Source organism: Aphis gossypii, chromosome 2, assembly GCF_020184175.1.
Source record: "Aphis gossypii isolate Hap1 chromosome 2, ASM2018417v2, whole genome shotgun sequence".
NCBI classification, from domain to species: Eukaryota; Metazoa; Arthropoda; class Insecta; order Hemiptera; family Aphididae; genus Aphis; species Aphis gossypii.
In genome coordinates, this window is record NC_065531.1 from 66313474 (window position 1) to 66457652 (window position 144179).

Genomic DNA, 144179 nt, shown 5'->3' on the forward strand with positions numbered 1-144179 from the left:
CATAACTACCTCAATCCTAGCCCCCTTCTCTCGCCAAAATACCACTTGTTTTCGCTTAACGACCAAAAGTGAATCGAATCACATCGCAAACAACTCTGAACGATTAAATTATCCGATTGTATACATAAAATATAATAACAGCATACTTTATTACCAATGGTATTATAATAATATGTATGCATAAGGTGATACATAGTTAAGTTGGTACCTATCATGCCACGGGCTCACAATATAATAATTTGTTTCATAACGATAACGATATGTTTTATTTTTTTAATTGTTATTACTATCACACACGAGAAGTTTTACAGAAATCATGCAAATTTTAACCACGATTTTTTTTTTTTTAGATAGGTACACGCTTTTCTGCGAGCCCTCTCGTAAGCGTTATTACTATTATTTATTATCATTGTATTACCATAAGAACATATTATTTTAAATCGGATATCTCGTAGTCAGGGTAATGACTAATAAGCCATACAAAGAGAGTTTTACGAACTATGCACTAAAAAATAAAAACTACAGAACTAACTTTTGCTGTATAATAATAATTTGATTCGAATGTAGGTATACCTTGCCATTGAATAGGTAACTAACTCTCATCGATTTATTTGATTTGAATTTAATTATATTTTATAACTGATTGTACAAAAACCATCCTAATAATGAATAAAGCAAAAGATACAAGTGGATCAATTTCTAAGCATAGGTTGAATTCTATCATGTTTATATTTGTATTAGTATTTGTTAGATACGGTAGATTTAGCGATAATTTATTTTATACGCTAAATTTATCGATGGCTATTATTAGTTGAAATAGTCCATCTTTCTCAACGTCGCACATGACTGTCGACTGCATATACGTTTTCATATTCCTCATATTCCTTATGCATGTATACTGTACGCATAGATCATAAAAACGTCACTGGTTTCTTTTACAAAACTTTTGATCCTTTGACAATTATATATGAATTCGTCTTTTTTTTTTTTATTCCTGATAAATAAAGTTATTGTTTTATTTTTGGAAGAGTAGGGATTACTAGTCGGTTGCTTTTGTAGACTGTACATTACAATCATTAGAATTTATTCATTATTGTTTTAATTATTTATTGAATAATGCATTAAAGAAATCTGAAATACCATAGTCTAATATCATATCTAATTTTTAAAATATGTTATACTAGTAATTAATCATTGTATTTAGCGATTATTAAAAACTTTAGTAAAGATAAAAATGTAAATTATTTTAAAAGTAATTTTTTACAAGTATTTGAAAGTAATTAAATATAATATGTAATTTGAAAATATTTTAATACTAAGCTTATATCATTATTATAGAGAATAAATAAATGTTGAAATCATACAAAAAAGTATAATATGTACTTATAGTCCATTATTTTAATATAATAATCATATCCGTATTACACGAAGCAAATCAAATATAATAACATGATAATATATATTGTAAAACATAAAAAAAACCCATTAAGAGGATACAAATATTATGCACTGGTTTTTAAAATTGATTGTCATAATATCAGTTGTATGAAATCAATAATTGACTCCATACTCCATAGTTTGACTATTAAACATACCCAGTCATCATTGTCGCACAAATTAATGTGGTTTGAAAAAGTTCAATGTCAAACTTAAAATATACATTTTCAATATAATGTAATTATAGAGTTCCATAATAATATTTTTAACAAATTGTATGTTCGTATAGGTATTCGTTAAAATAATAATACAACACAATAGCACACAGCCTATGGATTATTAAAATTAATTAAGTAAGTTTCCACACGAGATATACCAGTAAAAAATGTTTCATATATAAGCTTTTACACTAGAAAATATTCACCAGTATGTATCATATTCAACCTACACAAAAAAATAAAATTTAAATTCTATTCCATTTTTAACTCCAACAGTTATGAAAAATAAGTTTTTGTTCAACCTCATTTCATCAGCATTGAATTATCATTCATAAAATATAAATATCTATACATCTATATTAAAATTAAATATATATATTTTTTTTTATTTAAATTATATTACCAAGAGTTATTAATATCAATATTGAAATTGATCGAGCAAAACTGCCAACTGGTCCATTGACATTAATGGTTTGAGCGCAATTAGCATATTATAGGTAGGTACCTAAAATATGAAAAGGTAATTTTCCTGAACGATTTTTTTTCTGAACTTACATAATATTATGTAAGCGTTTTTTTGAGAACTTATGAAACTTCATTAAAATATGTTGGTCATAAAAGAAACATAACGCAAACTACATAATACAATAATACCATTTTTTTTTTTAGCTCTTATTCATCTTATTATGTAGCAATACAAGATAAAATTTTTGTTTGGGATAAGCTTGACAATTGAATATAAAATTCATCACAAATTGTTCTAGCAGCAACTAAAATATATCGAAAACATATAAAATAAAATTGTGAATTATTTTATAGTTATATAATACATTTATGAAATATGACCATTTCCGTTCAGTATCGTTTTACATCGAACGATGATTTATCATTGAATTCAAATTTTACACATCATCCATAATAGCAGTGACCTACTAACCTAACGAAGTAGGTACACTTGACAACTAATATACTTACAACGGAGTGACTCAGGTTTTTTTATGCACAATTATTTTATACTCAATATATTATACGAACCGTATTATAACCAAGTTAAATAGCTAAAAGGTTTAAGTACAATAGGTATAGGTACTAGCAATGAATTTTAAAAGTTCATATGCCACATTAAAAGAAGAATTGTGCCAGAATGTATTATTATTATTAAATTTAGAATCCTATGTGTGCATATAAATAATACGAGTATATACCTCTGCTCGCACAAAATATAAATATCTGTAACGTGATCACACGAATTTGTTTGAAATCAACATAATCTACTTATGTGTAAAATAAAAATAGCTAAATATAAATACAAATCGTTTACTTGATATAAAATTGCAAAAGTTTTGCCGAATGATTTTGATTTACGACCATGCGGTCGTAGCAATGTGCTATCTGTCCAGTGTGTGTGTTTGTGCGAAATGATTGATGGGTAGATATTTATAATAAAACGGCGTTTGAATCCCTCGTCATGTGCCCAATGTAAACAATAATGATATAATATTTTTTTTAAGGTACTTATACCTACGTCAAAAGATCCGTACAGGAAATGTGTTTTAGACATCTTCAAAACGTATTACCTATTATGTGCATTTTAATCATTTAGTTTCATAAATACGTGATCGAATCGCCTTTACTGTCCTTAAAAGTAACCCCGGATTCAACGTGTATCTACTTTCCAAATATTTATGGTATACCTTCGAACAAATAATGATGACAATGTTTCATCAAATAAAAATAAAAATATACAAACAAATATATTTATGCTTATTTATTTATATTTTATACTCGTAAACAATAAATAAATATCATTGGTATAATAGGATTAAACTTACTTACGGGTTGAAAACGAGGTGCTTAAATAATATTTATTTCCGGGGACTAACAGGAGTAGGGTATTAAGTGCCAACTAATAATACATTAATGCTCAAAGCTGACTCAAAATAATTTCTATCTATTTTCTATTGAAATATATTATGTACTCTATACTATAAGTACTAATTAGTATAGTAATTACTATTTGAAACTTGTAATAATATATGCACAAAGGTGAATATATTCTGTTAAGTAGAATAACAAAGAGTAACTAGATGTCTAAGTACTCAATATTTACGCTCCAATTAAACCTTTGTTTATAGAAATATACGATATGATGTTTAGTTAGTAACACCGATTATTGGTTAAATAGACACTTACTAATATAAATGTTCTTCATAATAAATACCTAGATATATGAATTATACATCAATTAAGTAGGATCTCGTTGTCGGTTCGATTATAATATATGAATATACCAGAGTTACTCAATAAGCGTATTCATTGTTTATCCTCTTTGCTTCATTAATAGTATAATTATTCAAATTTTGAACATTTATAAACATCATATATTTTTAAATACTTATTTAGTTGTGCATGCCTTTGAAAAGTCTCATCTGGCGATACAAACTTATTTTTCAAATGAAATTTTCTATGTGACAATATTTAAAGTTGTTGTTGAGTCCATTTGAAAATTTAAACGATTAGTACCTAAATCATTGAAGCTAATATAGATAGACAAATAATAATTCAGGAGATGGTATTTATAATTCTTATAATATTGGATTTACATTAAAATGTTATATAAAATATGCGAAATATTTATTCTATAGTACTATAATAATAATTATGTTCGGACGATTTGTACACAATATTATAAAAATATAATGAGTATATTATTATAGAAGTGTGATAGACGTGATACGATTGTGTGCGTATATCTTTTTGATTTACGAATACTATGTATTTTTTAGAACAAGATCGCACTCAAGAATCCTAGTTTGAGTTTTAATTCATTAATTATTAAAGGAATCAATGAAAATGAGCATACCATATCAAGTATGTATAGTGAATAATCTTGTATATCATTCTAATTGTGTAGTTTTTATTTTTTTAATAACATTTTTATTACCTAATCTTGGTATGCACTTATTAAAATAAATACATTTCCAAAATAAATAAATCATCATATTTTAATTTACTTACGATAATAGTATAAGAAAATAATGCTGAACAGAGAAGTTATGGTTTAAGATAAGTTATAAATATAGCTCAAAATGTTTTTTTGATTTTAAATTCTAACTATAATACTGTGCTTGTTAATATTATATTATACATTATAATATTAATATCACGTTTTTCAAATTATAACTCTTACAGTTAAATGTTAAAATATGTTTTAGTTTCATTTGCCATGTTTTTACCACACATGGAAAAATCATACAGGCAACAGGCTACACATACCTATTATTCAATTATTTACAGAAATATTAAGTACCTAATTAATCAACTTACTACTTTTATTGTAATTGTTAAAGAATTTTTATTTAAAAAGTGTCTTTATTATGGTTTCTGTTATTTGATATTATTATTTGTTTAAACTAAAATAGCATAGCCTGTTATATTAAAAGCCTTTATTAGACATAAAAATTAGAAAATTGGCTTAATTTAATATTATTTCATGTTAAGTCAATACCTATTAATTTGTGAAGTTGGTAGTTAAATATTTTACAAAATGAAGGAAATAATTGATTATTTACAGTTATATAAAAATAATATTATTAGTTTATTTTTATAAATAGTATTGAAAGATAAACAAAAATAACAAATAATGTTTATTTTATAAACTTAAAATTAAAAACTAATATAACATAGATAAAAATTATAAACTATAATCTATCTTTATTTCCCATAATTTTCAATAGAATAATAATAATAATAGTAGCCATAGTAGATAGTAATGGAAATTATAATTAAAACCTATTTAAAAAATCGAATGAATGCCATTATCATACATATTATGAGATTTTTAAAATATCACATCATTCTCAAAAATATTATAAATTGACAAACAACTATAAAATATTAAATTTTATAAATAAACTACCAGTAAATTAATAATTAAATTTCTATCTATACTCTTTCAATCTCCTCTTTTTTAGATTAAGTACAGACAAATTCTTTAATCAGAATACCTACTCATTATTTTAAAAAAGATTTTCGAGATATTAAGTGTTTATACTATTAAAATAATTACTCAATATACTTACACAGTTTTTAATATTACATATTTTAATTATTAAACAAATGTATAAAATATACAAAAATTAAAAAAAAATAAATATATTTTTTCAAAAACATATTTTTATTTATATACACTGAAATCCGTAAAGAACTTGGAGACATTCGTGTCATTGTGGAACTATGTTGTTTTAGAGAAAACACTTACGTAAAAAGTGTGTACCTACAAAATAAGATTACATCGGAAAATGTGTATGGGACTATATACTATACATACACGTTCTCAAGACACCAAATTCAATTCAGTACATAGCAATTGACGATGCGACACTGTCGTTTATCTTTATTTTTTGTTGTTTTGGTAAAAAATAATATATTCTCTATAATAATTTTGTACCCTAAAATACCTGACATTTTTAAATAAAAATAATACAATTGATTACATATTAAACAACTTTAAACTACTTGATGCCTATTAATAGATCTTTTTTATACATTTTATTATATTAGTACATACATTGGTTAGATACTTTATTATATGATATAATTTTAATTCAAATAAATATTTTATACTATTTTTTATATATATATATAATTTATAAACACTTGTTCTATAATTACAATATTTAATTTTTATTTTTTAATACATAAAATTAAATTAAAAAAAAATGATTAGGTATATTTTTTTGGAAAAACTCTAAATTTACCCAATTTGTTTATCTAATTTTCAGAAAAAATGTTTATGGTTTGTTCATTTGAAAATTAATGTCTTTTTAAAATATTATTAGATTTAATATTAAAATATTAAAATTAAATAATTTTATAAAATATAAAATTTTATTATAAAATAATTAATATTTTTATAAAAGATATAAAATAGATAAAATTTTTCGTTCCCGTGGCGGGGCGATAACAGACCAGTACCGATTTTCATTTATGAGTAATTTGTATTGTATTTTTTTTTGTACGTTTAACTTGTATTCATTTTGAATTTTTATTTGTCAGGTCTCTGTTATACTGTAGATTTAATAAACATCAATATTATTGACTTTATGAAAGACAAGTGCTGCAAACTGCAGTGTATTTGTTAGACACAGTCACGCAGGCATAAGTAACGGCGTTAGATAGGCTAAGACACTTATAAATTATAATACCTATCGTAAACAAACTGATTAAATATGTCTGATAATTTGACTCTAAGCCAAATTTCTTTTTACACCTTGAATGAACGCCAATAATTTCAAACCATCTTGAGCATTGATAATCATTATATAAAATATTTATATTTCAGAAATAATTTCAATTAGTATTTAGTATATTTAATATTTTTCTAGTGATTCTTTAAGTATATAAATAACTAGATAGGTATTTATTAATATTTTTCATTTTATCCTATTTAATTTAGTTATAAATACTGATAATAATTAATATTAGAAATAAAAATTTTACTATAATACACCAGTACATCTTTTACACCTTATACTACACCAGTTTAATCAAATATTATACAATTTAACATTTTTAGTATTTGACTTTTGACTGTGAAAAATGATAGTTTTATAAAGTATAACTTACATCATTGATTATACACAATCATTATGACTACATAAACATTAAAAATTGTAAATAATATAAGTAACACGTATAATATAACATATTAATTACAAATATTTTTATTTTTATCAATCATACAAATCATACATAGGTACCTATATAAATTAGTTTAATAATTTACCACCATCATCAAAATGATTAATATACAAAGAATCGGCCCCTAAATGCGACATCACATACGAGGAAAACTTTATATCCGATCTAGTTGTGACCGAATGTCCAAAACACACCATAGATAATCTACCCAGCATCGCTCCAACACGCACTTGCTGACAAAAACACGGAAGCGACATTTTTATTTTTTCATATTTTAGTATAGTAATCTCAAGGCAAAAATTGTAAACAATATTATTTTCTTTTATACATCACCCGTCTAATTATCTTATATCTTAATGTAGGTTAAATTCATCACTGTTCAAGTTAGATAATTGAAAACAACGATGATAATAATAATAATAATATTGTTATGTGCACTGTGTGAGCATTCTCAAAGGTCGTATGGATACACTCCTGGTAGTTGCAGACGCCAAACATGCGCACAGGTGTACAGGCAGGTGACCCGGCGGCGGCATCGACGGTGGCAACGAAGGTGGCAAACGACGGCGGCACAGGTAAGCGGTAAAAATCGGATGAAGCCCTGGTACGAGAAGCCGGTCGAACGCGCGACAGGTGAATCGAGTTTGCGGTAGTAAACCGTCGGCGATCGACCGAACGGACAGAGCGCATTCAAACACCTCATGATACACAGCAGTTTGTTATCGTGCGCAATTACATCACGAAACATTGCTATACGTATACAAAACAGCAAATTATACGCGTAGGTTGTAATATAATTTATCATTACGTTTAATAGTTACGCTATTACCATATAATATATTATTATGTTTAAGTATTAAATGATTTTTTATTTCCTTGTTTTTAATTATGTTTTAAGATTTATTAAAAAAAAAAAAAAACAAACGACGTTTCACAGCGTAGTTTTTTTTCTTCGTAATTTTTCCACAATGAAAAGGTTAGGTTAACTATAACGAGTAATTATTTTAAAAAAATATAAACACTAAGTTTTATAATAAAAACACAATATATCTACTTAATTATCGTGTATTTATGTCCTATAAATCACTTTTTACGGACTACAATATTTATTACAAATATACTCCTAATAAGTCTTTAAACATTTAAATAAGCTTTAATTAAAGCTTAATAAACGAAAAATTGAAATACAAGAATAACTATAAGTTTTTGAACCTAGTAAATGGTAACAAAAAATGCATGACTTTAAAAGATCATAATATTTTTGTATTTTTTTTTTTTTTTATATGACATTTTATGCGTAATGTTGGTCTCCAGTGGATACCCAGAAAAAAACCCTTCAGAATCCAGATCATCTATTTTAGCATTTTAATATTGTGCCTACTTATAGCTATTTATATTATATACTATATGCGACTTCTATTACTTATTCAAAATATGACAACAAGAATTTTTCAAAGTAAGTGAATAAATCTTTTGCTTACACTAAAATATAAATGTTTGTTTTATTTTTAAAACAAAGAAATTTTTAATTCTTTAGAAGAATAAATTGTAATATTTTAGCAAAATCAATTTACTCTTTATATTTATATAAATAGTTTTGATTTTTGAATCAAAATATATCTATTCATATAATTTTATTTTACTTAAATTGCACTTAGAAAATAACACTGTTCATTAAGAAATAATATCAATAGTCTACTCTTTTTTGAAAAATTCTCGGAAAAATCGATTAATATGGACTTTGTTTTAGTAAAAAAAAAAAAAAAAGTATTTAGTAAAGTTTTATACCTAATAGGTTTTTAAAGATTTGTTTATACCTATATTAAACATTGTAACATGATACATTGAATACGTAACAATGTAACATTGATAAACTAGAATAAATTAATAATTATACATTAATAAAGATATAGATTATTATGAAAGTATTTTCATAAAAAACTTAAATTCAAAGATAAATGAATTCATATTATGTGTTCTCAGTTTTCAAAAATCTTTAATTGGCGAATTATAAGATGATATTAATTAAGACTCATAAATCATAACTATAATACCAAAATAGCAATTAAATATTATATATTAAAGCTTTGCTTTTATTTTTTTTTAATTAAATTTTTATATTTATCAATAGTTTATTCTAAAATAAGATAGAAATTTAAAAATAACGAAAATTAAAATTAATAGAAATTGTTATAAATTAGAATATTATATAAATACCAAATAGGTACCTACTTTAGTTGCTGTAGCTGTAGTTATTTTTTTTAGTATTAAACTACTTATAAGTTATAGGTATCAATAAATATTATAAGATGTTTTTGTGCCATGTGTATTTAGAATATTAATATCTTAAACTTATTCAAAGCTTTATTAAATTCTCAGGCTCATAAATCCATAAGCAATCACATATAGGTACACACATTTAATATGGAAATTTATATGCCAATATATTATAATGCTGAATTCCGATGCACATTGTATGTGCTCTTATGACTTATACAGATATCAAATTTATAGTAGGCACTAGACATGCATAATCTACAGTAAAGTAATGTAACTCAAGTAACCATTATTTATAACTGCAATAAGTCAAATGCATCATATTATTGTTCAAATTGAAATTTGTTAAAATGTATACATCATTAATTTATTCATAATTCATATAACATTTTATAAGTTGATAACGTATTTATAATAAAGTTTTATTGAAAATAAATCTCCATTAAATAATAAAAAGTAAAGAAAAATTAAATAATTCTTTCTGTGTAATATAATATGATAATATTTTAAACCTAAATTATTTAAATAGTTTGTAATAAATCAAAATTAAAAGTATCATGTACGTTTTTTTTAATTTTACTCTGTGATGAATTTATACTTTATTTAGTTTAAAAATTGTAATTTATACTATTATATATTATTTGTGCCACTATATAAGTATACAACAGTTCAATTTATGCTGACTTGTATACGGTTAATAATTATAGTACGAACAAAAATATGTGTATAAAATTCGTAAAATAACTGCACTAATTATTACAATATAACACAATTCTGAAAAGAATTTTTCAATTAAATTTACTTCGACTCCAGTAAATGAAAATTATTTATACCAAAAATCTAGAAAAATCTGTTGGAATTTTATATGGTGGGTTCTTATTTTGAAATATGAGTTATTTTATTATTACTTATACAAATTTATTCACACTGTTTTACGGCACATAAATATTGACAATTGACTTACAAGTTAATAATAGTAAATAGTATAGTTAGGTATGTATAAGAAATATTTTAATAATAATTACCTTACCTATAACATATATGATATGATTTGCTGTTATCAAAAATTAGTTCAACATATCTTATAATTTACATGAATATATATCTATATATATACTTATATATTATAATCTGTAAAATATCAAAAAATATTATCTTTAGAAATATAGGCAAATACGGCAATCGTTTTTCGTGTCTATAAGCACAATGATTTAAAATTGAATTCAAATATAACATTTATTACAAAGTGTCCTACTTCAAAAGGTAAATTATTACAGTAGAACAACTTTCCTAGATTTGTTTTAAGTTCAAAAGCATAAACTATCTTAATACACAAAATACATAAAATACATAAAAATAAATTATTTACTTGTTGTACTCGTACTTTGCTATCTGAGTAATTAATTTTATTAACCTAAAATATGACGTGGAAATACTTTTATTATAAAAATCAAATAATTGCATCTTTTAACAAATAAGCCATAGCACATAGGCACAAAGATAATGCTTGTGTGTAAAATATAATAACAAATATAACTTGTTAAATTCGTGAAAACTATTTTCTTTTTATAATTGACAAAAGAGGTAAACTTTAACTTTTTAAAATATGTATGTGATAAACTGATAACCTATTATTTACATTAAATTCTATACGTGATATGTATATAATATCACAAAAATATGTTGATAAAAGTATAGAAGTAGCTAAAAAAAAAAAAAACAAGAAGATTGAGGAACGTGAATTGAAGAAGCATAGTGAATAAATGACCTCTCCCTTGTTGTGTTGAGGGACTGAGAGAACTGCACCTTTAAATATTTTACATGGCGATTAAGGAAATACAGAGGTATTTTGTAATGGATAAAAGCTTTAAAAATGTAGTTTTATATCATAAAAATAAAAATAAATATATAATACTAGTAGGTAGGTTATACGAGTAAATTCGTATTTTGTTCATATAATATAGCAATGAATTTTGTGTAGTTAAATGTATACGTATAAATGTATAATGTATATAATATTCTACGCATAACCTTAATTAACTAAAAATAGTTTGTAGTTTAGAAAATTTAGGATAAATATAGTGTTAAGTGTTATTCAGGTGGATGATTTTAAATTTAAAAGCATGCAATTATTCAACTATTGATTTCTATAGTAACTATTTAATATTTTTACCTACGCACCAGCTATATATAAACAATCAAGATCTTATTTAAATAAACACTTGATTATATGTATTAACCATATTTTTAAAAATTATTTTACAAAATATTTTAAAAACAATCATGGCATCGATAAATTATTTTTCTGAAGTTTAAAATAATAGCAATTTTAAAATTTCTTCTCTACATAGAATACAGATACATTTTTCTGACTTTTTTATTTGTAATATAACTTTTATATTTAAAAAAACGTAATTAAAATAGTTCATAATTAAATAGATAATGTCAAATAATACTAATAAGTAATAACACATTTTCTATTAAATGTAAGTAGGTATAAATAAAAATATTCATACAATTTTAAATAAGTACAACGCATATATACCAATATATTTAAATTGATAGTATCAATATAATTTATAAAAGATTCATAAAATTCAATGGGACCAATAAACTAAAATCTATTAAATTTATACTATTTATTTCATTATTATATTTTATTTTGCAAAAACGAAAGGAGGAATAATATTATGCTGTGTTTTTATGCGATAATTAAAATAAAAATAAAATAAATATAATTTTTAAATAGTTTGAAGAAAAGTTATAGAAAAATGGGGAAATATTTTTGTAATAATTGTATATTTTCTATTAAAATGATTAAGATAAATAGAAATTGTCATAAAAAAAAAAGTATGGTAAACAATTAGATATATCCATTAGAGCTGCTTCAGAAAGGCATTAATAATTTATTTCAAGATGACAAGTTGTGGTTTAACGAAATTATACAGGTATAGAAATTAATTTACTTACTGCGTATTATCGGTTTCAAAATAGATATATCTAACCTTAGAGAAATAGCAGTAATAGTATAGTAGGAGTAATTAATAAAGAGTTTCATTGAAAGTTAAATTAAAAATATAGTAATTAAAATAATAATATATTTTTTCTAATGACTTATTGTCAAAAAAATCAATAAAATTGGGATCATCCCGTATTCAATATAAATAAATAAATAATAATATAGGTACAACTTTGAAATGACTTATTACTAATAAGTAGTTTAAAAACATTAATATATATTATAAATTGTAATATATTATATTGTACTATATGTTTACTGTATAGATAACGAATAAGGATTATTCTTCGATAGTTATAGGTACCTATAATCTACAATAATACAGTATAATATTATATTGTTTAGCTAATTTTTATTTTATTTTATCACGAACGGATTAGTAAATTATCAAATACTTATAAATGAAAATATTTTTAAGTTATAGGTTTTAATCATAAAATTATCGCATTATGTTATAATATTTTTCTCTAATATGATACAATAATACAGATATGAGTCTTACACGCTATATAATATAATCTTAGTATATGCACTATAAGTATATTGTCTATATTGTATAATGCTATACATATACAGTTTAAATGGAAAGTGGATAAAACGGCATTTCTGCAGAAGACACTTTGGTAGTCAGCATTTTTTTTTATCACTATTAAATTACCAAGTCAGAACATGAAATTGAAATTATTGTTTGATGTGTATAATATATCGACTTAATAACAACCACATAATTTCATTCAATGAATAAAAATCATTATGTTTAATTTATTTTTATGTATAGTATAATGAACTAATGACATTATATTTTCTACGAAAATCAATATTGTCTTCCATATAATTTCATTCTAGAATATACCTATACCTACAGTAAAAAAGTCCATACTGACTAGATAGTAGATACTTGCGAAATTATAAACTCCAATTATTAATTTAAATAACTACCTTTATGTATCTTATATAGGTATATTTATAATTTATAATATTATTATTTAATTTAATTTTTGTTTTCATTTAATACAGTATGTTTCTGAAGGATCACGGTTTACCTACTATTCTTATAAAAATGTGTTTAGTATAATTTAGAAAGTAGGAACTAAAACGAGAAATGTAGAAGCTTAAAGCCCTAAATTAAACAAAACAGATATAAGCACCTACGAGAAATTAGTAAAAGTTATACAAAAATAAAAAATGCTATTCTTCATTACAAAATATCTTATTTATACTAATGAACAATGAATTATTAATAATATTTTTCTTAGGTATATTAATTATTATTATTCAAATCAAAATTTATAGGTGTTTTTATTTTTTTATTACTTATTTACATTATTATTAATATTTATTATATGTACTTATGATATACATGGGATATATTTGATTTTGGTTTAAAAATAAATACAGTTTTAAATTTTGTCCGAATTGCGTGTATGAGTTAATAAATTATTTTATTAAAAATGGGTCCAGTCATATAAAATTATATTTTCGATTTGGCCGATTAGAGTCTGGGCTCTGGATAAAATATTAATTATATCCTATTATATGATGTACCATTTCTTATATTTATACAAACCATTAAATGCTGTTTGTTAAATCAGTTAGTTATACATCGTTTCAAACAAATTATAAACATCTATATAGTGCAGTATTGTTTTTAATACGGGATCCATTAATGTAATATTTTAAGCTGCAATCCAGCTAGTAGAATGTGGTCGTATACAGTGGAGTAGCTAGACACTTTTCCTTGGGTAGGCCCGATATTTTGATGTAATTAGGATTATCAATGAATATTTTTATTAAATAAAAAAACATGATATAAAACATTCATTTTTGGAGAAAAGCGGGTAGGCCCGACCCTACCAGTCTTACCCGCTGGCTACGCCACTGGTCGTGTACATACTCAAATGTATTTTTAAAATTAATATTCAAATTGAATCATATCCACATTAATTTGGTTAGTATTATTTTTAATAATATTAAATATATAATTATTGTACCACAAATAATAAAAACTATCTAGATTATTGTATAATATTTAAAATTAGTTATTTAGGTATTTAACTTGTTACAGGCAATAGCAAAATTGAAATATTTTATATACAGTTATAAAAAATTTGTTTAAAATTCTATTTTAAAAAACAAATTTTCTAGAAAAATTTTTACATACTTTATAATTTATATACCTGATCAAACATTTTCAAAGCATGACTAAAACCAATTAAAAGTTTATACAAAAAAAAAAAAAGATTAAAATAGGCAGATATATAGTATGACAAATCTTTTTACCACGTCCTTTCAACTTTCTTGTAAAACTTTAAATAGCTATTTGGTTTGGTAAAACGTTTTTAAAATTGGAGTTTTGTGAATAAAAACGTACTTATAGTAAATTAAAGTTTGTGGAACTATTATTAATATATTTTGTTTTTGAAATAAAAAAATATAGGTACAAACAATGATTTATAAACTTAATTATATACATAATGTCATAATATAGTTTATATTATATTACAATTGTTAAGTATAAATATTATATAAATAAAACTAATAAATTCAAACAAGTATTTAACTTTTAATCAGTTATTTTTATGATATTTAAGTTAATCTTTTATCCAATAGGCTCCTACATATTAATGAGTGGATATATTCATATGTATAGATAAGAGGACTACTATTTATATTCACCTACCTAAATAATAGTAAAATATTATATAATACTAAAGTTACCTAAATTATTGTTTTATATAATTATTATATACACTAAATTAAATAAAATTAAACAAAGTAACCTACGAGTATATTTATAATTATTAATTGACTATATGTCCTTATCTACATAAAACATATTACCTATGCATAAATCTATATAATATTTTTGTAATCAAAACTTTTGTTTCAATTGTTTCATTAATAAGTAGGTATTTAACTCAAAACGATACCTAAATTGAACACAAAAAATGTAATTCATAATAATTATAATGTTTTTCTTGACTTCTTTAATACTCGAAGATCATTGGCGTATTGCGTATTTATACATTTTAGACTATATACATCAATATCACAGTAGGTACTCAAATTATTATACTTGCATTCAATAAATATGACGGAAAGAAATAATTAAAAAGATTTTAACAAAATAATTGTGTTACTTGCAGTTCGATAGTAGCTGCAACAATAAAGTAATACCTATATTACATACAATTTAGTAATCAGAAATCACGGTCAATATGCAATGTTGGAGTTACATTAAAAATGTAGTTAAATTGTTAAACGTAGTATTGTTGTCTGTTAATCAAGCCAAATCTTAGTTAAAAACAATGATAATTTTAAAAATGTTACAGATTACAATTAATGTAAACACGAATTAACCAAAATAAAACCTTACTAGAAGATAAGAAAAAAATATTATTGAATATAGATATAAAATTCCAAACAATTCATAACATTATATATTTTATTCGATGAGAATCATTCCAACATTTTATAATAATATGATATTATGATACATTACTATGAGTTTTTTATTTATAATTATAGTTTATATTTGTAAGAATTGTTCTAATAACTATAAAAAATAAAAATAAAACAATTCACGAAAAAAAAACATTTTTTTTTTAGTATTTCCAACATCTTATAACTTTTTACTTTGAAAACGTAATCATGGAATTTTTTTATATCTATAAGCAAGTTATTATAATATTTAGATTGTATAGTTATTATTATTTTTTACCGATAAACATTTTTCTAGTTAACTTTTTAGTTTTAAACATTTTAAATCTGAGAGTTGAAAAATAATTTTCATTGACAAACTAGTTAACATTTTAATAAACATACCTATTTTAATATTCATCTATTCAAGTAATTAAAATTGGTGATTAAATTATACAATAAAGGAAATAACAGATTTTCAGTAGTTTGACTATAGATATTAAGGGCAACGTTGTTTGGCTAAAATAAGTGAATTTTTTATCGAATGGAGTTTTGTAAATAACTATGGGTAGTAAAAACGGTGAGCAGGTATGTTTTATCCATAGCATAGATCTATAAGTGAAAGTGGACTGAAAAGTTCTGTTATATAAGTTTATAACGAACAAATTTAAATAAAAAGTTGATAGCAAACTTCATGATTTTACCCTAAATGCGTTATAGACTATGGTATATTGTAGAATACAAATATATTATGTATAATGTATAAAATGTAATATCTAATATATAAGTAGCATACCTATTGGCTATTTATAGTATCATTCGTAACTTATTATATAACATAATTATTAACGTGTTTAACTGTATACACCCAATTAATACTATTTGTATTTTTATATCTAAATAAACAATTTTATTAGTGCATCTGAAGTCATGTTTATTTTTTCAAATTAAACTTGTTCTACCACGACTCGGAATATCGTATTATTAGGAAATATAGCTTTAATAAGTTTAATTTATTTTTATTATATAGAATACTCTAACTTTGCCGATAAAATGATATCCTCGGTGCGGTGAGTTGCGGGCTATTATAATATGTATATAATATTAACGATCTGGACGGTCAATACACATTATTATTAGTGTATTACCTTTACACATATTATAATATTTACAGATGTTGGTGTTCTTTGTACCACGACTATACGATACACATGCACTTGCATTTTGTGCATGTGTTACACATCAAGTATTTTAGTCTGTGACCATATGGGTAGGTGCTGTGTAGTTACCTACAACTGTTTAGTCGTAAGTAGGTATAGTAACCGCTCGTCGTCCGGTGTCAGTACGATTTATTAATTTACGGCGCTAAAGATCGCAGAAAAGCGGACTAGCAGCGTATAGACGATCGCCGTTAGGGAAGAAAAAAAAATGTATATATATATTATCTATCCAAGAAACGCGCGAGTTTGGATGTCTCCCGGAGGGGTGTAAAAAAAATTGCTACATCTGTCCGTCAATCGGGCGACGGGGCGCCGAGGACAAGAGAACTTTATAATAATAATAATAATAATAATAATAATAATAATATGTCATATGTGGTCCGTTCGTCCGTCCGTTGCGCGCCGACGAGACGCCCGGTGTTTTGGCGGTGCGCCGTTGGCAACACTGAATCAGTCGCCCGCCACGCTAACCGCCCTTCCCTCCCCTCGCACCCCCCGTGACCGCCACCCAATAACCACGACACGCACTTCCCCGCGCCCGCCGACCGCGCTCAAGTGTGCGCGCGCACGTTTGCGCCCGCGTTTTCCGTGCGTGCTTACCGCCGCCCGCCTCCTACCCACCACTCGGTTGTCAGTCGCGCTGCTTGCCGCCGTCGCCGCCGCCGCCGCCTCAGTTCCCGTCCGATCGGAATGCAGTGCATTGCTGGTGGCTCGACCGTGACACACGCGCGTAATTCGCCGCCGTCGTTCCGTTATCAATAGTTTTCGCGTTTTGTCCGCTCTCACGTGTGCGCCGATAACACCGACCGTTTCGCATTGTGTGATCGACATCGATCGTCTCGATTTCGTCGTCGACGACCATCCCTGACAGCACCGGAAATCGTAAGTAACCCGACTAGAATAATATTGCTCTATTACACGTTCTAAAATGTATTTCTATCGTCGTCTGCGTAATGAAATATCGTATAGAATCGTGAGAAATCGTGCTAAAAAGTGCTGCGGTATCGTTGGTAGTGGTTGTCGAGATCTAAGCTTTAATCCTAGGTAAAATCTAATATCGTGTAGGCCTTTGGTACTCGACCGCGGTTGTCTGCCTACAGACTACGACTATAGGCAGATTTTTACTAGCGATTCATTCGAATCCCCGCCGCCGCGTTCTGATTTCGAAACTATCTAACGCGTTTTTTTTGTCCAGTTGTCTATCCGACGACTGGTTTAATAATGGATCGCGTTCTCTTCTCCGCGTTTGGTATAGATCACAATAAATGTTGTTGCAAAAATGTTACAATAATCAGATAGGTAGGTACCTCACCTTTAGGTTAAATTATTATTATTATTGTTTTCCGGGGTCTAATTATGTACGAATATTAAATGATAATCTATCTTAATATGTGCCTATCGATTACTTTTATATCTGAGAATCGCGAAGAAGTGTTGACACAGCTCTGGCTGCCGCACGCACGTGTTCAAGGTGAATAACATAATAATGTACCTACATTATATTATATTATTATGTATTAGATATAATAATTGTAGAACCTATTGATTTGTTTACCTATCGTATTGTTCGATTAAAATTACAAGTATTTCTTGTTTTCCCGCCTCTTCTCATGGGTATGCAGATAATAAATATGTCTGTAAATGTGTATTTTTTAGGCTAAAGATATAAGTCCTTTTAAAATTAGTCGCAAGACGTTTTAAAAATTGCTTAACTTTTAAAAAGTCCAATTATACTTAAGATTTTCTTATTTCACTTTTGAGATACCTTTTAATTTGCGGTACAGTATTGTCAATAGGCAGTAACTAGATGATCGTGGAATTTATGGGCATTAGCCAATGCGATTTTTGAGTTTGACACCAAAAGTTATTTTGAAGTGTTTTACTAAACATGCGTTTGAAATATTATGATGCAATATTATATTTTGTCTAATCACTTATAGTACATTGTGCGCTATCGAACTTAACTAAATATGTAAGACGCAAGAACATGGTATAAGTTTCAAATGTCTGTTATCGTTTACCGGCAAAACACAGGAAATCCATTCATTTTTTTTTTTTTTTTTGAACAACAAGATTCGCAGAATTAAAATTATAAATTATTTTTATTTTTACTCGAGTAAGCATTTAAATTTCAAATTATAATTTATACTATAGTTATTTTGCATTTTTGCTGTTATCCAAAAAAATAGTTTTTAGATACCTACGTATCTAAAAATGACCTGCGTATTTTAAAATGAACACACTTTAATATACATTTAAAATGTTTTTACATTCCTGGTTTTATTTTTATAAAACTAAGAAATATTGTTTAGAATTTAAAATTGTAATACAATAAAATACTTAGGTAATACGTTTGTATATATATTATATACACATAATAAAATCTTTAAAGTTGTTAATTTTTCGATTAATACCAAATAAAGTACTTTAAAACCAATATTTAAAAAATGTAACACAGATACCTAACAGATTTGTATTGTGTGTTCGTTATTCTAAAATGCATCTATGTAACGTCTAAATAATAAAACCTCGAATAAAACAAATATTATATTTATACTTGCAAGTTATTGATCTTTTAACTTACTCGTTATAGGTTGTATTAATTAAACTATATTAAATTTACTGGGATAATTGAGAAATGTTATTTTAATTAAATGTACTTTCTTATCATTATAAATATTTAAGCGAATAATTTAAATACTATGATATGTTATATTCATAATGAAATAAAATTATTCGCTTGCGCTATTCCTAAATGTAGTATGTTATTTTACTGTTATATATTTATACTTAAAATTTACGATGTTAGATATTTTGATTCTAGACGTCTTTTACGTATTTAATGAATGCAACATGTTAGATGTGGCTATATGAGATATAATTTAGAAATATATTAGACCCATTGAATAATGCTTGTTTATTTGACACTCCCTCTTAAATGTGTGACGTTACTACTTAATATGTAGATCATTTCCGAATTTAATTTTTAAAATATTTATTGCTGGTTACATAATTTTAAAGCATCAAATATATTTTTTATAATATACTACTGTAGGCAGGGTCGTATTAACAATAAGGCACTGTGCTTAAGGCCTACGAAAATATGGCTAAATTTTAAAAAAAATTGTAATCTTTCGCTTCATTCAAAATCTAAAATCAGCCTATTAATGGAAAATGTATAATCAAATTGTTTAGATGAGCGTTATATTTTTGGATGAAGTGCTGCATATGTCATGCGATAAGGAAATTATTATTATAAATACTCTAATCTAATAATTGTAATAAATTATACATTTATAATAATTAGTATTTACGAGTAAATAATAATTGAATATGGTAATATTATACAAAGTTAAAAAAAATATTCAAAAGTTCCTATGTTATGATATTAAATTTTTTCCAGTGCCTAGGGTCCACAGAAGGCTTAATCCGGGCCTGAATTTGTAGGTACCTATATAATATCCATTATAAATTATTTATTAATATAATTATTATTTTAAAAATTATTAATTGTGTATAATATTTTAAATAAAAACATTATTCATTTAACTAAATACACGTAAAGCTTTAAAAGCTAAAAATTGTAAAATTGAAAGATCGATTTTAGTCTTGTACGTCTAGAAATAATTTACAGATGAATTAACCCATCTTGGTAAAAGTACTTCACCATAGGTAGTTCCGTGATATAAATTACGTACCGAGGGGATAGTTATATTAACGGGAGAGAATATAGTGGTATCTATTGGTCCAACGTACTATACGGATGCCGGGTGGAATCTGAGATTCCAGAAGCTATTGCACTGTCGAAATACTTAAAACGAGTTACACGATAACAACGGGATTTCTGATTTACGGATATCCATGCTACTAAACTTTTGTTTTCTGCGAATTTAAATCTTATACTATTGAAAATATAATATGGACTATGATTTTATTAAAACGCCATTCAGTTGGTATTTGAGCAAATTTAAAATCTTCTGCTAAAATATTATTATATTTTTCAAATCTTAGCTAGCAAATTGAAGATTTTATGAATTTTTTACTTCAAAATACTGTAGTTTATATATTTTTCGGTTATGACAAAGTTTGTAAAAATTAAATTTCATAGCAAAAAAAAAAAAAAATTGTACCTATGTGTTTTTAATAGGTATATTTTTATACAAGTACAAGAAAAACCTATGTAGGATCTTATATTCAATTTTTAAAAAAATTTACCTAGTAAATAATATTTTTATTGGCATTTATAGAAAATATATAAGAAATTTAAATTGACAATAGGTATAAATAGCTCTACATTTTTGAAAATTAAACTATGTTATAAATAATGATAATGTGAACATTTGTTTACATTTCAAGTTCTACGGTTTTATTCGTTTTTGAATTATTATAAAACAAAGAAATCAATTTTTTCGAAAATTGGTTTAGCGTAAAAATACCCGGTTTTCCTTATTTTTTAATTTAGCCAATATTGAAAAATTATTTCGATAGCTTTATAGTTTGGGTTTTATTTATGTGTTTATAGTAAATTATTAATATTTAAACATAGTTATTAATTATTGTAATATTGTTTTATTAATTATTGCTATTATTATCAGATTATAAAACGAGTAAATAAGTAACATTTCCGTCGCATAGCCGCATAGGTAGTAAAAGTTAATTTGAATGAACTTTTAGGATTTTAAGATTTTTTGATATAATAGACTAATAAATAACCATAATACAATTGTTATAATAAAAGTTTAATTTAATTTTACGATTTTTGATTAAAGTTGCCCATCATACTCGTATAGGTAATAGGTACAATGTATTCGATGTATACGTAAACGCAAACACATTTTTTTATGTTTGATTTTAATTTAATTAATAATGTCATTGGCGTTATTACTCATTATATTTCGCTGAACTTTTTGGCGGACTAGTTTACGACCAATGAACATCTTTACTTTATAAGTTTACGTTCGTAAAACACTAACGGTTCTATCGACTCAATAAAAAACCAATTATAAGTGACAAAATGATAATATTATTTTTAAGTTCAAGTCAATTTCTATTCTTTGTGTTGACTATAGCAGTTAATTTAAAAAAAATAAAATATGTTAAATATTAGACATTAGTAGAAGTATATTAAAATATGAGAGATTTTGTATACCTACGGCATTATGGTGTAGTTCAAAGTATGGAATTAGTGGATTTATTTATTTAAGTATTATAGAAACAAGCATATTTCTATATTTGTAGAAACGTTCTCTGCAGCGTTGGACGTATCTGTTTCTATCTATAAAAGATTATGTACGGGAAATATCTCGTGAACAGGTTGACGAGAAGAGATTATATTCCATATTTTCATCCATTATATAATATTATGTGCAATTCATTACCAGATTCTTTAGATTTCGTTTTAGACACTTGGCACACAATTGGGCGTTCGTCCAAATAAGCTATTGGTGCGTGTTTTTTAGGCCATTCTAATTGATCTCTACAAAAATGTGCAGGTCGATAAGCCCGATAACTCATATTACGCACCACTTAATGGCCAACATTTTAATGTGTTTACTGCCGATATCGATTGTACTTATATACTTGAATTATGTACACACTATTATTGCTATATTAACAAAGTTCATTGCTGATATATTATAATTGAGGAACAACAGAAATAATGTTTGAGTACGTTGTAGTGTATACCATACTAAGCTTTGTTATTTCTTCTTAGTTCAGTAGTGCTCATAATAATCGATCATGTCTAATGATAAATCGTAATAAATGTAAAAAAAAAAAAAATTAACGAAAGTCATAACCGTATAAGTTATTATATTAGGCTCTCTAGTATAAGTCGATTATAATATAAATAAAAATTATTTTCTATGCATCTTATGATATCTTATTGGCCTTTTTGTCTTAATATGTATAGGTATATAGTTAACTACGTATCTCAAAATGTAGGTAAGTATATTAATGTCATAAAAAAATATATGATAGTTGAGATAATTTCAAAAATCACATATCAAATATTTATGAACTTATCATGTATACATTCAATAAGCTGCATACCTTGCTTGTGGTGTTAAAATAGTAAAAGGCGTGAAGCTGCAGTTCTATTTAATTTTGCCTTAAACTAGGTAGTAAGAGTATTTTATGTTAAACCGTTGACATAAGACATATTATGGACATAAGATCAGTTTTAGTCGAGGTTTTAGTTTTATTTTTGGAAATAATAATGTTCTTTAGTACCTAGGTATAAATTTAGTCATTAATTAGTAATTTTTTGTTATTGTTAATTTATTAAACAAAAATTATATTTTAAATACCCATCATGATAACATACATCAGCATATTATGCTACTGAACATTACTCGAGTACATTCGAATACATTGATATTATATTATATAATATGGCGTATTTAATTATCTATAGTTCACAATATTTATCTATATTATCTATTTACAATGTTTATAATACATGAGTTCATCTGATGCGTAAATAATTGTTTTTTTTTTTATGTATCGTATATACCTACTCGTATGTCGCATTGTCACTGTGTATGTGAAAGGTTTTGTGAAAGATAACGTTGGCTATCTCGTAAACATTGAGATAGATAAGAATATACTGGAGCGCGGACTTGCCTATGCTCGTATGTTACGAAAAACGGGCCGACGTATTTTTCGTTACCCCCACTCCTGTATGGCAAGAAATTGAACTGCCATACCAATAACATTGAAAAACTACACATTTTAACTTGACACAACTCTGGGATAAATGGTCGTATTACGTTAACTTTGGTATCAAAATTTTTGTTTTTATGTGTACTTCAAACTTGTATTTACAAAAAATAAAAATAAAAACTCTAAACATTTTTATTTATTTTTGTAATAACTCAGGTTTTTTGAGTGGGAATCTAGATATTAAAATTAGGGTTTTAAATTTTAATTGGATACTAATTTATATTTTATTACAATAGTTATAGAACCTATTAATTGCAATAAACAGCATGATTTTAAATTAAAAAATTAAAAAATTAAAAATATATTTATCAAGACCATCAACATTAAATTAAAAATATAATAATTAGATAGTAATATATATTATTCACCTATGGAATTGAATAGATTTTAATTTACTTTCCTTGTTCCAACTCTTTGTACATTTAAAGGCCGAACATGACAAAACCATTTTTATATGGAAATTAACTTAAAGTCTCAATTACCTTATATAATTAATAAAATGTAAAACATGTTATTAGTAAATACACAAAACAAAAATAGTGAATACTATGCATGAGATAAGTGTAGGTATTAGATTTTCTAATAGTAGTCTAATATTTCTAATAGTTAGCCACAACATCAGAAAACAATGCCTTTATTATGATAATTATTTTCACTTATTTCTATTATATGAAATTTTTTACCAACCTTAAACATTTTTTAAAACTATATACAAATGACATCTATTTTATTTTATGTTATTTTTATTATGATTAATCTCTTATAGATACTTCAAATGTATATTTTATACCTATAATTTAAAATATTTGGTGTATTATTTTATTAAATATTATTATGATATAAAAGTAGTTACAAATTATTAAACGAATATTTTATATAATATATATTATAAATACCTATGTCAAAAAAAGTGTTACATAATTAAGTTGATATAAAGGTACATTATACAATTTAAAAAAAATGTATTTAGTTGGTACGAGGCTTTTTTTTCCAAGATTCATTATAATAAAATTATTAAAATTATATTTTTAATATTAATTTCATTAAATAATATAAATTGTAATATGGTATCGCGTGATGAGTATTATACTATTTATACTACAGCGTGGGCAATTTTGTTTTTAATAAAAATGTTGTTAAGAGTTTTTATTTTTATATTTTGTAAATATAAGTTTGAAGTACACATAAAAACAAAAATTTTGATACCAAAGTTAACGTAATACGATAATTTATCCCAGAGTTATGTCAAGTTAAAATGTGTAGTCTTTCAATGTTATTGGTATGGAAGTTCAATTTCTTGCCATACAGGAGTGGGGGTAACGAAAAATACGTCGGCCCGTTTTTACATCATAGTCCGCGCTCCAGTATATTCTTATCTATCTCAGTGCTCGTAAATAGCATTATAAACAATATACATCTGATAACTGAAATAATAATAATAATAAATCTGACGAAAAGCACGCTATAGGTACATTAAAATATCTTAACCTTTCCACTAGAATATTCCCATGTTGTATATAGGTTTAAGGTATACAAAATATAAGGTTTCTTGGAAATTATCGATTGGTCACCCCTGTAAACGTTGATTACACTACCATCAGTTCCAACTGTATTTCTATTACAAAACAAATATCGTTGATGAAGAGTAAAGGGTCATAATACGTTATTCGAGTATTTATGCGTGTGTGTGTGTGTGTGTGTGTGTGTGTGTGTGTGAAATATAATATCTTAGCGTGTGCGGGAATGGTCTAACGTTATGTATAAGTACGATGTTCTGCATATTCTCTAAACCATTCTACGATTACTCGTGGCTCGAAAACTGTGGTTAACATTATTATTTCGGTAGTAATTTTTACGGTTCAAAATATATCGCATTTAGTACGCGCCGTGGTGGTCTATACCTTTGTAATGTATGTCGTATTATGCCAGTATAGAATAGTACTCTGGCGAAGGGGCGGGGGTCACTCCCCATTTCCAAGATTACAACCCAGATGCACCTTTTGTGTACCCACTTTTTTATATTAGGCCACATCGCACGCAGGTGTTATCTTTGAAATCGTACGAATATAGGTACGTCAGTGTTATAATTTTACGCACCAAACACTACACATATGTTTATGATATAGGTGAACGCGGCAAAAACCAAGGAAAGAAGGCGTGACCACTGTACTTGGCCGTCGTCTGTCCGTTTTAATATATTATATTGTATTTTATTATTATAGAATTATATTATGTGTTTTCGTTCTTCACATAATATATTAAGTGCATAAATCCGGTTGTGCGCACGAGCTATATATAAAAAAAATAAATAAATAGGTAGTATTTCTCAATACACATTATATTATTATCGTGATTAGAAAATGTGATAATGTATATTATGTTATTACGTATGCGCTCGGTCACATGGACGTGTTCCACGGTAACGATTTTCGCTACTTCGATTCGATAAAATTATTTTTGTTTATACATATACAATACGTTTTTGTCTATCGCGTACAAACTATGTTTAGCGACGATTTTCTAACATAATATGTATAATGTATATATATCTTAATTTTAATAAATATGCTCTGTAAAAGTATATTCTGGATAGGACACTGAAGGTAGGTTTATTTTGGGTCTAATTTAAAGGGTCGACGATTTATGCGAAGCCCTATAGTTTTTTCTGACACGTGGATTGTACACAAATGTAAATATATAATATGTAATATGTATCCTTCAAAGTACCGCCGTAGGTATGCAAGTGAAATAATAAGCTTATAGAAGTTATGACTCGTCTGTGGAACGAAGTGTTATTGAATTTAGGCATAAACCCATTTTAACTAAAATTCTATTTTTTTTTTTTTTTAATGTGGTTATAGCTTGTGAGATATAATTTATTTTTATAGAAAATATTTTATTCCAAACTTAAAAATTCTAATAAATGTAATATATATAATTTCTTAAAATAATAATAATAAATATAATAAATTTGCTAACATGATTGCTAACGTTTGTTAATAAATATGATACTCTAAGAAGAAGAAATATTATTCGGAAATTTCAAATGTTTATAAATAGCTTTAAATTATTTTAAATATTTTTTAGTTGTCAATAGAAATAGAAAATTATAATTTGTAAGGTATACCTATAATGAAATGATTCAAGTTTCTATGATTCATAATTTTTAAGTACAACAAAAAACTAAAATCGTTTGATTAGAAATCTTTAATTTATGCATTAATATACAATTATATGTCAACATTTTAATTTTAAACGTTCTTAAAAAATATTTTTATTTATGCGCTAAGTTTTATTTTGCAAGTTTTGTAAAAAAAATGTATGGAACTCGAAAAGTTATAAACCATAGGTAAACCATAATACAAAATAATTTTCAACTTTTGAATATGTTGATGAATTTAAAAAAAAAATGAACTTAAAACAATTTAAAAAAATAATTATTGGTAATTTTTAATTTGTTACATAAATAACTTATGATTAATTCATTATTTAACTCTTAATCTTGTGTTTCAAAAATAACTAGGTAGGTACATAAAATCGAAAATTTAAAATACCTAACTAAATATCATTAAAAGAGGCCCAAATATTTTGATTAAAATTTCATATTTAGTTAATGATAAAATTAATATTTGTTGAACATTTTATGTTACTAAAAGTTATTTATTTTTACTATAAATTTATTTAAGCACCTAACCTTGGAAAAATTACCATTGAGCATTGGCGCACATCCACCCTGCAAAAATTTGTGTCTACTTTAAATTGTTGATAAAAAATTGTTTAATTATATAAAACGAATTATTAAGAGTAGGTTAGTAAGTATATGTGAATTAATAATTGTTTTTATTTTATACAATAGTCAATAATAATATTAAATCTACATCCAATATTCTTTATTTTCATTATCAATAAAACAGCGTCTAAACAATTTTAATTTATTATAATACCTATAATATAATATAGATAATAGAGAAATTATTTATCTGAATTGTAGTAGGTCAAGTAACCTTTACTGAAACAATTCTGCACACCCTGTGAAAAATTCCTGCGCACGCCTATGCTTTAATATTATACTATTTTGCACTGTACACATTGATAAATTGGTTTTAAATAATGTAAGTATTTTTTATTTCTTCTCATTAGAATTTTTTTTTTTAATTTTTCCCCTTTTTTATTATGTAATATGGAAACAACATTGGTATTCTCATTGATTTTGCCACTCGTGTTTATACTTCTATTCATTCGCATGCTATGTATAGGGAAATGAACACTGTACTTGAAAAAGGCTTTTTATTCTTTTTAAAGGGGTCTATACACAAGTTCGCGTAACATTACTTATTTTTCTCCCGTTTATACTTTACGATAGGGCAATGTGTGTATCGCACTAAAAGATTATAGACACTGCCATATTAATTACAATACATGCTGTAAAGAGTCTAAAGATACCTCTAGCGTACAGTGATTATGCATCAATATAATATTATACTTATATATGGCATATGTTTATCATACATACATCACCTACAATTGTTCCTACAATCATTAATTTTAAATATTTATTTAATGAACTTGATTAAAAAATAAATATATTATATTATGTAATGGTAATATGCTATTCTTTAAAGACTTATAGTATATTTTGTTTTAACTATGCTACAAATATTACCTACATTTTGTGGTGTGGACCAATGTTTTTAAACTTATATAAAAAAATAATTCAATGAACATTGGAGTGAGTATGATTATTTGTTTGTAACGTTTTTATTCTTATTTCTTACAACTCATAAGCTATAATATACTTGACTAATTGAAATGCCTTTCGTACCATTTTTAATTATTTGATACCTATATAGACATTTTTATGTAACTCGCAATTTATGTTTTGTATTTATATTTTACTATTTCGTATTTTGTTTTATAAATAATGTACAATACGATACACCATTCACCGCAATAGATACACGGAAACAATTAGCGTACCTACAAAATCTATCGAAAATATATAAATATTATTTCAAGCTAGTTGTATATCTTATAAGACAAAAAATATTGATTATGGTAAGTTATTTATAATATGGTGTAAGTAGTATAATATAGTATCTGAAATATTTTAATAATAATAATCTATTCGATTAAAGTGCACTAAAAATTCAAAAAATAAATCGTGAATGTTGACATTGAAATCTATAAAGATATAATAAAAAAGGGTTAAACAATTATAAAGCACCCCATAGTTGGTTTGTATTTACAGTTATTTGTCTTTCAGTTTCATGTATTTAAATCCTACATTAGTTTCGTATTCATAAGCAAAAAAGGGGCTTAGTAATTTTATGATTAAAGTAGTAGGCATAATAAAATTTATACACATATATATATATACTATATATATAGGTAGGTACATATAAATATTTTTATATCAAAAGAAATTTTATGTTTGGTATAACATTATGTGAAAATGGCTGATGTTGAATTAGAACATTCTCGAGGCTTATAGAGTTGTAGACTTAATATGTTTGGGCGCCTTTTTGTTAGGTGCCTACCTATGTGTATATTATATTATTATATATGGGAACGGCTCGCCCTATATCGTGGTAGACAGTTGTTATGATGTGTCAGGTATACAAAAAAACTATGAGACGCCTATGTGTACCCAGGAACGACAATATAAATATTACTTAAATGGAGTGTAAATAATTTTGGTTTCTTTTTTTGCAAATTCAATTGTAAACCCAAAAGGGATAACTACTTTTAAAAGGAAATCTTGCGGAATTTATTGTTAAGTATTAAAAATGGTTGTAGTTGATAACTAGACTTCAGGGATGGCGCCGTTGCTTTTAAATGTCATGACATTAACAATAGTTTCTTAAACCATGTTAAACAAATCGAATGTTGAACAAATATATTTTAAATAAAATAAAATAATATTTTTAACGTATGTATATAAGATTGACGCCATCAGCATAACATAATGTAAACAATATAGAAGATTACCAGTAGGGTTTATCGTATTTAATTTTTCATAAATGTTGAGTTTTAAAATGAACTTAAACAATCAAATAAATTAATAAATAAGTATGTTTTTATTATAATATGATGCTTTAATATACTTATATGATACGATTATAATTTTGTTTTTATATCAAAAAACGAATCATTAAATACTTTCGTTAACAATCATATTATATTTGCCGTTTACTATAAATCACCATCCAAAATTGAATATTCTAAATAATTGTAAACATATTCAAGTGTTAATCTAACAATAAAAAGGCTTCTTGACTTATGCGTTGTTAGTAAAAATTCCGGGCTGGTACCGAATTGGTTCCCAAGCCCCAACCTCACGTGCCGAATTGTTTCCTGTTTAATTGCGCACATTTTCCTTCTCAATTTTAAAGTAGGCTTGGTCAATAAATATAAATTAAAATACGATCGATGTACAAGCGAAAATAAATTTATATATAGGTACGAGTATATTGACGATGTGTTATTCGAGACTGTACAGTGCTCACTAACATTATTGTCATACGTATATGGAATATATGCAATATAATCATTCAGCAATATAAGCCTGTATACCTCAATTGTTAACTTAATCAATTGGGGTATCAGCGATTATTTGTTAAATCTCCAACAATCTATTATTACTATAAAGTGTAGGTACATATATATATATTTTATACTATCTAATTTATATTTTGTACCAATTATTAAAAATAAAATTAAAATTGTAACTATTTGACCGGAACACAAACAGGTACCAATTCGGCTCAACCTAATAAAATACTGTTTTTCAAACGAAAACCAATTCAGTTACTCCCAAATTCCGGTGATTAGTTAAATATTTTGGGTATTTATCGAGTATTTTCTAAATAGTATTTTTACTCACCTTTAATGTATATTTTATACTTTTCAAATGTATTATACTACTTATGCAAGTACCTATTCATAATTTGATTGAAAGATGTAAATTTATGTTATATACTTGGTGTTGAAAACTTTAATAAAATAAACCGGGAAATAAACATGTATTAATTATATTCAAAGCTTACTTTTTAAATGTTATTTATTAATTTACTTCACTATTTACAATTATACATTAACCACAAAATATTTATGATTTATTGCTATAATTTTTACATTTTGAGAATTTATTTTGAATTTGAATATTTATAATAGGAAATAAAATATCCAATATTCATAGGCGCCCGGAAGGGAGGCAAGCTGGGACATTTGCCTCCCCCTTGGTTTATCAAAAATATGTTTTAAATTAAATGTTTAAAGATAAATTACTATTTATCCTATAAAAAATCCTAACATTGCCCCCTCCTAGAAAAATTTCTGCGGGCGTCTATGCCAATAGGCAATATTTAATATTTTTATAATATATTATTATATTAATTAGAACTATATAATATATATTTATTGTTCTTGAAATTTAAATCTAAAAATACATAATTTATCCATCATTACTCCAGTTAGAATAGTGAAGTATAATATATATGTACTATTTATGTTCTAAAACGGTTATTATATTATAAAATTGTAGGTACTTCAAATACAAATACATGTAGGTATCTTGCACTTATTTGTAGTTTCAATCAAAATATTAGCTAAAATTGATTTATTATAATTATTGATTTTTTAGTATTAAGGTATACAAATATTTCCATGTGTTATATAAAATATATATTGGTATAAAATGATTACAAGCTTAAATCTGAATCTAATAATTTCTCTAAATATTTTGTGGATGAAATGTTTATTATCGTACCTACCTTATATTAGTTATCTCTTATCACATATTTTGTTAGATCTCCGGTAAACAGTTTTTTCGTACTTCATCCAGTTTTTATTACAGTCTGCAGTTATCGCCTAGTTGTGTAATTATTGCCAGGGTCATGAAAGGGTCGATGTAATATTAATGTTGCTATTTACAATACTTGGTCATTTGTTGTCGCATATAATGCATCATGGGTCAAATACTCAATTTCTAATACAATATCTGAACCTTGAATGAATAGAGATCGAAACGTATTCTACAAACAAATAAATTGTAATTGCCGACCTAATAATATCCATATTAGTTGTATGTGTAGGTACCTAGTACCTACAACCCTCTGCAGTAATAACTATCACATGTCGTGTTGATGTGTTGAATAAACCATTAAAAAATGCTTCTAACTGCTTACAACTTAACAAAAATTTATATTTATATGATTTTATAGGTTATTTGTTCATAAAATTGTAGTATGTTTATAAGAATTAAAATAAATTTTAAAAAATGAATGTTTGTGTATAATCTATTTTTAGTTTGACGTTTTTTTTTTTAATTTTTGATTTATTATGTCATAAAAATACTAAATACTTATGTAATTTATAGATTTGTATATTTTTAATTTTAATATTAACCTTAAAATATACTTATTAATTATTTTTGTAAGAAATGTAATTAGTAGGTAGTCTTAATATAAACTTAAGTTTCTTATCAACTATCTAGTAGGTATTAACAACAAAAACAACTGGATTATACCTAAGCGTCATATCTATTCCCTAAGGATTAATAACCTACATTGCTCTGTAACGAAAATATTAAAAAAAATCATCAAATAATAAGGGTCATGACTTTCATTGCAGTAAGACCTATTCATTTAAAAATATAACATTTATAAACAAGTGTAAAATACCTTAATCGTGTAACACAACGAAACGATCATAATATTATTATTAATATTATAAGTTAGGACTAATTTAATATTCATTAAGGTAATTACCTACTATGCAGGTCAAGTATACAATAATTAAATATACATATTACCTATCTTACGTAAACTATAGTAATAATTGTTGATTCGTGTAGGTTATTTTAATTAAATGTTTGATTACTTTACTTTTACAAAAATTTATAAATTATTCTTAATTATATTTATCGTTTTTATTTTTTTTCTATTATTCTTTAAAATATGGTCACACAAAATACATTTATGAAAATAGTATTACCTAATAATTTAGAGTTCAAAAACACAACGTATACATACCTAATTTGTTTTAATATGAACTATTTAGTAAACAAATTAAATTAATATATTAACTTGACTAATATTATTGTTTCGGGAATATGGTGTATACAATTACTTAATTGGCTTAAATCTCTGATTATGTTTCTGTATAAATTTGCATTGTTCCTTGTAAAAAAATATGTTTTCATATATCATCATTCATCATTCATCACATTCATTATCTCGTTCATTACTTACATTATGTAACGATAAGTTTAAGAGTTATTGGAAGTTCTGTTTAATACTCGGGATTAGTGGATAACTATTATTTTTATATCATAATATCATAAAAACCACACTGTTTTGATGACCCGGTTGCGTTTTGCTGGATATATACTGTGATTGCTACTTAACTTTCTGAGAGTATGCCAAACTAGAACGTGTAAATAGTGTTGTGTATTTATTGGCACCTGAGAATTTTTCAGATGAAAATAATATGACATTGTTGTGGTCTGTTGGTTGTTTTCCAAAACATAAAAAAATATAAACTAATAAAACGTTAACAAAATTTAATATAATGAGTGAAAAATTGATATAATCTTTATGTATAATATTTGGGTACTATAAAATATTCTATTGATATGTGTATTTATTTATTTACATAATCTTGTTGTACTGTTAAAAAACTTATAAAACTGTATTAATATTAATAATTTATAACATCATATAATATTAATAATTTTTTAATAATGATTTTGGAACTTCGGTTTCAATGCGGCAGTTCATACGGTTTATTTGAGACATGATTGATGTGATCTGGATTACTTGTGTACCCACATTTCCATTTATCATCCAATTTCATAAAATACGACACGGTCATTTCAATATAGAGGTACACTAATTTTGAAAGGATTATACATGATATATACAGTCTGAAATTGCCCAAGTATTTACTGTATAATTTGTGATATTTGTTCTAATAATCTACCTACTATTTTACATTTAATTATACCGACTAAACTACAATTGAATTTATAATTTTAAGATTTATACTTATATTTATATTCTTAATTATCTACAATATATCGTCGATTTATTACTATAAATTTTACGTAGATATACAAATTTGTATTTTTCAATCCTTCCTAACATTCTTGTAGTAAATTTAACAACATTTATCTTAAAATAATCATTTTTAAATGATGAATTTATAGAACACTTCCGTTGTTAAACACATTTTAAAGAAAAATAGTTTTATTAATTTTAATGTGATCTATTAAAACTCTTCTAAATCTTTGTAAAGCAGATTGTATAATTTCACAACCTATAATTCTCTATAAATTACATCCAATCAATACTTATTAATGCATGACTATATTTTTTACAATCACGTGCATGTTTCTTGTTTGGCCTATACATTTAATATACTGCCATCATCTCTCATCTAACAATATTATTTTTGTTAAACAATTCTTAAATATAAAATAGGACTTGTAAAGAAAAAACAAAACTAATTAATCTACAAAATATCATGATAATTATATAACAATTATACTTATGATGGACTAATAAATATCATTTTAAAACTTCGATTGAAAAAAAAACTCAAATGTATTTAATGATCATTGTTTTATAATGAATGCCTCAAGACTTAAAATGTATTATAAAAACTCTTTTCTTCTTTTCATATTAAATTATTTTTGGTAGGTGGAAACATCTTGGGTGGTGAACATAACACGTATGGGTGTAATTTAAACACAGAAGGACCTGCATAGATTAAAGTTATTATTATAAAGTACAAATGTATAGATGCATAATAGTTGAATAAATATATTAGAACGAATTATTGTTGAAACTCTGTATAAATTATGTGTTTGTGAACGAGTAAAATTCATTATTTTAGGTACCTAACTAATAATTGTATGCTTTTTATAAATTTATAATACTTATTATACATATACATTATACATGTATATAGCTTCCAAATATGAGCATGTAATGTTGAGAGATCAACATAATATTTATTGCTGTAAATTATTTTTATTTCCTAAATGTTACGATGTGTTGTATGTCGTATGTTTTAGACATTTTAAAAGTTAACCGTGATCTTTGAAAACTTATTTATCACATGATAAATCAATAATATATAATATTATAATATGTATTAATTATATAGTATATTTAAGTTAATAAATGTTGCATTTCCATTGCATTTTTATTATTCGTTTAGTAAAGTTAAAGTTATAATGAAAGTTATTACTTCTATTAATTTTGTTTTAAGGGTAGGTAGTTATTGTTTATTTTAAAATGTATCATTTAGTAAAACTATAAAATCCTGTCTCATAATATTATTAGGATTTTTACCAGCAAATAAAATGTTATTATAGTATTATTTATTTTTTAAGTAATTAATTTATCTCTGTAAAAACTTAACTTAATATATTAGCAGGTATGAATATATATCTGTGATAACTTATGATAAATATGCGTTAAAAACATTTCAAAAAATTTTAAATTGATTTCTCTTCCATTTCACCCTGCAGATCTTATATATAATAATATAGTCTTGCATTTCTTTCAACCTTAACTATTCGATATCTACAACATGCGCATTTCTATAAACATCCGGTTTCCAGCGCATATTGCGCGAAACAGACGCGACAACGCAATTGTATCCGACCGCAACATGCCAATTATTTCAATGTGTGGGAGGCCGGAAGTTATGCAGAAAGGGAGTACGAACCCTTACATCCGGACTATTTGTCGGCCGGAAATTTCTGGGCGTACGACTTCAAAAGTATCGGTGTTAGGTACGTCTATGTTGTGATGTAGATAATGCACTAATCAAAAGATATTTGAACACTTCAAGCATATAGTCTTTACTCTTAAGTCCTTCCTTAATTGGACATCTCATATACCTATACTCCTTATTCTTTTATTTTTTTCCACCCTCTATTTCGTTGTGTATGATATATTTTATAATAAACATCACTATTCAATACTATGTTGTAGGTATCCTAGACCACGGTTACATATTCGTATTTACGGTTTACTAAATATTATTATATAAGTGAAAATATTTTTGTTCTATACTATATGTATTTGTATAATATTCTTTGTACACTTTTGTAAAAATACTTGAAATATTAAATTTAGTTGATAAGATGTGCGATTATACAAATTATAGTATTAAATCAACTCTTGCGTTTTACTATATGAATTTAGTCTTATGTTCGTTAAATTTATTGTTCTCGGTGTAAATATGCACGTGCTGTTGCGTTTTGACCTTTAAAAGCTTCGAGAATTCAGCCAAAGGCCATCTGCACGCACAAGACCAACGACTGAAAAGTTCGTTAATTAGTCGTGTGCAACAATAACTATACATAGGAACACGATGTGTATGATATAAGATTGCACAACTGCACATTTTAATATAATGTCTGAACGTTAAGAGGCGGGTGAACCTTTATAATTTATGATGCTGAAAAAATAAGTTAACGGTTCGGATAACTGTGTATTATATATTATGTTTACATGTAGTAATCAAAAACCCTTAAAGGAATAAACTTCCTCCTCGACTTCCTCCGAATAATAGACCCATGCGTGTCACGTATACCTACATTTTTATATAGGTACTATGAGTTGTACTATAATTAAACCGTATCGTGTTATTATAACCTGCTACTCTTTTTTATTTTACATTTATTAAATAAGCTCCTAATAATATTATATTCGACCTGAAATAAATTATTTAGTGTAATGAATGCAGCCAAGAAAGCGTTAGGTGTAAGAAGCAGCTAACTAATATAGTTTTGACCATATTTTGCTGTGAGATAAAATGAGTATGTGTGTATATTATTTATACTTTTAACTTCTCTTGGAATATTAGAAATTGTGGTAAAATCCATACATATAGGTATTTGGAACTATATAGGAATACTAAAAGGGGTACATATACTGGCATATTCGTGCACCTGGGTTGAGTTAAATTAAAATAAGATTTTTGGAAAAAAAGTATACTAATTATTTCGTTATACTGACAATTGTTGTTTCGTGTTTGATTTGTATGTTAGTGGCACCATCGAATAATTCCTTTACTACATATTAATAATGTTATTATATTACTATTTACTTAAAGATAAATATACTACGACTTCGTTTAAAAATAAAATTTTTCAAAAAATCATGATAGTACATAGTAGTATATTCTATATACTATCTTGATATATGTATATTCTATTACCTATAATCTAATTTAAAATAAAAATGTGAAATTATGTATTTGTTTATATTTTCAAGATAATACATTTTTAACCTAATCTACGCAATTTTATGATGCAGTTTAAGTTTGATTTGTTTTTTTATAATTAACTGTACTCGTATAATAAAAAGGAATTGTTATGTATAACATTTTTTAACAACAAATATTACTTTTTAATAGAATGCAATTATTTATTTATCGATTGATATATTATATAGTATTGTAATGCAATTTAATTCACATCCATTTATAGCAGGTGTATTTAAAATTTCAATTTCCATATGTAAAATAATGTTAGGTACTTCTAAAATTTTTTTTTTGGAAATCTCAACTAAACTTGTTTATAAAATTGATTTTTCTACATCGTATTTGCACATCTTAGTTTTAAATTTGCTTTTGTATTTTATTTAATATTTTTTTTCTTCTATATATTTGTTGTAAATTAATTAACATAACTTTACTAGGATTATTACTTAGTTTAAATGAGGATTAAAAATATCTGATTTTTAAGTGATTTTATTTTTCTTAAACAAATTTACTAATAAAAGTTATTAAGACACAAATATACCACTCTTTGAAATCGTAATTTAACATGTTTAAGAGTGTGTCGATGTTTCTTATAAATATGTAAATATTAAAAAAAAAACATTTTCCGCGACGCCAGATATAAGTACTTACTTTATGACTAATGAGAAAATGAAATTATGGTAATTTCTTACAAAAATTAATTTATATCTATTAACAAAAATTACAGACTAAATTATGATTAGTAAATAATATTCTTGCATTATTTTGAACTTGAATTTTATTATACATTTTGTGAAATAATACAACTTCTGTTATTCTATATACGTTGACGTGTGCACGTTTTTAAAACATATATACTCTCGCGATCGTATATTATGCTTTTTATTAGACAGTATTTAATTAATATTTTGCGATACTTATTGCTACTTTACTTTTCCGACACTCTTTCATTGTCCAATTCTTGCTTTTTGTAATAATTTACTCACCTTATTGTGTTAAAAGAATGCATAACGACACTGTTGACCTAAATAATTGAGTATTTTGTCTGGAACCATCCATACGTGTTAAAAAAAAAAAAAAAAAAATACCGGTTTTGTTTCGCCTACTACATTATGGACCACCATACTGCCGACAAACACATTACACATGACCCGTGTAAAAGGGAATTTGGGGAGTACACCATAGTATAGTATATACATATTACATATATGTAATATACGGAAACGATCAAAATTATTTTCTTTATACATGAAATCCAGGGGCTCTTTAGAGGCGAGAAAGTTCAAAAGTATTTACTTAAGAACAAAGTTTATTCATATAGACTCTAATCTATAGTTAGAACTTTTCTGAAATAATCTCTATAGATTTAAAAGTAAGAGCTTGAGCTTTTTAGCATATAATTTTGCTGTATAAGTCGGTAGTTGACTATAATAAAATTAGACAAAATTATAACCCTGGAAACATATCGTATATATCAATATATCATACTATAAGTAATGCCTACTAATTTATTTATTTATACCATATTAACCACATTAGTTGGGAAGGAATAGCGTTGTAAAATATACAGCTATATAGTTGTTATTAGTGATTGTATACAATTTATCAGACAACTATGATGAAATTGTAAAAAAATTAATATTTATTATGAGTATAATATACTCAGTATGTATACTGTATATGTATTGTAAACATAATACATAGTTGGTTTTAAATCCATCTTCTGAGCGAAGAATGTATTACCTCATCACTGTGATTTTACATAACATTCATAGCATATTATAAATTTTCCAGTTTTGAAAAGACTATTTACTTATAAGAAACTGATATTAAGTTTATAATCAATATTTGAGTATTGTGATAAAATCACGGTGATGGGTCAGATCAAGTTTATGTTAAATGATATTTCACCTGAAATTTTCACATTAAACCTAGTAGTATTTTATCCTCTGTGCATATTTAGTATCTTTAATGTATACGTCCTATTGAAAAATTATAATTATATTTAGTCAATAATTAAAATTAATGATCAATGTGGATAATTGTACAAAGCAAAATAGTCAAAACAGTGTACAATATAGACATACCTATTGTATAACATATTATTATTATATTTTGTTGTGTATGACAATACATGTTTGAATCGTTTTATTAAATAAAAGCATAGTTTATACTTGATGACAAAATGGTAAAATAGTGATAAAAAAAGTTATCATATCACTTTCACTTGATTGTTAAATTTATACAAAACATCAATGAAACATCATGCAATCATCTGCTGCAGTATGCTGCTGCGTCATTTTTCAAACTTAAAAAAAAAGACTGCTACGCATTTTAAAATACTATTTGGTTTTTATTAGTATAGATAATTTTTCTGTTTTGTTTATTTGTTACTAATAAGTATAGACCATCACCCTAAATTAGTTTTATATTTCGTTTAAATTATATAATTATAACAGTTTACTATGCTTAATCGTCTACCAGTTTTTGTATACCGTAGGGTACCACCACGTATATATTGTGTACCTACAATATGCACCTGCATGGTGTACCCAGAATCGGACTAAAGAATGTGCGCAAAACTGTGACGAACCAAATAGAAGCTCTTTCACGTAAAAATGGCATGTAATAAGCCATGATGGGACGAATCGCTTATAGGTAGTATACAACAATAGATTCCGGCAGGCATGGACTTGGCGTTGCTGTAGGAATGTAATTCGCATTATACGTTTTAACAATAAACTCGTACCTAAACGGAGTACAACAATACCAATATAATATATTATATTATTATTACATGGCGTGGTTTAAATTATATGTCTGGGTGTAGGTAGTTATTTTATAATGTAAAAGGATTTATCGAATATTGAACAAATTGTTTCTCTTTTACTAATGAACTTTACAATATTAAATAATATTTTAGGTGAATAAAGTACTCATATAGCTGAAAATCAAAATGTATTTACACAAGTACAGTAGTAACCCACTGATAAATTCTAGAACTCCGCGAATCCCAAAATATACTTAGTACATGTATATATTATCACTAAGGTTCGGGATTTTTGCACCAAAAATGATCGAACATGCATGTAAATTTACAGTTTTTTTTATTGAAATAAGTTTGAAAATATGCAACTAAAAATGCAAAATTTATATAAGTATTTTATTTTATTATTTTTTAACTACATAAATGTATTGACATTTAATTGTTGTGTACTTTTGATCCGATGTTGTTGATACTGCTTTGCTCATTAATTCATCAAACCCAGTGTACAATTGGGTGTTGAGTATGTCACTATTACAGGTCTGTTAAATTTGAATTAAAAAATTATTAAATTTGATTCTGAGCTATCGGAAATTTTTGAAATTATTTACTTTACGAAAATAATTTCCCTTCTTTCCTAGAGTATTAAAAAAAAAACATTCAAATTCAAAAAGTTTCGAACGCTAATTATGACATAATATCTTATACTTACGTATCTTGGTTTTATTATATTTTAATTAACGTCAAAAAATAGTACAAAATATTATAATCAATACACAGCATAATTTTCTTAATAAAGTGAATGAAATTCTAATACTTATTATTCTCAAATGTATGCATCCACAGACTACTTTCCTGTACGTAGATAATTAATAGATCCATATAGTATTGAACTAATATTTTTTTAATTAATAAATACAATTTAAGTATTATACAGATGAGCCTGCAGTGCTTTGCATATTTTTCTTAGTTTTTATAGACTGTTCATGTCTGTATAAGAGTATATCGTAAATTATAGTATATAACAGCGATTCTCAAACTTTTTTTTTTGCATACCACTTAGGTGTATTATTAATCAGTCACGTACCACTAATGACTAAAAATAGAACGATCCAAATTGTACAATTAAATACTTTACTTTTTTGTCAAATACATTTATTTTAAAAAATATGGCAGTAAAATACTACAATATAATTGTTTTTATTCATTAGTTTTTTAAAATAAAATATGAATTAAATAACAAATTTTCAATAAGATCAGAATCGAATATTTATTTTTGATTTTCCGTTCTACCGCCATTTGGCCTTACGTGTACCACCATGTAGTCTTTCGCGTACCACAGTTTTAGAACCACTGGTATATAGTATATAGGTAATTTTTTCATGCTCGTACGAGTCGTGCCTAACCCTCTCGACGTTTTGATTCGAAATAGACGAGGAAATATATAATGTGACTGGATAAATGGATCAGCCCGTGTATGATAAAGTCTGGTGTACGCGTAATTGTACTAATTTTCTTAAAATACTTGAATTCTATATATATATATGTATATTGAGTCGGAGGATTTATCACAATTAAAAGGTCATATTTGGTATAATATTATATTTGATTTAAATTAAAGTAGTATGGGTAAATAGTTCCAAAAACAAAAAAAAAATATTTTGTACTAAACATTGAATATTTTCTACATTGTAAGTTAGTCTAACTAAATTATTCAAATTTTATTTGGTTGATATCTCTGACTCGTTGCATCAACAATTAAAAAAATATATATAATATAAAATTTTGTAAATATTACAAGATATTTAGCTTTGAAAATAATTAAATGATAAAATAATATTTGCTTTTTACTTTCAGATAAAATAAATATGAACATAGTCTCATTTTGTGTGATGGCAACTTATATTGACTTCATAAATTAGCACATTATTGAATATCGCCGTTTTTACGTTTTGAAGTGTAATCTTCAACTTTGTTTTTCTATATTTTTTATTTTCTATTTGAATACTTTAAATTTTAATGCACATATAATAAAATAATATATCATCATACTTGGATAATTTAGACACCAAACTTAGGTACGTATTTGCGGTGCTGGCACTAACTGATACGTGTATATAGGACGCTGGATGTTGTATAATAACGTATACCTCTCAACCTCTGCAATATCGTTCTACGCAATCGACGTATAACAGCTTTTTTTTTTTAAATCTCATATTTTTTTCGCCTCCAATTTCTGGCGCAACCGATACGTCATAATACGTACACCCAAATAATACTATTTGTTATACCTACTGTTATTATATTATGCGCGCTTATTAAAAATATTACGATAAAACTAAAACCGTTTTTTTTTTTTTGTGTTCGCAGGATGCCACCGATCGCCGTCCACTGCAGTTAACCGCGGTCGCCGTCACGACGGCATTAGTTTGCACTAACCCGTCCACCGCGGTCCACGCGGACCCGTCGCTGCTGCAAAGTCGAGCGCGGAAGAGCCAACGGCCGCAATAACGGCCGTCCACCGCGGTACAGACGTGCGGCGGACATGCACACGGCGCGCGCTGCCAGCGTAACGCCATGCCGGAGCTGTCGCCGGGCGCGTTGTTGTTTATCGCCACATCCGCTGCCCCCGACCGCCGTTACCGTTGTCCTCTCGACGTCGACGACGACGACCACCGCCACTTTGCAGCAGCGTCCTCGACGACCGTCACCTTCCCGGCTGCCGGCGCCTCAGCGACCTCATCTGCAGCAGTCGACCGTCTGGCGTTTTCCGTCTACCGTCGCGGCCGTCTAATCGACGCATCGGCCGTTGCCGACCGCCAAAATGACAGTGCTGAAAAACCGTCGGATGATGGCCGGCCGTCCGTTTTCCGTGAAACGCTGCGTGGCGGCGCTCATGGTGCTCGGCTTCCTGTCCATATTCTATTACACGCACTACCTGAGTTCGCCGATCGCCAGGTACACACAGAAACGCGTATATATTCTTTAATTCTTATAATACGTGCAATACCTATGCGGGTATTATAATATTATGTATAGTTTAGTTTACTAATACCCCGAAAGCCATGCGACTATAAAATACCTAAAGCTTAACGTTTTAGTAAATTTAAGAGATATTTTTTAAAATTATATTATTCTAAAAACCTATTACTTGCAGGTTTAACAATATTTTTACCTCACATATATTATGTATAATACAATTTTTAACGCGGTTAATAGATTATAGATAACATAGATGCGAAGAGTAAAAAATTATAAATGTGTAGGTATCTAAATTTAAAATAAACTTACTATAGTTTCCCGTGTAAAAAATTCAAAATCGTGGATAATAAAGTCTATGTTTTATGATTTTTAAACATATATTTTGGTTTTGATAAGTGCATATAGTATAGTTGCGTGCATTTTTGTTCGTTGTTAGAGTATTAATAAAGTCCCATCGTTAAATATATGACGTGTGTAAATCGATTGCATCAACTCTATCAATGTACCTATTTCGGATTTAAATTTTAAACGTTCTGCGTGACCCCATGCTATTCTATTACGCTTTTTACTAAATTGTATTATATTCAGTGTAGGTGACGGAAAAGAGCGTAAAAATAATAATTTATAGAACTATTTAGTTAAAATCCTGTGAAAACCTCTTTCAACATTTGAATTCATAGTGGCACTGTGGTGTTTGACTACTCTGTATAACAGAGGGTTTATCCTACAACAATTTTTGAAAATTAAATTATGGTTTGTCTATTAACTTAAGTTACTAATGTGCTAGTCACGTGAATATATTTATAAATAATTCCGAAAATGTATAACTATAGCAAATTTTCTATCCTAAATGTCTAACCCAATAAACAATTTAAGCTTGTTCAAATGATTTATGATTATACCTATAGCTTGACTAAGTAATATTTTCGTCTCAAGAATTTTATATTCGTGTGAATTTAAACCTTGGGGGGGGGGGGGGTAAAATAGTTTTATTTTTTTTTTTGCATAAATATATCTATACCACAAACGTTTATTGACAACAAAAACAAATCTTATAAAGGGTCTCAAAAAAAACAAGAATTAAATTTTTGGAAGGGTGCAGGAACTAAAATAATATTACGTGTGCGTTATATGCTGTAGCTCTCTCGTCTTATAATAATAATACAATATAGATGCCAATGTAAAGCGTATAACAAACTATTTTTTTATACAATATATTTTTTTAACCACTACCACCAGGACACATGGTATGTACGACTATTGACCGTAAAAGATTTCTAAGTTATTATATTTTAGGAACCATATTACTGTATATTTTATTGCGTTGTATTCTATATTATGTGATATGTAGGTATATTATATTTAATATTATTATTTTTATCACGTGGCAAAACCTTAGTAATATTTTCAATGGTGGACCATACAGTATCGTTTTACTTATTTTTTGTTAATATTCACATTTCTATTTACCATAAATTATAAGATTATCCTTGTTTTTTCATACAAATATACTTATGAAACCTAAATATCTAGGACTCTAGGAGATACCTATACCTAAAAATAAACTTGATCTCAACTACAAATCATTTAATTGATATAGATTCATATTTTGTAGGTTAGGTACATACTTTTATATAGTAACGGTTAATCGAGGATTAATTAAATAATTTCTATATTGTTAGTATCTATATACTTAGTATATACAACTACCTACATACCTACAAAACAACCACTCATGCACTTATTGCAATCATATAGTGGTATTTTATTAATTCAGTAAGTTCCTAAAGAAGCTATTGACAATAAAATATTTGATTTCATATCAGGAAAAAAATCGTTAAGAGAAAGTCAGCGCAACATGAACAAAATTAATTTTTGGGAATAATTTTAGAGTAAAGTCACTCATAACTAGTTATAACAAAAATTATAAAGAATAATATTTTCGAGGTGAGACATTGACACAACGATCTATCTATATATAATTTCAAAACAATTTAAATTCTCTTAATATTTATAATTTTTTTTTCTTAGACAATTAACTTACATGTAATAAAGTATAAAACCGATAATAATATGTCAAATTCTAAAGTGTATTATCCTCTACTATTAATTAATAATTTGTATACTCAAAAATTGTATAATACGATAATGCATTTTATAAATGTTGCTCACGATTCTGAGAGAAAACAATATATTGTGCTGACATCTTCTTAAATATTTTGTCATAAATATAAACGTACAGTGGAGAAAAATTAATTTTACATTTTTATAAGTTAATAACGACATGTCAATAATTAAATGTTGTACCTAGTTATAAATTTGGTTACAAATATCCATTAATAGAACATAGGTAGGTAATACGTTTAATACTTTGTTCATTGACCAATTGGCATATATTACCTATATATTGATACAATTTACTTTCTCATTAAAATAATACACATTGCAGTTGAAAACAAAAGATCATAAATAATTTTTTTTTGATATTTGTAATTTTTTTTAAGATAAACATAATCATTTATTATTAAATTTTTCTGATGACTATAATCATATTATATAATATATTTAAAAAATGTATTAGATATTTTGGTATGTTGCATTATTGAAAAAAATATTGTGAAAGTGGTGAAAAATAAAAATTTCCCGCAGTCGGTAGGATTCGAACCTACGCTCCCAGAGGGAATCTGATTTCTAGTCAGACGCCTTAACCGCTCGGCCACGACTGCTCGGTGTCGAGATTTGTAAAATTGTATGCATTTAACGCTACTGCATAAATTATTGTACAATGATATAGTAATAATAATTATTATTACTAATATTCCTTGATTATTATTATATATTTATTACATACTCATATTCAAAATTAAAATTTTGTAATAAGATTATTTAATTTGTTAAAAAAAAAAATGTATTTATTTATTGAATGGTTGTGAATTTATTACACAGAACTTACCTATCTTCATTATAATATCAATATCTGTTATGTTAATAAAACTATTAACTAACTAGGTTTAGGTGTCTACTAATTTTTATCCATAATGTTAAAATTAGTGTTATTTCTATCATAATTCATAATTTTATACTATCACTACCGAATATACTGATTAATAATAAATATTATTAAATAACAAATATAAAAAATAGCATTTACTTAAGTATGTATTGCCTGTATTATAAAGCAATAACAATTGGTCATGCAAATCAACTTCATAACATGGTGTACAATTTTCATGGGCCACATGCATCCTACTTCTACAAGATTTGTATTATAGAATTTTAATAATATTCATATTATAGCCAAATATTTGTAATAAAAAAAAAAAAAAACTGTTAGTATTCTATAGTCTTATTATTAGATTCTGAACGGAATGATGAATGTATTGATTTTAACAATGATGTGTTTTTTTTGTTGTTTTTTTTTTTGTGTGTACAGCATAACTAGTTGAAATAATGCTTCAATTTCAAACTTCGGGGGTGGTTTCTGATGGCAAAGTGAATATCCTTGGTGCATTGTAGAGGTCAAATAAGGTAAACATTTTCCAACAGTTTTCAAAAAAAAAGTGACGGAAAACGGGAATTTTTAATGCAAAATCAGTTTTCGACCAAATCGATTTTTTTATGTAGTTATAACTCAAAAAATAATTACTGTAAATACTTAAAATGTTCACCAAATGTTTGTATTAGTGTTATATATATATATACAGTTAAATTTTCAAAATATTTTGACTTTTTTTTTTGAGCTGCTTATAGACCATTGAAATTTTCGATTTTTCTGAAAATATTTCTTTGAAGTGTCAATAAATTTTTTTTGGCCGAGTCGAAATACTTGAAAATTTAATACAAAGTGCCTCATAAGTTATTCTTATAGTAATTAAAAAATTATAAGAATACATTGTCACAATTTTTTTTTTATTAGCATTTTAAGTTTAAATATTGACAAAAATTCGTCAAAATCATGAATGTTTGCAAATTATTTTGTAAGTATAATTCTTTTTTTTCACTTTTTCACTAACCACTGGATATTATATCCTAGGTTGACAAATCATCTTCGTTTAGAATCGTTTTTCGTGTACAATGATACCTATCATTGGATTCAAATTTAACACTCCTATAATATATAATAGTGATCCAAACGGCACCTAATGTACAGCAGAGTAGTACTCACTTTTTTAAATTGAACGTGTAGATGTTTGTAAACGTTCCTTTATAATATTATTATAAAAATATAGGTGCGATACCTAATATTAATATTAAATACCATACCGTTTGATAATGTCCTTAATACCGACGTTAACCAAATGCAGAACCGATTTAGGGAAGGACTGAGTAGGCTGCAGCTCAGAGACAAAAATTTCAAAAAAATTTGAAATGTATCGAAATTTGTGTATGTATGTACCACCAGTTAGTAAAAAAAAAAAATCCGGCCGAGAAATTCAGTGTTCCCTAAAGTGGTAAACACTCTGTATATATACGACTACCTACATAAAATAAGTGTCATGTGTCTTGTCTAAACTTTTGATAGGTTTATTATTTTTATTCACCAATATAAGTTTTCAGAAATAAAATAAATAATGAAAACTTTTTTCGACTAAAATTTCATAATTTTAAACTTTTACTCTAATTCACATCACGGTAAAAAATAAAAAATGGATGTCAGTGATATTACTATGTTTTATGTGAATTCTATATTATTATTTATTTAAAATATTTATTTATGATTATTTATATATTTTTAACATACCTAAACGATATAAGCCATTAGCTAAAAACATTTACATTTTTTAAATTATTGCAATATTTTGCCAAATTATTTTATTTGCATTTTTTCTATATACATTTATATATTTTAACAAAATATTTCATTTTATTGTACTAATTTGTTTTTTTTTTTTTACAAAATGTATTATCTGGTTGTTGAAGTATGGGTTAGATGCTATTGCTGTGTCCACAGTGGTGTCTATAGGTTTTTATTTCGGAGGAGGCCGATTATGTATTTGGATTTTTTGGGGAAATTCTATGTCATTCCATGTCAAAAATAACAATTTTTAATAAAAAAATTTTTCATTTCGGGAAGAGCCCGGTCCCTTCCCTCTCCACTCTATAAATATACCCCTGTGTGTCCAGGTTGTGCTTTATTATGTTGAAGATTGTGAAGTTATTGGTTACATTTTGCTATTACTGTAATTATCGTTCTACACAGCACACATTTTATATAATATTGAATTGATTATTCATTTTTTGTCATTAATCCATTTTGTACGTACAATTTTGTATGACCAATATACATTATTAGTTTTTTTCTTTTTTAACTTGCAGGATTTTGTTATTCAATGATAGTGTTTTGATTTCCCGTAGTTTTGAATATTGTTTTTGCCAGTACCTACATGGTTTTTATTTAATTTGAATGTTGCCTATTCTCTGTCTTTGTATTCATTATATTCATAAGATTTGTATGCTAATAGATGCTATTGATATTTTTGGTTTTTTTGGTCTGACTTTTCGTTTCCTTTTATATTGCTGTGATTGGATATCCAAATTTACGTGATATTTTATTTTCATATTTTGTGTTTCGAATGTTTTTTCGAGTTTTGTAATGTCTGTTGTATTTTTTGTGTTATTGTGTTATTTTTAAACTTTTTAGTGTGTTCTGCGAAGGTTTTATACTTTTATTTTTGTTTAATGTTTATAAAAATAATTCATTTTTAGATAAAAGGGCTAAGAAAAATGAATGTGCCTAGGGCTTAGATATTTGGCTTAATATGGTCATGCATACAATATAATATTTACCTTTCTTTCCTACTCGTATTGTTAGTAAAATATCAATCAATTGTTAGATAACAATAATCAAATAGTTACAACACGATACAGGACGACTGATGATAGAAGAATACCCGTAAGTAGTTATTGAGACATAGGTTTTATGGTACTTACTTTATTAAAGAAAAATATAGTGAATTACCGGCAATATTTTAAATATACCACTCACTGGCTATTTGGGCAAAGTTAAGATGGACATAATAGTAGTTAAGTATAAGAATATTTTGTTGCATTATACATTAACCTGACCAGAATAATACTTCTAAGGCTACTGAGTGTATACAAATTAAAATATACTATAGTATATTACTGTTGTCAGGGTCCAGGGAGCGTAAGAATTGCCGTATTAGTATTAAAATAAATACACTATACCTACCTAGGTAATAAAAAAGTAGTTCATACATGTAACATAGCTGGTTCATGGATGTTAATTAATTTTATTTGTTTTTTGTTTAAAAATAGCTTTTAATAAAACAAATATTTTCTAAAAAAAAAAATTGTGTGAAACTCATTCATTTTAAATAATTTTTGTCGAGTATTACATATGGATAATAAAAATGTGCAAAATAAAATAATGTTTTTAGGTGGTAAAACTATGCATAAAATATAAATAGCCGAGTATAATAAAGTTTTAGGATTAAATAATTAGGCTTGTTAGTGATAAACGTGAAAGTTATTCTAGTATATTTTGAGTTTTAAATAAGTTATACAAAGGTAAGTGGCGATCTAATAGAATTCGTTTTGTGTTTCTTATTGAAACAACTTAAAAATATTTTATGTCTTTTATATTATTTTTGAAACGAATCATATTTAAAATAATTTTATTCTAATATTTTTATTTTATAAATTATATTAGTACCTATTAGACATTAGTTAATTAAAAGAAAATATTTATACTTTGCGATATTAGATAATGAAATTTGCTTTGTACTAGTACGAAAGCGACAAGATGTCATGTAGCTTAAGCTGAAGTGTATACTTTTTAAATAAATTAACTTCAGTGACTCTAAGTATTTATGTAATATTAATTTACACTTATTAATTCAATTGTAATAATTCAATTAAATAATTATAAAAGAATACCTATTATATTATTATGTCTAATCAACTGTTAAAAAGATACGCTTCACGGTAATACATTTACGGTTTTATTACTGATTTTTAATTAATTCATTATTTGTATTGGAATAAATAAATTATATTTTTCACTTAAAGTTAGGTGTATAATATAATAATATTTTATGTATTATTCACTGTGAACTAGGTAGATAGGTGACTTTTGCCAAAAAATGAGATTTTTTATTTTGTTCGCATCCGTTTCAAATTTATTTACATTTTAAAATCTGTTTTATACATCATATATACATCTAGGTAGTTTATTTTTACCTACTGCATTGATACATATTTGAATACTTCAAATGGTTATGATATACTCATATACACTCTGTACAATGTACATGTTATATTTAATAGATAATACTATTCGTGCTGCTTACTGTGTAGTTTTCATCGCTTGAACATGATAATCAACCTAACCACTAGGTTCTAGTGTAAATATTTCAGTGGGTTATTGTGATTCCTAAATAGAACACACAAATATTTTAAAATGCTGTAAAGTTTTTACAATTAATACATTTTGAATAATAACTAAATCACAAGAATTAATGGTTATTAATTTACTATACGATTGATTATCCAATACTATTAAAATTTAAAAATTCTGTTGCTCAAAAAAAAAATAATATGATTTTACAAAATTTTTTTTTCCAATAAACAACAACACTTATAAGAAATCTTGTACTGCATTTTCAAGCTTTTGGCGTTGAAAATAAAAATTTAACACATTTCTTAACTACAAAATAATTTACCAAATTTATGAACGTTCCAATTGGCAACTTAATCCAACTTGCTACCAGAAATCACTGTCAAAGTTTAAATAATTGGAGAATTATTTTTATTGATCCTAAAGGTGATGTAAAAACCAAATTAATTAATAAATTAATTAGATAAAACTAAACACACATCTTAAAACCAATACATTCATTTTTATATATATAATAATATATAATATGATTAATTATTTCAGGTGTATTATATTTAGATGCAACCATGTTACCGCTGTGGTTCGTTATTTTAGGTATTCAGATAAGTCCTATTAGCTGGTGTCTCAGATTTTTATTTTTATTTGTGTACGTTACACTATCGTTTATTAATTATTGTTTTGACGAGTTTTATAAGTACTTATATAACGTAAAATTATGTTAAAATGGCGATTCTATTTTAAAAGCACTATATACTATTCTACCAATAAAAGTACTTAGACTTATTTTTTTCTTCAAAATTGTGTTTCTTTATGTACAGAAAAATATTATTATTTAAAATATTACAGCCATTTAATTTCACGGTACACTGAAAAATAAGACATTAATTTATTTTAATTAAATGTTATTATATTAAAAAAAAAAAAATGGTATTCTGAACAATCTATTTTAATGTTTCATATTCGTGATATAGGTATTATAGGTACCTACATAGAACATACTGTGTAGTTGAATTTTCTTGTCGTTATTCTAATATCAAATTATATTTAACACAAACCTATTTTAATATTTAAGTGATAATTGTTTTTCTCTTTGAAGGTTTATGAGATATTGAAATACCTACAAACGAATTTTTATCCACTTTTACTAGCACCTGAATTATTGCCTTCATAAGGTTTCTTGTAAATTTCCAGCAGATATATTTAAAATTATGAGGCTGATGGCGCATGTCATATTTATGTGTGTGTGTACACTGTACACTCATACGTTTAAGTTTATTTCTGAAATTTCCCCAACCGGCCCAACCAAGACTTGTACGTATATTATCATTATCCTACACTTAACTCGTTATAATCTAAAATTAATCATATACACATACATATAGAGACCAATTTTATATTATGTATGGTATGAAATATCAGCGTCAAATTTATATAACATTTATAAATAATTCATAACTTCTATTCGGTAGTTTTTCGCTAAATCTATATTATGAACAATGGTCAAAGTTTTTCACGTATGTGGTTAAATTTCTATAAATTATACACGGTCTTGGTTAATTTTATATCATTTTCAAGTGAATTAAAAAAATATGCATTAATAGTACGCTTTAACAAATTAAAAAACAAATTACGTAGATTTGAGGTACCATATGTGTGTTATATGAAAATATTACACATATTTGATTTCAGCGTACAATTAGTGTCCAATCATCTTGATATATATATTATATATATGTGTCGTACATAACATATAATAATACCATGATATCAATGATATCGTACCATCAATTTTTAACTTTTCGAAATTTTAAAATACCTATTAAAACTTTGCGTCACTATCATAAAAATACTTAATATTAATAATAGATACATTTAAGATTTGTTAAAAATATTCCTATTATGATTTTATGCAGTATATTATGTTAACCATAATAGGTCTAGAAAAATTATGTTTTGCATTTACTAAGCGAATATGTGACCGCAGCGTGACCAAATATAAGAATTATATAATTGGTGCATTTAAGACGTAGCTAGATTATGTTTACTATGTATAGCGACTAAAATTTAAGCAGAGGATTATTTTGATATATTAAATTATTTTCTCGATTCACTCAAGTTTTATGTTGACAACTCACTCCCAAATTAACTGTGCCCGTTTTTTTATTGTTTGTCTATAATATAATTTTGGCAATAATATTGAATAGTGTTATAAATATCTCTTTGGCATATTGTTTTTATTTAGTCATTTATGTTTAAAATGTAGTACCTAATTATATTATTCATGATTCTAATACGATGATACATATTATAACACATTTTTAAAGCAATTTAAATCGGGAAATGGATCATTGATATTTTTCATTTGATTATATTAGATTTTATCGATTGATTTAATAAGTATTAACCTCGATATTAACCATTACAATTTGGGAATGATTATTGATGGTCTTAATTTATTTATCATTGACCTAATCTTATCATTGATGACAATAAAACATACATTTTATTTAAAATAAAATAATAATGATTAGTGGTAAAATAATTAATTATACTTATATGTATATGTTATGGTAAATTATGTTATATTAAAAAATAATGATATTCGCCAGTTATTAACGTTATTTACTTACGAATGTATATATATATATATATATATATATATATATAATTAATAACGATTGTTAATCATGATTTTATCTCAACATTAAACTCAACAAAAATCAACTAAGATATATAGATAATTTCAATGATATTACATTATACTATTTATATTAATAATAATATTATATAATATGTACTTATATATATATTCATAAATTATAAATATATACCTACCTATATTTATTACTGTTTTTTTTTTTTATATAAAATAATAATGCTAATGACTTACTTAGTGAGTAGTTAATTGAGTACCTAGACTATGATATAATATATACACTGTATATAATACATGATAATTTACCATAAGACACTCATTCTTTTTCTTTAATAATGAATAAAATAAGGGTGTGTTCCCATTTAAAAAATATAGTGTATATCGCCATAGGACAATTTTTAAGTAAAATATAAAAATTTCAAATATTTAAAAATTCTAAAAATCATACTTTTAATGATTCCATTATTAAAAGAAAAAGGTGTTGTCGTCCTTAATGAATTACTCTGTATAGGTGTGTATAAAATATATTTTGTTTAATTTTTTTCAGGTTAATATTATATTTTATCATACAAAATACTTATTTAATTTAATATATTATGTTAGAATACAAAGATTAATTGTATATTATTTTGAATCATTGTAGAAAATCGCACAATATTTTCCCGTCTAATTAAACATTACATTTATATTACAGTTAAATATTAATACACACATATAATATCACATCTTATATACTATAACTTGTATTCTATAACTTTAAAATGTACTTAAGTATATTCATTACTCACTTATGATCATCGCTTTGTTAAAGTTTTTTTGAGGATATATTTTATACTATAGAACTTACTCATAGGCGCCCGCAGACATTTTTTTAGGAGGGGGCAATGTTTGTTAAATAATAAATAGTAATTTATCTGTAAACATTCAATTTAAAACATATTTTTGAAAATCCAGGGGGGCAAATGCCCCTGCAGCTTGCCCCTCCTTGCGGGCGCCTATATGAACTTACTTGAAAAATAAATACATAATTATTCCCAACATTTTATTAAAACGTGTCGAGTAGGTTCTCATCACGTTTAATACTTTCCTTATATAACCATTGTTCTATTTAGTCAATATTCAAAAATGAAAATACATTAACAAAACATTTAACTGTATTTTCCTCACTTTTTACAACGCGCGGTGGTCACTCATTCACCAGTTATTTTGTGTTATCGCTCAATGTCTATGGGACCCATTAAAATCATAAAGGTCCTTCACATTTTAAAAGGACCGAAATTTTTTATGTACCACCGATCAGTAAAGTTAATATTTCTCGGTGGCGTCGTTGTGTTATTATGTGAACCCTGCAAAGCTTTGCATAAGGTTTTTGACGTCATATGCAATACCTTTCATAAATCAAAACCAAAGTGTTGAAAAAAAAGTAGTCACAAGGACCTAAACGGGATAGCGTTATGAGATTTAGAAAAATTCCTGTTTATGTACTATAAAAACAGATTTGGTATATGTATAATGTGTTTTCGAGAGAGGTTTTTAGGTTTTTATGTAAATAAATACAATAAATTGTATTGTTAAACTCAATATTATGTTTAATTTACATTGACCGTAAAATAGAAACAAAATAATAGAAAGCGTATTTTATATCTCATTTAATACCCCAAAAATATTTTAGTATTTCAATTCATCATCACGACGACTGATTTTGATACAAACATTGTATAACATATGTTATAAATTATAATATTACAGCAGCAGCACATTGTACAACATTCTATACACAAAAATTACATTTTAAACCTATAATTGTTGAGATGTTATCAAAATAACGAAATTCACGATTATTTTCGTATTAATATAATTTGCAGTTTATTTAATATATAAAACAGATAATTTTTACGGAATCCATCGTATTTTTCCAACTTAGCGTAGTAGTGAATAGTGATGACTAACGATATACATATCGTATACAATATGTCGTTATGTGTCTTAGACATTCACATTTATTTGTTCAAAATTATAATCAATCTTGCTAATTAATTATATAAATACATAAACAATTTAAACATTATATATATATATATATATAATGCCAGCATATTAAAATAAAAATGTTGAAGATATTTTAAGATTTATAATTAATAACAATTGTTATGATTTTATCTCAAAATTAAACTTAACAAAAATCAGCTGAGATATATAGATAATTTCAATGATATTATAGTATTTACTTATATATATTTATAAATATAATATATGCTAATAATGTTTAGTGATCGTTGTATACAATTTTAAACGTCTAGAAAATATAACAACGTAGTTTTGCGCAAAAAAACTTAATATTACATGATAATATTATTATAATATATAATAATTTAAAATATTTATATCCAATCTAGCCATTATTATTAAGTTGATATTATATTCTGAGAATTCCATATTTATCAATTTGTATGAATTAAACAAAAAGTTTTTTATTATCGATTAAGTTGGTCCATGACATAAAACTTAATTTAACACAAATTATTCAAAAAACACAATATATAAATTTCATCGTATGAAAATGTTACAGTTCTAATTTATCTATGATATAATCTCGATACATTTGCATGTTATTTAGTTGTATTGATGAAAAATTATTTCACGTTCATGTCTAGTTGGTAGCTATACTATCCTTCTATAATTATGCATATTACTATATTGTTTTAAATTATAGACTGTTTCAATTTTTATTATTATAATATTTATTATTTTTATAATATTATTATAAACATAAATAGTAATTATTATTTTAGTTGTAGATATCTATACCGTTTTACTTTATTTTATGTCGTCTCAATTATTATTCCCAAAATATTTGTAAAAATTGTTTAATAACATCGGTGTATCTGTAGTCTGAAGAGTATAGGTTAAGTATATGCTATATAAATTTTTATTAATATTATTGGTATAATGTGGTATAATTTCAATCACTTGTAAAAGTTGTAACTCAATAATTAAATTTGGTATGATAAATGCGTTAGGTTGATTAAAAACTTTAAGGTAAATGTGTATATCTTATTATCTTATTATCTGATTCTTATAACTGAACATTAATTAAATCAAACCAAATAAATTATTTTTTTGAACAAACCATACATATTTTAGTCATTTTTAAATTGGCACTTGAGAAAGATAAATTTTTTTATTCACAAAATTAATTTATTATTCTCATGTGTCGTTATTGGTTAATTTTATAAGCCTTGGGGCAGGAAATATTATTAATTTTTAAATATTACTTGGTAAACTTTGTATTTAGATTGGCTAATAAAACCAGCATAACAAAATTCAACTTGATTTCATAATAAACATAAACATTACGTACTTGATATACAGCACAATTTGGAATTTTCTATTATCATAAAAAAGAATATTTTGTTTTTAATTGTTTAAACTTTTGGATATAAATAATAATTTAAAATTACTATAGGTATAAGGTTTCATTTTTTTTCCAAAAAAATATTTGTTTTAACGATTTTCCAAAAATATTTACCTTAAAAACTGATGTGGCTATGACATTATTGTATATTATTTAGTGTTTTTTTTCAATTTTGTAATTGTTGTGTACCTATTTATGTTGCTCTAATTAATATTTTGTCTTTGTAATAAGTGTTCGAATATATAACTAAAATAATTACGTGTAAGTTTCAGTTGGGCAGAAACAAATCAAAATGATACGAGTAAATAAAAAAAAAGCATAAATATTTTGTGAATAAAGAATAATATTTTATTTTAAATAGTTTTAGTTGTAAATAAAAAATAAAAATTAATCTGAATAATTTAATTTGTAAATAAATACATTATTCTAATTAAATAAATTAAATAAATTGTGAATAATAACCATTTTTCGTGTAACAAAATTTTGATAAAAATATAATATTCATAACAAAGCAAATAATGATAATAACAATAACAATAATTTACATAATAATAATAAATACGATAAAAATTAAAAATTAATAATAAATTTTTTTTCCAATTTTTAAGCTGTAATAAATATATTTGAAATGCATTTTTCAAGTTTTTTATCTCATTTTTGAGATTTTTTAGGGCATTAAAATCCCAGCCCTAATAATGAATAAAAAAATCTAGAATAACTTGTTGAATAATAAATGAAGAATATTGTCAAAATTAAAATGATAAATAAAAATAATCTAGAATAATCAATTGAAAAATAAATGAATAAAAAATAATTTTTTATTCGACTTATGCCCAAGGTTAGGTAAAACTAATGGTAGCTAATGGTAATTAACATGGTAAAACTAAAACATTCCCAATTAAATTCAATGAGAACTTCAAATTAACAAACCCTATATTTTTGTAGTTGCCTGCAATTGGTAGGTAATGTATTTTCAAAAAGTTTCTATAGAGTACCTTCCCACCCTCTAATTTTCCACTATTTAATCTAATATAAAAATTACTTTATAATGTACATATATAATGTACATTATAATACATTTACAAATGTATAGATTGTAATTATGTATTTTTTAAAAAATAATAAGTTTGTACGTATTAAGACATTTGGTACCATTTAAACCATTTTTACCTCATAAGATATGAGTATATTTTATTGAAAAATTATGTAATATCATTCGTTTATTACTTTTGTTTAAATATATAATATAACTTAATATTTAATTTTTTTTATTTTTATTTTGATTCATTTGACCGCTTTTTAACTAATTATGAGTTTATTTTTAAAAAAATCGTATTTCAAGAGAATGATTCAGTCAATTATTATGAAAAATAAAATAATTGATCGTATAATAATTTCATATTATATTGTTATATCGGAATAAGTGTTGAAACAGACCATTTTAATTGTATTTTAGTTTAAGCGGAATTTTTATTTTATCTGATCTGAATATATTAACAAGAAACAGATTATTAGTAGTGATCCATATTTAAACAGGGTTTTATTTTTAGTATAAATAATTAAGAAAACTCAAATGTATAATTCATATAATTTAATAATACTAAAATGTTATAACTTATAAGTATTTGCTAATCTATTTCACATGAAAACCATAATTATTATTTTCATCACTAATATTTTTTTATACTTTTTTTAATTTTTAAGCTTGCTGATGCGACGGGAACGAAAAATGGTTCGGATGCGACCGTATGGCATGTGCCCACATTTTCAATCCACACCGCCAACGGATCATAGACCACCGCACCAAGGATCAAGCGATGGTCGTTCTAGGACCGACCCTAAGTTGTTATTACTTGTTGAGACTGCATATCCGAGACTCGGTAGGGAACTGGCCGAGACACTCGTCCATAATAGACTGAGGTAAGAAAACACAAATTTTTTTATTGTACTCAGTCTGTAAGTAGAAATAATGTTTTAGATAATTATTTTTATTTATTATTTTTTTTTTTTGTAGTAGTAGTAGTATAGGATTATTTATTAATTAATATTACATGATTTACAATGAGAATATACTTCTTAGGTATTTTTAACCTCTTTATATATGTTTACCTGGCATATTCTTATGCAGTACTATAAAAATAATAAAATCTAAGTATAACTTTGTAAAGACGAGCAGGTATAATGTTTAATTTTGTCACTTATATCAAGAAAATTATAAACGGCCACGCATCAAAAAATAATTATCTTATATTATTATGTCTATACATAACAATTTACCAAATATTAGATTTAGTTTTGTTCGAATTGTTTCTAGAGTCTAGAAATCCATTGTTTTTGTTTAATTTGATCGTTAATTTCCAGGAAATCTGAAAAACATAATTTGTTATAATTATAAATCTCTTACTTTGAATTTAACTTAGAATACATTATCATAATGTATTGACTTACTAACTTATTCAAATGTTCTTTTTATTGTGATCCTTATTTTTCTTTTAATATTTAGCTTTTAATCACTTATAAATACCTATACACAATATAAATATATTTTGGATACCATTAAAGTGCTTATGAAACAAAATTAGTAACTATATATAAATCCAACATTTAACTAACGCGTATTTTAACTGAGTATTCTTGTAACGATAATTACTGCATAGGAAACGCCTCGTATAATCGAAAGTGTTATTTATGTTGACTTGATGATGACATTGTAATTTTAATTATTTAGACCCTCCAGCTGAGTGTTAGTCATAATTAGAGTTTTCTTAAACTAAGCTTGTTCTTATTGTAAGTTATATTCCATCGCTTTTAATAAGTTGCTACGCATTTGCATAAAAGGCTACTGTTATAATTTTCGAATCCTATAAATTGTAGAAAAAAACTAAAAATTCATAATCTAACCATAATTTTAGCAGAACTTAACTAAGAAGTACCTACATATTTATAAGTCATCTGAAAATCATTTTGCAATAAATATTGTTTTGACTTGAACATTTTTAAATAATTTGTTTTTATTATGAAAAATTAATTTTATAGTTAATATTTACAGTGGGAGAGAGATTTTAATGTTTTCGTTGTAAAACAGTAATATATTCACTGACGTATTTTTAAATTAATGCTATATAACCGACTAAAAATGAAATAACAAATGACGGAAATAAGCCCAAATTATGCTGTGCAATCGTACAACGATAGTGAACAACTTAGTACAATAGTTAATAGTTATAAATCAATCTATTCAAACGACGATGTAAAAATATTTATCAGACTCGTAAATTTTATATAGGTAGTGTATATGTGTGTGAGTAAGTGAGAATTTTATGTTATTCTAACTGTGGTGTTGCAGAATTAATTCCTCAGTGTAATAATACTAATGATGAATAATAGACCAAGTCGAGTTTTTCGAGTATTGCGCGGCTCACTCATGCCGTTTATAATAATAATTAGATGGAACATGGAATTATAATAAATCGTAGAAAGCCGTCAAATCGAGAAAACACAAATTGAGCAACTATACTATCTATTATGTATACTATATTAACATATTATATAAGTACTTTAATAGCTATTGCTAATTATTTTCGGTGCATCAATCAAAACGTCGATCAAATCTCTTACGTTTCGTGCACATTCCACCCTCGTAAATAGATCAAAGCAAGAACCTGTAGTAGTAAGAGTTAGGGTCACGTGTGGCTAACCGTCGTTTTAACTTTAGGTTCAGCATTAAACTTTGTTATATCAAACTGTCAAAAGTTTTGCTGTGTGTGTTTTGTTCATTATAACGGCGGATTTGCTGGCGTGGTTAAGTATAGTCCAATAAGACTCGATTATCTATCCAAAGTTTTTTTTGTTTTTCTAGAAGGTGCGTGTAATGGTTATAACTTCTGTATTAGCGATGGATTTCTCAGATTTTCTGATTTAAGTTTTCAGGATGAAATGTGTTTTATAGATTTTCAACCAAATTTTTCGATTAGATGTGGAACTGCTTAATAGTGGACTCCGTTATCTCTTGAAATTCAGCCATACTCATTTGAAGCTTTGAAGTCATTTATTTTACGGTCCCTAAACGGCTGAAACATTTATCTCAAATTAAACTGTTCAACGTTTTTTTTAACCTCATGATTTGTAAATTTCGTCTTTCTCCGTAATCTAAGTTTTTAACTTTAAATTTGAGTAGTTTTAAGTTTTATTTTTGTTTTTTAGTTATGTTATCGACAACGGGTGTCGGCTCTAAGGTCATTATATTTTTATCTAGTTTTTTTGTCACCGTTCTATTATTATTTGAAAATTTAAATTAATATAGATGTCTGCTATTCCAGGACAATTATTCGTGTGAGTAATCGCTATAATTTGTAGTAGTCTAAAAATTGCATTTCGTAAAAGTATTTAATATTTATAATATATCAATCATTCGATAAACAAAAATAATCCTATAAATAACGTCATATTTTAGTATATTAGTTATAAGTAAATAACATTTATTGTATTCAATGATATTAAATGAAAATATTCTTACTCCAATTATATTAAATGTTTTGTGCCTGTGGTTAACAAAATTTTCATCTGTATAATATATTTTTTTGGATGTTTATAAACATAGGTATATTTTTTTATGAAAACATGTACTGTACTTTTCAAATATATATAAATGTAATTCTCACTTTATCAACAATATTTTTAACAACACTTGTTTTGTGTGGTAAACCGACAACAACTAACCACTGTATCATTGCATCATTATAGGATTATTATTTTTAATATTTACTGTTCAACTTAAAAATATTATTGGATTATTGTATAAATACATTTCTATGTAAAAATTATATGTGTATAATATACAACAAAGTCCCTTGAGTTTAATTAGATCAATTAGAATGTTCTGCCAAATCTTTTAGCTGGGAACATATGAGTAGGACTAACTATACCTACAATATCGTTGTATTTACTAGTTAGTAACACTATTATATTGTCTGATATACAAATTTTTTGTGTCTGATTTTAATACTTATTTGAATGAATTTAATTATACCTACCTTTTAGTTATATTATGCGATTGTCATTCATTTTGGATCAATTGAAATTACAAACACTGCTTCCTTCCCGGAATTATATATGTGTATAATTATTTTTGTCGTTAATGCTTCAGTAATAAAATAACACGAACAATTTAAGAACCAAACAATGAAAATATAATATTATACTATTTAATACTATTCACATGTAGACACAATAATTCATCAAGCCAAGCAATGAGTGAAATACAACTATATAGCTACATGGTTATTGCACTCGCGTGCAACTTTTTTGTAGTAATAATAATATTAAAACATTTATAATATTGTATTCAGTTTTATTTGTTTATTATTGTTCATTTTTAATAACAGTTTCAGTATTGTTTTTAACTGTATATATTTGCACATAACTACATTCTCGACTAGAAATGATTTGTATTAGGTAATATTTATAAAGTATATACTTACACCTACCCGTTAGAATTTTAATTGTATATGCAAATACAATTATAAAGTATAGCATTTTTAAGTCATCATGTCGTGTACGATCTACAGTAATGATCATAAGGTACCCATATAACTATTATAGTATTATATAGACAATAATAATGTTCATATAGGTAATAATATAGCAGTGTATTAAGTTTCAGGTAGAAAAGTGATCGAAATAAATTTCTATCAATGATCGAGATCTATGAAGTAGATTTTTTGTATATTATATTATATAGGTACGATTTAAAATTTAAAAACTGTTTTTTGCCATAAAAAAACATTTAGATAAATTGTTTAAGAACGACGTTTAGCGTATTATTTATGCATAATAAAATACAGTATACGATATGAATACATATGTATTATGTATAGAAGGTGTTTAACACGTGTGCTTACCCCTCTCCCTTTTTCTTCAATAATGCAGTTATTCAAAATCTAATTTTTTAAAATGTTGGTATACCTAAAGGCCATATTTTCAAATTCTTGATTTTTTTGAAATATGTTTTATACCACTTAAGAAGAGTTCTATAAAGATACGATTACAATATCGTTATCACTTCTCTTTTACTATAAATTATTTAACAAATAATTTTTCTAAAAATGTTGATGTATCAGAATCAAAATTCGAACACTTAGTTTTGAGTTATTTATTTGACTTTAAGTACTAAGGATAATAGGTTTATGGTTTGGAAGATATGGAGGATTAGAAGATTTGAAAATGTTAGTAATTATTATTAATTTTAAATTTATCAATATTAATAATTTGTAAAAAAAAGTACTTGTACCTATATTTAAAAAAAAAGGATGGTCAAGTGGTAACGCTCGGACATAGAGCAGGCCACTATAATAGATGTATTTAATTCGAATGCAATATGCATTATGCAATGATAGGTATCATTATATACGAAGAACGATTCTAAACGGAGATGATTTGTCAGCTTAGGATATATTTTCCAATGGGCGGTGAAAAAGGTAGTTTATGCTTTAATGACCTAAAAAATTAAATCATGAACAGAAAATGCCAATTTAAACAACTAGTGTATTTTTCAAGTTTTTACTTTTAGTAATTTTTAACTCTAGAAAAAATATAAAATTATTCAATACTATAAGTCTATAAATCGTTATTTTACAAGTGAATTTCAATTTACAAATCAAAAAAAAAAAAAAAAAACCGTATGGAAAACTTTGTGCTGAATTTTTTTACCTTAGTTATAAATTCTAAACATTTTGTAAATTTTCAACTACAAAATTACTAACAAATTTTCGCGATTTTAACATATTTTGTGAAAATGTGAACTTTAAACAATAAAAAAAAAATTTGTGACTAACTTTTTTTGATTTTTTTTAACTACAATTTTAAAACTTATAAGAAACCTTGTATTAAATTTTCAATTTTTTTTTTCAAAATTTTTTATCGACATTTCAAAAAAAAAAATACTTTGAAAAATCGTAAATTTCAGTTGTCTATAAAGAGCTCAAAAACAGCCAAAATATTTTGAAAATCTAACCGTGTATACTATATAGGTAACGTTAATATAAATTTTTTTTGAAAATATCAAGAATTTATAGCGACTTTTTTTTTTTTTGAGCACAACTATATAAAAAAAAATTGATTTTGTCGTAAACTGGTTTTGAGTAAAAATTCCCGTTTTTCCGTCATTTTTTTGTGGTTCTTCCCGACGCTATTGAAAATTGCAGACAATCTCTTACTTTTGACTTTTGACTTCTATAATACACCAAAGATATTCAATTTGCCATCATAAACCTGAACCTCTGAAGTTTTAAATTTAACCATTATTTCGACAATTTATGGTGTACACAGACACAAAAAAACACACATTGTAAAATCAATACTTTTCTCACTCCATTCAGAACCTAAAAGAAATAAATAGTATACATATTAAATCCAATATATATTGTATAAGTATAGGTACGTAAATATTATTTTTGTAAAACCTTTTTAAGGACTAAAATGCTTAATATAAACATTTCAGTTTGAGAAATTACTCGTTTAAATTTTGATTTTAATACATTCAAATATTCAGAAAAATTATCCGCTCATTTGAAATACAGAAGTTAATATCGCCACATACACTCTTTTTTAGTAATTCAATAAATCTCAAGAATTTTAAAATTTTATAATCTCCATTATAAAATAATATAGAATAATTATTCCAATAGGAATTTTAATAATTGCATTCTTAAAGACAAGAATAGTTATAAATCACTATATAATATATATAATAAGTATATATTATATACGACTGTATTTTATTAATATGATGCATATATAATATTATATTGACGTTTTTTATTTTCACTGGAATACACGGTGCTAAGACTTAACCTCGACACTTACCACTGTCGTCAGTTATACATATTGTATATACATGTAATAATGTCGTATATAACCTAACTATGGTGTTGCAAAAACTTATTTCATTAAATCTGGTGCGTAGCAAGTACCTAACGAGCGCGGAATATAGTATCACGTCGCTTCGTGTTAGATTTCCGTCAGATGTTTATGTTATATAATCGGAGATGAAACGATATCAAAAAACTGTACATTTATAGCCTCGGTTGCCTTACTCGTACATCTATCCGTATATCATTGTCTTCGTTCGATAATAACGATTTTTACAGTTTTCCTAAGTCATAAAAGCCGCTGTCCTGTGATTACATTTTTATACAATGATGGTAAATATAGATGGGCGTTGGTGGTCTTGACATAATTATTAAGGGATGGAGGTTGACTCTTTGTAATGTTACAAAAATATTAAGTATATGGTAATTTAAATTCAAATTTTTATGTCTGTAGTTAATCATTTTTATTTTAGATATTTATTTTTTATACAACAATTATTATGCTACTTTTCTTATCAATAAATCGTGATCCGATCCGATATAACTATTTCATCATATCTTTATATCGAGAATATATTCCCTAAAAGAAAACTAATAAAAATTATGTACAAAATGCAATAACAATAGAACAGTATAGAGTTCATGTGATTGGTTTTTTTTTTTTTGAATTTCATATTGCTGTTGATGTTTCGGTACATATCACTATATATCAGTAGAATTACAACATTTACAACCATCCATTAAGTGATTTAGAAAAACGTGATGGCGTGCGGTAAATGTAAGACCCTTTGTTTAGTATGTGCGGTCCTTTCTCGGTCGGCATTTTGTCGAACATGTATCCCGAAATTATCGCACTATAATGAATTAGAGATTTATTTTGAGACAGAGGCAACAACAAAATAATAATAACAATTTCTATGGAGAGAGCTGCGCAAGATGTGAACAATATTATAATACTTAATGCATTTTACGAATGAGTAAGTACAGCGCATGTCTTTCTCACATGCACACATCTCTTACCTGCCCGTGATTGCTTATAGTTTTTTTCTCTCACTCACATGCGCGGGCGGTGAAACTTGACTCGCTTGTACACATAATAATATACTATACATATATAATAGTGCACACTCTTCTTCTTCGATGTGTATTTATATATATATATATATTATCCATTATTATTGTACACATTATACACTCGTTAATTTTATACCATCGACCGTATATATAATAATATATCATACATAGACACATTATGTACGACATAATGGATCATGTAGGTACGATAATAATAAATATATAATGATTACGGGAATGGCTAGTCGGGTATCGCGCCGACAAAGTGCAGCAGTATAATACGGCGTCGGCCCTTTTATGATATTTTTAATTTGAATAGGCATATCATATATGTATAATAATATGATATACCTACCGAAATCGTATTACGCTCACCGTATTTGTTATGTATTTTTGTTGCAGATATAAAATGGAAGTGGCCGGCAAATCGTTACCGGCGCTGACGAATTTGGACAAAGGCCGATATTCCGTCATCGTGTTTGAGAATTACCATCGGTACCTCAACATGGACAAATGGAATAGAGAGCTGTTGGACAAGTACTGTAGGGAATACGGGGTCGGAATATTGGGATTTTTCCCGCCAGCTAATCGTCACATGACCGGCGTCAAGGTCAAAGGATTTCCGTTGTACTTGCACACGAAACTATCTCTAAGGGTTTGTATACATATTACATAAACAAGATTAATACGTATAAGTATAGGTAATCAAATTATAATACCAAACTTTATCTATACATTTTTCATTGTCGAGAAGATGACACAATGTTTATTAAATACTAAATTTTACACCGATAAAAATCACTCTGGCTATAAAAAAACATTGGTGTAGCCAGTGTTCTAGGGGAGAGTGGTTTAGGAGGCTTCAGCATTAAACACTAGAAACGTACAAATCTTATAATCTTATCTATGTTATGTCGTATTAGATACATATTGTGTATTAATAATTAGTATAGTAATAGAGTACCTACCTAAGATATATAACAAGTGAATATTAGGAGCTAAAATAAGAAAAAGTAGAGCTTGGAAATTTTAGGAGTTGCATATGGTTCCATTTGCTCTCGATTTATAGTAGACGCTAGAAATCCAAATTAAATGATGGTGAATTTAAAAATCAAAAATTTTAAATGCATATTTTGCATAATACATTAATTTCCATACGCATATTAAGCTTAATATGCAAAATAATACTGTCTTGATTTTTTTCTCAACCTATAAACTTATACATTATACCTATATAATTTATTAAATAATATTGATAATAAAATTGAATACAATAGTTGTTACTTATAACTTAATAATATTATTTAAAGTTGGATGAGCGAAGTAAGACTATTGGTAGGTATTCCACCAAATGTTGATCTTCGACACTGCTTATATAAACCTTAAATAATTGTAACTAATCATGGTACCTAACTAGCAAATTGTTCGAAATTTGATTTTGAAAAATTTCTGCCCAGAATACGAAATTAAAAATATAAGTCTATCTATCTATTAGCAAAACTCAATGCTATTAGAAATATTTTAGATTCTGAGTTGAGTAATGAATGTACACATACAAACTTGTCGAAATAATGTTTCAATTAAAATATTCAAGGGTGGTTTTCGATCGAAAATTGAATAGTCTGGCTTTTTTTTTAGCTATTTATAGACAACTGAAATTTTCAGAAAGTACAAGATTTTCCATAAATTTGGCTTACAATAATTATAAAAAGAATTGTGCGTTTTTCAATGAAAAAAATATTATCTTCAGTTTAAATTTTTACGAAATCAAAAATGCACTTGTAAAATAACGATTTACTATAATTTTATAAATTTGTTGTTGCTAAGCGTTAACAAACGTAGAAACTTGAAACATACACCAGTTGTTTAAATTTGCATTTTCTGTTCATGATTTAATTTTGAGGTATTCAGGTTATTAGAACATAAACTACCTTTTTCACCACCCACTGGAAAATATATTCTAGGCTGACAAATCATCTCCGTTTAGAATCGTGTTTAATATATAATGGCACCTATCATTTCATAATGCATATTGCATTTAAATTTAATACATCCATTATAGTGACTTACAACCGAGGTCCACTCCACTCCTTGTATATGGCAAAGCGTTACTCACTTGCCCGGCCCCCTTTTTTTTTAAAATTGAAAACAACTTGCTTTATTTACAATTTTTACAAAATATGGCATTATTAAAATAAAATTTAAAAAAATAAGAACGATAAAAGTGCTAAAAAGTGTTATTTTGAAGTATTATAAAGTTTTGTAACATAATATAACCTTCTAAATAAACATTGGAACCTAAAAATTTAATACGAATGAACTTTTTTTGTGGAAGTCATACCGAAAAAAATAAAAATGATTTTGCATAGTCAAAGTTCTCAGCATTTTACATGGTGAATATTTGGTTTCTTATTTATTAATAATTATTATAAATAGCCTTTCTTCGGTTCACTAATAGCCTTAAGAGAATGTCAGCGCGCTGGTCGTTTATTCTTTCTGACCCACGCGTAACATAGAAAAAACGCATTTACGGAGAATCTTTTTTTTTGTGTCGATGCCGTTCAGAATTTTCTTATAACGGACGTTCGATATAAAAAATGATCTAATAACAATAAATAATAGCATCTTAATAATATGACGTGTATTGAATGTATATATATATAGGACGCCATGCTGAACTCAGCATCACCAGTATTGAGAGTAGCTCGGGCTGGTGGCGTATACCAAGGTCCGTTGCCAGGAGACGATTGGTCCGTTTTCACTGCCAATCATACAACTTATGAACCGGTAGCTTGGGGCAGCAACAGCAGTGGTGGCGAACGTGACGAATACATCCCTTTGGCTACGGTCATGCAGGACCACGGCATGTACGATGGGATATCAAGGGTGTTGTTCGGAAATGGGCTCAACTTTTGGTTGCACCGGCTGTTGTTTCTCGACTCTTTGTCGTACCTAAGCAAAGGGCTGTTAAGCATATCGCTTGAACGTCAAGTTCTCGTGGACATCGATGATATATTCGTCGGAGAGAGCGGAATCCGGATGTGGAAGGATGACGTGCACGTTAGATTTTTTCCTATATTTTTTTATATATAGGTACTCTCATATGGTAAAACGCAGTAGAATCACTCCTCCTCTCCACACAAGAGTACAAGGCCAGATGTAACACATATTTTTTTTTTTAATTGTTGTAATATTATTCAGTTTTTTAAACCTTTTATACAATAATGTAAATTAAATAAACATAACTAAAAAGTTTGTTTTTTGTTTGAATGTACCAATCTCTGAAACTACCCATTGAATTTTAAAAATTCTTTTTGCATTTGGTAATGTTTGAGGTAGATTATAGGCTATTTTACATTAGCCGAACAAAAAAAAAAGTCAGAAAAAGATGTTAAACTAAATTAATTGTTCAATTGTTCAATTGGACGATGCAACATGTTGGATTGGAGTTAAACTTAAATCTTTTATTTTAATTTTTTTAAGTTTTGAATACCCTTAAACCGAGTATTGAACAACAAATTGAACAAAATTTTAATCATATAAGACGTAGAGTTATTTTACGAGTAACAAAGTTCAAGGGGACAGCTAGTTTTTTTTATAAAATTCATACATAGGTATTGTACCTAATATATATATGTTGTACGATTTTCCTTCATTAAAGTACATATCTGCAATTTTTCATTAGTTCATTCTCTATTCCTCGATTTGCTATAATTTGCATTTTTGAGGCATAACTACGATACAAAATATAAATTTATAAAATTTCAATAAAAATCAATAATTACTATAATCATTGTCCTTTTAACAATTGTCACAACTGCATTTTAGTTTCAAATTTTATAATATTTGTTCTATTCATACTGTTTTTATAATTCGCATTTCTTTTAACTAGGATTTGATTGAGACTCAAGATCGGATACGTCAGTTAGTGCCAGGATTTAAATTCAACTTGGGCTTCTCGGGAAAATACTTCCATCGAGGCACGTGGGAGGAAAACGAGGGGGACGATACGATATTAGGTAAGCTTCACTGATGTTTACGTAATCTGTTAACCATAATTTTTTTTAAACGTTGCTTTATATAAAATAATATTACCATTAACAGAGAATGTAGACAAGTTTAACTGGTTTTGCCACATGTGGAATCACATGCAACCGCATTTGTACAACAATGAAACTCATCTGGAGTACGAGATGTCGCTTAACAAGGCATTTGCCGAAGTGAGTAGTCAATGATTATACTATTGTCATACAATATTATTGTGTACCTTTTTTTTTTTTATTTATATATTCAATATTTGAATAAAATATTAATTTTTTTTTTAAAAAAAACCGTATAATTTTTGAGAATATATTGTGATGATACAGAGCTTTATCACTACTGACTGTTTTATACTAGAAATTTATCATTTTCGCAACTCAAATTATACCATTTATTTTATATTTTTTTGATTAATTATTTATATTGTATTCTTTTGCGTTATTGCCATGTATACTACTTCTATAAATGATGTATTTATGCTACTTGATGTATGGTTCCCAACGAGTCATTTCGCTATGGCTGTAACGCCGTCACCCCACTGAAGTTTAGTTATCTTCGCTCGCTGCATTTACGCAATAATGACATTTCTATATTATTTTCGACCGACCGAGCGATGAAACCAATGTTATGTCACGCCGATGATGTCACAGTCCAAGTTTAGAAGATTGAACTCCGACGGTCTCTTCGAATACTACTCACGTCTCGCAGATGATCTCGCGTTTCTCCGTAACGTGACTGTTATTTCCTAGTCACATTGATACTGAGCTACTCGATTCCGTCGCCCCTTACAACGTCAATCGTACCAATTATAGATATTTATAACGCCAGAACGTGCCACTTTTATTTTAACGCGTATATAATAAAACACCCAACGAAATAACCCCGTGTCGATCCAAAATAATATTTCATTTTATTTATTTCCGCATTACCTTTCTGTATTAAACTCTTGACGCTAAGATCATAATGGTGTATTTATACAAATGTGAGTGTTCCGTGTTGTAACAAGCTTTCCAACAGTACAGCCAGTAAACTACTAGTGCTGAAATATTATTAGTTATATAGCAATTAGCTTTATATTTGGTCATACTATGAATTATTTACTATAAGTAACGATGTAAAAAAAAATGATTAATAAATTATCATATCGCAGGCGCATGGAATACCAGCTAACTCCAGCTACTCTGTAGCGCCCCACCATTCCGGCGTTTATCCGGTACACGAACTGCTATATACCGTTTGGAAAAAGGTCTGGAAAATCCGAGTGACTTCAACCGAAGAATATCCGCACTTGAGGCCTGCCAGACTGAGGAGAGGATTCGTTCATCGAGGCATCAAGGTGAATATCAAGCAGATTTAACTTTCTGTTTGTTATTATTGAGGCTAACTTTATATTCCAATGCATTTTGTTTAAACGTTAACTTTTTGTTTAAATGATTACTCAACTACTGAGCCCGTATTTAATATTATTGTATACAGATATTTTGCTGTCGTATATAGATAAAAAAATTAATAAAACTAATGGCTTTCATTTTGTGTTCAGGTATTACCTAGGCAGACTTGTGGCTTATTCACGCATACTATCTATGTGGACCGGTACCCAGGAGGACGTAAAAAATTGGACGAATCTATAATGGGTGGAGAACTATTTCAAACTATAGTATACAACCCAGTGAGTGTAGTAAAAATCTTAAACAACTTCATACCGACGACACCTTCGTGTAGCCGTTATAAAAGATAACTTAGAATCCAACAGATTTCAGGATTTGAAAAAAAAAACCTAGCATCCTCTTTTTCAGCATTACAATTTTATAATTTATTGTTAGGTATAAATATAACTTTATAAACCAATCTTTTATTTATAAGTGCAATTTTAGGAGGCAGTTAGAGGTAAGATGAAAACTTATTAAATTTCTCCCTCCTCTCAACATATTTATAACAAATTAAAATTGTTTTTATAATCGCATAATAATTATTTAAATATAATTTATATCATTAATTTTTTTAATTTTTTTTTTTTTTACTAACCACTAAAACTTACTTTACTGAAAGTACAGCTACTGTAAACTAAATATATTGTGTTTACCTATTAACTAAGATGTCAGAATACTTATTTTCACTTTTTGAACCTTATACAATATGCACTCAGACAATTTGCATTTAGATTTAGCAATACCAATGTTGTGTTGTTAAATTAATTATTAGAGTTAATTAATTTATTATTTAACCTAAAGATATTAAAATTATCTGTGTCCGTGTATAAATATATTTTACAATATTTCAATTGTTATTACTATAATTTATAAGTATAAAAATAACAATTTAAATCATTTTCATCCAAAAAATTAAAATAAAAAAATTCAATGTAGGAATTATGAATCATAATAGAACAATGTATAATACTAAAACGAACAACATAATATTTGTTTAGCTGGTCGCAAGTTATCTATGTTTTGTAGTTTTGCATGGATCAGAGACTAAAAACAAAATATTATAGTCTTTTAATATCTTATTAATATTATAATATAATCTTAATTTGTGCTATTTGTGTTATTGCCCTCTACTGATTCTTCTTCTTCATAGTTGACTGCCTTTAAGACCAAACTGACAAATATATGCCATGCCATCTCTTTCTATTCTCCTCTAAGACTCGCCAATCAGAATCCGGTTCAACTCGCTCCACATCTCTTCCCCCCTCAATCTGGGTCTGCCAAGTAGTCTTACGCCTTCTGGAGAGTCACATAGTACCTTGTGTATAAGGCTCTTTCTTTTCGCCGTGCGTGGTCAGCATAAAAGAGTCGCCTCTTTCTTAAATCGTCGACTATGTTTGATTTCTGATATAGGTCCCTATCTCTATATTATGTCTGATTCTCCACTCTCCTGTATTCCTATCTATGTAAGGGCCAAATACTAAAAGTTTATTCTGTTGCATCTTATGAAGCGTCCAAGTTTTGAATCCATACATAACCACTATTCTATACAGTTGTACTTTTAAGCCTTAGACAACATTCTTGATTTAAACAGTTTGTTAAATCCAAAATAGCGTCTATGGCTGCCTGTATTCTTGCTTTTATCTCATTTTGTATATTAAAACTCTGAGTTGTAAGTTTACCTAGGTACTAGAACTTCTGTACTCTGTTAAATTTATATGCCCCCACTTCCATATGAGTGTATACATCCTCTAGTAAAATCACCCCGTGCGCTATCTTGTACTTTGTTTTTTCTACGTTTATTTCTAACCCAACTCTTTTTGCTACCTCAAGTAAATCTTAAGTTTATTCAATGAGCTCTTCTTTGTTTTCTGATAACAGCACTAAATCACCCACGTACTCCAAAAGACCTACCTTTGTCTCACCTATTTTTACTCCACTTTTTCCAGTGCTAGGTTAAATAAAATGGGCGATAATGCATACCCTTGTCTTAATCCTGTTCTTACTCGGGTTGCTGTTAATAAAGAGTTTATAAAGAGTTTCCTACCTGTACTTTTATATCCGTATTCATGGCGTTTGCCTTTATGAGATTGACTTATTTTAGTGGGAGACCATATTGCTCTAGTATAAACATCGAAGATTCACGATGAATGCAGTCGTAAGCTTTTTTAAAATCAATAAATATCATGTTAAGTTCTTTATTAAATTTCCTCGTATTTTTTAAGATTAGTCTTAGTATGAATATTAAGTCAATCGTCGATCTATTTTTCCTAAAATCTGCTTGGTAGTCTCCCAGTAATTCCTCTGCCCACGGTCTCACTGTCTAAAATACAGTTTGACAATATTTTATATTTATAATGAAATACATAGATTTATAGGGTATATATTTTATATAGCACATACTATAACTATTCAATAACAATAATTACCAAAAAAATCACTTATGAATTCGTCGTCTGACTCCTCGTTTGCTATGATTTCATCTTAACTTACCGATATACTTTCATCACTTATAATAAGTGACAAGATGGTATTTGATAGAATAATTGAGAACAACAAATACACAAGTATAACAAATCCTACAAACGTAGCCATCCAAGTGTACAGTAAATGCTAAATGCATAAATACGTGATAGTGATGAACATCTAACGATCAAAACATTCAAAACATCAAACATTGATATCAAATTATCAAAACATAATAATTGATAACAACATTTTGGGAAGCCTGGGATATTTCAAAATATTAAAATGCGTGTAACTTCTTTGGTAAAAATAGTATCATGTTCCTTTTTTACGTAGTTTAATCGTCTTTAAAAGTACTACAGTTTAATAGTTATCATTTTTTCCTATTAGATTATCTGATAACAATATAAACGACTGAACTTATGTTTCAATATCCTATCAATGTAGTTTATCATTGTCAATAAACAATGGATTTTCCTCCTTATTGTACTTCCATATATTTTTGAAATACTTGTTTTATAATAATGATTTGGGTTGAAACCTCCTTGGTATTCTCCAAGGGTTCTTTCGGAAATCGAATTAATACTGTCTAAAATCTAATATGATGTATAATATTTGATATATCGTGTTGAGTAATGCTATATCCAATTGGCTCTTTTATGTACCGGGCGCACTAGCGGTTTCTCAATCATCCAAAATATTTTCATTTTTCTAGGCCATTTCAATTTTTTTTTTTGTATTTCCAATGTGGTTGTTTCATCAAAACTTTTAAATATTTCTCCCTGGATTCAATCTTCTTCGGCGTTTTATATTTTTTAAACTCTTAATTTATTGTATTATTTCAGTTCTAGATAGGGGAAAGGTGTTCTTTCTCGTTGGGTTCTATGTCAGTCTTGGTAAACGACTCTACGAGTTTTTCACAGTTGAAGATTTGTTTAAAGTAGTTTCTCCATTTCTCCAATATATTGTTTTGATTTGTAATCACTAATCATCAACCAGTTTACCGTGTCTATTTTTTTTAAATTTTACTTATTTTTAAACCCCTTCCTGATGCCATTGATATTTTGAAATATTTACGTGGTATATTTGTCTAAAGGTACAATTTCGTTTCTTCTAGTATGTTCTGGATACATTTATCATTTTTTTCGTTTTTAAAAATATTGCCTAAATATTTTTTGCATACCTTATAAGACATTTAGTAGTTCAAAAAAAAGTTAAGTTCGTTGGACATGTCAGTTACTAAATTACTATATAGAATTCACTTTTGAGTTTTACAACAACTAATTTTTTTTTTTTACAAATTTAAAGTAAGTTAACGTTATTCAATTTTAAGTTTTAGTTTGATTACAATTGAAATTTAATAAGATACCATTTTTTTTAAGTAAGAACTATGATCTTTAAAAATAGTTCTACTGAATTCGATTCATTTTTTTAAAACTTTAAATTTTGTCAAATCTGGGTTTTTCAAGCTAATATTAACATCACTAGTAAAGCCCCTTGAAAGTAAAATTTAAAAATAGTTTATTTAAATATATTACTCATATTATATTTAATTATATCATTTATTTTACATGATTTTCCTATTAACAAATATCCAAATTCAACATTATAACTATCATTCCAAGTGTTTATATTTTATAAACATACCTATTTAACTAGTAAATTTGGTTACAACTAGTTAACATAAGGTACCACAAATGGTATTAACAATAATAACGAAATATCAATTATCTTTTTTCCTAGATCAATGTATTCATGAGCCATATGTCCAATTATGGTAGTGACCGGTTAGCGTTATACACATTTGAGTCAGTATTCCAGTTCATCAGGTGCTGGACAAATTTGAAATTGGTATCATCTGGACCTATGGAACTTGCAGATAAATATTTTAAGATGTATCCAGAAGAAATTGATCCAATATGGGGTGTAAGTTTATTGTAATTTATATAATGTTTTATTCACAATATAATTATTAATATCCATTTATTGATATTTTCATCATAATATATTAAAATTGATGTGTATGTTATCCATGTAATGTGCAAATTACATTATACAAACTGACAATTATTATTAAAGTGTATACTTAAGTCATGGGCGACCGCAGGGAGGGAGTGGCCATGCTTTTGTTGCCAATGTCTATATATTACAGTATTTTACCTATACTATTATATATTACTGCTTGTATAATATACATCTTGCCCCCCCCCCTCGGTGAAAATTTCTGCGGGCGCCCTTGACTTAAGTTACAAATTAATTTATATTTTAGTTCAACATTGTTATTACATATAATTGTTCTATTTATAGTATTTGTTATTTAATTATCCTTTTATATATGCTATTTTGATTACTGAAATCATGTGTAATATATTTTTATTACCTGCTAAAACCTACATTATTATCAATTAGAAAACATTTTTTTTTTTTTTTTGGTCAATTTATACTTTTCTGACTATATTTAGCTATTTGTGTGTATAAAAGAACTAATTAATGATACTTTTCATTCTAAGAAATGTATACCTGAACAGCCTTTTTCTTCATTTCATTTTTAAGTAAAAAACAATTGTCACTGATACTTAAGTATTGACACAATTATTCTATAGTTATGGGATTAAATAATATAATAAGTAACAAATGCATTTTATAGTATTATAATTTTCTAGTTAAATACAATTCATAGTATTTAATAAATAAAAAATATTATTTAAAGGAATTTATTTTAACCTAACTTATAAACAAAAATTATTTTAGTTTATTTTATATTTAGTGAAATAAATCTTTTAATTTATTAACTGTCTGAAGTATAAAATTGTATGTCATCAACAAATTCATCTACACCAAAAAAAGTCATCAATTAACACAATTGGTGTTCATTTTAGACCTATCTATGGCAATGGGGATGAGAGTATGACATAAAAGTAAATAATGAAGAGAATTAAAAATAGTGTATACATTTTTTCCAGGGCGGATATTCTCCCCTACCAGTCATACTCCTGAACCACTCCACAAAACACTTATCACAATATCAGTATTTTTAAATTCATCAAAAATAATACTTCAATAACAAAATATAAATAAAAAAACTCTTAAATCTGTTACTATCTTATTTAATATTTTCAATAAGCTTGTAATCTTTGTCATTGAAACCTTATAGTAATAAAAAATCATTTATTTATATTAATATATTAATTTCACTTTTCCCTGATTATTTTATTCGACATAAAATTATTTTTTTATTGGTCATATATACTTTAGCAAGTGATAAAATAATTAATTAAAATTAGTGTGATATTAGCAAAATAATTAAGTTGTAAAACTATTAATTTATTAGTTATAAAAATACATATATTCTTAACTTGTATAATATAATAAAACAACCTTAATAGTTACCATAAAAATAATGAAAAAAGTATACCTATACAATATACATATGATAAAAAATTGACTAATGGCTTTTATTTTTTTTTTAAACATGAATTTGAAAATGATATGCATATCCAAATCATAAAAATTTAAAATTTAAATATTAAATAATGCCTTCTTATATAATGCAATTATTGCTTATTGGACATAGCATCTATTCTTTCATGAGTTATCTGTACAATTATACAATCGCGTGTTCAAGCAGTAATTTATATAAAAGATTATTACCGATTATACTTTTATGCTTGTTTAGAATCCTTGCCTGGACCAACGTCATCTTAAGATCTGGTCCTACAAAAAATCTTGCCAGCATCTTCCCAAGTTTCTAGTTATCGGACCACAGAAGACTGGCACCACGGCATTGTACACGTTTTTATCAATGCACCCAAACATATCAGCAAACATTCCGAGCAAAGAAACATTCGAAGAAATCCAATTCTTCAATGGCCGTAACTATTACAAGGGATTAGATTGGTTAGTGACATCTTAAATGACAACTGTTAATGACTGAATGGTTTCTAATACATTTATTTTGTTCTAGGTATATGCAATTTTTCCCATCAAATGACTCTGTGGACAACAAAATTGTATTTGAAAAATCTGCCACCTATTTTGATTCAGACATTGTACCTAAACGGGTACAGGCACTACTGCCCAACGTTAAACTTGTACGTATAATTTTGTATTCAGAGCTAGATTAATCATTGGACATTAAATACGCAATTGCTAGGTTCTACTGATATTAAATATAGGTACCACAGTGACTCAACTGTAAAAATATTATAATACTGTATAAAAAATAATTGACAAAAATTGAATGTTGGTTATATGTTCAATATATTATATTTTTGATAGGTCATCATTTATCCTACAAAAACAATCATTCAACTGAATTTGGGACTCCTAGTTTCTAATTTTTTTCGGTTTCGCAAAATTTTATTTTCCAAAAAATGTTGGATGCCAAAAGAAAATACCATCAATATAATACGACGAATTTAAAGTATTATTTATTCCATCACTATCCAACATTCCGCTCCCAATATGTTTACTTTGTAAAAAAGTGTTCTCTAATGAGACAATGAATCATGTTTGCTGAAACATTTGCAAAAAGTTCTTTCTGACAAACAGAATAAAAGTTGTTTGATATGTTAACAAATATCGAACCTATTGTCAAAAAACTTGCTAAAAACCCCCAAATTCAACCATCTCAATGAAGTTAATATTTTATACAATAATCAAAAATTATATCTACAAAACCAAATAAGTCTAGCAATATTTTTTTAAATACTAAACAATGTATTTATATTAAGTTTTTTTTTCAAATGTTTAATTTAATTTTTTTTTATTTATTGATTAATATGTATTTTTTTAATAAATTTACTTTTTACTAGAACTATAAATAAAAATATATCAAGTATAAAAAATAAATGAAAACATGAGTAATAAGAAAATTTAAATTTTTTAAATTTTCCAAATCATCAAAAGGAATTTGATACTATCTCTCTCCCCATACCCTTATTTATAGAATTCTTGTATTAAAAAATACATTAACTCTCAAGAAGGCAATAACTTAAAAAAAATTGAAAAATACTGACTTACGGCTTAGGAATGGTTTGATACAGCCCTATTTCTACTCATATTTTATGGTGCCATTTTTTGTATGGAATTTTAGGTGAACTTTTAATTTTTGTTTATATAGGTGACCATATTAATCTCTCCAGCTAAAAGAGCATACAGCTGGTATCAACACGCAAAAGCTCATGGTGATCCGAACACGCTTAAGTATTCATTTCATCAAGTTATAACAGCCAACGAATCTGTTGTGCCAAAATCACTGAGGGACTTTCGTAACAGGTAATTGCAATTAATAATTTTTACATATTTTCAAAAGTTTCAAATGATTTGAAATCTATTAAAAAAAAAAAAAACATATTATTATAAACCTTATGAAACTTAAAAAGATGTCAGTGCACTGTTCGTTTTCTCTTTCTGGCCCATGTGCAACATAGAAAAAATGCATTTACGGAGAATCCTTTTTTTTTTTTTTATTTTGAGTAATCTTAGAGTAAAATCAACTATTACAAACGCCATAGAGAATAATTTTTTTGAGGGTATGACATATTGATTTGTCTAAATATTGTCTCAAAACAATTTAAACATCATTTAAATTTATAACATTTTTGTTTTTATTTTGAAAGTCGAATACAAAATCAAATAACAATAAAATATAAAACATGATATGTCATGCCCTCAAAAATATTATCCTCTATAGTTTTTGTTATAAGTGATTTTACTCTAAGATTACTCAAAAATCATAAAAAAAACGATTTTAGGTGAAAGAGTTTTATCTATGTTGAATGTAGGTCTGAGAGAGTAAACAAATACTGTGCTGACACCTCTTAAGAAATTCTAAGTTCTTACAAAGGATAGTAATTTCATGAATTTTAAATAAATTTAGAAGTGTATAACTGTATAAAAAATTTTAAACTATATAGTATATATTCAAATTTATAAGTTTCTTATTTATTTTATCTGTTTATATAATGTAAATTTTTAACTTTTCTAACTATCTTTATGTGTATTATATTCGATTAACTATAACTTTTAAGAGGAAGTTATACATGTATATATTGTTTCTGTCTTAACTTAACATGCCTATTTTAATGTTCAGTAGTTCCAGTTTTATATTATTAGCTTAAATATTAAGTATAATTAATCTATTATTAAACTTAAAGATAAGAATATTATCTGTGTTATCTCAATGGCTTTTTACAAAATATTAATTTATAAGTGAGTTATGAGTTTATGACAGTAAAATATTAACATAAAAATATCTGTAAAAATCCAACTGGAAAACACCGATTATGTGCTTACATTTAAGTATGATAATAGGTCACTTCACTCTAATATTTAAGCGAACAAAACAAAAACTGTTGAACTTAAATATTATTGTATCATGGATTAAATACAGGGGGGCACTTCACCCAAGGTGGGCTGTCTTTCCCATCTGTAACCGTATCATTTATTAAAAAAAAAATAATAATACAATAGTACATACATCATTACTGGTTAATGCACGTAATATATACATTTATAAACATTGATATCCCTATCGAGCTGAGCTCCACAAAAAAGAGAGGGCTCTACCCCTCTTAGGTTGGCGTTCAGCCCACAATACATTCCACTTAGCTAACTAGACTAGTGCTTGCTATTGCTGGCGAATCCTCTCCTCCTCTTCTCTTTTTGTCATTACCATATCCACAAACTTCTTTACTGCCCTCCAGATATCCTTGTTCTACATAAGGCTATAATGTTCCGGTTGAACACTAGAGACTTAGCCCATATCGGTGACGCGTATAATAATTTGCACTACCGTGGACAACAATTTTCGCTTTCTTTGCCCCGAGCCTCCTACATTGGGTATTAACCTTGCTAGCCCCAAGGACGTGGTCAGCGCCTTTGCCGCCACCGTCTCCACGTACTTTTTAAAACCAAGCACTCTGTGGAGTTTCACACCCAGATACTTTATCTGGTCTTTGATCTCTATACGGGTGCCCTTTATCGCCAATTCTAGCAAACTATAACCTATTTTCCCTGTTAGAATTACCGCTTCCGTTTTCCCTACTGACAGCGTTAGGGCTGCTTCTGTCATCCAGTCCATGACTATGTCCAGCGCGTTGTTTGTTACAGTCTCAAATATGGAAGAAGTGAGCCCTGTTGACACCACCGCCACATCATCAGCAAAAGCCATTAACTCTATTGAGGACCTCCTGTCCACGTTGCCTCCCGTGCCCACTCGTAGTAGCTCGTTATATATGAGGTTCCAAAACAGTGGCCTCAGTTCCAATCCTTGCGGCACTCCGCAGGTTGAAGCTCTTGAACTGCCTTCATATCCCACCGTCCGATCGCACAGATAGCTTTTCACCATGCCTACAAGGTATGAAGGGAATCCTTTAATACACAAAGCCTCGATGATTATCAGCCATTTCACCGAGTTAAAGGCATTGGCCTCATCTAAAGCTACGACCGTAAACAATTTCTTCCGGTAGTGCGGTCTAGATCCAGCTGCATTTACGATATCTATGAGTCTTTTTATTGCATCAACCGTCGATTGTCCCTTTCTAAATCCGTATTAATGGTCGTCGCGGTTGTCGTTATCATCCAGCTCATTCTCCAGGCGACTTTTGATAAGTCTCTCGGAGAGTTTGCTCACCGTGCTCAAGAGACAAATCAGCCTGAAGAACGATGAGTTGTCCAATAGCTTATCTCCCTTCCACAAAAGAACAAGCTTTGCAACTTTCCAGGAGTATGGTAAAACACTGTCTTCGAGGCAGGCTTTAAAAACATCCCTAATAATGTCCGGCCTGTTTATGGCTACCTCCTTTACCACCAGATCGGGTACGCCATCCGGTCCCGAAGCTTTCCCACGTGGAATTTCGTTACAAAGATCTAGTATTTCAGCACAGGTAACCTTTAGAAGATGTAGTTCTCCGTTCTTGGTGGCCATAAGATGACTGACTCTATAAGAGGGCATCGATTATGGAGTCTACTCTACTCGGCGTAAAAAGCCCTGGAATTGGCTTCTTCCTACCAACTTCTTTGCAACCAACTTGTACGGTAGGCTCCAGGAATCCGTTTCCACTTTCTCTCATAACTTGTTCCAACTGGCCTTCTTACTTAACCTGATAGCCGCTTCCTTGCCAACTTAAATTCTTCTTGTAGCTTTTGATGCTCCTCAATCGGTCGGTGACGTCCTCCTTTATATTTGCGTCTTGTCCTTTTGCATACCTCCCTCATATCAGAGATCTCCCGGGTCCACTAGTAGGCAGGTTTTTTGCTTCCCTTGTAAGTTCCTTTGGGCATGCAGTTGTTTGCACGCGTCTTCGAGATACCAGCCCAGAGTTCTTGTTGCAGACAGCGCATCGTCTACGGTCATCGTTTCAGCCCACACGATGAACTTTAGTAGACTGGGTTTATCATATTTCCTCCACGACCACCTTTCCTCAGCTGGAACATGGTCCCTCTGAGTTACTCCCGAGACACAAAAGGTTATATATCTGTGGAGCGACGCTGAGTACTGGTCAAGAGTTTTCCGATCGCGAACATGGTAGCTACTCATTTCAGTAACAAAGTTTATGTCTATGTGTGACCTGGATATACCGCCGGCGTACCCTCTCGAGAAGGTTGGTTTATCTCCAATATTGTATACACTCAGGCCCAGGCTAGCTATCATGTTCACCAGCGCTTGCTCTTTAGGCTCCTCTTTTTGGTCTCCCCAGCGGCTAAAACAGTGCCCTCTTGTTGCCTGATGCTGCCTCCAGCCTATCCAAGAAATCTACAAATAGGGTGTAAGCCGTGTTAGGAGACCAATAGCAGGCTTACAGCGTAATATCTTCTATCTTCACTCACCGGAAACCTGCGTTGTCCATAGGGCCGATAGCTCGTATCTGGAGTCCGGGGTTGAATACCACAATGACCGTTCTGGCTACAGCATCGCTGAACCATCCTTCGACCTCCGGGCGGCAACTATAGGGTTTTCTGAGAACCAGAACGTCAATGCCCATTGCAGTTGCCGTCGCCAGTGCCAGGTCCTGAGCCGCACGGCACACTCCAACGTTGACCTGTAGGATGTTGATTTTTTGCACTAATCCTGGCATGTTGAGTCTTTGTAGTCTGTTCTCCACATTGCATTGTCTATATCTTTGCTACGTTCTCTACAGATTTTTGAGTTAGCTACATGTTTTCTTCCACAATTTGTACATTTTGGTGGCTCATCTTTCTTATTGTAGGCTGTATCTTTGGGATCTTTGTTAATATGTAAAGGTCATGGTCATTTTCTTGCAGAAAACCTCCCGGTTTCCGTATTTTAGACAAGTAAAGCATTGTTGAAAGTCAAAGTATTCTGCAAACCTGCAGTTTGACATTCCTATATACACTCTACCTGCACTTAGTAACTTCGCGTGGATGTCTGGTCGTTCTTCGCACATCCGCCATACAGTTTCTTTTTCTCTTGGTCTTCTTTCGAATAGAGGCTTTAAAAGAACTGTAGCCCTTTCCCAAAGTACGTTTCCTAGTGAAGTGTTTTGTGCTAAGACGTTACGAGAAATCTCATCTGGTGTTATAGTCTTGTCCACATTGTATATCATGACCCTGGGCCATTTGCTTGACTTAAGTTGTACATCTGTTCTTTCCTCAATAATGCTTTTGAGTGCCTCATACGTGACATCATCTACTGCCACTATGTTTATGATCTTTGATTCTCCTTTTTGTATAACAGTCTATCTGGCGATTTTCGGGGCACCCGTTTTTTTCACAATGTCGGCCCAAATTGTTTTCCTTGTACTATCCACATTGTCTATCTTTACCTCAATCGTAAATACCTTTTGTGGTTCCATGTTTTTGAGTTGTTATTTTGTTGATTTTGGCCTGCTTCTGTGACTTGCGGTTGACAGAGGCATCCGTTTCTCCCCTCCCCCTTTGTAACATCCGAGTGACGTTTGTTCTATGGTTTTCGTCTTACGCTTATTTCTAACTTCGGAAAACTCCATCCGTGTTACAATCGGTGGTAACATCTGCTTCGGGTACGCCTGCTGGTCGTTCTGAGTTCGTTTGTATGCGCACCTGTTGCTTATGTTTTGGGGCATTTTCCTTCCGTCTATTTTTAGAAATCTGTGTATCGTTTGTCTCCTCGTCTAATGTACGATCCGTGTAAGCAGGCTGTGTTGGTCCTAGTTTAGATTTGACGACTGATCTTGTCTGATTTATTTCCATCTCTTTTGCATCATCCGATGCTCTAATCTCCCAACTTAACAACTTTTATTATACTAAAAATATTCATTTATGTTATTTACAATGTTTCAAAATACCTATGAAATAAACATGTAGTTTAGAATAATAAACTAAAATCAATATGTGATTAGAATTTATTATTAGAATTTAACAGATCTCACATTTAAAAAAAATCTTAAAAGAAATTTTATTTAAGTTCATCGCTTACAACCATCAACTGGTACTTACTTATGTTTAAATTATAAATGACCCCATCAATTGAGTATATCATGAATACTAGAAAATTGTATCTATTAATTGTCAAAATAAATATTGTATTGTATTGCATTTCTTTTTTTTTTACCATATTATGTTAACTTTTATACAACAAATATTATACCTACCTGAAAATAAAAAAATACCTACTTTTGACAAAAATATTATTATTACTACAAGTTCACTATTGAAGAGATAAAATATGTATTTTTAACTAATTATTAACATAATAATAATTTAAGTATTAATCTTTGAGATAATTCAAAAATAATAAACTTAGATGATATTTTCAATATACATTTTATATAATTTTTTTTTTTATGCGAACAACTCTACATATTTTTACCAACGTGTATAATATAATATTTTATTAAATTAAATAAACGAATTAACTATTATTGAACTTTTGATACTGATTTTAGATGTTTGAACCCGGGAAAATATGCATTGCACATCGAACGGTGGCTAGACTATTTCCATCATAATAACTTGCACATAATTGACGGCGATCAGCTCAAGTCCAATCCCGTGGACGTATTGGATCAGTTTCAAAAGTTCTTGAAAATCACGCCAGCGTTTGATTATTCTTCACACATCAGGTAGTGATAAATATAATATAGCTATGTCATTTTTTATGACACATTTATATAATACGGCCCAAGATCGCCATTTTAACGTACGCCTTCCAAATTTAATCTAACAGTATCTTCGCTGCTGTTACAGATATGATGCCAAGAAAGGATTCTTCTGCAAGGTTTTGGAAGGAGGTGGTAATAAGTGCCTAGGTAAGGGCAAAGGTCGGCAGTACGCTACCATGGACGCGGAGTCATACAAGTACCTCCGAGAATATTATATGCCATACAACACGGCGCTAGTGAAACTGTTGCGCAAGTTAGAACATACCACCATTCCACAGTGGCTCAAAGACGACCTGAGCTATTCGTCCACCTGACATTTGCTTCGTACGTATTTTGGTATTAATGATATTTTAAGTTTTAGACGATATAATAATTAAATCTAAGTCTATATTAAAATACATAACTATTTTAAAAGTCACTGAATTTCAATTTCTGAAACAATATATCACAGACTGCAGACAATACCTCCCTTCAATATAAATGCCTTTTCTATTAACAAAAATTAAAAAAAATTTTCTGCTATATTATAATAACTTATAACACTCAAATTAATATTTTTGTTTGCAGGTGGTAGAAAAAAGAAATACCAGCGATTGTTAGCTGGTGTATATTCTACCACGAAGAAATAAAAATGATGAATTTGCCATATTCATGATATTTATATTATATAACATTTTTTTTTTTAAGAATTGTAAAATAAAAACAATGCCATATTATATTAGGTTATTTTAAGTTATGAAATGATAAGTTTTTTTTTTAATACTATTATTTTTTGTTGATTTTACTGTACGTATATTATATAGCTAACTGTTTTTGTGTATAGATTAATGTCAATAATAAAAAAAACTAAAATTTGTTCTTTTTTACTGTGTATTAATATATTTTTATAAACATATACATATAATATATATTATAATATAAAATTTTGTAAACGGTGTCCCAAAAAGAACTTTTTTTTCAAATTAGCTAAAAGACATTTTATTTTTCAAACAAATACAATAAGAAGGATATGAACAGTTTCAATATGATCTATTGTTTATGTATGGAAAATATAATTCCAACGACCTCCTCTATCCTGTTAACAAGCTGTAATACGGTCGATAAAATTAGTATTAACCGTCACACAGTATTCTATGGTGAGTCATAACTTCACATCGAATTTTCTTCAAATTGTATGATTCTTGATTATATAGAATAAATCTGAGATTTGAAAAATCCACAAATGAAAATAAATCACACGAATGAGATTACCTAACCTTTCTGGGCAGTTCACCCATCATCCTAAAGTACAAGACGATTCAAGAACTTCTCACACAGTAGTAAAATAGACTCTGCTGCAGAGTGGTAGGGGACACTATCCTATTAAAACTGCAGCTCTGTGAGGTCCACATTTTCAAGATGAGTCCGCAAAAAATCAGTACCGTAACCTGTGGAATCGCTACACGTTAATTATTATTAAAAATAAGTTTTCGTTTTGGGACACCCTTTATATTATAGACTGTTTATGTCGTTGACAACGACTCGTTGTTGAATTAATTTTAAACTAAGCATTTACTGAGCGTTTTGTATCAATAATTTTCTTATTTTGGCTCGGTCAGAATAAATATAAAAAAACAATTCCTTTTTATATTTACAGGTTTTATTATTATTTATTAGTTTAACATATTATTGAGTTCATCAATACAACATTAACTGCAAAGACTTAATGTCTTACAAATATTTAGATAGATCAAATTGATATTACATACTATAGGTACTAATTACTAGTAGCTGCTAGTATGTTTATTTAAAATCAATGGTACCCAGCAATTAGTAGAATATTAAACTAAAAAAAAGCACTACGATTTTTCTAAATTGCATATTATAAAAATAAAATACAACTACGTATAACTAGCTTTCTGTTATTCGTGTTAAATACTTGATTTCTTTAGTAAGTACCTACCATAATATTTTATTTGAGTTACCTATTTTGAGTTATTTGAACTCTTATATTAATTTTACGCTTTTAGTGTTTAGGTAAAGGTAGTTTTTTTGGATAATGAAGAAAAAACACTAAAAAACTTAATTTTGAAAATTTTGAATTTAATCACCTAGTTTACTTTGCAACCGTTATGATCTTAAAAACAGTGATCCATCCAACAATTAAATAAATATGAAGGCAATATAAATCGATCATGAAAATAAACAAATAACTAAAGAAACTTCTTTCAATACTGACTAGTAAAAATATGAAAAAAATATTATATTTAAGAGACCGTAATAGTTAAAATAAAAAATATACAACGCTCCAGAGATGGCGTTGTACGGTATATCGTCGCCGTTGCGGTAGGCCATAACCACGCCCATATTATCGTTTGTTGTGGTCGTATGTTCTGGTCGCGTGAGCAACACATCATTATTCTATAGACCGTCGCCTTGAACATTTCGTGTCAATACAATTGGCCAATACGTATTTATATCGCTCGTGTGCTATGTATTTCTATTTTCTAGTGTACACTACATTCAATATTTACTCACAACCTATGAAACCTCTTATTTACTCAAACATGCCTACCAAATATCAATAAAATCGTTTAAATAATATGACTTGATTTCAATTTAGAACCTATACATTTTAACTTAATACTTTACTTTTTATTGGTAAATACTTAACGTACGTTAGTTCTTATTCATCTATATATTATACGTATTAATAACAAATTAAAAATTTTGATTTTTAAATATTGATGATTTTTTAAACATAGATGCGAATAGGTAGGTATTATTAATAGTTATAGGTATCTATATATTTTATGTCTATAAATGAAGGCTACACGGAATTATTTATATTATTTGATCATTGAAATTTTCATCATGTAAAAATCAGCCTTTCATAAAAATGCATTCAATTGTTTTATTCTTATAATAAGCTATTAAAATTAAACATTTTTTTCATTTTTGTTTTCTAAATTATTTGTAAAGGTTGTTATCTTGACGAATTTATGAAAATTTAAACTTAAAATATAAAAATTCTGTAACGAGAGTACTTGTAAAATAAAATTTCCCATATTTATTTAACACATTTTTGATTCTTATATGAACAACTAATAACTAATTGAATAGATATTTGAACAAAAAAGTCAAAAAGAATTTATTTAATTTAATAGGTAAATAGTTGATATTATTTATTTTATAATTATTATAATGTATGAACACTATAATTCATATATTATGATAATATAAATAATAGTATATAGTATACCTACAGGTATAAGTGTATAACAGTATATAATACATAAATAAATTATATAACATTTTATACTTTTTTAAGTTTACTATTTATATTTTCCAATATAATATGTGGAGGTTCTTTTATATCATCTAAAAGTAACCGTTTGACGTATTGCGGGTTTATTATTTCTGGCAATAATCAATGTATATAGAAACTAAAAAAAAAAATGAATAATATGCATTATTACTTATTTTTGACTTATTGCGGTACCTACTTAAAGATAATATAGATATTTGTCACGTTTCTAATTTTTTAACTATTTTTTATTGACCAAAATTTATCGTCGTATACAATTTTCTGAATTTCAGTCCAATTAGCAAAGTGTACAACAAAATAATAAATTTTTTTTGACAAATGTGCATTTGGCCTTGCACTTGAAAATAATAATGGTTGTCAGGTTTTAATTCCATTTTATTTTCTACGATTTAGCAATAAGACAACTAAATTTTTAAAAAATAAAATACAGATATTTTAGTCAGTAGCTTTATTAGTAACAATGGTGCTAGGTTTTAACTTTTATATTTACTTTTTTGTTTAATATAGCTTCCTCAAATAAAACAGAATCTTTTGCACCAAAAGAACACTTGATTTCTACAACTCTGTCATCTTCAACTAAGCCATCTACAAAATGAAAGATATAATTTTTTTTTCTTTAAACCTAAATCTAAATATATATTAATGATAAATTTATTATAATATAGAATACACACCAGGAGAAGCTACTAAATAATATAGATTTTCATCTATTAGTCCACTTGGTCATACCTTACAGTTTTAATTCTTTTCAAATATTATTAAATCAGAAGATTCTAATGCTTTTCTATAATATATAACTTTACCAAAATAAAGGTAACAATATTATCTGTGTTTGTATATTGGATATAACAAATAAGTCGACTCGGTCTATTTATATAATACAAAACATATTACATAAAACTGAATTCGTACACAGGTAATAAAAATGAGTGTCTTATACCTACCTATCAAAAAAAAAAAAAACCAACGTAAAAACACGAATAATATTGTTATTCTTATGTTTTCAAAATTTGATAATTGTATTAATACTGTAACCTTAATGAGAGGTATTCTACTAGAACATGTATTTTAACAGAATTTACGCGCTCTTAATACAATAATCAGATACCTATAGTCCAGAGACGGCGAACCTATGACACTCGCACTCTATTTTAGTGACACACGCAACTGTGTAAAAGTACAAAAACCACTGGTCGTAGGACGTAGACTGTATATTGCGATTACAAAATTGAAATAATAAAGTTTATGGTATTATACCTACACACGTTGAATTGAATATCTCACTCCTCAACATTACAACTATTAATTTTATTACTTTTCGATAAGAAAAAGTAAGGTATATATTTATATAACGGATATAATGTGTAAAACTGGTCCACGGCTAGCTTAAGTCATTACTCATTCGTCGAGTCGAATGTGTTTCATGCGTTAAATTTTATCGTTGCCTTTGATTTGTCTGAACGCATCATTTTGGCAGTTTTTATTATTGGTGAGTGTTATTTTTATAGTAATTCAAAAGTTATATTTTTTAATAAAATATTAAAGTTTTGTATAATTAATGATGTCAAAAAGTAAAAGTGGGAGATCATTTCACGAACAAAGGACCGTAGATTATGGGGGTAGTTCAAAAAAATAATAAAGAGTAACGTTGTTTATGTAATGAAACAGTAGTTAGTCGCAGTTTTAATGTAAAAAGACATTTTGAAACAATTCATACGGGTATATTTTCTTTATCAACTGAAGAAAAGTTGAAATTAGTTTCGCAAAAATTTAAACGTTTTAAAAATCAATCAAATAATTTCAAAGCTGCTTTTAAACCAAATAATAATTTAACAGCTGCTAGTTTTTTATATCACTGTATTGCACAGCATGGTAAACCAATTTCTGATGGAGAATATATGAAAAAGGTTTTTTTAATGACATCAAATACTTTATTTTAAGATTTTGCGAATAAAAATAAAATAATGAAACGTATGCAAGATTTATCTATTAGTAGAAATACTGTTAAAGAATGAATTTCATGTATGAGTGGTGATATATCAAATCAGCTTCAAACTGATTTAGCTTCAGCAGAATTTTTTGATTTGTCTTGATAAAAGTACAGATGTAACTTCTCAGGCTCGTTTAGCAGTTTTTGTTCGATTTATTAGTGTTAATATTATGGAAGAAGAATTAATAAAATTAATGACAATTTCTACTAAAACAACTGGTCGTGATATTATGGATGAAGTACATCAAGAGTTTATAAATTTAAAAATCAATATTTAAAATATTATTTCAATAACTACTGACGAAGCTCCAAATATGGTTGGTAAACAAAATGAATTTATTAAACTTTTTTCCTATGAAATACTAATGGCTGAGTCGCGGGCAAGTTCTTCATCGATTTGTTGAATTACTGGAAGAAGTACGTTTATTTTTGTCGGTCAAATCTCAAGATTATCCAGAGCTTAATGATTTAAATTGGTTGAATACTTGAATGATCTGATGTTCTTCACAGATTTTGCTGCAATTTATCATGATTTAAATAAAAAGAACTCCCAAGGGCCGAGGTCAAACAGTTTTAACTATGTTTGATAATATTAAAATTTTTGTTAAGATCTACAAAATGAAAACTTGAAATATTTTCCTTAACTGAAAAAGCGATTAATAAATTCAAAAAATTTTAAAGATAATTAGCTTGATATGAAATTAATAATAACGAAGTATGTAAAATTATTAAAAAATGCTTACGAATTTTTTTCAAGCAAATTTTCCCAATTTCGTCATCTAGATTCAATTTTAGAATTTTTAATAAATTCACATAATATTAAATTTGACGAACTTTAACTAAGTTTTTTTGCGTGGTTAAGTATTGAAAATTTAGAAATGGAGTTAATAAAATTTCAGGGAAGTAATATTTGGAGAAATAAATTTATTAATTTGAATAATGAGCTGGAAAATAATCATAGTGAAATTGGTAGGAATGTAAATTGGGAAAATTTGATTCTTAATGAGTGGAAAAGACTTCCAAATTCATTTGCATCTATGAAAAAATTAGCTCTTTCTATACTGACAATGTTTGGATCTATTTATGCGTGTGAGCAGCTTTTTTCTTCAATCAATTTTGTTAAGTCAACTGTAAGAAATTGTCTTGGAACAGATTCTTATTGATATAAAATGTAATACATTTACAATCTGAATTTATATGTTATACAATAAGTAAATTGGATGAGATTTGATTTTCGGGAGGGGGAAGTCACCCAGTGGTGGCCTGTAAAAGTAAATTTTGTAATATATAATTAAACTAGCTGGTTTACCCGGCTTCGCCCAGGAGGTATTCAACTATTTTATATAAAAAATTGAGGATGAAAAAACTATTTTCTTATATTGTACCTTTTTTATTTATTAATTTATATATTATCTCTGTACATATTTCTATTAAGGTTATAATACTTCTTTGTAAACAATATTTTTTGTTCTTTGGTGAGGCGCATACACATATAGCTTTTTTGCCGAACTGACACGGGAGCAAGCAACATAAAATTGTTCGTGGGTAAAACAGGGATTCGTGATGTCAAGGCCTGCAACCTTCAGTGTCTGTCCCTGTGCCTTATTGATAGAAATAGCAAAACAGAGCTTTATAGGAAATTGGACTCGTTTAAATTCGAACGGGTATTCATTAGTAAATAGTAATCATCGGTATCCTAGCTGACCCCGTGCACTTCGTTGCCCGTTAAAAATGCCAATTCTATATAATATGATTCGAATTTTAATTAATTTGTTATTTAATATTCAGTTTAACGGTGTTCAAAACTTAGACATTTTCATTGATCATTTTGATTCTCAAGAATTTTGTGAAAGCACCACTTTAATATGCAAATTTTGTAAAATGCTTTCTTATTGCACACTAAATTTGTGGTACGATTTTACGAATGTACCGTGTAAATTCCAAGCATCGATCTATCACTGTTCAGGCTCTATGTCTGTTAGTCAGTGAGTTACTCAAGTCATAATATTATAGTCATTCTGCTTGTCGTTGCCGTGAGACTCTCTTATGATTATGCAAGCAGTATATTATCATGTAGGCAATCCATACGTGGTGGATTGCGGACCCCGCGAGATGTGTACGTAAGTTTATAATTTCTAACACTTAAGTTTCAAAGTTATATCATTTTTTTTTTTTACTACGGTGGGTAAAATACAATAATGTGCCATCTCGTGGCGTTTATACTGTTGCCCGTTAGTAAAATAATAAAACTTGATATAACTTGTTATGTTAGTATATTGCTGTGAATTTGAAATTTACTGTAGACATTGACTTATTTCGCTAATTCTTATATTTGTCGTTATGGTTTTAACAAAATATAACAAAAGGTCTATAACTATTATATTCAATCATAATCAATAGCGACTTTAATATAGTTTATTTTCTTGCTGGACTGCAGTGACAGTTGTTATTGTTTTTTTACATCCAGATTCCGAACTTTTCTGGTGGATTTTCCTAAAATTGTATTACATAAGCACCTTCTCCTGCGACCAATAGGAGCGAATCATCAATGAAAATGTTACAAAAACGGAGAAAATAAATAATAATAACAAAAAAATTGTTACCATGATTACCGAAAATCAAATAATATAATAATAATAATAATAATAATAGTAATAGTAGTCATCGGTATTTTTTATTTTTCATTGTATTTTTTTTTTTAATTTTCCATGCAACTTATAATATTACTTAATTTTCAAATTATATTACATTCAGAGTCTCTAACAAAGATGGTTACACCATAACTTTGATTGAATTGTAATTTTTTTAGCTTAGCTTTTGATTCTAGCATTGCTATTTCAGCCACACCCCAATTTTTTATTTTTATTAAATACTGTACTGAACAAAATTCTATTTATGAAGATTTTTTTAAATTTATTTCAATGAAAAATCAAATTAGAGGCATCAATTATCTCAATTTAATAAGTAATTTTCTGGACAACAATTATTATATTGATATTAAAATTTGTTTGTGCATCAATCTCAATCACCAGCTATAATAGTTAATAAAGCTAATATTCTTTTATAATAATTACAAAATATTTTGATTTTAAACAAAATGAATAATTAACATAATTATAAAATTAAATTTCATCTTCATAAAAAATGTTAAGATCACTAATCGTTTACTATTCGTGGAAATAATATAAGATTTTATTTATTTTTTAATTTATAATTGCCCTAATAACCAATATAAATAAACAAAATATACATGAAATCCTAAGTAAAAGTCTTTCTTAAACTATACAAAATAACTATGATAATATTAAGTACTAGGTAACATGTTGAATTTTTTTTTTTTAATGATCGTTAGCATTGAAGACATTAAATATAATATATATATATATAAAGAAATTGGGTTATATAATAAATTGAATACATTTTTTTTTTTTTAATAATTGTAAAATTAAAACAACGCCATATTATATTAGGTTATTTTAAATTATGAAATGATAAGTTTTTTTTTTAATACTATTATTTGACGATATAATAATTAAATCTAAATCTATATTCAAATAAAGTAAATTAAAATACATAACTATTTTAAAAGTCACTGAATTTCAATTTCTGAAACAATATATCACAGACTGCAGACAATACCTCCCTTCAATATAAATGCCTTTTCTATTAACAAAAATTAAAAAAAATTTTCTGCTATATTATAATAACTTATAACACTCAAATTAATATTTTTGTTTGCAGGTGGTAGAAAAAAGAAATACCAGCGATTGTTAGCTGGTGTATATTCTACCACGAAGAAATAAAAATGATGAATTTTCCATATTCATGATATTTATATTATATAACATTTTTTTTTTAAAGAATTGTAAAATAAAAACAATGCCATATTATATTAGGTTATTTTAAGTTATGAAATGATAAGTTTTTTTTTTAATACTATTATTTTTTGTTGATTTTACTGTACGTATATTATATAACTAACTGTTTTTGTGTATAGATTAATGTCAATAATAAAAAAAACTAAAATTTGTTCTTTTTTATTGTGTATTAATATATTTTTATAAACTTATACATATAATATATATTATAATTTAAAATTTTGTAAGCGGTGTCCCAAAAAGAACTTTTTTTTCAAATTAGCTAAAAGACATTTTATTTTTCAAACAAATACAATAAGAAGGATATGAACAGTTTCAATATGAAATATATGCTAACTCTATTTTAATGCTTAGATTATCAAGAAATAGTATTGCATTTTTATTTCAGATCAACTTATTCCAGTGAAGAGAAATTAAAAGAATTACAAAAAAATCAACCAACACATGGCCGCAAACGTACATATTCAAATTAACCTATGAGAGTGATTCGGTCAATGACAATGATGACTACAGCAGCTATTATGAAGATAGTGACGTAGACAACAATCTGACAGAGGAAAATAAAAATTAAATTAAAGAGACTATTGAGATAATCAAAAATAAAATACCAGATGAAACTGTTGAGGCTAATGTTTATGATGACCAGATGACCTTTATAATAAAGTTCCAAGGAGATGATGATGATAATGAAGGTGGAAGATACAAGTTAAAGTGGCCAAAAAACTGTGGCCTAAAATTGTTATCGATTTCTTTGAAAAACATCTTACATGGATATAAAATGAAGAAATAATGCAATTAAGCAACCATTATAAAGAAATAACATTCCATAGAATGTTCAAAAATAAGAAGTTTTAAGGAAAATAAAATAAAATAATATTGTAAACAATTAAAATATAAGAATAATGATGGTAATTAATTATCTGAAAATACATAAACCAGTTGACCTAAAAATTAATAATATACGTACATTTTTATTATTATTATGATTTAATTATCTAAATATTTTAAAGTCAATTCTTGACAATTGTAATTTTTTTTTGAACCTACAATTGTTTAATACTTATTTATATTGTTACTTAAATTTTTAATTGTTTATTAAAAATAATGAAAGCTCATCTCAAATTTATTCTTATATTTTAAATTATTTTTTAACTTTCTATTTAAATATAGTATATAAAAGTATAGAATATAATATTGTTGTGTATTATAAAAATAATGATAGATAAAATCATTAAACCTAACATCCCAGCTATAGTTAAAGTACCTATACTGGAGATCAAATTCCTTAATTCCTAAGTATGAAATAAATGACGAAGAAGCTTAGAATCTATTTTGACATCATATAAAAATAAAAATAAATAGTTATAAAAAACTGTCGTTAATAATTATAATTAGTTCAACAACTTTATAAAGAATGAAGAAAAAAGAAAATAGATTTTTTATAACTTGTAGATGATAATATGGTATTTTGACGTATTAACCTCAGGTTAATTAAATTAAAGTTTAAATGCTCATCTCAAACCTCGTTAAATTAAAATTCACCTTCGACAACAACAATAAAAATGAAAAAATTATATTATTTTAAAGGCATGCAATGGCAACAATTTATAATTCATTTTAACATTATATCAAATTTTAATTTTAATATTGAAGTTATTTTGCTAATAAAAGCAAGTTATATCAAGACTTTTATAGTATTATGATAGCAATCGCCAAATCTAATGAAAAAAATATATTGTAATTAGCACAAAAAACACATATGGAAGTACAACCTTGTCAATGACTGCTACTATCTGCTGTTCACCCACAAAAATAACGACATAATAGAAAATCAACATTGGCAACACCACAATGGCAGAAAAGGCAACGGATACATATTATGTTGTGTATGTATGGGCACAAACAAATTTAACCAGGGGGTATGTTATAAAATCAATGTAATAAATATGCAAAATAATATTCTTTTAAATATTAGTACCTATATATAATAAATAATATATATATATAGGTATATATTATAGTATAAATTCTTATTTATACAAGCTTAAACGGGGACATCACAAACTAGCACAAATAAGTACTGTATCGACATTATGGAAACACATAGATCAGCAATCAGCATAGTTATCAAATCAATGCACTACTTGTAGACGTGCGAGTAACACAAAATTTCAAAAAACAAAAAAGTAAAATTAAAAAATTTGTAATGTAGAATTTAAAATGTAAAAAAGTAAATACTCAATACCTACAATTATCATTATCATATCTTATTAAAATTGATAAATTATTTACTGCTTTCACCAAGATATTTAATTGTCTCCTCCATGTTGCCCAAACTCACGCATCATAATATGACGTAATCAGACATGGTGTTATCGTATTACAGTTTGACCGTTGATAATCGCGCGTTATCTTAACGTCGTTGTTGTTTGGATGCAAGATTAATTTAAATATTATAAATATTTTTATTAACCTTGGTTCGGATGTTCGACTGTGTAACAAAAAAAATTAAAAAACTACTCGTCTACAGTTTTCATAGTTTTCGGTCAAATATTGTAAGTTTCGTTCCACAGACTGTTATGGTTCCTTTTAGTCATTGTATTTTTATTGTAGGTCTGTCAGCATCATTCTCTTAAAAGCATGTGACTATGCCAGTGTCGTGATCCAGGAAAGCCTTTCGTTTCAGTTAAATGTTTGGCAGTGTGCGTCTGGGTTATTGATGGCTCGATAAACGCACTTTTATAGGATTCTTCTAGATGTTCTAAATGTTACACGTTTGTACATTCTAAGCCGGTATCACAGCTGTAATACCCGATGATGGACAACAACTCCCAAAGGTAGGCAGAAAAATAGTCCGACAAGTCGTGTTATTATTATTATTATAATACAGTGAAGCTTTCATATAACAAACTTCTATTTAACAACTTATTGTTGAGAACTATGACCATCGTTAATTGTGAGTCAATTCTATTTAACAAACTCCTCTTTAATACAAAGTTTTTTTGTTCGCCGTGAGAGTTTGTTAAATAAAAGTTTCACTGTGCATACATATTTTCTTAGCTATTAGTTCGGTATATTGCATCACAAGGGTGAATAATTATTATGTTATATTTGATTATTTGCCAAATATCAAGTTAATGTTGTATTAACTTATTGTTTTAATTGTTACTGTTTGAGCACAATTTTGGTAAAAAAAACTTATGTCACTGTAGTTCAGTAAAAGTAAAGCTACTAGCATATTCCATACGAGTTTTATGCTACTATATTATACTGTTCATAAGAAAAATGTATCCAAGTTTAAGTTCAATGAACTCATAATAAAGTAAAATCGGTAATAATAAAACCTATTTTTTTATACTTTTTTTTAAAAGTATTATATTATTAATAATTAATCTAATTGTATTATTTGTATTACAAAGTTCAAAATCTATTTTTTAATCTTAATATTGACAAAATAATATTTAGTTAATAAATTATTGTTTTATTCTTAATATATTATACCTGTATATTATTACTGTTTTTTTCTAAAATAAAAGGATTTTTAAAGATAAAGTACTTGAAAATATATAATATAATATAAAGAGTTATTAGGTTTTATCATCAAGATTTCTAATTTTAAATTGTAATAAAGTATTCATTTATTGTAAATGAAACAAATTTAAAATTACATAAACATAATAAATATAAGTCATTGGACAACAAATAATTTTTTTCAAAAACATCTCTCAACTTCCAAGATTGAAAATTTCTCAGATTAAACGCTCATTCTATATTTAATAAATGTGAAAACAATGATTATAAGAAGACAAAAGCTTAATATATTAAACATCCATCCAATTATTAATATAATAATTATCATCACTTGGTCGTTGTGTAACAATTTATACTATTTGTTGTCGTATGCTCCAATTGCTCGAAGATATATCAAAATGACGTAAAAACAATTTATTCAAATTTACAGCTCATAGAAAATAATCTACGCAAAATTTATATTAAACCAATTTATTAAAATTTCTTAATAGTATATTTTTTTTACTATGCTAGATGAAATATTAATATGTATTGACTATTGATATTGACACTGAATAACAAAAATATTATTTTTATCTATTTACATGCATTTTTTAGTATTGCTTATTTTTAATTAATTTATTGAATTACTTAAGTCTTACGTACTAACATCTCTTATTTTAATTAAAATTCATTAAGGCCTAATACAACACTGTAAAATATTTTATTTTTTTTTTTGCTTTAATCAATGTTAAATCAAAGAGACCACCTTCTAACAAGTAAATTGGGGTTTACAACTGATCTCAATAGATTTCCTATGATTCTAATCTTAACATTGAAAATTAAAAGGCATATTGTTATTATCAGATGCCAAAGTATTTTTTCTTTGTTACTGTTGTACCACCTGCTTTAATAGATTTAAACCATATCAATTTTTTTTTTTTTATAGGATGAAACAGCTTTGAATAGAGTTGCAAAAAACTAATTTAAATCCCCAAATATTTTATGTTAATCAAAATTACATTCCTTAAAAATGAATTGTAAGTGAAAGCTTATAATAATAATATGTTAAACTTAATAATAACATAACCGAATATTTTGGCTATTGAATAGTAGACGTATGTTTAATGCACTCATCAGTAATTATTTTTCCATGCACTTATTTGATTCTTCATTCTAATGAAATACAATATTGACTTTTCCAGAATGACAGTTCCACTACCTGGATCTGAGTAAACTTCTCTTAACAAAATCGTCCAAGACTACAGTTCATTGAACAAACACGTCAAAAAGAAACAAAAACCTACAAGACAAGGAATAAACATCCAAATAGTAATATTATTTGAACTAAAATTAAATATAATAAGTAGTGAAAGAATGTGAACTATATTCAATGATAAAATATTATTTTAAATTAAATTTTGTTTAATATAAAACAATAAAAGAAAAAAAATTATTATACTAAAATTAGACTATATTATGAAAAAAGTAGAAAACACCAAACCAATATGATTAAGCGCTGGTTAAGTAATCAAATAATTGTCTTTTTATAGTTCAATTTTTTCATTATTGTCCTCTTTACTGGATTCATTGAAATAAATGACACTAAACTTTGAATTGTTTAAAGACATTGGATTTCACTTTCTTATTCTGTCAATGAAATGAACATAATGTTATATTATTTGGTTTGAACGTTTATTAAAATGCTTATGTGAAATCATGATAAGTTTTAACACAAGTATCACATATGAAAAAATAATATTTAATAATTAAAAATATAATAAAATCATTGCATTATATAAATAAAACATTTTTTCAAACAAATTTGTTTTGTAATAAAAGATTTTACGTTGTATGAAGGCAAAAAACTTGCATTTTTAAAATTAAATCAACTTTTATTTTTAATCTAATTATAAGTCAATTAACATTATAAATAAAATAAACCCTGCACAAAAATTGTACAAAGTTAAAATGATCAATCTTATGTTCTATTTTAGAACTAGTGTAGGAATGTCTCTTAATTATAAAAATCAAAATGAATGAATTCATATTATAAAATAAAAACATACATTCATTAAACACTACATTGAATTTAGTAAAATTATATAATAAATACATAGTAAGGGTTAGATATAATTTGGTCTAATATTCTAAATCAGTTTATATTAAATGTAATCATTAATACAATTATTTTATTTCTATAAGTACATTATGTTTAATTCATGGAATTATTAAAATGAAATTGTATCTAAGTTATGCCATATTGTAACATTTTTGAGTTGAACCATCGAATCAGTCAAGGAAATGAATGATTTTCTTTTTATAGTATAATAGTTTTTAATTTTCATCTCAAATGGATCAATTGAAATTATTTTCACAAAACCTTTAATTGATTAAAAAAAATGGGGTTTCACTTCTTGCTTCTGTCGATTAAATGAACATAAAACATATCGTAATGTTATAGTATTTAATTAAAAGATTAATTAAAATGTTTACGTCAAATCATGATAAGATTTAATATAAGTATTACTTATGAAAAAATAATATTGAATAATTAAAAAATATAATAAAATCAATGCAAAATATAAATCTTATCAGTTCATTATATAAATAAAATATTTTATACTTATATAATATGGTTGTTAGTAGGTAATCCTAAAGGATTGTAATAAAAAACGAAAAATGTGCCAATGCCCAATGCTGACTTACTAATTAAAACAAAACGCCACCTGCTTTAAAGAAAGTAGGTGAAAGCTTATAATTATATGTTAAAACTTAATAATAACAAACCGAATATTTTGGCTAATGAATAGTAAACGTATGTTTAATGCACTCATCAATAATTATTTTTCCATGCACTTATTTGATTCTTCATTCTAATGAAATACAATATTGACTTTTCCAGAATGACAGTTCCACTACCTGGATCTGAGTAAACTTCTCTTAACAAAATCGTCCAAGACTACAGTTCATTGAACAAACACGTCAAAAAGAAACAAAAACCTACAAGACAAGGAATAAACATCTAAATAGTAATATTATTTGAACTAAAGTTAAATATAATAAGTAGTGAAAGAATGTGAACTATATTCAATGATAAAATATTATTTTAAATTAAATTTTGTTTAATATAAAACAATAAAAGAAAAAAAATTATTATACTAAAATTAGACTATATTATGAAAAAGTAGAAAACACCAAACCAATATGATTAAGCGCTGGTTAGGTAATCAAATAATTGTCTTTTTATAGTTCAATATTTTTCATTATTGTCCTCTTTACTGGATTCATTGAAATAAATGACACTAAACTTTGAATTGTTTAAAGACATTGGATTTCACTTTCTTATTCTGTCAATGAAATGAACATAATGTTATATTATTTGGTTTGAACGTTTATTAAAATGCTTATGTGAAATCATGATAAGTTTTAACACAAGTATCACATATGAAAAAATAATATTTAATAATTAAAAAATATAATAAAATCATTGCATTATATAAATAAAACATTTTTTCAAACAAATTTGTTTTGTAATAAAAGATTTTACGTTGTATGAAGGCAAAAAACTTGCATTTTTAAAATTAAATCAACTTTTATTTTTAATCTAATTATAAGTCAATTAACATTATAAATAAAATAAACCCTGCACAAAAATTGTACAAAGTTAAAATGATCAATCTTATGTTCTATTTTAGAACTAGTGTAGGAATGTCTCTTAATTATAAAAATCAAAATGAATGAATTCATATTATAAAATAAAAACATTCATTAAACACTACATTGAATTTAGTAAAATTAAATAATAAATACATAGTAAGGGTTAGATATAATTTGGTCTAATATTCTAAATCAGTTTATATTAAATGTAATCATTAATACAATTATTTTATTTCTATAAGTACATTATGTTTAATTCATGGAATTATTAAAATGAAATTGTATCTAAGTTATGCCATATTGTAACATTTTTGAGTTGAACCATCGAATCAGTCAAGGAAATGAATGATTTTCTTTTTATAGTATAATAGTTTTTAATTTTCATCTCAAATGGATCAATTGAAATTATTTTCACAAAACCTTTAATTGATTAAAAAAAATGGGGTTTCACTTCTTGCTTCTGTCGATTAAATGAACATAAAACATATCGTAATGTTATAGTATTTAATTAAAATGTTTACGTCAAATCATGATAAGATTTAATATAAGTATTACTTATGAAAAAATAATATTGAATAATTAAAAAATATAATAAAATCAATGCAAAATATAAATCTTATCAGTTCATTATATAAATAAAATATTTTATACTTATATAATATGGTTGTTAGTAGGTAATCCTAAAGGATTGTAATAAAAAACGAAAAATGTGCCAATGCCCAATGCTGACTTACTAATTTAAAACAAAACGCCACCTGCTTTAAAGAAAGTAGGTGAAAGCTTATAATTATATGTAAAACTTAATAATAACAAAACCGAATATTTTGGCTAATGAATAGTAAACGTATGTTTAATGCACTCATCAATAATTATTTTTCCATGCACTTATTTGATTCTTCATTCTAATGAAATACAATATTGACTTTTCCAGAATGACAGTTCCACTACCTGGATCTGAGTAAACTTCTCTTAACAAAATCGTCCAAGACTACAGTTCATTGAACAAACACGTCAAAAAGAAACAAAAACCTACAAGACAAGGAATAAACATCTAAATAGTAATATTATTTGAACTAAAGTTAAATATAATAAGTAGTGAAAGAATGTGAACTATATTCAATGATAAAATATTATTTTAAATTAAATTTTGTTTAATATAAAACAATAAAAGAAAAAAAATTATTATACTAAAATTAGACTATATTATGAAAAAAGTAGAAAACACCAAACCAATATGATTAAGCGCTGGTTAGGTAATCAAATAATTGTCTTTTTATAGTTCAATATTTTTCATTATTGTCCTCTTTACTGGATTCATTGAAATAAATGACACTAAACTTTGAATTGTTTAAAGACATTGGATTTCACTTTCTTATTCTGTCAATGAAATGAACATAATGTTATATTATTTGGTTTGAACGTTTATTAAAATGCTTATGTGAAATCATGATAAGTTTTAACACAAGTATCACATATGAAAAAATAATATTTAATAATTAAAAAATATAATAAAATCATTGCATTATATAAATAAAACATTTTTTCAAACAAATTTGTTTTGTAATAAAAGATTTTACGTTGTATGAAGGCAAAAAACTTGCATTTTTAAAATTAAATCAACTTTTATTTTTAATCTAATTATAAGTCAATTAACATTATAAATAAAATAAACCCTGCACAAAAATTGTACAAAGTTAAAATGATCAATCTTATGTTCTATTTTAGAACTAGTGTAGGAATGTCTCTTAATTATAAAAATCAAAATGAATGAATTCATATTATAAAATAAAAAACATTCATTAAACACTACATTGAATTTAGTAAAATTAAATAATAAATACATAGTAAGGGTTAGATATAATTTGGTCTAATATTCTAAATCAGTTTATATTAAATGTAATCATTAATACAATTATTTTATTTCTATAAGTACATTATGTTTAATTCATGGAATTATTAAAATGAAATTGTATCTAAGTTATGCCATATTGTAACATTTTTGAGTTGAACCATCGAATCAGTCAAGGAAATGAATGATTTTCTTTTTATAGTATAATAGTTTTTAATTTTCATCTCAAATGGATCAATTGAAATTATTTTCACAAAACCTTTAATTGATTAAAAAAAATGGGGTTTCACTTCTTGCTTCTGTCGATTAAATGAACATAAAACATATCGTAATGTTATAGTATTTAATTAAAAGATTAATTAAAATGTTTACGTCAAATCATGATAAGATTTAATATAAGTATTACTTATGAAAAAATAATATTGAATAATTAAAAAATATAATAAAATCAATGCAAAATATAAATCTTATCAGTTCATTATATAAATAAAATATTTTATACTTATATAATATGGTTGTTAGTAGGTAATCCTAAAGGATTGTAATAAAAAACGAAAAATGTGCCAATGCCCAATGCTGACTTACTAATTTAAAACAAAACGCCACCTGCTTTAAAGAAAGTAGGTGAAAGCTTATAATTATATGTTAAAACTTAATAATAACAAAACCGAATATTTTGGCTAATGAATAGTAAACGTATGTTTAATGCACTCATCAATAATTATTTTTCCATGCACTTATTTGATTCTTCATTCTAATGAAATACAATATTGACTTTTCCAGAATGACAGTTCCACTACCTGGATCTGAGTAAACTTCTCTTAACAAAATCGTCCAAGACTACAGTTCATTGAACAAACACGTCAAAAAGAAACAAAAACCTACAAGACAAGGAATAAACATCTAAATAGTAATATTATTTGAACTAAAGTTAAATATAATAAGTAGTGAAAGAATGTGAACTATATTCAATGATAAAATATTATTTTAAATTAAATTTTGTTTAATATAAAACAATAAAAGAAAAAAAATTATTATACTAAAATTAGACTATATTATGAAAAAAGTAGAAAACACCAAACCAATATGATTAAGCGCTGGTAAGTAATCAAATAATTGTCTTTTTATAGTTCATATTTTTCATTATTGTCCTCTTTACTGGATTCATTGAAATAAATGACACTAAACTTTGAATTGTTTAAAGACATTGGATTTCACTTTCTTATTCTGTCAATGAAATGAACATAATGTTATATTATTTGGTTTGAACGTTTATTAAAATGCTTATGTGAAATCATGATAAGTTTTAACACAAGTATCACATATGAAAAAATAATATTTAATAATTAAAAAATATAATAAAATCATTGCATTATATAAATAAAACATTTTTTCAAACAAATTGTTTTGTAATAAAAGATTTTACGTTGTATGAAGGCAAAAAACTTGCATTTTTAAAATTAAATCAACTTTTATTTTTAATCTAATTATAAGTCAATTAACATTATAAATAAAATAAACCCTGCACAAAAATTGTACAAAGTTAAAATGATCAATCTTATGTTCTATTTTAGAACTAGTGTAGGAATGTCTCTTAATTATAAAAATCAAAATGAATGAATTCATATTATAAAATAAATAACATTCATTAAACACTACATTGAATTTAGTAAAATTAAATAATAAATACATAGTAAGGGTTAGATATAATTTGGTCTAATATTCTAAATCAGTTTATATTAAATGTAATCATTAATACAATTATTTTATTTCTATAAGTACATTATGTTTAATTCATGGAATTATTAAAATGAAATTGTATCTAAGTTATGCCATATTGTAACATTTTTGAGTTGAACCATCGAATCAGTCAAGGAAATGAATGATTTTCTTTTTATAGTATAATAGTTTTTAATTTTCATCTCAAATGGATCAATTGAAATTATTTTCACAAAACCTTTAATTGATTAAAAAAAATGGGGTTTCACTTCTTGCTTCTGTCGATTAAATGAACATAAAACATATCGTAATGTTATAGTATTTAATTAAAAGATTAATTAAAATGTTTACGTCAAATCATGATAAGAATAATATAAGTATTACTTATGAAAAAATAATATTGAATAATTAAAAAATATAATAAAATCAATGCAAAATATAAATCTTATCAGTTCATTATATAAATAAAATATTTTATACTTATATAATATGGTTGTTAGTAGGTAATCCTAAAGGATTGTAATAAAAAACGAAAAATGTGCCAATGCCCAATGCTGACTTACTAATTTAAAACAAAACGCCACCTGCTTTAAAGAAAGTAGGTGAAAGCTTAAAATATGTTAAACCTTAATAGTAACATTATCGATCATTTTGGCTACTTACTAGTAGACGTATGTTTAATGAACTCATCAATAATAATTTTTCCATGCACTTATTTGACTCTTCATACTAATAAAATACAGTATTAACTATTCCAGAATGCAAATTCCACTATCTGGATCTGAATTATCTAAACAAAATCGTCCAAGACTATTGTTCTTTGAAGAGACACGTCAAAAAGGAACAAAAACCTACAAGACAAGGAATAAACATCTAAATAGTAATATTATTTGAACTAAAGTTAAATATAATAAGTAGTGAAAGAATGTGAACTATATTCAATGATAAAATATTATTTGAAAATTAAATGCTATTTAATGTAAAACTATAAAAGAACCAAAATATTATACTAAAATTAGACTATATTATGAAAAAAGTAGAAAACACCAAACCAATATGATTAAGCGCTGGTTAAGTAATCAAATAATTGTCTTTTTATAGTTCAATATTTTTCATTATTGTCCTCTTTACTGGATTCATTGAAATAAATGACACTAAACTTTGAATTGTTTAAAGACATTGGATTTCACTTTCTTATTCTGTCAATGAAATGAACATAATGTTATATTATTTGGTTTGAACGTTTATTAAAATGCTTATGTGAAATCATGATAAGTTTTAACACAAGTATCACATATGAAAAAATAATATTTAATAATTAAAAAATATAATAAAATCATTGCATTATATAAATAAAACATTTTTTCAAACAAATTTGTTTTGTAATAAAAGATTTTACGTTGTATGAAGGCAAAAAACTTGCATTTTTAAAATTAAATCAACTTTTATTTTTATCTAATTATAAGTCAATTAACATTATAAATAAAATAAACCTGCACAAAAATTGTACAAAGTTAAAATGATCAATCTTATGTTCTATTTTAGAACTAGTGTAGGAATGTCTCTTAATTATAAAAATCAAAATGAATGAATTCATATTATAAAATAAAAAACATTCATTAAACACTACATTGAATTTAGTAAAATTAAATAATAAATACATAGTAAGGGTTAGATATAATTTGGTCTAATATTCTAAATCAGTTTATATTAAATGTAATCATTAATACAATTATTTTATTTCTATAAGTACATTATGTTTAATTCATGGAATTATTAAAATGATATTGTATCTAAGTTATGCCATATTGTAACATTTTTGAGTTGAACCATCGAATCAGTCAAGGAAATGAATGATTTTCTTTTTATAGTATAATAGTTTTTAATTTTCATCTCAAATGGATCAATTGAAATTATTTTCACAAAACCTTTAATTGATTAAAAAAAATGGGGTTTCACTTCTTGCTTCTTCTGTCGATTAAATGAACATAAAACATATCGTAATGTTATAGTATTTAATTAAAAGATTAATTAAAATGTTTACGTCAAATCATGATAAGATTTAATATAAGTATTACTTATGAAAAAATAATATTGATAATTAAAAAATATAATAAAATCAATGCAAAATATAAATCTTATCAGTTCATTATATAAATAAAATATTTTATATATATAATATGGTTGTTAGTAGGTAATCCTAAAGGATTGTAATAAAAAACGAAAAATGTGCCAATGCCCAATGCTGACTTACTAATTTAAAACAAAACGCCACCTGCTTTAAAGAAAGTAGGTGAAAGCTTATAATTATATGTTAAAACTTAATAATAACAAAACCGACCGAATTTTGGCTAATGAATAGTAAACGTATGTTTAATGCACTCATCAATAATTATTTTTCCATGCACTTATTTGATTCTTCATTCTAATGAAATACAATATTGACTTTTCCAGAATGACAGTTCCACTACCTGGATCTGAGTAAACTTCTCTTAACAAAATCGTCCAAGACTACAGTTCATTGAACAAACACGTCAAAAAGAAACAAAACCTACAAGACAAGGAATAAACATCCAAATAGTAATATTATTTGAACTAAAATTAAATATAATAAGTAGTGAAAGAATGTGAACTATATTCAATGATAAAATATTATTTTAAATTGAATTTTGTTTAATATAAAACAATAAAAGAAAAAAATTATTATACTAAAATTAGACTATATTATGAAAAAAGTAGAACACACCAAACCAATATGATTAAGCGCTGGTTAAGTAATCAAATAATTGTCTTTTTATAGTTCAATATTTTTCATTATTGTCCTCTTTACTGGATTCATTGAAATAAATGACACTAAACTTTGAATTGTTTAAAGACATTGGATTTCACTTTCTTATTCTGTCAATGAAATGAACATAATGTTATATTATTTGGTTTAAACGTTTATTAAAATGCTTATGTGAAATCATGATAAGTTTTAACACAAGTATCACATATGAAAAAATAATATTTAATAATTAAAAAATATAATAAAATCATTGCATTATATAAATAAAAATTTTTTCAAACAAATTTGTTTTGTAATAAAAGATTTTACGTTGTATGAAGGCAAAAAACTTGCATTTTTAAAATTAAATCAACTTTTATTTTTAATCTAATTATAAGTCAATTAACATTATAAATAAAATAAACCCTGCACAAAAATTGTACAAAGTTAAAATGATCAATCTTATGTTCTATTTTAGAACTAGTGTAGGAATGTCTCTTAATTAAAAAATCAAAATGAATGAATTCATATTATAAAATAAAAAACATTCATTAAACACTACATTGAATTTAGTAAAATTAAATAATAAATACATAGTAAGGGTTAGATATAATTTGGTCTAATATTCTAAATCAGTTTATATTAAATGTAATCATTAATGCAATTATGTTATTTCTATAAGTACATTATGTTTAATTCATGGAATTATTAAAATGATTGTATCTAAGTTATGCCATATTGTAACATTTTTGAGTTGAACCATCGAATCAGTCAAGGAAATGAATGATTTTCTTTTTATAGTATAAAAGTATTTTTAATTTTTATCTCAAATGGATCAATTGAAATTATTTTCACAAAACCTTTAATTGATTAAAAAAAATGGGGTTTCACTTCTTGCTTCTGTCGATTAAATGAACATAAAACATATCGTAATGTTATAGTATTTAATTAAAATGTTTACGTCAAATCATGATAAGATTTAATATAAGTATTACTTATGAAAAAATAATATTGAATAATTAAAAAATATAATAAAATCAATGCAAAATATAAATCTTATCAGTTCATTATATAAATAAAATATTTTATACTTATATAATATGGTTGTTAGTAGGTAATCCTAAAGGATTGTAATAAAAAACGAAAAATGTGCCAATGCCCAATGCTGACTTACTAATTTAAAACAAAACGCCACCTGCTTTAAAGAAAGTAGGTGAAAGCTTATAATTATATGTTAAAACTTAATAATAACAAAACCGAATATTTTGGCTAATGAATAGTAAACGTATGTTTAATGCACTCATCAATAATTATTTTTCCATGCACTTATTTGATTCTTCATTCTAATGAAATACAATATTGACTTTTCCAGAATGACAGTTCCACTACCTGGATCTGAGTAAACTTCTCTTAACAAAATCGTCCAAGACTACAGTTCATTGAACAAACACGTCAAAAAGAAACAAAAACCTACAAGACAAGGAATAAACATCTAAATAGTAATATTATTTGAACTAAAGTTAAATATAATAAGTAGTGAAAGAATGTGAACTATATTCAATGATAAAATATTATTTTAAATTAAATTTTGTTTAATATAAAACAATAAAAGAAAAAAAATTATTATACTAAAATTAGACTATATTATGAAAAAAGTAGAAAACACCAAACCAATATGATTAAGCGCTGGTTAAGTAATCAAATAATTGTCTTTTTATAGTTCAATATTTTTCATTATTGTCCTCTTTACTGGATTCATTGAAATAAATGACACTAAACTTTGAATTGTTTAAAGACATTGGATTTCACTTTCTTATTCTGTCAATGAAATGAACATAATGTTATATTATTTGTTTTAAAGTTTATTAAAATGCTTATGTGAAATCATGATAAGTTTTAACACAAGTATCACATATGAAAAAATAATATTTAATAATTAAAAAATATAATAAAATCATTGCATTATATAAATAAAACATTTTTTCAAACAAATTTGTTTTGTAATAAAAGATTTTACGTTGTATGAAGGCAAAAAACTTGCATTTTTAAATTAAATCAACTTTTATTTTTAATCTAATTATAAGTCAATTAACATTATAAATAAAATAAACCCTGCACAAAAATTGTACAAAGTTAAAATGATCAATCTTATGTTCTATTTTAGAACTAGTGTAGGAATGTCTCTTAATTATAAAAATCAAAATGAATGAATTCATATTATAAAATAAAAAACATTCATTAAACACTACATTGAATTTAGTAAAATTAAATAATAAATACATAGTAAGGGTTAGATATAATTTGGTCTAATATTCTAAATCAGTTTATATTAAATGTAATCATTAATACAATTATTTTATTTCTATAAGTACATTATGTTTAATTCATGGAATTATTAAAATGAAATTGTATCTAAGTTATGCCATATTGTAACATTTTTGAGTTGAACCATCGAATCAGTCAAGGAAATGAATGATTTTCTTTTATAGTATAATAGTGTTTTTATTTTATCTCTAATGGATTAATTGAAATTACTTACGCTAAACCTTTTATTGTTTAAATAAATTGGATTTCACCTAATTATTCTGCCGATGAAATGAACTTAAAATAATCATAATGTTATATCATTTGATTTAAAGATTAATTAAAATGTTAATGTTAAAACATGATAAGTTTTAATATAAGTATTACTTATGAAAAAATAATATTGAATAATTAAAAAATATAATAAAATCAATGCAAAATATAAATCTTATCAGTTCATTATATAAATAAAATATTTTATACTTATATAATATGGTTGTTAGTAGGTAATCCTAAAGGATTGTAATAAAAAACGAAAAATGTGCCAATGCCCAATGCTGACTTACTAATTTAAAACAAAACGCCACCTGCTTTAAAGAAAGTAGGTGAAAGCTTATAATTATATGTTAAAACTTAATAATAACAAAACCGAATATTTTGGCTAATGAATAGTAAACGTATGTTTAATGCACTCATCAATAATTATTTTTCCATGCACTTATTTGATTCTTCATTCTAATGAAATACAATATTGACTTTTCCAGAATGACAGTTCCACTACCTGGATCTGAGTAAACTTCTCTTAACAAAATCGTCCAAGACTACAGTTCATTGAACAAACACGTCAAAAAGAAACAAAAACCTACAAGACAAGGAATAAACATCTAAATAGTAATATTATTTGAACTAAAGTTAAATATAATAAGTAGTGAAAGAATGTGAACTATATTCAATGATAAAAATTATTTTAAATTAAATTTTGTTTAATATAAAACAATAAAAGAAAAAAAATTATTATACTAAAATTAGACTATATTATGAAAAAAGTAGAAAACACCAAACCAATATGATTAAGCGCTGGTTAAGTAATCAAATAATTGTCTTTTTATAGTTCAATATTTTTCATTATTGTCCTCTTTACTGGATTCATTGAAATAAATGACACTAAACTTTGAATTGTTTAAAGACATTGGATTTCACTTTCTTATTCTGTCAATGAAATGAACATAATGTTATATTATTTGGTTTAAACGTTTATTAAAATGCTTATGTGAAATCATGATAAGTTTTAACACAAGTATCACATATGAAAAAATAATATTTAATAATTAAAAAATATAATAAAATCATTGCATTATATAAATAAAACATTTTTTCAAACAAATTTGTTTTGTAATAAAAGATTTTACGTTGTATGAAGGCAAAAAACTTGCATTTTTAAAATTAAATCAACTTTTATTTTTAATCTAATTATAAGTCAATTAACATTATAAATAAAATAAACCTGCACAAAAATTGTACAAAGTTAAAATGATCAATCTTATGTTCTATTTTAGAACTAGTGTAGGAATGTCTCTTAATTATAAAAATCAAAATGAATGAATTCATATTATAAAATAAAAAACATTCATTAAACACTACATTGAATTTAGTAAAATTAAATAATAAATACATAGTAAGGGTTAGATATAATTTGGTCTAATATTCTAAATCAGTTTATATTAAATGTAATCATTAATACAATTATTTTATTTCTATAAGTACATTATGTTTAATTCATGGAATTATTAAAATGAAATTGTATCTAAGTTATGCCATATTGTAACATTTTTGAGTTGAACCATCGAATCAGTCAAGGAAATGAATGATTTTCTTTTATAGTATAATAGTTTTTAATTTTCATCTCAAATGGATCAATTGAAATTATTTTCACAAAACCTTTAATTGATTAAAAAAAATGGGGTTTCACTTCTTGCTTCTGTCGATTAAATGAACATAAAACATATCGTAATGTTATAGTATTTAATTAAAAGATTAATTAAAATGTTTACGTCAAATCATGATAAGATTTAATATAAGTATTACTTATGAAAAAATAATATTGAATAATTAAAAAATATAATAAAATCAATGCAAAATATAAATCTTATCAGTTCATTATATAAATAAAATATTTTATACTTATATAATATGGTGTTAGTAGGTAATCCTAAAGGATTGTAATAAAAAACGAAAAATGTGCCAATGCCCAATGCTGACTACTAATTTAAAACAAAACGCCACCTGCTTTAAAGAAAGTAGGTGAAAGCTTATAATTATATGTTAAAACTTAATAATAACAAAACCGAATATTTTGGCTAATGAATAGTAAACGTATGTTTAATGCACTCATCAATAATTATTTTTCCATGCACTTATTTGATTCTTCATTCTAATGAAATACAATATTGACTTTTCCAGAATGACAGTTCCACTACCTGGATCTGAGTAAACTTCTCTTAACAAAATCGTCCAAGACTACAGTTCATTGAACAAACACGTCAAAAAGAAACAAAAACCTACAAGACAAGAATAAACATCCAAATAGTAATATTATTTGAACTAAAATTAAATATAATAAGTAGTGAAAGAATGTGAACTATATTCAATGATAAAATATTATTTTAAATTAAATTTTGTTTAATATAAAACAATAAAAGAAAAAAAATTATTATACTAAAATTAGACTATATTATGAAAAAAGTAGAAAACACCAAACCAATATGATTAAGCGCTGGTTAAGTAATCAAATAATTGTCTTTTTATAGTTCAATATTTTTCATTATTGTCCTCTTTACTGGATTCATTGAAATAAATGACACTAAACTTTGAATTGTTTAAAGACATTGGATTTCACTTTCTTATTCTGTCAATGAAATGAACATAATGTTATATTATTTGGTTTGAACGTTTATTAAAATGCTTATGTGAAATCATGATAAGTTTTAACACAAGTATCACATATGAAAAAATAATATTTAATAATTAAAAAATATAATAAAATCATTGCATTATATAAATAAAACATTTTTTCAAACAAATTTGTTTTGTAATAAAAGATTTTACGTTGTATGAAGGCAAAAAACTTGCATTTTTAAAATTAAATCAACTTTTATTTTTAATCTAATTATAAGTCAATTAACATTATAAATAAAATAAACCCTGCACAAAAATGTACAAAGTTAAAATGATCAATCTTATGTTCTATTTTAGAACTAGTGTAGGAATGTCTCTTAATTATAAAAATCAAAATGAATGAATTCATATTATAAAATAAAAACATTCATTAAACACTACATTGAATTTAGTAAAATTAAATAATAAATACATAGTAAGGGTTAGATATAATTTGGTCTAATATTCTAAATCAGTTTATATTAAATGTAATCATTAATACAATTATTTTATTTCTATAAGTACATTATGTTTAATTCATGGAATTATTAAAATGAAATTGTATCTAAGTTATGCCATATTGTAACATTTTTGAGTTGAACCATCGAATCAGTCAAGGAAATGAATGATTTTCTTTTTATAGTATAATAGTTTTTAATTTTCATCTCAAATGGATCAATTGAAATTATTTTCACAAAACCTTTAATTGATTAAAAAAAATGGGGTTTCACTTCTTGCTTCTGTCGATTAAATGAACATAAAACATATCGTAATGTTATAGTATTTAATTAAAAGATTAATTAAAATGTTTACGTCAAATCATGATAAGATTTAATATAAGTATTACTTATGAAAAAATAATATTGAATAATTAAAAAATATAATAAAATCAATGCAAAATATAAATCTTATCAGTTCATTATATAAATAAAATATTTTATACTTATATAATATGGTTGTTAGTAGGTAATCCTAAAGGATTGTAATAAAAAACGAAAAATGTGCCAATGCCCAATGCTGACTTACTAATTTAAAACAAAACGCCACCTGCTTTAAAGAAAGTAGGTGAAAGCTTATAATTATATGTTAAAACTTAATAATAACAAAACCGAATATTTTGGCTAATGAATAGTAAACGTATGTTTAATGCACTCATCAATAATTATTTTTCCATGCACTTATTTGATTCTTCATTCTAATGAAATACAATATTGACTTTTCCAGAATGACAGTTCCACTACCTGGATCTGAGTAAACTTCTCTTAACAAAATCGTCCAAGACTACAGTTCATTGAACAAACACGTCAAAAAGAAACAAAAACCTACAAGACAAGGAATAAACATCTAAATAGTAATATTATTTGAACTAAAGTTAAATATAATAAGTAGTGAAAGAATGTGAACTATATTCAATGATAAAATATTATTTTAAATTAAATTTTGTTAATATAAAACAATAAAAGAAAAAAAATTATTATACTAAAATTAGACTATATTATGAAAAAAGTAGAAAACACCAAACCAATATGATTAAGCGCTGGTTAAGTAATCAAATAATTGTCTTTTTATAGTTCAATATTTTTCATTATTGTCCTCTTTACTGGATTCATTGAAATAAATGACACTAAACTTTGAATTGTTTAAAGACATTGGATTTCACTTTCTTATTCTGTCAATGAAATGAACATAATGTTATATTATTTGGTTTAAACGTTTATTAAAATGCTTATGTGAAATCATGATAAGTTTTAACACAAGTATCACATATGAAAAAATAATTTAATAATTAAAAAATATAATAAAATCATTGCATTATATAAATAAAACATTTTTTCAAACAAATTTGTTTTGTAATAAAAGTTTACGTTGTATGAAGGCAAAAAACTTGCATTTTTAAAATTAAATCAACTTTTATTTTTAATCTAATTATAAGTCAATTAACATTATAAATAAAATAAACCCTGCACAAAAATTGTACAAAGTTAAAATGATCAATCTTATGTTCTATTTTAGAACTAGTGTAGGAATGTCTCTTAATTATAAAAATCAAAATGAATGAATTCATATTATAAAATAAATAACATTCATTAAACACTACATTGAATTTAGTAAAATTAAATAATAAATACATAGTAAGGGTTAGATATAATTTGGTCTAATATTCTAAATCAGTTTATATTAAATGTAATCATTAATACAATTATTTTATTTCTATAAGTACATTATGTTTAATTCATGGAATTATTAAAATGAAATTGTATCTAAGTTATGCCATATTGTAACATTTTTGAGTTGAACCATCGAATCAGTCAAGGAAATGAATGATTTTCTTTTTATAGTATAATAGTTTTTAATTTTCATCTCAAATGGATCAATTGAAATTATTTTCACAAAACCTTTAATTGATTAAAAAAAATGGGGTTTCACTTCTTGCTTCTGTCGATTAAATGAACATAAAACATATCGTAATGTTATAGTATTTAATTAAAAGATTAATTAAAATGTTTACGTCAAATCATGATAAGATTTAATATAAGTATTACTTATGAAAAAATAATATTGAATAATTAAAAAATATAATAAAATCATGCAAAATATAAATCTTATCAGTTCATTATATAAATAAAATATTTTATACTTATATAATATGGTTGTTAGTAGGTAATCCTAAAGGATTGTAATAAAAAACGAAAAATGTGCCAATGCCCAATGCTGACTTACTAATTAAAACAAACAAAACGCCACCTGCTTTAAAGAAAGTAGGTGAAAGCTTATAATTATATGTTAAAACTTAATAATAACAAAACCGAATATTTTGGCTAATGAATAGTAAACGTATGTTTAATGCACTCATCAATAATATTTTTCCATGCACTTATTTGATTCTTCATTCTAATGAAATACAATATTGACTTTTCCAGAATGAAGTTCCACTACCTGGATCTGAGTAAACTTCTCTTAACAAAATCGTCCAAGACTACAGTTCATTGAACAAACACGTCAAAAAGAAACAAAAACCTACAAGACAAGGAATAAACATCCAAATAGTAATATTATTTGAACTAAAATTAAATATAATAAGTAGTGAAAGAATGTGAACTATATTCAATGATAAAATATTATTTTAAATTAAATTTTGTTTAATATAAAACAATAAGAAAAAAAATTATTATACTAAAATTAGACTATATTATGAAAAAAGTAGAAAACACCAAACCAATATGATTAAGCGCTGTTAAGTAATCAAATAATTGTCTTTTTATAGTTCAATATTTTTCATTATTGTCCTCTTTACTGGATTCATTGAAATAAATGACACTAAACTTTGAATTGTTTAAAGACATTGGATTTCACTTTCTTATTCTGTCAATGAAATGAACATAATGTTATATTATTTGGTTTAAACGTTTATTAAAATGCTTATGTGAAATCATGATAAGTTTTAACACAAGTATCACATATGAAAAAATAATATTTAATAATTAAAAATATAATAAAATCATTGCATTATATAAATAAAACATTTTTTCAAACAAATTTGTTTTGTAATAAAAGATTTTACGTTGTATGAAGGCAAAAAACTTGCATTTTTAAAATTAAATCAACTTTTATTTTTAATCTAATTATAAGTCAATTAACATTATAAATAAAATAAACCCTGCACAAAAATTGTACAAAGTTAAAATGATCAATCTTATGTTCTATTTTAGAACTAGTGTAGGAATGTCTCTTAATTATAAAAATCAAAATGAATGAATTCATATTATAAAATAAATAACATTCATTAAACACTACATTGAATTTAGTAAAATTAAATAATAAATACATAGTAAGGGTTAGATATAATTTGGTCTAATATTCTAAATCAGTTTATATTAAATGTAATCATTAATACAATTATTTTATTTCTATAAGTACATTATGTTTAATTCATGGAATTATTAAAATGAAATTGTATCTAAGTTATGCCATATTGTAACATTTTTGAGTTGAACCATCGAATCAGTCAAGGAAATGAATGATTTTCTTTTATAGTATAATATTTTTTTTTTAATTTTCATCTCAAATGGATCAATTGAAATTATTTTCACAAAACCTTTAATTGATTAAAAAAAATGGGGTTTCACTTCTTGCTTCTGTCGATTAAATGAACAAAACATATCGTAATGTTATAGTATTTAATTAAAAGATTAATTAAAATGTTTACGTCAAATCATGATAAGATTTAATATAAGTATTACTTATGAAAAAATAATATTGAATAATTAAAAAATATAATAAAATCAATGCAAAATATAAATCTTATCAGTTCATTATATAAATAAAATATTTTATACTTATATAATATGGTTGTTAGTAGGTAATCCTAAAGGATTGTAATAAAAAACGAAAAATGTGCCAATGCCCAATGCTGACTTACTAATTTAAAACAAAACGCCACCTGCTTTAAAGAAAGTAGGTGAAAGCTTATAATTATATGTTAAAACTTAATAATAACAAAACCGAATATTTTGGCTAATGAATAGTAAACGTATGTTTAATGCACTCATCAATAATTATTTTTCCATGCACTTATTTGATTCTTCATTCTAATGAAATACAATATTGACTTTTCCAGAATGACAGTTCCACTACCTGGATCTGAGTAAACTTCTCTTAACAAAATCGTCCAAGACTACAGTTCATTGAACAAACACGTCAAAAAGAAACAAAAACCTACAAGACAAGGAATAAACATCCAAATAGTAATATTATTTGAACTAAAATTAAATATAATAAGTAGTGAAAGAATGTGAACTATATTCAATGATAAAATATTATTTTAAATTAAATTTTGTTTAATATAAAACAATAAAAGAAAAAAAATTATTATACTAAAATTAGACTATATTATGAAAAAAGTAGAAAACACCAAACCAATATGATTAAGCGCTTGTTAAGTAATCAAATAATTGTCTTTTTATAGTTCAATATTTTTCATTATTGTCCTCTTTACTGGATTCATTGAAATAAATGACACTAAACTTTGAATTGTTTAAAGACATTGGATTTCACTTTCTTATTCTGTCAATGAAATGAACATAATGTTATATTATTTGGTTTAAACGTTTATTAAAATGCTTATGTGAAATCATGATAAGTTTTAACACAAGTATCACATATGAAAAAATAATATTTAATAATTAAAAAATATAATAAAATCATTGCATTATATAAATAAAACATTTTTTCAAACAAATTTGTTTTGTAATAAAAGATTTTACGTTGTATGAAGGCAAAAAACTTGCATTTTTAAAATTAAATCAACTTTTATTTTTAATCTAATTATAAGTCAATTAACATTATAAATAAAATAAACCCTGCACAAAAATTGTACAAAGTTAAAATGATCAATCTTATGTTCTATTTTAGAACTAGTGTAGGAATGTCTCTTAATTATAAAAATCAAAATGAATGAATTCATATTATAAAATAAAAACATTCATTAAACACTACATTGAATTTAGTAAAATTAAATAATAAATACATAGTAAGGGTTAGATATAATTTGGTCTAATATTCTAAATCAGTTTATATTAAATGTAATCATTAATACAATTATTTTATTTCTATAAGTACATTATGTTTAATTCATGGAATTATTAAAATGAAATTGTATCTAAGTTATGCCATATTGTAACATTTTTGAGTTGAACCATCGAATCAGTCAAGGAAATGAATGATTTTCTTTTTATAGTATAATAGTTTTTAATTTTCATCTCAAATGGATCAATTGAAATTATTTTCACAAAACCTTTAATTGATTAAAAAAAATGGGGTTTCACTTCTTGCTTCTGTCGATTAAATGAACATAAAACATATCGTAATGTTATAGTATTTAATTAAAAGATTAATTAAAATGTTTACGTCAAATCATGATAAGATTTAATATAAGTATTACTTATGAAAAAATAATATTGAATAATTAAAAAATATAATAAAATCAATGCAAAATATAAATCTTATCAGTTCATTATATAAATAAAATATTTTATACTTATATAATATGGTTGTTAGTAGGTAATCCTAAAGGATTGTGATAAAAAACGAAAAATGTGCCAATGCCCAATGCTGACTTACTATTTTAAAACAAAACGCCACCTGCTTTAAAGAAAGTAGGTGAAAGCTTATAATTATATGTTAAAACTTAATAATAACAAAACCGAATATTTTGGCTAATGAATAGTAAACGTATATTTAATGCACTCATCAATAATTATTTTTCCATGCACTTATTTGATTCTTCATTCTAATGAAATACAATATTGACTTTTCCAGAATGAAAGTTCCACTACCTGGATCTGAGTAAACTTCTCTTAACAAAATCGTCCAAGACTACAGTTCATTGAACAAACACGTCAAAAAGAAACAAAAACCTACAAGACAAGGAATAAACATCCAAATAGTAATATTATTTGAACTAAAATTAATATAATAAGTAGTGAAAGAATGTGAACTATATTCAATGATAAAATATTATTTTAAATTAAATTTTGTTTAATATAAAACAATAAAAGAAAAAAAATTATTATACTAAAATTAGACTATATTATGAAAAAAGTAGAAAACACCAAACCAATATGATTAAGCGCTTGTTAAGTAATCAAATAATTGTCTTTTTATAGTTCAATATTTTTCATTATTGTCCTCTTTACTGGATTCATTGAAATAAATGACACTAAACTTTGAATTGTTTAAAGACATTGGATTTCACTTTCTTATTCTGTCAATGAAATGAACATAATGTTATATTATTTGGTTTAAACGTTTATTAAAATGCTTATGTGAAATCATGATAAGTTTTAACACAAGTATCACATATGAAAAAATAATATTTAATAATTAAAAAATATAATAAAATCATTGCATTATATAAATAAAACATTTTTTCAAACAAATTTGTTTTGTAATAAAAGATTTTACGTTGTATGAAGGCAAAAAACTTGCATTTTTAAAATTAAATCAACTTTTATTTTTAATCTAATTATAAGTCAATTAACATTATAAATAAAATAAACCCTGCACAAAAATTGTACAAAGTTAAAATGATCAATCTTATGTTCTATTTTAGAACTAGTGTAGGAATGTCTCTTAATTATAAAAATCAAAATGAATGAATTCATATTATAAAATAAATAACATTCATTAAACACTACATTGAATTTAGTAAAATTAAATAATAAATACATAGTAAGGGTTAGATATAATTTGGTCTAATATTCTAAATCAGTTTATATTAAATGTAATCATTAATACAATTATTTTATTTCTATAAGTACATTATGTTTAATTCATGGAATTATTAAAATGAAATTGTATCTAAGTTATGCCATATTGTAACATTTTTGAGTTGAACCATCGAATCAGTTAAGGAAATGAATGATTTTCTTTTTATAGTATAATAGTATTTTTAATTTTCATCTCAAATGGATCAATTGAAATTATTTTCACAAAACCTTTAATTGATTAAAAAAAATGGGGTTTCACTTCTTGCTTCTGTCGATTAAATGAACATAAAACATATCGTAATGTTATAGTATTTAATTAAAAGATTAATTAAAATGTTTACGCCAAATCATGATAAGATTTAATATAAGTATTACTTATGAAAAAATAATATTGAATAATTAAAAAATATAATAAAATCAATGCAAAATATAAATCTTATCAGTTCATTATATAAATAAAATATTTTATACTTATATAATATGGTTGTTAGTAGGTAATCCTAAAGGATTGTAATAAAAAACGAAAAATGTGCCAATGCCCAATGCTGACTTACTAATTTAGGTAAGGGTTAGATACAATATGGTCTAATATTCTAAATCGGTTTAAATTAAATGTAATCATTAATACAATTATTTTTTTTCTATAAGTACAAATAGTTTTTTATGATTGGAGTTATTATACATTAATTGTATCTAAATTACAATTTTGTTTATTATCTTAATTGCTTTTAAGTTTTGTCAGAATGTTATATATGTGTGTTAATAGCTTAAATGATATACTTTAATATAATTTTTCTTCAAGTTAAAATAAGAAGATTATATGTCTATATGCAATATTTAATTGAAATATTTTACGTTAACATAAATTAAATGTTGTATATTCCTGGCTTATAAACTATTAAAGGTGAAAAAAATAAACCTGTTATGATTTTCTCAGTTTCTAGTTTTAATAAAATATATTGTTTTTTTTTTTTTTTTTGAATGCAGCATTGTTTATATTATTACACGTCTTATAATTATAATTTGTAGATACAAAATTAATTATATATAATTTTTAAACTTAATAATAAAAAATTAAATACCTTAGTCAATAATAAAATCAAATAGATGTTTTTAATTGGCACTATAATTGTAATATGAAATGTTTTTAATTATTAATAAATAGATGTACCTATTGAATGTTTAAACACAACATTTAAACATTTAAATTCCTAACTAGATAAACTTAAAATTCCTTATTTTGGTATTTATAATATTATTCACATATTCATATTGTTCACCATCAATATTATCATGTACAGTATATTCAATCTTATCAGACGTATCCAATTTATCTGATTTGTTTTTGGTGTCATTCAACATTTTTTAGGCGGTTCAGAATTCGAAGATGCACGACTTGTTTTTGTTGAATTTCGTAACTTATATTTACATTCAGGTTGGTTTTTTTTATTCTCTTTTTTGACTTTTACATCAAAATTTTCAATTAACTCGTCACAGTTAAGATTTTTTTGGGGTTCCCAGCTGTTATGAAATTCATTGAATCCCTGCCACTTCACTAAGTATTCAACTTTGCCTTTTTTTGTTCGTTTGTGTAATATTTTTTCAATGGGATACTGTATAATGCTTGAAACGGCTTGGTTTTGATTTTCTTCAGATCTGCTATAAAAATATATTAATATGTTAACAACACATCAAAATTGATTTATATTTTATTTTAAATATGTTTGCAACAAATGTGTTTTGTTTTTATATATAAGTAACCTCTTAAATCATTTTTTAATATTAATTATAGTTGAACAATAACTTGAGTAGTGTAATGTACCTATGTAAAAAATATAAACCACATCAATTTTGTTAAATTAATATTTATAATATATATATATTTTTTTTTATTTTAACTAGACATTATAGAATCTGTTTTTATAATAAGCATAAATGATTACACAACTAACATTAGAAAAGATAAAATAATATATCAAATAAAAATTACTAGTGAGTTCTCTTAATATTTTAAAATAAGAAAATGAATGTATGATACAAATTATTTTTTATAAAGAGTATGTGTTATAAAGCAACCTATATAGTAGAAGATTCGATTAATTTATGTTCATAACATACAAGTTGGTACTCACTTTTGTTTTAGTTTGTGTGCATAATTTTTTATCAATTTATCACATTTAAGATTTTTTTGGGGTTCCCAGCTGTTATGAAATTCATTGAATCCCTGCCACTTCAGTAAGTATTCAACTTTGCCTTTTTTTGTTCGTTTGTGTAATATTTTTTCAACGGGATACTGTAGAATGCTTGAATGGTCTTGGTTTTCATTTTCTTCAGATCTCCTAAAAAATATATGAATATGTTAACAACACATCAAAATTGATTTATATTTTATTTTAAATATGTTTGCAACAAATGTGTTTTGTTTTTATATATAAGTAACCTCTTAAAGCATTTTTTAATATTAATAATAGTTGAAAAAAATTTAATGCACACATAAAAAATATAAATCACAGCAACTTTGTTAAATTAATACTACCTATATAAATATATAATTTTTTTTTTTTTTTTTTTTTGTTTTGTTTTAACTAGAAATTATAAAATCTGTGAAGTAAAGTGATATATAATAAGCACAAATGATTACAGAATAACATTAGAAAATATGAAATAATAATAAGTAGTTAGTATTCGTAGTATTTAAAAAAAAGCAAATGAATGTATGGTACAATTTATATTATAGACGAAATGTTGTCAGATTAACGAGAGTTTGATGTACATAATATATTATATAAATATAAGTCCATCTATTTAACTAGCAGTAGCAGAAAACCAATAGGAAATGCATTCCAACATACTTCAGTATGGAACTCGCGTTTGAAAAACAAATCGCAATAGTTTCCTTTAAAAAAAATTATTCTCATTATTGTTTGCTCATCTAATATAATCAAAATCAATCGAAACGATCATTAGTGTGCAGTTGATCGATGTTGAATTATACACCAACAAAAACGAGCTCAAGTAAAATGAATCTAAAAACCGTTGTAAACGGGCAACAACGAATACAATGGACGCACCTAAACAGGTTGACAGCGGCAAAGAGTATGAGTTATAAAGCAGCCAATATAGTCCTTAGACTACACAGGAGAGATAAAACAGTTAACACTAAGTAAACATCGTACCGTCCACCGGTTCTAGATCGAAATATTGTACACCGATAATTTATCCATCATAGATCTGAAATAGTTTGGTAACTTATTATGTTTACACTCATTCTGTTTTTTCAATAACGGCGATGGTGACATAACCTAGCCTAAATAACAAATGGTGTCTTCTACGGGAGAAGTTTCGATTAATTAATTTCGAGAAAAAATAATAGATCGATGTAGGAAAAACGTATACAAACAATGAAAACGGCAGGTAAAAATCAGTTGACGACATATTTGTCACCAGTCTATGTGCATAACATACAACTTGGTACTCACCTTGTATTCATGTTGGAGACTTGAGAATGTAACAATATCGAAAATCGATGTACGGCGGGGAAGTTTCGACTAGGAAGCGAGATCAAAGAAAAATGAATACTATGGCCTGGACTGACTGTGACAACGATGACTGTCTATAGCGGCTATATTACTGTATTTGCATTATGAAACTCACACAGACCTACTGACAAACAAACGACGAGTTTGGTTAAGTTGTTTGTTAGGTGCAGTCGTCTGAAAAATGATAAGGATAAAATGATAATTACATAAGAGCATTGCCAACATAAATTAGGGCCAACGTTGAGAAAATATAAAATAACAATAATAATAAAACGATAATATTCCTCAATTTGTTATGCAACACCACCTAAAGTAGGTCGCAGGGCTAAGAAACGATGACTATAATTTTGGAGTTATGACTGTCACCATATTAAAGGTATTAGGTATTTCTTGCCAACCAGGCATGTACCATAGACATAAAAATATAGGGACTGCGACTCAGAGAAAGAGAATGTTGAGACCGATATAAACTGAGAGAGATAGCGATTGTTGGGGCAAGCATGGAAGAAACTATTGAATATTTTTATTAGATAATGCATGAAAATCAAATAATAAAATTACTAAGCAATAAGTAGGTACCTATATTTCGTAAAATAATTTAACATAATATTTAAAAATTATACATACCTTGTTAATCAGATGATATAAATAAAGACAAAAAAATACAAATTCGTATATAGTAAATAATGATTGAATTATCGTTGAAATAATACATGTAATGCAATATAGGACATTTATTACATTTTTAATAGTAATTTAACTGTAAGTAAATTATTTGATATCTTTATAATAATTTAAAAATAAACAACAATTTTCCTTTTTGAAATTACAAGTATAATATACAAATAATAGTAGTATATGATAATAATGTTTAAAATTACTGGTTTTTAAAATGTACAGTTATTGTTAAAAAAGATCTTATTCTTTCTTTGGATTCACTTAAAGTTTTGTTAAAATTATGAAATCGCACTGAAAAATATGTTTTTAAAGTTAGATGAATTATTTGCAGCAGATGATTATTGAGTGGTGATTGATTTAATATATTATGATCTGATAAACTTTTAAACATATTATACATTTGTATTCTTGATGTTGTTTTTACACTACATAATTTAATTTCATTATGTAAAATAAGATCTTTATATGCAGCTTCAAATTGTGATGCTGTGGGGTTGTTATTAAACCCACCCTTTGCCCTTATCGCAGAAAAAAACATCTCAAGGTGATTCTGTGAAATTTTATGAGATAAAAAAAATGTCAAGGATTCCATTTTTAATAACATCGTCAAAGAAATTTTCAATACTTGATAGACAAATTATTATCTTGTCTTCTGAAAAATGATAAGGATAAAATGATAATTATATAAGAGCATTGCCAACATAAATTAGTGACCAACGCTGCGAAAATATTAAATAATAATAATAGTAAAACGAAAATATTCCTCGATTTGCAATACAACACCTTCTAAGGTATTTCACAGGTCTAAGAAACGATATCCATAATTTAGAGTTTTTACAACAGTTATGACGGCTATAACACGATTCAGCAAATTTTGCTGAATCGTGTTGAATTTAATAGCGACTGATATACATACACGATTCCGTAAATGTTATATATATATACACGATTCTGCATAATTTTAAATGCAACGTTGCCATACAATTACTCTTGTTATTATAATTTGTAATTTTTTTTTAGCAATCAATATAGTCAAAAAAAGCTTTAAAAATTACCAGCTATTAATTAAGCGATTTGAAACATTTGTTAATATAAAAAAAAAAAAATATATTATAGTTATCAAAATGATATAGGGTAAAATAATATATAAAAATAGCTATTCACTTCATACACTAAATTATTAAAATTATCAATACAGTCAAAAAAAAGTTATAAAAATTATCAGCTATTAATTATACAATTTAAAACACTTGTTATAATAAAACATATGCAAATATTATAGTTGTCAATTATATGGGGTGTATAATATAGTAGATAAATTCTCCACCATGCTTGTCTTAAATGAAATCTGCATCCTTTTATACTGACATCAGGGAAAACTATGATTGCTGATTGGTGGAAAGCTAATTCGAAATCAACATGAAGCATTTTCAAATAAAATATGCATGAAGTCATTTCAAAACAAATTTTTTCATAAATAGTCACATTTTAATATAAGTACTTTGACATTTGTCTTTAAAAAAAAATTTACTAACGGATACAGAAAACACTTTTTAACTCGTGTATTGTGTATAGCTGCATAAAATATTTAGGACAATATTCAAATATCAAATGTACTATCAACGAATAATTCAGTACAATTTTTTATTAAAAATGAAATATTATTAAATGTTGTTATACAAACAAATTAATTATTTGGTGGAGCATGAATAAATTTTTGGTTTTTGTACATAAAGCTATGTTAATATACCTAAATCATTAAAATTTTGCTAATATTAATGTAAGTTTTCAATTAACAAATATTGAACTATAACCAATAGAATAATTATTAAATGTAGTATAATTATAATATAATTTATAAAATAAAATTATGATATTATTCAGAAAATAGAAAAATCTTATTTTTAATATCTATGCTAATATATCTAGTTCATTTTAATTTTGCTTATATTTATAAAAGAATTCAATTAATAAAAATTAAACTATAATCATTAGAATCATTATTAAATGTAGTACAATTTTAATATAATTTCTAAAATGATATTATAACATTATTCAAAAAAAACTAAAATATTATTTTGAATATCTATGTTTATAAACTTAGTTAAATTTTAATTTTGCTAATATTTATATATGATTTCAATTAATTAAAATTAAACTATAATCATTAGAATCATTAATAAATGAAGTATAATTATAATATAGGTTATATACAAAATAATAATATTATTCAAAAGAAAAGTAAAATATTATTTTTAATATCTATGTTAATGTACCTAGTTTATTTTAATTTTGCTAATATTTATATAGGATTTCAAATAATTAAAATTAAACTATTACATTTAGAATCATTATTAAATGTAGTATAATATTAATATAATTTCTAAAATGATAATATAACATTATTCAAAAAAAAGAAAATATTATTTTGAATATCTATGTTTATAAACCCGGTTCAATATTGATTTTGCTAATATTTATATAAGTTTTCAATTAAAAAATATTAAACTATAACGAATAGAATAATTATTAAATGTAGTATAATTTTAATATAATTTATAAAATAAAATTATGATATTATTCAAAAAAATACTAAAATCTTATTTTTAATATCTATGTTAATATACAGTATATATAGTATTAACAGATTAAAAATATTATATCAATTTATATCCAACCCTATGTATTTATTAATTAACTTTACTGAATTATATTTATTATTTAAATAAATGTTCTTTTTGTTATAATTAAAATTCAATAATTTACGTTTTTATTATCGAGAGACATTCAAACACTAGTTCTAAAATATAATATAATTTGGATAAATTAAATTTTGTACTATTTTTATGCATGATGTTTTTGTGTATTGTGTTAATTAACTTATAATTAGACTAAAAATAAAAAATGATTTAATTTTAAAAATTCAAGTTTTTCGCCTTAATATAACATTAAATTCGCTTAATTACAAAATATATTTGTTTGAAAAAATATTTTATTTATATAATGCATTGATTTTATTATACTTTTAATTATTAAATCTTCCTAACTGGGGCGATGTCTTTTGGACGGTCCAGCCTCAAATTGGTCTTGGATGGACAACCAATCTTTTAGTTGAGAAAATACGTGCGTAATATCTTGAAGCATGACCATTGGTATCTTCGAAGAATCGTATTTCGACTTGGGACGTCCGTTGTCCAACAACATGCTCACCTGTTCACTAAAACACAAATAAACAATAAGAGAATAATTTAAAGGAAAATATTCCGTATGTGATACTTACGAATTTCCATACAATAAATTTATGTCAAAGTATTTATACAAGAATTGAGTGCATCTCTCGACAGTGCACGAAGGCAACATCATTTTGAGGAAGTCATCTAATGCCACCATCAAATCTGAATATATGTAAGGATTGGCGTTTATGCAGCGAATCACTTTTCCGTTGATTATTGCCTTTTGGATCTGTGTTAAAAAATATAAATTATACACATTGATATAATTAAAAAATAATATAAACGTTTTGTATTCTATACAATCAATAAGCCTAAATAGTAGTTTTTTGTTTTGTTAATGTTAGTATCACTCTCTATAATTTAAAAACTAACAAGCCTGCAATATTAAACCTATTTTGTTTTATTAAATCGATCAATTAACAACTATTGAAACAGTTGTATGAATTTTAAAAATATTCCACAAATATTGAGTTAAAGAAATCACTAAATACTAAATATACACAAAAATAATATACACACAAGGTTTAATTATGTTCATGTTATTTTGTTAATGTTTAATTTATGTAAAACGTAATAATAAAGTTAAAATATTAATTTCAAGTTCAAGCCTATCTTATGATTATTTTATCAAAATTATCTATACTATAGGTACACAGCTATTAGCTGAAATCGATACATATGCTTATTTTGTAGATAAAAATTTACTTTTTTTATTTTTATTTTTTGTGTTTGTGTACACACGCTGTACAGGATAAGTAGTTGAAAAATGCTTCGATTTTAAACTTTTACGATAGTTTCGGACATCAAATTAAATCTAGTTTGTACATTAAAGATGTGAAATTCCCAGTACTTATTAAAATCACCGTGTATAAGAAAATATAACTAAGCAAAAACGAGATTTTTACGTGAATCCAGTTTTCGACAAAATTGCATTTTTTTTAATGCCTTAAACCTTTTAACCTTGTGTAACTTAATAACAAATGACTGGAGATACTTTAAATTTTAATAAAACGTTTATAATATTATTATATTTATAATTTATTTTGACTAATTTGTCTAAGCTGTTTATAGACATTTTCAAGATTTCTTATTTCTAAAAACGCAGATAAAAAATTTTTGTTTGGACAAAACGCGTAAAAATTTAATATAATATTCAAATGAAAATGTTCTTATAGATATTCAAGATATTTGTTGTATGTAGGTAATTAGTATCTGATAAGAGTCATTTTCCGTATATACAATGAAGTAATGATATATCATTGAACTCAAATTTAACACACCTATAATAGTGTCCCAATCGAAATCAGATGTACAGCAGTGGTACCTACACTTGCCTGTATTTTTTTAAATATAAAAACAGCTGTAGTAAAATAATCTTATGTAAAAAAAAAAAAAAATCATGAATTATGAATTTGTATTTTATAAACGTTTGAAAAATATTATTTTATTCTAGGACCCACAACTTCTGTCAATCTAACAATATTAAAAGATAATATGAAGGATTATGAACCTTGTATGCTGGATTATTTGATGAGTCTGGGTCTTGTGTCACCGTCCGTTCAGGTATTTTTTTTAATTTGAATCCATTCCTTAAAGTGTTGCGCTGTTGAGTGTTAGTTAAACGGCATTGCACAGATGTTGAACCACTATATGGCTGAACTTGAGGAGTAGTAATGATTTGTTGCTGTTGTTGTGGTTGAGGTTGTTGTTGTTGTTGCTTCTGCTGTTGATGCTGTTGTACCTGCTGTTGTTGGGCTTGACTAATGTAACTAGGACATTGATTATAGAATTGTTGCATTTGATTTGAGTGTGACATCACACTGCTACTGGGCACTGGATTGTACATGGTTGTCATACATTGGCTAATAGGCACAGCGTTGGAATATGACACAGTATTACTAAAATATATACATATTATACACACGTATATATATAAATAAATAATATTTTTGATTTAAGATATTTACAAATTTGATTATTTTGATAAAACTTACGCAATTACTGGTGCTGTATTGTTTACACTGACAAGAGGCGATGGTGGTATAACATGACTCCATGACATCATTAAACTATTGCCTTGAGACATCGGTGTTCTCTAAAAGTCGAATGAAAACACAACATGAAAAACTGTCGATTTACTAATAAAAATACACATATGTAGCCCTTAACATAAAAATATTATTATTTTTAAAAATATAACCATCTATTAAATACAAGCTTTATAAATAATTATCATACACAAAAGCATAACTTTTAGTTAATATACATTTTTTTAATTTGAAATTAACTGTAATAAAGTATCAAATAATATTAAATTATACAATAACTCAAAAAATTAACACAGTTGGTCTAAAGTTATTTATAAATAATTTCAACACAAACAAAAGCTATATACACTTTAAATGTAGAATTATTATTTATTATTATATTAGTATATTACTCTAAGTCTACAAGAACACGTGACTAAATTTTTTAATATAATTAAAAGCAGTGATGAATTATTCAAATTACCAACTGATGAATGATAATTTAATTGTAAAAATTTGTGTTTGTATTAAATCAAAATATTAAATTTTCAGTGTGAGCTTTAAACCTGCAATGACATTATTTATACATTGAGAATTTAGGATGACATGATATTATAGAAAAAAATTGATTTATATGGAAAAACATGCTCGACACCACCACTATTAATAGTGTAAGAAAAGTATATTAAAATAAACAAATAAAAACATAACTGCGAGTAAAAATTAAAGCATTTAAATCGTTTTTCCTATTTATATATCATATTATAGTATTACTTTGTTAGATACAAAATGTATAGTTAATATACCTATTTATTTATAGACCCATTGTTTATTAACAGTTAGGTAATACTGAAAAAAAATTTAGCATTGGTCCATTTGAATAAATTATGAAAAACAAAAGCAACAGTTTTTTTTCTTATTCTTAAATACAAAATCAATTTAATAAATTTAATAAACTGAGTACATAATACATTTGATTTGCTAGCCATTTATTTTGAAAGCTGTTCATTACCTTTGGCATACTTTATGGCATCACTGGTGCTGAAGCTGTCAATGAGTGTGGAATAGTACTTTCAGGGGCAGGCACTTCAAGGGGGGCTCTGATCCAGACACCTGATGGATTAACATGGGTAGATTTTCGATTTATCAGGAGCTGTGCATCAATCAAGTTAGCAGGCCAATAGGGCCGAAATTGTGTGTCTGGTGGAAAATAATTCTTGATATCATCAAGACTAGTCACTGCGCACGAATCACTAGTATACAGCTCATTTCTGACACCCTGAACTCTACAACAGAACTTGAGATAGGCCAAGTCCCAATTTTCAAGTTTTACAGCACTGTGACCTAGGTTTTCCGTTTCACCCTCAAAATAAAAAAGTGGAACATATATATGGCCATCTTTAAGGCTGTATGGCACAACAGATTCGGAGTTGATAGAAATAAAACCACATTTTTCGCTGAGACTAGGAGTATTATTGCACTGTAGTTTTTTGACACATATTTCTATAAATGTGTACAACTCGTGGACATCTTCTAAACGGACAATATAATCTTTGCCCGCATAGAATTTATCTTTTCCATATAAACCGTCACAATGTCTTATGTTAATCTCATTTAATATCTGTGCTTCCCAATCAGTGATAAAGTGACTTCTCACTGATGCACATATAAAAATATCTGCATGCAAATAGGGTATGTAATTGCTGAGCAGCTGAGTTTCAGTCATCCGTACAGATACAAACTTCAATTCTTCACCATTAATTACACGAGTAATACATGGTACATGGTATCTTGCAATAGATTTCCAGGAAAATATACCTATATTGCACAAAATAACATTCATTTTAAAGTATCCTCATAAGAAATTACAAAACATGTGTTTCCTATTTACTTACTGTTAATACGTTTTATATCTTCACAATCTTTAGGTAAATTTTCTTGCTTGTTCTTTTGTAAACCCGGTGCAATAGTCGGAGTAACTGCTCCACTAACTCTGTTTATATTATAAACATCGGCTAAAGAAGTAATTAGCAATTATTAGTAATTATTTAAATACAATTAAATTATAGATAAAAATATAATATTGATAATAAAATGAATTTAAAAAAAAAATAATAAACCTAGAATATGGCTTTATAAAAAAAGTTATAAATATGTGGAATTATTTAAAAAAATTAAAAGAGATATTTTTCTTGCATTTGTTTTTAAATAATTTTGCTGGGAAAAAATAGTAATCTAAGTAAATTTACATAAATTATATTAAAATTCGTTAACATGATTAACTATAGTCTATATAGATGTTGATAACAATAGTAGGTAGTAAAAACTTGTTGGTAACATTTACTAATAATACTAATAATGTTAATACAAAATCTACATAAAACACCAATCATTTATAATATAGATACAAAAGATACGATAATAAAATATAATACTACAACCATTATTATCTACCTGAAATTTAGGACACTCGGAGAGAAAGTAAAAGAAAATAGTAGACTTAATTACTGTAAGATTTATAACTTTATGAGTGTACAATAAGAATAAGATATGCCAAGATTGGTAAGCCGTGATTAAAAAAATAAACAATTAAATTTGATAATCAAAATAATAATGGATTAGTCTACTTGGTTACATGTTGCTTTCACTTAACAAGTCATGTATTCAAAATATTAAGTATTTTTTTCGGTTATCCCGATTACCACAGGTCTCAATCCCATTATCTCGACTACCACTCAAAGTCTTAACCAATATTAATTTGTCATTTATATAATTATTATAATGTATGTTTATTATAATAATTTATTTATTATAATATATATTTATATATTATATAATTTATTTATTAATTTATTAATTAAACAAAGATAGTATATATATATAAAAAAATTAAAAAAGATATTTTTCTTGCATTTGTTTTTAAATACTTTTGCTTGGAAAAAATATGAATCTAAGTTAATTTACATAAATTATATTAAAATTCGTTAACATCATTAACTACCCACACAACATTTTTCAATGTAACTTAAATAAATATTTGTTTTTTGTTTAACATTCAAATTAAAATATTTTTAATACATTTAAGAGTTTATAAATATTTAATAAATGTATAACATTTCATATATATTTTTAAGAATGTATAAATATTTATTAAATTTATAAGATTCAATATTTTTAAATATAACTTAAACCTAAATAAATAATAATTTAATTACATTTTTTTAATAAATAATATAATAGCAGTATCCTTGTTCTGCAGTAACATACTTGTATAATTTGACAATAATTAACAATTTCATTATTCTCCATTTTATACACATAAACCGTCTTCAACGACTATAAAGTATAACGACTAACGAGTCAATAATAAATAGAAATTAAATAGAAAATAATATCATAATATGTACTATCATGGTATTATATTACCTATATTATTCTACAAAAGGCATTATCATTGATTGTACTACAGCCTAAAAATTGGCCCAGACTAGTGATGGGCATAATCAAGATATTTCGATTATGAGTAAAATAATCGAGTAAGTTCTGATATGATTAACGTGATGGAATTTTGAAATGTTTTGAATTATTATTTAGTAATTGATTATTTAGTAGGTAAATTTTAAATCTGAAAAATGGTTTACATATGACATAGCAATTTTCAATGTTGTACATATTTAATATTTACGATTATATGTATTTATTACCTAGATATGTACTTTAATCCTGAACAGGTTAAACTACTGAGTTTTGATTCTCTTGCTGGTTGTGAACTTATAAAACATCAATAAGGTGTGAAATTTTAATTTGATGGTCAAGCCGACTATCGCTACCTTATCTGATGTTTTTTATTTTTTAATTTATTATAGTTATGTTTTTAGTCATTTCTACATTCTAAATTTCTAACTCAGTTGTATAAATAAATACAAAAAATGCGATGTATGTTTATAAATGAAACAATATACACATTTATTATTTTTATCAAAAATAATTTTATTCATAGGCGCATTATAAATAAACTCTGCTATCGCAAATCACCATTTTACTGTTTAATTATAGGAGGGGCATGTTGACGATTTTTTGATTGTTTTTTTCCAAATATAATTGTTTAACAATCTTGCAAGCCAAAGCCATAAACAGTTAGCACTTTAGCAGTTAACCTTAACAGTTGACAATCGTATATTTTTCGACAGTTTTAACTGTATTAAATTTCAGAAGTATTTTCTTAATTTATTTAAATATGAGACCGGGCTGTAAACAACGTTTTGGGATCATTTTAAAAAAACATACTAATAATTAAACTGTTACGTGTCAAAAATGTAAAAAGGATTATAAATATAATGGAAACACGACAAACTTAAAAGGTAGGTACTTAAAAATTATAATCTTTTAATAAGGGTTTCCAGAACTTTTAAATTAGGTACACAGAATTATGTATCTGTTTACCCTTTTCTTTGGATTTATTTGAAACAGCTTAGTTTATTAATTTAAATTTTAAATAACCGCATTTCACATATTTTATAGAAAATGCCTTTCCACGTCCCGTGGGTTTTTTTGAAAATAAAGCTATTATTTATTATATGTACCTATTTTATAATATTAAGCTATAATAAATACTAATTTCACAATTTTTGTATCTTTTTAAATTTACAATATAACATTAAAAACGAATACACCCAACCAAACTCAATCCGAACACTCATAATGAAGATGATCCAGATAACCAATTAATACAGATTACCGAAAATACATTTAGTCACTCTACTTCAGTAATTTCTTCTAATTTATCATCTGAATATTAAATTTCGTCTCAATTTTCTGAGCCACCATCAAAACGGCCTAGTCAACTATAACTTTTTGATTCAACAAAAATAAATGAACTGAGTTATTCTGAAATTAAGGCTATTAATAAATCTTTAATTAAAATGATTGTCGCTGATTATCAACCACTCTCGTTAGTAGAAAACGTTGGATTTATTGAGTATACTAAAATATTGCAACCACTTTATTCGATCCCTAGTAGAAAAGTATTAACTTCGAAATTGTTACCACAAGAATATAATGTTATAATTCTTAAAATAAAATCTATTCTTCTAAATGTAAATGATTTATCAATAACGACAGATATGTGGACATCCGATTCCAATAAGTTATATATAACAGTGATGTGCCATTTTATTTTTGATGACCAATTATATTCATTAGTAATTGCAACTAAAGACGTTTCTGACAGACACACTGGTCAAAATATAGCCGCTACACTTACAAATATTTTTAATGAGTGGAATATAGCAAATAAAATAATAACTGTGGTATCAGACAATGGGTCAAATATTAAAAAGGCAATAAACGAACACCTTCTTAAACACCATTACCCATGTATAGTACACACACTAAACTTGAGTATAAATTAGGCAATAAATGAAAATTCTGATATAATTCAAATTTTAAAAAAAAATGTAGAACGATAGTAGGGCATTTCAAGCACAGCAGTAACGCTACTGAAAAACTCAAAGATTTTCAATAATTGCAAATGAACTTACCTCCATTAAAAGTTAAGCAAGATGTGACTACAAGGTAGAATTCTAATTTTATAATGATGGAAAGACTTGTAAACATTAAAGCCCCTTTATATGCTACTATGTCAACTCAACCTCGAGCACCAAATTATTTAAATGCGTCCGAGTGGGAAATAATATTAGATTGTAGGTACTCATATTTTAAAGCCATTTCAAATAAGGCAGCGAAATTATAAGGTAAAAAGTGCCCAACATTAAGTGTAGTTATACCACTTAATAGAGATCTTCAACATATTTTAAGAAACTTGAAAACAGAAACTGATATATTGAGGATGTATTTAGAAATATGTTGATGGATATAGTCAGTAGACGACTAGGCATTTTAGAAAAGAATAAAATTGTTGCAAAAGCAACATTCTTAGACCCACGGTTCAAAAAAATTGCGTTTGGTTTACTTGAAAATGCTAGTAATGCGCAAAAATGGGTAAGCGAAGAATTGACAATGATGATCAACACAAATACTGAAATGGAAAACGAAATTAATACAACTGAATCTACCACAGCACTCACGTTAAATAATACTAATAATACAACTGAATCACTGTGGGAGCATTTTGATAAAAAAGTCGCTCAAGTCAAAACTACATCAAGTCCAAATATAACTTCTACTTTGATAATACGTCAATATTTAGAAATGACACTTTTAGACCGTAAAACACCCATTGGAATTTTGGAAACAGTATAAAAACACATTTCCGGATTTGTATAATATGCAGCTGAAGTATTTGTGTATTCCAGCAACATCTATTCCGTCTGAACGTGTATTTTCAAAAACAGAACTGATCACCAATAATCGTAGAAATCGGCTATCATCAAAAAATTTAGATTTTATTATATTTTTAAATAGTAATTTGAATTTGTTTTAAATTTTTTTGTTCATTTTTACATTTTGTCTAGTTTTGTTCATTAAATATTAATTATCTATATACTTATTATTACGAGCTGTTATAAAGTTATTTATTAGTTTACTATTATTTTTAATTTGGAGAATATTTAATAAATTTTATTTGAAACTTAAAATGCATTGTCAACATTTGCTGGATTTGATAACTATACATATATTTATAATATATATAATATGTAATATATTTATAACGTTTCATTTCAAATATATAAAAAAAATATGATAGATTTTTTTTTCATAATTAGGAATTTACAGTATTATAAACCAACAGATTTATTTAAAATTTACATCATAATTATTAAATAAAAAAATAAGTTTAATTTTCTAACATATTATATTACTGCATCAAACTAATAAGATAAGAAAATTATTAGAAATATGAAAAAAACCCAAGGTCTGAAGTTTAATCCATCCAAAAATATAACAAGGTTATACGTGCGTACGTGACAAAACCAGTGAGTATTAAAGCATTAAACCGAATCCAGAATTTTCGAGTTTACAGACTAAGCAGTTCATGGTTTCAGATTTACCATTACTAATTGTAATTGATTCATTTGGTTCGTTATGTTGTTACCGTTTGTGTGTGTGTGTGTGTGTGTGTGTGTGTGTGTGTGTGTGTGACGTTTTTGGCGTTTTTGCTCCGCGAAGAAAATCGTGAACTTGTCGTTTAATATTTATATTTTATACTTTTATAGTTTTATTCGCGATCCTTACTGACTCAAATATATTTTTTAAATTGAACTTAAAAGTCTTATGTCCCGTTTTTAGCCCACAAAGAACGCATGTGGTGTACTTTAATTGTATGCGTCGCCGTTGTGTATTAATGCCGTTATAGGCGTACATCGCCATTCGCGTCATCATGTGACAAATTGTTTTGTATAGGTATTAAATACCAAGGCTGGGCAAGTTAACGTTTTTTTTTTAACACGTTAAGTTAAGTTATTTTAAAATAATAAAGTTAAGTTACCTAAGTTAAAAGTTACTCATATTTTTTTTCGTTAACTTTGTAAAAAAAGTAACTTAATTTATAATTTAAAATTAAAATTTTCTAATTTTAAAATAAAAAATTCCAGAAACATAGTAATGTTTAATAGATAGTTTTTCTTTATTCACAAGAAAATTACTGGGGAAATTTAAAATGATACATCAAAGTATTAGATTGCTATCAAAAAACTTATTTTTCTAAAAATACTATTCAAAAGTTTGCATTATTATTTGGACTAAAATTAACTTAAAGTTAACACGTTGATAATTTAAAAAAAGTAACTTATTAAGTTAAAAGTTAATTTCAAAAAAAAGTAACGAGTTAATTAACTTAACGCTTTAACATAATTTTAACTTTTAATTCGTTAATGCCCAGCCTTGCTGAATACTTTTGCTTTTTATACATCGCTGCTGTTTGTCCGAGTCACAAGTGAGCTCGCCATCCTTTTCACTTTTACCACACGTCCACGACTGATCAGTTATTAAGTATTTTTTAGTTTTACTAGATCCACATCGGTAACTATGAGATTATAATATGATATAATAAGACTTTAGACCATATACATTTTAAAATTAATATTAGTATAAGGGTACATTAATTCATATTTTTGTTTTTGTCTAAAATAGGGCATATGAGTTGGTTGTTCTGTTGATTGTATTTATTTAAACTTTATTATTATACTTACATTTACATATGTATATAATAGGTATATAGGTAGTATTGTTAAAATAGTTAATTCATAAACATTTAATTTGTAATTAAAATAGCATTTCATAACAGTAAATCAACTAAACGTAGACAATTTTTAGAGGAATTAAAAATGTTAGACTATATTGAAACAGACCAATTAATTGAACCTCATACGACTACGTCATCTCAAAATGTTCCTTGTAGTAGTACTAGTAGTAACAATTATATTTATACTGAATTAAACTCTGAATTCACTATTACTCCTCCAGAACTTATCATTTGATTTTGATTACAGCAATGATGTATGTAGTGATAAAAGTAATAATTTTAGTTTAACATCTGATTCTGGTATTGAGAAATTATACGATAATACATTTAGCCAGGAAAACAGTTTTTTTTAAAGTAATTCATCAATTTTAAATAAACTAAGTGAGTGAGCTGTATAATTTAATATACCAAATGTTTCTTTGAGTGCCTTATTAAAAATTTTGAAAACTCATAACTGTCATAGTTATTTCCCTCTTAATGCTAGAACTATTTTAAAAAATAAATCAAGTAAAAATAATTTGAAGGTACAAACTGTATCACCTGGAATTTTCCATTATTTCAAAATTTAAAATGCCGTAAATTTAATTTATAACTCTAATAGTCAATACTTTTTTGATGATTAAAATAGTAATTGAGGTGGATGGTCTCCCTATAGTAAAAGTTTCTCAAGCTGTTTTTGGCCAATTCTTGGATATATTCGTAATCCTTGATTTAAACCATATGTTTCTCTTGTTGGGTTGTATTGGGGCAAAGATAAACCTCTAAACTGCAATGATTTCTTATTAGATTTGGTTAATGAACTAAAATATTTATACAAAAATGGTTTTCAAATAAAAAATTGTATCGAACGAACGTGTGGTTGTATATACTTTTTGTTGTGATTTACCAGTTAAAAGCTTTATTCTGAAGACCACAGGTCATACAGGTTTTTTTCCATGCACAAGATGTACAATTGAAGGTGTTTATTCTGAACATAGTTTGTTTTCCTGGTGTTGATTTTACCAAAAGAACTCACTTAGATTTTATTAACAGAACAGATAATGAATTTCATATGACAGATACCATTCCCATAATTACTGAAATACCTAAAATTAACCTTGTTGACAGCTTTAGCCTTGACTACATGCATCTTGTTTATTTGGGAGTAACAAAAAATTAATTTTACTATGGCTTGGTATCTTAAAAAATGCTCAGACTTCTGTAAGACTTCAAAGTAAAAAGGTTATAGATAAACAAATGTTATTTTTAAAACATTCAATATGCAGTGATTTTTCTCTACTTCCAAGAGGTTTATATGAACTTCTTAGATGGAAGGCGACAGAATTTCATGAGTTTCTATTATATACAGTTCCAGTAGTTTTAAAAAATATTATTAATGATAATTGTTACTTACATTTTGTTTGTTTGCATGTTAGTTTTTGGATTCTTTTAACTCAAAATAGCAGTCCAGACCTTATTAAATTTGTAGAAAAATTACCTATATATTTTGTTAATGAATTTGAAAAATTATATGGTAGGCAATTTGTGTCACTTAATATAATGGTTTATTATATATTGTTGAAGATTATAACAAATATGGGCTTCTAGATAATTGTTCATGTTTTCCGATTGAAAATAACATGAAAACCCTTTAAAAAATGATACGGAAACATGAGGTTTTTTTTATGATGATGATGATAAAGTTAATCAAAAGTTCAAGCATAAGAAACTCATATTCAACAGCATCTTAAAGCTCATGTCCAATTTATTTAGGTAATATATGTACTCATTTATACCTTCTTATTCAATGGTGTTTTTTGTACCTATATTATCTACATCTTTAAACATTTTAAAGATTCTGAAGTTACTGAAAATAATGCAGCAATTAATAACTACATCAATCAAACCAAACACTAAAATAATTAACCACAATACAAAATTTCAGTCACTATCTCCCAAAAAATTCAAAACAATAATTGAAAGCAAACCTAATGATTGGTTTCCATCTCCCCTTAAAGCATTAGCTTCAAGTAATTATAATATGCATTACAATAGTAATAAACATTATGTAATATATATTTAAAAATATTAATTATATATGTCTGTGATCTTAAAAATTATTATTCTAAACAATGTTTTCCTTTAAAATTAATTGCCATTGCCCATTAGCTATGTATTTTAATAATATTTAAAATTCATGTATTATACTATATTTACTAAATTTTGTAATAAAATTAATATTATAATATATATGGTGATATTTTATTAAACATACATAAGTACTTATTATCATTACCATATTTCATTTTCTAGAAGTAGTAAGAAAACTGTCTTATTATGATAAGAGTCCTAAGCCAATATTTATTGAAAAACCAGGTAATATATATTATATAACCCATGTATATTATACCCATATAATTAATGTAAATTATTATACTCGACAGTAAAACAATTGACAATTTTTAATAAATTATTATCAGATGATGATGATGAAAACATGCTCAACCAGATGGTGCAAATGGTTATTTTATGACAAAACCTAATACTCCTATTTCATCATCAAAAACAGCAATTATTAATTATTCTGATAAGAGTCAAGATAAAAGTATACATTTTTTAAAATGTGTAATACACATACTATAATATATTTTATTATAAACTGAATAAATGGGACAAATCAAATTTATGTAAACTAAATATTTTGTTTAGACAATGTTAACCTTATTTATTAATCACATTTAATTATTAATGTTTTTATTCTCTATTCACTTTTTATTAAAATTGTCCACAACTTATTTTTATGTAATATGCAAACCAATATTTTATGAGTAAGAAAGGTTTCTATAATAATGATATAATAATCCTCGAATGTCATAATTTTTTTTTTTTTTATTGGTTTATATTACTATACATGTTATAAGTAATAACTAACTTATAATTTGTTATTATAGGTTCACAAAAGATGCTAAAATCTATATAAAAAAAAAATAAAAACATATTGAAATAAAGCAAAATGAAATATGAGTATTAAATAAATTGGAATCTATTGAATCAAATTATGGGAATATTTATAAACATGACGATATAAATAATAATAATGAATTACAAAAGTGCAATTTTCCAATAGATGACTTATATAATTAAAATATTATAGAAAACCAAATTAATACAAGTTTAAATTTTAAGAAATGTTTGGTATGTACTCGTATTTAGTGGTAGAATATACCATTATTATGAATTTAAATAATATTATAAAATCATAAACTGTCGTTTAGATTACAAAAGTTGTTTAACACTATACTAGAATATAAAACTTATATTATTAAAATTCCCTCCCACTTTAGGTACATTATGGGTTAAATATTAAGAACCATTATTAATTTTCATTAGTAACCAATTAAATTTTCGTAGTTATTTTCACTTTAAACATTATAATAATATACTATTATAGTAGTTGTACAGTATGTTTAATATGTATTATAACATTTATTCCTTTCATTTTAGATTCAATATTTATCATATTCAGGAGGCAATAACATTAATTGTACCATGAAGAGAATACTTATGAAATTATTTACTGACAATTTGCTATCCTTATTTTTATATAGTGGTAAAAAAAGAAAAAAGAAATTTTGCGATCTGATTATTTGTCCTGTTATTTTTAGTGAGATTATTATAATTAAATGTTATTTCTTCACATTTAAATAAATGCATTATAGTTTATTTAATTTTCTATAATTTTACAGATGCAGTAAAATGTCAATCTAAATTTATGAATATTTCACAAAATGAATTAGAAGGTAGAACAAGTATCATTTAGCACAGGCACCATTTAACATTAAAAAACAATAAAAAAACTTGGAACAAATGCAGCAACTGCAGAATAACTACACTATATCAATTATTGTCATTTATAATTTTTTATTTTTCTTAAATTAATTGTAAAATTAACCAAAAATGAAACATGCAGTATTTTAAAAAAATGTTGTTAAAATTATTATTACTACCTATTTTTTTTGTTTATCAAAACCCGAAAATCTTGTTGTTAAATATAATGTTTAAAAATTGTTTTTTTTTTTAGATTCTTATAAATACATTTGTCAATTCATAGTTAAACATTATTATTTTTTGTTTTTATTACTTATATAGTATATTATTTTAATAATTATAGAACATACCTATTATGCTACTTTTAAAATTGGTAACATTTCAAATATTTTATTTAGTGATTTAATAAATCCTATAATTTATTTATTAAATATTGAAATTTAAATTTAAAAGAAAGTTTATTGTCAATATTGGATAAACATTAGAAATGGGTCCAAAAAATCAATTTTCAATATTTATTATAAAGATATTTATGAATGAAAAATTAATGTTGATTAAATATAAAATGTTTAATATCAAATGTTAAATAAAAGTTTATTTAATATATATTTGTTGTGTGAGTATAGTCTATATGTGTTGATAACAATAGTAGTAAAAATTTGTTGGTAACATACTAGGTACTAATAATTTTAATATAAAATCTACATAAAACACCGATCATTTATAATATAGATACAAAAGATACGATAATAAAATATAATACCACAACCATTATTACCTACCTGAAATTTAGGACACACGGAGAGAAAGTAAAAGAAAATAGTAGACTTATTTACCGTAAGATTTATAACTTTATGAGTGTACAATAAGAATAAGATATGCCAAGATTGGTAAGCCGTGATTAAAAAAATAAACGATTAAATTTGATACTCAAAATAATAATGGATTAGTCTACTTGGTTACATGTTGCTTTCACTAAACAAGTCATGTATTAAAAATATTAAGTACTTTTCTCGGTTATCCCGACTACCACAAGTCTCAATCCCATTATCTCGACTACCTCCTCAAAGTCTTGACCAATATGAATTTGTCATTTATATAATTAATATGATGTATTGTATATAATGTATATAATATATATATACATATATATATGTATAAACAATTAAACTCAATCTCACATCATATTTCAGTTTAACTAACTAAAAAATAATAAATAAATAAGATATTACAACGCTAATAGTATTAACATTGTTATACATCCCAACACACATTGATAAAATAATAATGCAATAATATATTTAAATGGCAATTATAGCTTGTAATAATTAATTTTCGTAATGTACAAATTACATTAGGTACACGACATATTAATCGTTAGGTTTGAAATCGTTTTTAAACATTACCTTCGTTAGCGGGAACGCTGTTAATATCTTCCATTTTTCAATCGTCCGTCACTGGTTGCTTGACAATTGGAATAGAAGGGACGGTGGCGCGAGGGAGAGCGGGGACAGGGCACGTTATTCGAAGAATATAATAAAATGCCGAAAACAAAAGAAAAACCGATTACTGTTAAAATATAAATAAATACGTATGGATTGTTGATAAATATTACTGTTCAAACGAACGGCTGCGCAAGCGGCTGTCGGGAACAACACGGAAACCTCGTGGTGGTTTGTTTTGAGAATGCGTGTCGTTGGACGAGCTACGACAAGCAGGGTGGGCGGACAAATGGCGAATATACTCGAGTCTCGAACGTTGTCTGACACTCCGACCGGCACCCGAGCCGTGGAGGGGATAGCGACGTCCTTGTCGGCCAAGCGGTGCGGCGGCGTAGGCGGCGAACCTACACAACGGTCCCTTGTGCGCCGGTGTTTGCCGTACGTTTTGCGCGTGCGTGAGCGAAATGAAACGACCGAGGACGAAAACCAGTTCGCGGCTGCCGAAGCCTCTGAGCGAGATACGAGTCCGCGACCGTAAACCGGCGACCCGCGCCCCATGCCCGCCCGTAGTTCGCGGCGCGGCGGCGTCCAATGGCGCCGGCCCGCGTCGTCCGTTGGCACGTAAAACCCATTAGACTGAGACTATACACGGCGTTTTCCGCCGCTTTTCGAACGTTGCGTATTCCGCGTCGTTTTCCGTCGAATTGTTAACGCGTTGGTTTATATCGGAGTAGCTATACACGATGGACGTGATACGCCGCTTTTTGATCCGCGTCGGAAAACGCCGGGCGGTATGCGTATTGGCGGGCGAACGCCGAAGTATTACGTCCGTCGTGTATAGCTATTCCGATATAAACCAACGCATTTTCAATTCGACGGAAAACGCCGTGTATAGCCTCGGCTTTAAGCGGCGACCCCACCGACTAGTACCCGGGATAGAGGCTATCGGCGCGGCGAGCTCGCTTTGTTCAAAGGTTTTTCGTATAGTGTACAAACACGGGAACGATAATAATTTATTAAAAATAATTTATTATTTATTTTATTCGGCTGTTTTGTCCGATCTGTCGGTACTTCGAAAGCTGTTCGTTTATGATTTGTTTGTTTTGCATTCAATACCTAATACTTTGTAATACAAAAATATGTTGTTTTGTGTTGTCAGTAGCTTAACCTTTAAAAATATCTTCAACCATTGCTTGTGATGTATAGCATAAAATTAAAAAAAAAATAGTACAATTAAATGGTGTAAATGGTTATTGTTGACAGATACACACTAATAAGAATTATTAAGCTTCATTACACCCGAATTATTTAGTAAAACAGAGAGCTAAACCCAAAATTTGTCGCAGTACAGAAATGGTTCAAGTGCTCGAGATTTGGCATCACTTATCAATTATAACAGTAGTCGATGGGTTTAGGCGTTAGGTACCCCTACCTAGATAAGCAGGTTTAAATCCCGTTCCGGCGGTTTCACAGTCGATCCGACGGCGGTGCTTTGATTAGCACGGTCGCACTCACAAAGTGTTGTGTTCAAAAGGGATCAAATCGTTACTGCCACGTAACCTCAACCAAGATTCGCTTGAATGTTTTTTTGGAGCAATTAGGAACGTT

The 144179-nt window shown here is 26.0% G+C and overlaps 2 protein-coding genes, 1 non-coding gene and 1 pseudogene across 53 annotated transcripts; 1 reads left to right on the forward strand and 3 right to left on the reverse strand.

Annotated features, from left to right (window-relative positions):
- The first annotated feature begins 17959 nt into the window (after positions 1-17959).
- LOC114126998 (bifunctional heparan sulfate N-deacetylase/N-sulfotransferase) lies at positions 17960-117050 on the forward strand. Of its 50 annotated transcripts, none has more exons than XR_007603974.1 (22): positions 17960-18176; positions 42433-43020; positions 58180-58395; positions 65820-66072; positions 68082-68477; positions 69310-69436; positions 69522-69637; positions 70609-70794; positions 70999-71127; positions 75095-75277; positions 77028-77248; positions 77316-77442; positions 78474-78628; positions 84241-84417; positions 84542-84780; positions 98347-98473; positions 100047-100173; positions 101473-101570; positions 101733-101859; positions 103434-103560; positions 106824-106949; positions 108509-108563. XR_007603974.1 is itself a non-coding variant. In XM_050200639.1 (16 exons), exons 2-15 carry the CDS (start codon positions 42887-42889, stop codon positions 84768-84770), a joined length of 2649 nt encoding a protein of 882 aa, XP_050056596.1. In that variant the 5' UTR covers positions 17961-18176; positions 42433-42886; the 3' UTR covers positions 84771-84780; positions 85024-86085. The 50 variants fall into 50 exon arrangements, 1 of the variants encoding a protein (XP_050056596.1); XR_007603970.1 differs by having other exon boundaries at positions 101476-101570; XR_007603971.1 differs by lacking the exon at positions 101473-101570 and adding an exon at positions 103173-103270.
- Positions 45689-45770, reverse strand: Trnas-aga (transfer RNA serine (anticodon AGA)). The gene has a single exon. It is a non-coding gene; the product is annotated as a tRNA-Ser (tRNA).
- Positions 117051-120136: 3086 nt separating the features above from the next.
- LOC126549986 (chromobox protein homolog 5-like) lies at positions 120137-123309 on the reverse strand. 2 transcript variants are annotated; one of them, XM_050200647.1, is made up of 3 exons: positions 123122-123309; positions 121775-121981; positions 120137-121298 (listed from the first exon to the last, which is right to left on the reverse strand). In XM_050200647.1, the coding sequence occupies exons 1-3, from the start codon at positions 123130-123132 to the stop codon at positions 120998-121000; spliced, it is 519 nt and encodes a 172-aa protein (XP_050056604.1). In that variant the 5' UTR covers positions 123133-123309; the 3' UTR covers positions 120137-120997. The 2 variants fall into 2 exon arrangements, with proteins under 2 accessions (XP_050056604.1, XP_050056603.1); XM_050200646.1 differs by having other exon boundaries at positions 120137-121301.
- Positions 123310-126721: 3412 nt separating this feature from the next.
- On the reverse strand, positions 126722-142930 carry LOC126549987 (uncharacterized; annotated as a pseudogene).
- Positions 142931-144179: the final 1249 nt, after the last annotated feature.

Bases quoted from the DNA above. Each gene is read 5' to 3' on its own strand.
- LOC114126998 (XM_050200639.1), top strand. From the start codon at position 42,887: ATGACAGTGCTGAAAAACCGTCGGATGATGGCCGGCCGTCCGTTTTCC. The intron at 43,021-58,179 runs GTACACACAGAA...TTAATTTTTAAG, and splicing joins CTGAGTTCGCCGATCGCCAG to CTTGCTGATGCGACGGGAAC. The intron at 70,795-70,998 runs GTGAATATCAAG...TTTTGTGTTCAG, and splicing joins TCGTTCATCGAGGCATCAAG to GTATTACCTAGGCAGACTTG.
- LOC126549986 (XM_050200646.1), bottom strand. The intron at 121,302-121,774 runs GTGAGTACCAAC...ATATTTTTATAG, and splicing joins GCACACAAACTAAAACAAAA to CAGATCTGAAGAAAATCAAA.